We start from the raw sequence: 121,896 nt of genomic DNA, 5'->3' as shown, positions 1-121,896 counted from the left end.
GCAGCGAGGAGCTTTCTGTCCGATGAATGGCATTTTAATTATATTTGAGTCCTCCTTGTTGGGCTTTCTGACGCCGAATTCAACAAAATAAAGTATTCATCTCGGTAGTATCTTATAATGAGCTTTACAGTACATTAAGGCTTGTTAAAAGCCATGAAATACCACTAAATTCATCCACGCTAGCGTGCCTTCTACAAGTCCATTCCAGCGTTACCTCCTCGCTCAACATGATATCTACTGGCTTACAGCGCCCCCCTGTGGCCGTACAGTTTCATTGCATTAGCCTCAAAAGAGGAAATAAATTATAATAAAGTAGTGCACATCACAAGGAAATAGTATAAAAAAAGTTTTATTGACAAAGGCAAAATATTAAAATTTAAACATGAAATCATTATAAGTTTGTCTACAGGTTTACCCACAGTTTCCTAAAAACAAGAAAGTCCAGGTTTCCTTCAGAAGATCAAGCACATAGGAACAAAATGGTTCAGAGGGTATCAAAGGACATAATATGGCAAATTCAAGTGGTGGACTGAAGAAATCCACTGACACACTGCACAATAAGATGCTTACGATTCACAAGAGATTTACAAGTAGAAAAATGGAGTCATAATAAATATAATGCTTCTGGCTGGGATTCAGTGAAGAGCTAGATCCTTGAGGGAGGACAGCACCGTCAGGTGGTGTGTGTGTGTGAGGATGAGAAGAACAATTCAGGCACTGCTGGTCTGCTCGGTCTTCACACTGCCAGACAAAAACAAGAGTTGATTTCAGCTGGACACTTATTCTGGGGTCCACGTGAAAAGGTGCAGTGGGTTGTGAGGCATATGTAGAAACAGCCATAATTTAGCTGGACAAATAAACATTTGAAATACAAATGCTAACAGTGCTTATTCAAGCGGCTGGCAGAAAGTCATTCTGCAATCAATCATGTCTGGTGGTCACAAAAAAGCTTAGGACATACTGAGCAGTGACTGACGCATTGAGCACTGCACTTCATGTAGTGTGAGTTTCCGCATGATTCCTGTGCTGGAGTAACTTCCAATAGCACAAGTGCATGTAAAAGCACTGCCAGTCAGGTCTGGACACAGACCTTAACTGACCTGAAAACAGCATTCAGACCCAGTGAACTGAGCCCAAAGAGAAAGTGAGTAAATACGGAGATACAAAAGACCATTTTAAGGACAAACATTGATAGAGAGGCTTCTCACCTTTTTGAGTCAGTCTTCTCTGCACTGCTGTCCTTTGTTTTCTCTTCCTCTTTTATCTCTACAACAGGATAGAGACAAAAAAATCATTGATAGAAACAAAATAAACAGCAGTCCTTTCTCAGCACTGTGGGAGAATTCCTTGGTGTCCATTTGGACAGCACCCACCAGTTTTCTTCTCCTCTCCTTCCTTCTTGTCCTCGTCGACTCTGGGCCTTTTTGCACCCTTCTTGTGATTGGCCACGTTTTTCCTGCCTCCCTCCCCCTCATCCTCAGAGTCCGAGAACTCTTCATCGCAGGCTATCCTCTTATCTGTGGCCCGGACTGCAATCACACAACACACTCTGATTAATGACACAACAGGTGGAAAACCCAGAGACAGACACTGATTGTGTCTTGAGACTTCTGAAAGATCTGAAAGGAACACGACTGCTGTCACCGCTGCTGGATTATAAGATCGTCTACCATCCTCCAGGTAACTGTCGTCTGACAGCTGTGTTGTTGGAAATTCAGTCGCCAGGTGAAACAGTGGGCATGCTTCATTAGTTTGGATAGTTGTCTCGCCTTGGCATGACATGCATTGTTACTTTCAGCCATCAGAAATGCCATCAGTCGGCATATCAGCGGCACTGCAGTTTCCATGTTGAAGACAGTTTGTACGGAAGCACGATGCAGAGTCTACGGCCATGCTGCTGCCGCTCTGCAGGGCTTTGAGCTAGACTCTAACATGCTGATGCTGAGCAGGTTTACCATGTTCACCGTCTTAGATTAGTGTGTTAGCTGCTAACATTTGCTAACTAGTACTAAAAATAAAACTGCCAAATGTTCACTCAAGATCAAAAATGTGAACCTCATTGTGGCGCTAGAGAAAAACTCTACTGGAACGGCTAACCAAAGTTTTATCACATTTGAAATAGTTTTGAGTTTTCTGCCTCCACAACTATTCAACATATAGTAAATGTGTGTGTGAATGGACAGAGTGGAAGGTCAGGATATAAGAAGCATGCTGATGAGACATTTTGAGCCTTAGTTGTAAGAAAAAGCTCATGTTCATGGATACGGTCACTCTTATTTTTATCGTTGTTGTTTCTACTTAAACATAGGGCGAGTGACGGCACAGCAGCTCACTGACAGGAACACCATTTCTGTAAAGTCAGATCAGTCACAATGTCATGCAAACAGCAGCCGATTCAACGTTAGAAAATCAAGAAAGCACTTCAAGAGTAAGAACACAAACACGTGACTGTGACAAAGCTGAACGTGACAGGAAATAAACACACGTCTGTTAACCCACTCCTGTCTGGACATGGGACAGTGTGTGAAAATGAACTGCGGCCTTACTGGACAGGCGTTTGTCAGGATCCTCTGTGTCCTCGTCCACGGTGTCGTCTGGGACAGCGTCCTCTGGGATGGCCTGCATCTGCACTCCAGGAGCGTGAGGCAGCATCCGCAGGTTCTCGAACAGACGCTGCCTGAACAGTCACATACACAGACACAGTGTATTGAGCCACCTCTGGAGCCGTATGAAGAGCTACCATGTAAACTGTTACACAGACACAGGAACATTAATAAACATTAATAAAATATTTTAATGTTTGAACATCATGATCGTGCCGGAAAAAAAATCTGATAACAACAGGCCTCTCAGAGCATAACTGACCAGAAAAGCCTGCATTTAATACTCGTGATTTCAATCAGAACATGTCTGTATTATCATCTGTAATGATAATAATCATCATCATCCACCGCAGCTGTGCTAAGAAACAGTGGAAACGGTAAAATGACGACACCTACTTGATCTTGTCCATGTACTCCTGCGTGTTCTGGTTGGTCATGTTGGAGGGGCTGATGTGCAGCTTGAAGTCAGGCCCAAAGTACTCAAAGTAGTCATTGTATGGCAGCTCTGCAAAAAAGAAACATCATTGAGAGGAGCGAGCAAACCGAGCCGAGATGAACACGCCCGCAAGAGATTTATACACAGCAGATATAACAAACTGTCAAATTACCAGTCGTTTGGAATGAAAAAGCAGTGATTTAGTGAGGCTTTCTAACCTACGCTGATCCTCGGTGAGGGAGGGACGGGTTGGAATGAGTGGGGAGGTCAGTTAATGTCCTGAAATTCCATTAAGAGAACTGCTGGCCCGTTCGACAGGCTGTGATTACATCCCCTCTCTTTATGTTACACACACTCAGTGGAACAGACGGTCTGCTGACTCAGCTGCCCGAAGGAAAGGTAGCAATCAGGCTGTCCCTTCGCAGAGGTGAAGCAAGCAGCCCCTGATACCCCATCACCTCCACCTCTCATACCCCCCAACGAAAACGGAGGGAGATCAAGAAAGAGAGGCGCCGCAGACATTCAGGCTTTTTACGGTTTCTAGTTTCAGTGTTTCAGTTCTGAGCTGATGCTCAGCGTTAAATGAGAACTCATTTCATTCCACAAAGGAGTCAACTATATGTTGCATCAGATCTACACATGCTCTGTGCTTCTCTCAACAGAGTGAGGGTGAGGTTGATCCAATATGAAACATTAATAACCATTTTTACAGGTTTTTTTTAGAATTGATTCGTACATTGACTTGCACTTAAAGTGCCAGCACTGAGTGCACTTCAAGTAAAAATTTAACTCACGTTAATGCACACATTTCAAAAGCAAGATGACATCAGAGTGCATCAGCAGCGTGGCTGTCTTATAGAGGTGGTGGGCTAAAGGATTATCTGCAGGTAACAGATACAGTAAGATATCTAAACACTATTGTTTTAGATCCCATGAAATATGTGTGTATGGAATTTGTGCCACTGCAGTGGTAGCCACAACAGCTCAGAATATGCTTCTAATGATAGAAAAGAGGGATTAAAAGATATTTTTGTGGGGTAACAAACTGAATTATGGGACAGGAAACATATTCACTGCCTAAATTTTCTTATCATCTTTGATAGTCTTTAGATTTAAGATTTTGCTTTATTCTTTGGCTTCCTGACCTTCTCATATAATGAAATAAACTGAAAATGAAGTGTTGAACACTTCAGGACTGTCCAGGACTATCCTCTATTACTTATCAGAACACATCCTTCACACCCGTCCATATTTAGACAAACCATCGGGGATGTCTGTGTCCAGAGCCACGGCGGTCTCGTAGGTCCAGCAGCGGGCCACGTTGCGGATGGTGTATCCTCCTCCGCCCAGCATGAGCAGCGGGAGGTTGAAGGACTTCATGTACTCCACACACTTGGCATGGCCTGGAAAAACAAGAGGCACGATGTCACACTTCCAGCATGGGCTGTGACTCCCGCTCATCGCTCATTTAGCATCCTGTGTGTGTGTCTGTACCGCGGATGGTGAGGTTAAAGCAGCCGAGGCGGTCTCCTGACAGAGAGTCTGCACCGCACTGAAGGACCACAGCACTGGGCTGGTACATCTCCATCACCTTAGCCATCACCTGCAGGGCCACAGCAGATAACAGTTCTAACACTGTGAGATCAGATCTCGTGGATCTTCACAAACATCCTGACCCTGATCATGATTCCAGTGCCGTACTCACAGGCTTGAAGATTTGCTCGTATGACTCATCATCAATTCCGTCACGCAGGGGGAAGTTGACGGCGTAATATTTGCCTTTTCCTGCTCCAATATCCTAAATACAGAGAGAGACAATGAGTAGACGACAGAAAGAGATCCATCAAGTCATTCCCTGAATATTCACCAAGCGAGAGAGAGGAAACGTTAGCTGCGAGCTGCTCACAAGACTTGTGTGCTTTCGAACATACACAGAAAAAGTAGAACAAGCATGTCTCCTCCGTTGTGCCATTTCATTCCCATCTACCAGTTTTCATGCAAACACTCTACATTGTTTTAAAACCTGAGTGAGGACAAAGGCAGGGGCTCACCCTGAGGTCTCCGGTTCCAGGGAAGTACTCCCCGTATTTATGGAAGGACACCGTCATGACCCTGTCTGTGGTGTAGAAGGCCTCCTCCACTCCGTCCCCATGGTGGATGTCAATGTCTATGTACAGCACCCTCTGGTGGTACCTGGGAGAAAGGCACACAGGCAGAGCGGGGCTAAATCCAAACATCATCACAGCTCTGCAGCTTCACTTCTGCTCTGACGAGGAACCTTATTGCGCTTGCTTTCATTCACTGCACTTTCATACATGCAGATGGACGTTATGTCAAATGAAAATTTCTCAAGCTGTTGGTGAAACTCACTTGAGCAGCTCCAAGATGGCCAGCACGATGTCATTAACGTAGCAGAATCCAGAGGCTTCAGACTTCTTTGCATGGTGAAGTCCTCCGGCCCAGTTCACGGCGATGTCGGTCTGCTGTCGGTTTAATTTCACTGAGCCAGCTGTGCACAATAGAAAACACGTTTGGCTTAGTGACATTTGACAGTCTTTAATAAATATGTACATGATTGATACTTAATCACCGTCATGACAAATCTAATAGGGCCAGTGCTTTACTCATTTCCCAACAGGACTTAAAAAATGATTAGTGTACTTTATGGCTGACAAGTGGCCTGATGTCATGCATTCTCCTCTGGTTCTAACACACTGCTGGTTAAAGTCACAAATGCACAAATGTGGGGCTTCAAAAACTTGTTGGCTTGAATCCATTGTACCAGTTTACAAACTTTTCAAAGCTAAATTCTTCTGACCACTGAAACTGGCAGGTAGTTCAGTGAAGACTGACTTCCTTTCGCAACAGTAAGTGTCATCACATCAAACTATTGCTCCAAAAGAAGTCATGGCAGCCAGCAAGCCAATCAATAATGCTTCCTTCATGAAAGGCCCTGTAAAACTTTTCTCACAACCAGCCTCTTACTATGAGCGATGACGGACCCCATCACTCAGAGCAAGAGTTCGGCTGAACGCTGCTTTCCAAAGTTACAAGTGGTTCATTTCACTGACACATTCCTGTCTGTGCTCTTCTCATTAGCTTGGAGTTGGCAGGAGTTGGCAGGTTGGAAAAATGTACCTCCACGCACCAATCAGGATTCATCTGAATCACAGTCTGATGGCAGTTGTCAGGCAATTTGCTAATATTGCAAGGCTGTCAATCAAACTGAGGGAATCACACCCACACAGTCCTGATGAAGCAGGAGCTGTAACTCTGATCTGTTTGTATAGTCATGAATATTTAATGTTAGACAGAAAAACTTTGGATTGGATATGAAACAGATTTTAGAGGCTTTAACGTTAAATATCAGAAATGATTCTGTTTGCAGTTTTACTAGTTTATACAGAAATTTGTTTATAAAAGCATTGTAATCACACACACACATACACACAACAACAACAACAACAACAGTATGTCTGGCATGGTGACGGCTCTGACATCTTGTGTGTGCACACGATGTAATGGAGTAGGAGTTCTATGTGTTCCACTCTCCCACAGTCCAAACACATGCAGGTCAGGTGAACTGGTGCCTGGAAATTGCTCGAAATGTGAGTGCGAATGTGCTTTTCTGCATGTGTGTGTCAGCCCTGTGATGGTCAGGTGACCTGTTAAACATGAATGTACCATGCCTCTTATCCAGTGGGTACCCATCCTGAACACAAACATCTGCACAGAAAGCTTGACTGACCAAAGAGTTGGAGGGTCAGACAGATTAACTGACATCACCCCCTTCAAGCCATTCAGCCAGGGGTGGAAAATCACTATCTTTGTGTGTGCTTAACATTTAGTTATATAATTTCCACATGATGAAGTTGAGCAATTTTCTTTCTTCTAACTTACCAGCAGAGCCACCAGCAGAGAGCTGGCAGAACTCAAACAATCCATCGAACACGGGACAGTCCTCTCCAACATTGACTGCAGGATGAAAACAGTGATTGTTTAGTTGCTGTACTCACACACCCCTCCATAAAACCACTGGTTGAGTCATTTATCCTTTTTCCTGCTGGTCTGATTATTCACCACAAAGCAAACGTGCAATGTGATTTTGCTAATCCAACAATTACTGAAATCATTTATCAAGCAAAACATTACAAAGATTCACTTCTTCCTGTGTGTGAGGACGTGCTGCTGCTCTCTGTTTATCTTTCATTGTAAACTGAATATATTTAGGAGTATTTGTCACACAAAACAAGACATTCTGAAGATCTTCAGCTCTGGGACGATCACAATCAACTAAGAAAAAATCAACAAATGATTTGATAATGACAATAAGTGTTACTCGCAGCCCCATTGAGAACCCTGTACAACGAGCCTGCACACTACTTACAGCGCTGCATCTGCTTGCTGAACTCGGACATGTTGTCTGGCCGTATGGACCGGAGGAACTTGATGTAGTCATCACTGTGATATTTTGTCATCTCCTCTGCTGTGGCTTTGTGTGGTCTCTGAGACACAAATCGAAGCAGCTGGATTAAAACTAGGTGAAAGACTGCGGCTACATTCATGTTTTATTAACATACAATAAAGGATGTTATTAAATAATGCAGCGGTCAGAACCATACATAGATCTCCATTTTCCTGTACAGCCCATAGTTCAGAAGCAGGTTGTGAGTCATCCGGATTCGATGGGGTTTCATGGGATGCCCTTGTCCATAGTAATAATTTCCTATGTCACCTGCAGAGGGAGTGAAAACCAGTTAAAGATCACATATGTATGTGTCATGTTGTGGGCTTACTGATACAGACAAAAATCTACTCGCGGCGTATTGAGGATGTGGAAACATTGATCACTAAGACTGTAACTGTACGAGAAGAAAATAATTAAAAATTCCCTGATGCTATCTCACTTAATATAACAATACTGCTGTTGCATTAATATATATCCTGATGCTAATGAGCCCCGTTGCTAATGAGCACTCTGATGGCCTGAAATTGGCTCATTAATAACAAATACATGCTAAAGAAAGCAGCCATAAAAGCAAGTGGAACAACACGAAGCGCAAGTAGATACACCTATCCAAAGCAACACAACTTCAAGATGCATCATGTTTTACAGCCCACTACGCCCGCTGGAGACATAAATCCTCAAAAATGTGTGTCATCCTTGATTTTGTGTTATAGTTTTATTTTATATTTTATTTTTCCTCTTTCTTCTTCTTTTATGTCATGGTGTTGGTAGTTACATATGATTACTTTTGTCAATAAAACTATTGTAACCATTATTATCATAGTGGTTGTTTGTCATCATGACTATTAATAATTGTTTGTGCTTGGTCTTAAAATGTTGTTATGGATCACTGTTATAGGTCCTCTTATAATATTTCACGAACTGTCAATACAAGCATGCTGTACAGACGCATGCAGTGTAGAGACACATGCAGCGTACAGACGCATGCAGCGTACAGACACATGCAGCGTACAGACACATGCAGCGTACAGACGCATGCAGCGTACAGACACATGCAGCGTACAGACACACGCAGCGTACAGACACACGCAGTGAACAGACGCATGCAGCATACAGACACACGCAGTGTACAGATACATGCAGTGTACAGACACATGCAGTTTACAGACACATGCAGTGTACAGACACATGCAGTGTACAGATACATGCAGTGTACAGACACATGCAGTTTACAGACACATGCAGTTTACAGACACATGCAGTGTACAGACACATGCAGCGTACTGACACATGCAGTGTACAGACACATGCAGCGTACTGACACATGCAGTGTACAGACACATGCAGTGTACAGACACATGCAGCGTACTGACACATGCAGTGTACTGACACATGCAGTGTACAGACACATGCAGTGTACAGACACACACTACGACCACAGTTCCTGCTGATGTGCCTTCCTGCTCTGGGAATCTGGTATTTGGGAACGGTTGTTTTCTGATCAGTGCTAATGCCTGAGCACTCCAGTTTTCAGTGACTAAACACGAGGTTAGGATTTTCAACTCTATAAATCCATCACACGCGTTTTCATGATCGCAGAGAGTTTGGTCAATATTGATGTGTATAAAGAACTGCATTCAAAAGCTAAAAACAGCAAGCCAGGCCATGAAGTGGCACTTTTTGGCAACCTTCCATTGTAAATTAATAGGAAAGCCGGCTCAGCAGATACAATGACTAATTATGTCCTGAATGACCTTAAGTGCTGAGTATAAAACTCAGTGATTCCTCTGGGGGGGGGGGCACGGGTGCACTTTGTGGGTCAGGACTGTTTCCTCTCCTGTGAAATGCTGCTCATCTGGACCCACAGAGGCGTGAACACTCAGTCCACTGAGTAACGTTAGGCCTGAGCACAGTGACCGTGAAATAGTTGCTCATTTCGCTTTGTGCCTTCAAAAATGTAACTTTGACTCTAGAAGTTAAACTTTGTCATCATTTTCAGTTTTTCTTCCAGGTCCAATAATGAATAACTCCGTCCACAAAGCCTGGCCCACGGCCGCAATTATGGCTCAAACAATGATGATAATGAGTGTTGACATTACAGAGTCAAGTACTTTCACATGTAGCTAATTATACCATCTTAAACATTCATTTATCCTCATCATATATCATTTTTTACACTATCGCTCGCTTTACATAAGGTGCATAAAAGATTAGCTTTAAGAACCAGTTAACAGGCAGGGCGACACTAGTTAGCAGCACGGAGGCCATTGAAGCGGTGTAACGTTAGCAGCAGGCTGGTTAGCTAGCTTGGGTTAAACAGCGCACATTCACCAGGAGCACCAGCTAAACAAGCTAGCTAAACGGCTAGCGTTAGCCTGCCAGATGCTCCCCATTCAGACACTCAGGATGTCCCGTACCGTCATAGTAGTAGCAGACCTTCTTCTTAGTCCCACCCGCGGTCGTGTAAGCCATGTTTGGAGCACTTTTTCCGAAAGTTTGTTTGAATTCGCCTTAGCAGATAGAGATTAGGAGAGGCGACATCAACAGAGAGGAACACACGATGGAGCGGAGCGCTGCTGAATGGGAGGCGCGAGTGCGCAGGGGCGGGGCGGCCAGTGGGGTTAGAGAGGGGCCCCGGGCCCCAGACAGCAGAGAGCAGAGAGCAGGACGGATATTTACACTGCTGCTGCACAAAAAGTGACTTTTTACCACAGGTCAGGACATTTCCACGCATGATGAAGGGATTCTGAAGGGAAACACACCAGGAGCTGCCAGTCAGACTGCATCAAGTATGAAGTGTTTTCAGAGGCAAAGTGTCAAAACACACTTGTCAGGGTTTGTGTACAGAGGATTTCATACCACTGTCCAAGTGGCTCCATCCACACCAAGGCACGGCTCCACTACACTTCATTTACTGCTCTGAGGCAACACTAGGTGTCAGTAGCATCTTTGCCTTATTCTGCTCTGCACATAATCCACAAGTGAAACTGTGAACACTGTGTCTGTTTCAGCCAAACACCGCTGAGTCTTCTTGCAAGTGTGTGAATGTGACCTGCCTCATGAGCCAGGCATGTTTTTCATTGGCTCCTCACTTGATTCCTTTTCCTTTCTTTGAGGTCAGAGGTCAGGGGTCACTCCAAAGCAGGCAGAGTGTTGCTCATGGACCTGATGCAGGACCAGGACCAGGTTAACCTGCTAGGAGGCATCAAGGTAAAGATAAACCCTGAGCCCCCACTGACAGCCAGCTTCTCCCAGTCTTTGTGCAGTGTTTATATATTTTTTCTTTACTTGACTTTTCAGAATCGTCAGATGAGAAGATTGACAGCACTCTCATGTCTGTGCATTCAGTACAGTGCATGCAGGTAGTCTAGTTTAGCATAAAGACTGGAGGCACGGGGAAACAGCTAGCCTGGCTCTGTCCAGGTCCAGTCCAAGCACTCTTGTGTAGCATCTGCAGCTACGACGCAGGATACTAGATGTGATCAGTGAGGACAGCTTTAAGTATAGAGCTCTGTGCAGTAAAATGGTCTCTGTCAGTGTTTTACTATCGTAGCCGTTAAGATGTTTTTGGATCAATATTACTGCTGCATGAATTAACCACACATCTCTAAAAAGTCAACTTTTCATCAGCTCAGTAAAACAGCCTTGGGGGGTTTAAAATAGTTTATTTATCTCAACAAGTAAGAAAACTTTCTCAACCCATCAAGGAACACAAGGATGAAGAAGGATGTGGGTCCATGATGAAGTATTTTAATTCCAAATAATACCGACTTATTCTAACCAAATATATTTGATATGTTTGCAAGTGTATATATTTCAAGATGAAATGTTCAGCATGTTGGAGATGTATGGTTTCAGTGGACAGGAAGGGTATGTAAAATGATAATCTGATAAGTAACTAGTAACTAAAGCTAAATGCAGTGGAGTAATGGGCACAATATTTCCCTCTGAAGAATAAGGGTGCATAAAATGGAAACAGTAAGTAAACTTCAGTACTCGTACAGGGATGATGGTGTCAAACCTGGCAACCCAGCTGTCACAACTAGAGTTTGGGAAGCTCTCCGCTGTCACTACATCCAGCAGAGAAACATTCACTGCATGAAACACCACCACAGCTGTAATTTTTACACTTCTGTTTCTGTTGAAATAAACAAAGACGACAGGACATGTTAATTAGTGAGCTTCAGAAGTGATGTTTGCACAGAGCCAGACAAGATGTTTCCCCCTGCTTCCAGTCTCCATGCTACACTAGGCTAACCACTTCCAGACTGGCATCAGGCTTCTCATCTGACCCAAAATGCAGTTACTATTCATTTCAGTGGCAAAAGAGAAGGAAACAATAAATCTGCTGACAAATGTTTACATGTTCTTTTAATTCCACCTTTTTTAACAACACACTTATGATACAGAATGAATATTTGCACAGAAACAGACAAATTTTGTTAATCATCATAAACAATCGGTTTGACAAGAATCATCAGAGGACAACTTTTTTTTTCCACTATGGTTTTTCTGCCAGATATTTCGCAAACCAATGAAAAAGCTGGTGGGGGGGAGGAAACAACGTACTTACATTAAAAACACAAGCTTGAGTCGTAAATGCTTTTTGTAAATGGTTTGAGTCAAGCTTGAAACACTAGATCCTATCGTGATGAGCCGGTTCTGATCTTCAGACTGGGTGTGGTGTGGAGAATTGAAAGGGGTCACCTTCTAATGGATTCATCACAGCGTGAATTAAGAACAAAATGTGCTGAAAAACAATATGAACTGACAACAGAAGACAACTAATACAGAGTCTAGGATGTTATAATGGCATCTCGATTGCACATGCAACGTTGGGCAAATAAACAACATGATGGGGAACAAATGAACAATTTAGATCAAATATCATCTTTTAAGGTGTTTTATCATGAGAAAAGCATCACACTTAAAGCTTATCTTAACAGCATGAATGTCGGTGTTTGATAGTCTTTTAAAGAGCAACAAAAATAATCTCTTCAGTTAATCACACAGCTCAGCACTGGCTTTTTTCTCTTGGTGGGGAACAGTGACAGACAGGTGAATGAATTTGCAGGATGAAGCGTTTTGAACTGAATCGTTTCGTCAAACCATCAAACTATTTTGTTTTATTTCCGCACGGGTAAAAACAAACTTACATCAAGTTCCTTTTATATTTGGTCACACTGTCATTCTCGTATTAAATTCAATCAAAGTGCTATTAATATCTTTTGAGATCTTGTCACTTGGCATTTAAAAAAATCCAAGGAATCTCATTGAAGGAGTTCAAAGCTGATCATGGCCAGTGGAATGTCCTACCAGTGATCTGGTAAAACTTCTGATTGAAGGGGTGAAAGAACTTCTGCAGTTTAGTCACCACTGATGGGTCCACCTCTGGATGGATGCGGCCTTTGCTGCCTGCCAGGCACTTGTTGAAGACAATGTTAAATCGCAGACAGTAAAATCCCCTGGTGGCATTGAAGTACAGGTTGTACTGACTGATCCTCGAGGGGAGGTTGAGGAAACGCTCGACGAGCTGCAGCTCCGGCAGCGGGTCTGTGATGAGGCGGTCCCCGTCCACGATGTGGAACTGCTCCACGGGAAAGTACTTCAGCCAGCGCTCCAAGTGTTTGGTGTAGATGCTGGTCCGCACCGCTTTGTACTTCGTGTTCACCTCGCAGGTGTTGGAGTCGATGGCCAGCTTCTCAAACTTGTGGTAGGTCTTGTTTTTGCGCTCCTTGCCCTCCAGCACTTGCGTGTAGTCGGACACAGCTCTGGTGGTGGGCTCGCGGACGATGATCAGCAGCTTGATCGAGGAATTCATCTTGAAGATGCGTTCGGGGACCTCCTCTGTGATGAAGTAGGCAGGGCTCTTCTCAATGGTAATCTGATGAGGGAAGGAGAAGGGCATTTTCTCTCTGTACCAGTCGATGCCCCGGGCATAGTTTTGGTCATTGTCAAAGAAGTGGATCTCCTGCGAGGCCTTGACCACTGCCGGATGCAGGTTGAGCATCTCCAGCAGGGCGCGGGTGCCCCCTTTGCGCACCCCGATGATGATGGCCCGAGGCAGCTGCTGGACCAGGTTGTGCAGGCGGATTTGCTCTTTGGTGGCATTGCCCTTGCGCAGTTCATGGAGCAGGCCACGCTTAAACTGCAGAGTACGGAGAGGGATTTGCTCTGGCTCAGGAGGGGGCAGTCTGCTCTCAATTGGGCAGATGGGCTGTAGCCTGAAAGAGAAAAAAGCCAGCCTCAATCTCAACACTATTATAACTTATTCATGAAAAGAATTCTTAATCTCATTTCAAATGAACTCTTTGGCAGGTTATGCTACAAGAGTACAAAGATTCCTTTCTAAATATTCAGAAAGCGTTTTTTGCCTTGTAAATGGTGTTGAATGTGAGATTCTGCAGGGGGTGCTCTGCCTGTTGGCCTCAAAAGCTAGGCTGTTAATGTCCATGCCAGAAACGCAGCCTGACGGCATGGCATTTTATTTATTTATTTATGCGTTTGCACAAAAACACATCTTTTCATTTTTGTACGCTGCAAAAAAAATCATCTGATGAAGAAAAGTTGTCTGTAGATTGTTTTCACACGGTTGCCCTTTTAATCTGCCATCACACCCAACACTGTCCTGCTGTGTTCAGGGTTGTATAAACACAGGGAATCTAACAATTCCTGATTAGCAGCATGTGACAGTACGCTACGTTACATTGCAAGCCACATTACTTTGAATAGAAGTAATGTATCACGACAGCGGTGACTTACCTATCCAAGGTCCCAACCCTGGCCACGAGATAGAGGACACTTCCGATAGCGAGGCTGCCCAGAACGAAGAGCTTCTGTCTCAGCAATGCCTGCTGTTTGAATAGCATGGCCCTCCATCAATCTTCAGGACTGTGTCTTCAGCCTGCAGAGAGCAGAGCACATAAACCACTAATCACCAGGGGAAGAGAGACAGCCTAATGTTTATTAACACACACTCAATCAAGTCTTACAAGTGATTAAGCCACACTTACATGCGCCTGAAAAGTTCTGCAGTGCCATTAGAGACAAATTTCACCCACCGACCACCACTTTGTTACATTTATTCCTTTATTTCCGCCAGCTGAAGAATCAGATTGGATCTACGGTGCAGGCATGCTGTGAGGGCCCAGCTTTGAGATGGAAATGTGTAGTATGAAGTATGGCCACAGTATAGCCTTTTGATCTGAAAAAAACTGACAGCTGTCGATAGTCCGACTCTGTATGTGCCAGCTGGAAGTTATTGCTGTACTAATCAATATTTCTACATTAAGACTGGATTAAATGTGTATTCTGAAAGGGGTCACTGAGGGGACAAACCCACAGAGAATTACCACTCAGTTCTGAAGTTCTCCTGGAGCTTTAGCTGTAGGTAGTTTTGGTTTTACTGCCTGTAACTTCATTGTTTGGCTTCAGGTCATCATTTTCATCCATCTTGTTTCAAGCAGCAGCAGGCAGGTGCTTTCTGCAAAAAGCTTCGATAAACCCACTGTACAGTACCTGCCGGGTAACAACAGGCACACACCAAAGCTGGCAAGTCCTGGTGAATATGGTGGAGAATTCGGCAGCTAAAGACTGGCAGGCGTTGGCGGTGATGAGGGGAAACGTGAGTGACCCTTTGTTTGTCACGTTGGCCAGAAACACGACTCCAGGTGAATGCTAATGTTGCCACTGGATGAGTCCATGTTTGCTGACACATTCAGCACAACAACTTTGTAAGGCAAGAATATAGCACATGTTGTGTTTACAGCTTTTTTTGGTCAGTCGGTGGGACTAAAACATACTATAAACACAATTTTGGAAAACTTTGTAATGACAGTTTCCCATTTCCACATCCAGCAGACATGGAGCAACATTAGCATTCTGACACAAGCAAGTCCACTATTTAACCTCCGTCTAACCAAGTTTTGGTCTTTGCCAACTAGCTTCTTAGCTCCTAAATGCTCCACTACCTTGACATGCTGGCCAGGTGGTACACAGTGGGTTTGCTTGAGGTTTTTAATTAAGAATAGCTGCATGCAGCTGCTGGACACCATGCTAACAAGAGGGGTGGGAATCAATTGATCTATTGAGTCAAAATCACAAGATCAATAGAGGAAAAAAGATATAACAAGATATAACGACATATAAAATATGCATTTCAATTTATGGACAACTAGAAGTATCACCTCACAGTTGTATGCCTCCACCAACCAGTCAAGTGGCATTTATATACATGTCTGTCCAGACTCATATAATCAAATAAAGCCAAATTCCCTGGCTGGGGATGAATAAAGTCTTATCTTATCTTATAATACATATAGTGAAGACTTTGAAGGGATTTAATAAAATGTATTAAGTGTCTTTTTTGGTGAAATTGAAGTTAGCACTATATTGATATACATGACTCCAGTCAATAATGTTCAGGTAGAAACATGCTGCCTTCACTTAGAGACTGTTTTTCCAGAGGAGTCCAGAGGACTGATAGAGAGCTTCATCACATGGTGCAACAACAATCACCTGAAGATCAATGTGTGCAGAACCAATGAGCCTGTGGTCGACTACAATGCTTCAAACATGGATGCTGCTGCAAAGAAGCTACAAACTTAAACAGTGGACGCTTCACACACATGTTCAACCCGACAGCACAGAAGAGCTTTACAACCAGCTCAGTTTCAAGATTAGTGTCATCAGTTCAGCATCTGACCAAATGTGAAACATGCTCACAATCTGCTTTCTGCTCTTGAGTTATGGAGTTGAATAATGGCCAGAAAAGTGTTTTTGCACAACATTATGATCAATAGTTCTGTGCTACTATTATTTACATGGAATCTATAAATGGGAGCCCAACGCATGTGTGTACTGAAAACAATCAACATTCCTACACATTTACTGCTGATTCTAGGGCAGTTTCTATCACACTGGTGAAAACGGTGGTCTCATGTGACCAAAGACTAAATATAGCTTGATAAGAAAAACTTTTCAGCCAAATGGCTTGATTTTCTTGTATTTCTTCCACCAAAGCAGCTGTGGGCACAAATGGATCTTTTGTTTTGTAAAGATTCTGAAACTAGTGAGAAATTGCGTCACAATTACCCACAGGCCAAAGTGACACGATCAATTTTCTGTCAATTGACTAACTGATTAATGGACTAATCATCACTTGTACATACTGTTGGGTAGTTTAATTTGTAACAAAACATCATTTTTTATAATTCTTCATGTTGTGTATGTAAAATATCAATCTGTAAAGTAGGTAGTAACTTAAGCTGTCAAATAAATGTGGAGTAAAAAGTTCAGTGTTTGCCTGTGACATGTAGTGGAGTAGCAGAAAGAAGTTCATGAAAAGACAAGTAAAGTGCCTCAGATTTGTACTTATGTAGAGTACTTGAGTAAATGTACTCAGTTACATTCCACCATTAAAAACAAGTGTATGACTAGTCATATAATGTTGATGCTTATTGCTTTTCTGACTTTCAAAGGAAATGAAAAAATTCATTCCTCCAAGAGATGGCGCTAATTCCTTTCAAACGGACGGAGCACAGAAATGTCTAACTGACTGTAATTAAAGAAAGTTTTCTGCGGATCGATAGCTGGGCCCGTCCTGCATCTGCAGTCTTCCCCTCCACAGTGTGGCTGGGTAAATCACATTATGGAATAACGGATCCATACAGAAGTCAAAGCACTATTACAAAAGGGCCAGCTGAACTCTAATCCAGCCTTTCAAACTGCCTACCATTACCAATAGAGCAGATCCTCCAGAGCATCTCTTAAACAAGCAGAGAGAGCTTTTGACCCCAGTGTGACTGGAAAACATTTCACTCATATTGCCTTGTGGTGACTTCCGAAGGGAGAACAGCAGAGCAATTGCAGTTTCATCAGTCTGACAAAGCAGAAGAATAAAGGCAGTTAGCCAGAGGGCAGCCCGATGTTTGTGGAGTCCCATTTAGACAAGAAATGTTTTTCATTACAGCCAGTATCTCTCATACAAGTGGGGGCTATGAATTCTGTTGTTCAGTATTTTGTAGCAGCACAACGCACCATATAATCCAGCCATGTTGTTATAAAGTAACTCACCTTTAATAATCAGTGCATGTCATTTGTTTCAGGCAAATCAAGAAAACAGATTATATTTGACAGACTATTCTCGACTTGTTTTACTCTTCCATCACTTCCTGGCATTTACCATAATCCCATAATTGACACTTCACCTCATACGGTATGGATGGAAGAGATGACACATTAACCACATCACCAGGTAACAGTACAGTGGTGTGATGGTAGACTGGGCCATGTGAGGGTTAAAATCAGCCCGCATTAACAGTGTAGCACTATATTCAACCAAGTTGGGATTAATTACCTTGAGCAGCAGACTGTGGCTAACACAAGGCAACCACATTTTTTTTTTTTGGTTTTCAGGCACTTCTCTGCAATTATGTACCAAGAAAGAAATATCAGCGCCTTCAGAAAAAATTCGCTGTTGATGTAAATGTTATTTAAAAGTCAGAAATGCATTACAGCAACATGGCATACGTCCCCCTGTTGCTACGTCTGTCAGGTTTTCCACTCTAGCACAGTATGTACGCAGTTTGCAGGATTATGTAAAACTGTAGTTAACTGTGGCTCCTTGATTTCAGACAGGTACACAAAAGAAGGCGTCTCATTTTTGGCCGACAGCAGTCAATTCTGCAGCTGAAATGACATCTGCTGCTGAAAGACCGCTGTAGCTAGCACACTAATTAACATGCTCCAGGAGTTGGCCAAAAAAACTCCACCAAGGCTTTTAACGTCTGCATCTGACTTGTATGAAAACCGGGACCTTGTAAAAGGGTCTTAATTCAATGGCTCCATACATGATGTTATGATAACTCTATGATAGCTGTGTAATGATGCAACACAGGCTGGGCACTACGGAATCGAGAAAACTTCAAAGGAGGTCTGGGTTCACCGTGAACGCGAAGCGGTGCCACACCTGAGAGGCCTCGGCTAGCGTCGTGGTGAATGGACAGGCTGCTCCTGGGAGTTTGGGCGACGGAGGCACGGATATTTTGGTGTTCTTTTATTTGGTAGAGGCATTTCTTCATAAACATCTCATACATTATGTAGTGACCCTTCCTTTCCTTGTACAGAATACGGATTCAATATGGAAGTGAAACGTAACCTGCGATCGGACAGACGCTGTTCGACGGAGGGGCTTAACAAAAGCTTCTGTTGTTTCCTGTTTTGAAGATTAAACAGTCACACTCACAAAATGGAAATCCTTCATGGAAACCGACAGATCTTCCATTGACTTCCATTAAATGCAGAGATTCATACTAGCTCTCAACAGAAACTACTCGGCTGTACTAATGAATAGAGTACCACTTGCTGCACATCCTTTATGACTTATTTATAAGCGTACATAGAAATTAATGGTTCGCCCTGTCAAGGAGCTGCAACCAGAACAGCTGTGCCAGGCCATATGCACAAGAGGAGGCCTGCAGAGAATTATCAATTATGAGACTGTTATTTTCATTAACTATGCAGTGAGCCAAGCCTCAACTTTTGTTCAAGGAGCTAAGAGAAGTTCCAGTGGCTCTGGATATCTGGCTAAGTTTGTGTATATTCAAGTGCACGATACAGTTAGAGAGAATCGAAGACTTTGGAGGAGAAAAAAACGCTTGACAGGATCATTCTAATCTACAGCGCCAGTAAAATTTCTCCTGCCGCTCACTTCTAAAAAGACACCTCTGCCCCTGCCAGGTGAGATCACTCCTGAAAGGAGAGTGTAGAACTTATTTATCTTGCCTATAAGGCAGATTTTCCAGCAGCGTGACCTAAAAAAAAATCCACTGTTTTCTCCTTGTGGGGCTCCAAGACAGGAACGTTTTGATCGAACAATGGGTAGCAGCATCGACGGGAAACAGCAGACAGGATGGTGACAGTCGTTTTCAGAAGCGCTCGGCATGATGCAGTGGGCCCAGATATCCTAAGGAAGGGAAGCGAAATTTGTCTGGAGATGGTTTAGATTAAAGAGCGCTGTCAGTAACAATCTTGGGGGAAATTCTCCATGCAGCAGACAGGCACAGGGTGTCTGATCAGAAAAATCAAATAGCACTTGAAAAGTTTCTCACTGTGTGGAGAAAATGTTTCTGGTAAAAATACAGTTTTAAAGGCTGCAGGGGGAGCGGACAGGAGTGTGGGGGATTTGCAAGAGAGCTACGACGGAGTCTAGTTTACAGTTTCACAGGTGCAATAAGCTGTGTTCAGCCATTGAGCTTATCTGCCAAGGAGAGACTAGAAGCAAAGAAAAGGCTGCAATGTTTATTATACCCTGAATACAAACACGCACAGGCTCGCTTTAACCTGTGGTGCTTTTTTTCTTGTTTTTTCATCCCAGTGGAGTGTTCAAAAATGGAAAAGGTATGTGCTCAGTGAAAATCTGCCCATTTGAGTTTCATTTTTCTTTTGGAAAGTTTAAATTGGGCCAAACATACAAGGGTTCATTCTTCGGGGCGCGGGAACTCACAGCTAACTTTCTTTAAGACACCTCGTCCTGGACACGCATTGACCTGATGGTGGCGCTAGACAAAAAATTGAGAAACAATGAAATTTCATGCTAATCTGGCCTGCAGCCATCAACATATCTTCAGATGGACAGACTGACCAGCGTTATCTGTACTGGTCCCAGTAAAAACAATTCAGTGGCAAAAAACAAGGCATGTGATCTTTGCTCAGTATCTGTCACAACCATGATTAGTGACTCAGTAATGGTAAAAGCTTTAAACTCGGATACTCCAGAGGCTGCAGTGGTCATAACACCCACAATATTGAAAGGAACAGCTTTATGCTTAACTTGGCACTATGAAGGACATGAGATCAAATTGCTCAGCAAAATCAGGCAGCACGGTGGTGCAGCTGTTCTCACAGCAAGGAGGTTCTGGGTTCTGGGTTCTAGGTTCTGGGTTGTAGCCTGCCAGTCACCTGGGGCCTTTCTGTGTGGAGTTGATGTGTTCTCCCTGTGCCTGTGTGGGTTTTCTCCAGGTACTCTGACTTCCTCCCATAGTCCAAACACATGCAGGGTCGCTTAACAGGGAACTGTAAATTGCCTGAAGGTGTGAATGGGAACGATTGTCTCTACAGCCTCACTTCCACTGCACAGTGCGGCTCAGCTCGGCTTGGTACTTGGTTCTTTTCTCTGTTTCATTCTCAACATAGGCGGCATTGTTATCTGATCATCATAGCGACGCTATGTGAACTACTGTGACATCTTCAATGGGACACTGGAGGATAAAATGCAGCTAGACAGAGTCCAGGAAATATTTCCCCCACAGGGACAATAAAGGTATATCTTATCTTATCTTATCTTATCTTATCTTATGTCCCACGTGCCGCTGATGGAGATTCTAACGATTATTCTCTCTGGCCAATCAGTGACCTTCAGCTCCATCTTTGAGGACTGGCTTAGCCAAAAAAAAAAAAAAAAAAAAAGTGCCAGATACCAGGTACTATCCACAACTCATGCCAATAGAAAGCCAAAACAAAATGGTTCCAAGCGAGCCGGGTCGAGCCGTGCCATGCCTTGCAGTGGAAATGAAGCATATGTGTCAGCCCTGTGAGTAACTAGCAACCTGTTCAGGGTGTATGTACTCTGCCTTTCACCCAGTGTCAGCTGAGATAGGCTCCTTGATCCTGCGCAGGATAGGCCAGTACAGGTAATAGATGGATGGATGTGTAGCAAACGTCATGGTACTGAAAAGATAACAGTAGTTCTTGGGTACATCTGTAGATTTTAACTTGATGGCTGACCAATAGGAAGGCTCATAGAGTGTCCAGAGTGACATGGGTTAATCCTATGTGAACCATGCATGTGCTCAGTGAACATCAAGGCAATGGATATTTGGCTTAGAGTTTAAATTTCTTCTGTTAAAGTGAGAATATTTTACCTGATTGAAGAAAGGTCAGAAGGTTTTTCATCTCAGATTCATCATCTGGGGACCATGAATATTCAATAGTAATATGGTCACTTCATTCAAAATACCTTGCACAAAAATGTTGTTCAAGGGCAAAATGAGATCTGATGATGGGAGTGAGAGGTGGGAGATGGGGTGTTAACAAGACGTCTTGGGTCACAGAATGATTACGAACCGTCTTCTAGGGACCATGAAATGCCATTTTAATCAGGTCTGTAGTTGTCAACACATCCTGGAGGACATACATCTTTATCTCTGTCATTAATGGGCTGAAATAAACAGACACAGTCGAGAAATGAGAGGCCAGAATGAATAATTCACAGTATTAGTTTGTATTGTTACACCACTTTGACTCAGTCTCTCATGAGGACATGAATACTGTCTAGTAGCTGGAAGATTTGTGTTAAGAAGTGTCTTAGTGACTTTTAGCACGTTTTAGGGTAGAATGCCGAAGCATCCTGTCCTAACACTGTAATATTCTGGTCCACAACAGAGATCAGCCTCCTCCGTCACTTTTTCATTTCCTCTGTCAGCTCCTGACCTCTACACGCCTCAGATCATCCTGCTTCCCTTGATGTTTCCTACATGCAAAACGGGGCTGAAATGAAAAGCAGGTAACTTTTCCCCCTCACAAAGTTTTGACCAACATGTGTCACGAGTGATCAATCATTCATGAGCTCACAGCCTTCTGGGCTAATGGGCCGAGAACAAGCGGAGCAGAAATGCTTCGAACAAAACACGAAGCGATTATAGAAAACGCTGACTGGCTTTTTTCTGTGTAATTAAAACACTGAAAAGCGTTGCTGTTTACAGGCGTGATAACAACTATAATTAGTTTCCAAATACTGGATCGTGGAATATATCAGCGTGATAAAAAGAGGCTATTTGCAGTGACACAGCACAAAAACCTGTTTACTATTAAGGCACTTGCTGTGCTGTGCTAATAATCTGCACTTCTCTGTTCTCAGTTTTAAAAAGGCATACACGAGGGCATCGGTAAAAATAGAAACCTGCAGCTGAGCTCTCATTAGATTCTTTTCTATCCTCTACAACTTCATTGTACTACTGAAAACACTGTTGTTGGACTTGCAAAGAGGACCAGCAGTCTCTAATATCACACACATATTCACACACATACAGTATAAAGTGTGTGGCCTGGAGACCCCGTCATGTGGCAGTACCTCGGTTACCAACCATGCTCGAGTCAAAGGTGTCATGCAATGACTCCAAAGCCTCCACACCCACATGGCTTCTGTATATGCAGATGCAGAAAAAGAGAGAAACTGTGGTTTTAGAGGCAGCCGACATGACATGTTTTGTAAGTGCTGCACATTAACAGCTAGTTTGGTCCTGAATGTGGAGACAAGCCCAGTTCAGACAGGATTCACATTACAGAGGAAGGCGGAGGATGAAATCTTCACTGTGCTCCTCAGTAATTTCATTGTTGTGGACAACATTTTAACCACTGCAGCATTACAGGATGCGATATGTATCAGACATGTCATTCAAAAGGACAACTGGTTTCTAAATGTGTATATGTTGGCGTTATCATGTGTCTGTCAGATTAGCAAAAACATCCTCGACGACCTCCATTTTTATACAAAAGATTTCACATTGAACTGACTTAAAACAAAGTAGAAGGTAATACTCGCTCTGGATGGGATTTAAATTACAGGAGGACCAGCTACAGACAAACAGGAAGTAACTGCAGCTGTAATTATTACTTGAGTGGGGGTGAAATATCTCCCACTTGTGCTCTAGACAAGATTAAAATTACTGACCGGCACAAGTGATGCTAAATTCACCCCGCGTCCTTTACAGAAATCCCGTAATTCCAGTCTGAATGGGGCTAAGAGGCTACAAGAATCAGCATGAACAACAAGACAAAGCAACACTGGAGCTGAAGGTGCAGCTTATTCTCCCTCTTCTGGTGGAGGCTATCTGTATCCCGCCACCTCGAGTCCCCGCACCAAGCTAACATGCACCAGACCAGTCTGTCTCATTAGCACACAGAGACGAAATCGATATCAACTCTCACATCTAATTCCTGGTTAGACACTCAACAAGACATGTCAAACATGTCCAAGTACCAGTTACTGCAACAAGTTCTGAGCTCCAAACTCCATTTCGATGTGAGTCCCCCTCCAGAGGTGCAACTGTAACGCAGTACATTTACGCAAATACTGAACCTAAGCACACATCTGAGGTACTTTTACTTTACTTACTGTTTCTACTCACTCAGCCATACTGCAAAGGGAAACGTAATTTTTACACCACACCATTTATCTGACAGTTTTAGTTATGGATTTAAAAATGTATATTTTTCACTTGAAACATATGTTTTTATATATTACATGAGGTTATTTAAATATTATGGATTATTACATCTTAAACTAACCACCAGTAAAGCAGTTAAAGTCAGGTCCACCTCAACCAGTTACAGTGATGTAAGACAAAACAGTCATGAGGGTCTTTTACTGAGACTTAGGTAAAAATGCTGACTGCCACTGCACAAACTGTTCTTGGATTAAAACACGCTAGCTGCAGCAGAACTTTGACTGAATAAAGGTGGTACAGCCATCCAGCAGGCCGATCAGAAAGAAGATGCATGTACAGTGAGCTCTAGTTGCTAATCCACCACTTCCTGTTTTCTTTCAGTCACACTCAGAGATAAGTGTTTGGGTCAGACAGAGGCGGGGGCTGCTGTTACCATTACCAAGAGACATCAATGATGAAAATAAGGCTAGAGATAAAAAATAGGATAGGATGATTTTCCTTTAACTCTGTGAATTCCTGATATTTCTGGGCAGCCTTGTCTTGTATTGGGGAGAGAGCCGGGGAGCGACTACAAATGGCAGCCACCACAGTCTACTTCACACAGCCTGAGACATTTTATCCTCTGACAGAACTGGTGCAAACTCCAAAGTCTGTCTGGGATCAAAGATGATACGCACTCATCGAAGGCATTTACATGTAAGAAAAAAACAAAGCTAATAATATGCATGCGGCTGTTTGTTAGTGAGAAGAAATTCTCCAAATTTGGATGGAGGCAGACAGCAGAGGCAGCGGACTGTAGCTCCTACTGCTGGAGTTGAGTCAGCTGGGGACATCGAGGAGGGAGGAGAGAGACGGGGAGACAGAGAGGGCAGATGAATAATGAATAATTCACCACTATGTGCTTTATTATTGTTATTGATCTTTGCTTATGCACAAGGGAACGGTTCTGCTGTTCAGCTTAGAGCTCCGCCCTCCGCTGACCTCCACTCCACTCCTCTAAACCAGCCGTCCATTTTGTGATATTACACCTCCATTATTTATCACCCATTTCTGCAGATCCCTTTATCTACAACTCTATTCTGGCATCCTGTTATCCACTGCCACTGTGTGGGGTAAGAAATAAACATTTAGACATGTATATCTCCTATATGCCTGCCTATGAGATAAGATAAGAAAATCCTTTATTAATTCCACAGAGGGAAAGTTTGAGGCGTTACAGCAGCAAGGGGTAGTGCAATAATTAGAAGCATCAGTAAGTAAAGCAAGATATGACAAATAAGTAAACAATAAAATGAGTAAAACAGACAATGGTTGAATTGACATGATCGCTGATCTGGAAACAGTCTGACAGCAGCTCCTTCAAACAGGGTGTGAAGGAGCTGTCAGTGTCCTGCAGGGGTGGAACATGTTCTCCATCAGGGATGACAGCTTAGCCATCGTCCTCCTTTCTCCCGCCACCTCCACCGGTTCGAGGAGGCATCCCGGGTCAGTTAAGTCTCTTCCTGTCAGCAGTTAAAATCTGGCAGATCAGAGAAGATGGCTGGTGCCACCATTGACTCAAAAAGGAAGTCTCGTCAGCAGATACCGTCTGCTCAGGCCTTTCTGACACAGTGCATTTGTATTGTCAGTGCAGTCCAGTGTATTATTCAGGTGAACATCCAGGTACCATCTCGTTGTCTGTTCCCTGGATGTTCACTGGTGTGGGAGGAGAGTGTCCACCACCAGCTCTTTGGTTTTCCCTGGTATGATGTGGAGGTGGGTCCACTGGAACCAGTCCACAAATCCCTGGGTCAGTTCTCTGCATGTCGTCCCTATATGTGATGACGCAGACCATTGTAGAGCGTCCGAGAACTGTTGCAGGTGGTAGTTAGCTGATCTGAAGTCTGCAGTGTAGAGGGTGGAGAAGAAGGGACCCAGGGGGAGGGAGCAAATATCAGGACTCACAGTCCTGTATCCACTGCATAATGATCAGTGCCACTGCTACTGTACACAGAAATCTCCCCTCGCACAATAAACTCAACATTTCCACCTTAAGCAGCCACTGTTGAGGATGAGCGAGGATCATAGATGGAACAACTGTATGTTATTGTGAGTTAGTCAGCTGGCAGCAATGAAGGTTCCACTACCTACCAGATACCAGAAATATTAAATTCCACACCGTACCAAATGACACACCGAAAGCGATGGGTTCGCCATAACGTTACACACTTCCCCATCAGGGACATCAATTGTTTCCTATCATTATGGTTGTATTGGGGGAGGTTCCTCAAACCTGAAACTATCAGAATGAGTTTCTATGTTTAGCAGTGAACTGACCGATCTGATCTGGTCATTGGATAGCGAGCTACGAGCTCATTCACAGAACATTAAACTCTCCCAAACTTTTCTCATTCTGGCGCAGGCAACATGTTCACTCAGCACTGAAAATGAATGTAGGCCTTGTAGGTTGCTTTTGGTGTGTGTGGACACGTCTCAATAATGTTGAAATTTTCAACACGCATTCACTTAACATCTGACAGAAGTTCACATATATTTCAACTTGCATATTTACTTCAGAATGAATATCTATATGTTGTTTTTGGCCAATGTTGACAGATACCAAATGTCTATTCTATATTTTTGCATGTACAGTACCTGATTGGGGAGGAAAAGAAAGGCTGATGGTGGTCATGATGAAGCTGAATAAAGAAATAAGAACAAATAATGTTATATCAAATCAAATCATGTCAAAGTTATGCAAAAAAGAGGTCACTGCTGATAAACAAGAAGCATCAGTGGCATTAATGAGATGCAGCCTGGGAGCATTTCATCCTGTCGTGTTAGTGGATGCGCTTCATATATCCAGTCACCACAAAATAAAAATCCTCAGGGAGAGACTGAGACATACAAAACAACAATACAACCAACTTTTAAACTAAACTACAATATTTCAGTTTAACTGTCATTTTTCTTTTATACTATATATTATATGTTTTCTATTTATTTGTATGCTATAAAAATAATGATTATAGTCACTTCAAGTTCATATTTGAGCTTAAAGGTTCATTCTTGACCTTGAAAAACATTTTAATGACAATCAGCTGGAAAAGTCTCAGTGATCGATCTGTAAACCAGTGGACAGCGACAGAAACATCAGACACCATCTTTAACAAGTGACAGGTGTGATGACGAACAGGACCACATGCACTGGCATCGTCATGTCACATGATTACAAAATCTCCAAGTCATCTGAGCCCTCTCTATTTGCTGATGAAGGCCATGAGATAGTGGCTGAAAGCTCTTGAAAAAAAAAAAAAATCCTCAGAGGATCTTATGTGTCAAAAAGTGACTGCTCTCAAACAACTAGGCTCCAGTTTTTGGAGAACAAAACATTTTGGAGCCAAAATGGAGAAAGCTGTCATCGCCTATTAGCCGCGTTGCACCAATTCTTTTAATACAACCTTGCTCTGCTGGGGGATACGCTGCTCCGCGCGGTTTGCAGAGAGTAATGAGGCAACTTTGTCTTTTGACTAATTTGTGTTAGCATGCTGTCGTTATTGCTAGCGGGCTAGCATGCCAGCTGACAGTAAAGCCAGTTATCTTGGGGAGCTACTGGGAAAGACTAGCCCTGGCTAACGGGTAAGGTTAGAAGTTGGAAGGAATAATGTTTCTCAGCAACCTTGCAGTAAATTTTCTGCAGGCATGATGAGTACATCCCAACAGAAAGATACCAGCATGCAAAGAAGCAGCACATTCTCGTGTGCTGCAGCTTCTTAGTGAACAGACACCTACAAACCTGATCAGCTGGGTTTGCAGGATCTGCAGCTGACCCCTTGTGTAATCTCAGAGTGAACCTCATTTTCATCCTCAAACACAAGTGGCTAATTACTAACTGTAATGATGAGTCTGGGAGCGTGTCTCCTGCAGCTCTGACATGACAGCAGAGGGATACAACACGATCAGTGAATGTCACGGACTCAGGAGGCAACGTCTGCTTTTCCTCCCGACCGCTGCGTGACCTTCAAACACCAAATAAGACAGCAATCATGAAGTCTGAGCTGGGACACCAGCAGGAGGACATATCCCCACAAGGTTTTAGATTCTCGAGGCCCTGTGTGTAGCGTGCACTTCTTTTTTTACATGCAACTTTGAACACACACACACACGCACACATATGCAGGCACTCTGCACACCAAGACAAACACAAAGACACTTCTCTGAGAGGTTCAGATGAATGACAAGGCATGTCCTTTTCAGAGCTGTGAGAACACACAGCTGAGTGCATTTCACTTCAAACATTACGCTGTCATCATGATCTCCTCTCCTCTTTACCCTCTGCTTTTGAGCGCACGCCAGAGGGGAATAAAAGCACTCCCAAAATAGGCCAGGGTTGTTTAGGAACCAGAAACGCACTTGAAACAGCATCATGTGTTTTAATTACTTTCTCGTCTTTTTTCTCACCCAAAAAAGCAAAAAGTGCACTCTAATTACATGTGTGTGTGAAGAGTAGCAGACTAACTGACAACTTTGAATCCAGCAGTGAACAAAAGAATCTTTTCAACTCATTTATACCTTATATAACCATGCAGCCTGGAAATCATATATATATATGTGGAAAAATGTATAAACCATGAAAAGTCCACACAGGTTTCGAATATATAATAAGAGTATGAGTTTGGGTGGCACATTTTATGTAGAGTTTTTATCCCCGCTTACTACAAAGTGATGCGTGAGTGGTTAACGACCTCTTTACAATGCATTCTAAAGATATAATGACAATGACCTTTGTATTAATAAACAAACAAATACATGTATTCACATAAATATGCAAAGGTTATTATCCTGTTGGGGAGTAAGAATAACCCACACCTTCAGGTGTGACCAATTAACGGGTCATTAAACTGCTCGCACACCATCGCTGTGCAGCTTCTTGAAATCAGACCACTTTTTTTTAGTGTCCTCCAGGGTCCGTGGCTCAGAACTAGTGGTGCTCAACGCTTTGCTTACTTTCTGTAATTCAACTTAATATATACTTTGCATTTCTTCTGTCAGATTGATCAACTATTATTTTGTGTTTACAGTCAGTAAAACTATAAATTGAATAAAAGTGCTTCTTCTTCTTCCACTGCTTCTTGGTTGCTGCCACCACTTCTCCTCAAAGCTAAACTAAATGCCCTTTATATGCAAACCAGGCACTCGGTGGTGTGTTTGAAGCTGCTGAGCTATAAATTGTAGGGATGGTCAGAAGGCTCGTGCATGTGTGCCCAACCTCAGGATGGTTGAGATGAATGAGGAAAAAAAACACAAGGGAACAGACACGTGGATGCATGTTTGCTGTTTTGTTTTTACACAGATTTAAACACCGGAATACCTGAACAGCGCTCTGTACATTTGGCCCCTGGGCTGTCATCACATCTCAGTCAGGTGGTCTGAATGTTATCTGTATAGTTTTGGGCACATTATCAAAGCTGCACTAATTAATTGATTACAATAATACAGCAACAAGTTTAACATACAAATTAAGTGAAGACAGTGAAAAACGTTGCTTTGCATTAACTAAGAAAAGTGAACAAACTACATATTCAGTGATGAGTCTTTGACCGGAGCCCACAGTGGGTCAGGCACACAAGTTATTTTATCGTGATGTGTTCACACTCTCTAACTCTTACAATACGCAGTCCGTATAAACACTTGGTGCCCAGTCAGCGTGCATAGAACAACGCTGAGCTCTGTAGCCTCGCTGCTACACTTCTGCCTGCTGTAAGACGTTCAGCTCCCTCCACCTCTCCAGCCTCCTCTGCATTACTATTTTTCATGAATTTTCAGTGTTATATCAATGCTTTGGCTCAGTTTTAGGCTGTTTTCCTCTGCTCTTAACCCAAAGTGCTACAGTATACATGCCTCATTTTTATGGTCAAAATCAGATGTATGGAATGCTAAATTAAATTCAATTGGCCTTCTCGTATGTCAGGTGAACTGTATCTGATTAGGTAGTTTAAAATGCATCAGCGTAATCAAAGCATCACAAAATGGCAAATGTTGCAGCCACAACAATAATTCTCATCAAAACTGAGCATGGAAATTTCAAGTATATTTGAAAGAATTTCCTTTTCATGTTATTGCATATACTGTATTACTGTATTACTGTAATACGACTTTGCACTACAGTAAATCAGCATTTGTAAAAGGTAAAATGAAGTGATTTGAAATATTTGCTGTTCTAAATCTACCACAAAGTGAGTGTTTTCACAGTTAACAGAAATAGCTTCATAAATACACCTCATTTCAGTGAGCTGCAGCTCTGAAAATCCTGTTTGAACTTGGATCCGAAAGCAACGTATTAACCCTGCTCAAGCCTAACTAATAAGTGTCAGGTTTCATCCTTTAACAGCCACTTCCAGCAGGCTTGTGACCGTCTATTTTGAGGCTGATGTGTGCTTCATGTCACATCTTTGCCTGTGACATGGTGACAACTAACAAGATTAAGTAAGAAGGCCTGTTTTTAGCTTTTGAGTTAAGTGCACTGATGGGATTTGTTAGCGGAGGGCATGTGTTATGGTGAAAAGGGACGTGCTGGAGAGGATGCGTGTGTGTGTGTGTGTGTGTGTGTTTGTGTATGTATGATGGGAGGGGCTCTCCTCTCTCTCCACCTCTGGGAGACTCCTGAATCACATCAGGTACAAACACCTGCTAGCCGAGAGGTCTCCGGAGCAGCTGTGTGCCTCTAACAGCTGCTGAGCCAACACCACCCACCCGCCCAACGGAGACGCTGATGTCCTAGCAACCAACAAGCTCCCTGTTCTCCTCTGTTTCCTGCAGCTCCGGGTGGAGCGGGGAGCTGTTGATGCCTGATTCCGGCCCTACGGGCAGCCTGACAGACAGGCGGGTGGTGTTGCCAGGCCTCCGAGCGCTGCGTGTCATGTCTGTGCTCAATTCCCAGCACTCCCTGCTTGTCTCTAGCTTCAGTTCATCTGATTTTCCTCTGTTACCCTGACGCACTGTTCCCCACCCTGAGTGCTGCTGCCTCTCCTCGCCATATACATGGACAAGCAGGAAAAGGTACAAGAACGGGCAATCGTTCCAAACACTCGCTTGTCAGCTGAAAACGTCTATATCCACATATCCAGAGGAGTTCTGATTTACTCAGCATGACGAGTTCAGAAAGAGTCAGCACACTTCTTGAACTTCCACACTAGGGTCTAGACTCTGTCTGCTGTTTTGACAGACCTTGGGAAGCACTGCAAGCACTCAAACTGTAAATTTTACCACCTACACAGATAGCTGTGTCTTCTACTGACAGCAAAACGATCCAGTGGATGCTTGACTTCATTCTGCAAAAATGGTTCTCCGTTTTAAAGTGGCCTTATAATAAAACCTGGAGAGCAAGGACAGCATCATCTCTGCTGCTGTGTGAACACTCAGGGAGTCTTTACATTCACTCAGTGAGTACTCTTTTAACTTGCTGCAGAACATCACAACAAGCTTGTTCTCTTGCAGTTTTTCTCTTCATATCAAGTCATGGAAAGTGAACGAGCCTGCATATTTGATTGCATGTTCAGTTCAGCTGTATGCTGCTGCCATCACATCTGGCACCTGCACAGAGACCTCTACAAAAACCTGTGCTCGTCGACCACATCTGGTGATCTGTGCTATAGCTGGTAATACTGTACGGCAGCGCTGGGGGGACTGATAAACAGAACCAGGAACAATCTGAAACAGCTCCAGCATGGACAAGCAAAAAAAGGTACAAAAACGGGCATCTATGAACGGGCAATTATGACATTTCCATGTGTGTATGATTTAAATAAACAAGATATGCTAGCTATTTCAAGCTGCCTCCAGTCTTTATGCTAAGCTATGCTAATCAGGCACACACAGATGGACTCATACTGAGCCTCTTGTCTGACTCTTGGAAAGAAAGTGCTCATTTCCAAGAATGTCAAACTACTCCTTTAAAACTGATCAGAGGACACTGACAGTTGCAGAAGTCAAGGCCCCGTTTAAGAGCTCAGACACCAGATAGACCTGAATCTGTTTCAGTCAGCATACTAACACCTGATCATCCAGCGGAACAGCAACCATCTGCTTCCCAAGATCCAACAGGAGATAGACATGCTGGGTGCTTTTCTTTTGTTCACACGGATTAAAGAGTAATAAGGAGAGCAGATTACAATCAGGACATTATGCACACACACATACACACACCAGGGTAAACAACACCATCATCCCTTTAAGGCTGAAGCAGGGACAACCCGTCCGCACAGGAAAAACCTTGTCATCTCATTTCATAGCTGGACTAGCAGAGGCCCGCAGGGGGTGCAGAGGGAGGAAGGTGGCAGGCAGAGGTTAAAGCTGAGTAATGTGTAAGTGATGAGACTCTGAGTCATGAAAACACTGCAGGGACTGCTGAGATATCTCTCTGCTGAACACCCAGCTCACGCCATTCACCTCGCCGTTCATCAGCCCAGCCTCTGATCAGCTCCTCTTTGTCGACTTGAAACGCGGCAACCTTGGGCCATCCTTGCTGCGTAGCTTCAATCAAAGACTCAACCATGGATGCTTTATGTGTACGCCCTTCGAAAACCGTATCAAGAGCCGAGGCGCGTCTATCCGCTGCACTCGACTGTAAGTGACACTGATGCAGATCGGATGTTAGCGGGGGTTTGACAGCCTGTGCGAACGTCCTGGGGATTGTTGAAGAAGGGGGGGAAGGGGAGCCAGAGGTGGCTCTAGGTGTACTAGCGGCCCTGCAGCAGGAGTCGACATATGTGAGGAGCTAATTAGCCATGCAGCGCTTATGCAAAAACCTTTTAACTGTTTCCAGCCATCAAGCACCTTGTGATTCACTCTGACAGGCCCTCTGCTCTGCTTTGCATAAAGACGCTAGTGTGGGTGTTTAAAATTTCATCCGCCTCCCTCAGCAGAGGCCTATCACTGCCCGCAATCACTTCTCTATCAGGTGTTGGCAAGTGGGACAGCAGGACATACCTCTCCTCTGTGCTCCTTAACCCTTTCTCAGCCAGCTCAGGTGGTCCGGTCCCTTGGGAGACTGTTCAAATCAAAATCACTTCAGCATCGAAGAGGACTGGATTGAATTTCAGATGAAAATGAAGATGTCACGTCTCTATCTGAATCATCATCATGCATTGGGAACAATGTGATATACTGACCAGAGGGAGTGTTAGTCTCCAGTGATCTCACAGCCAACCACCTGCTTCCCCAGTTGGCCGCTTGGCATACTGCTTTGTTCTCAGACAGCAGTGAGTTGTCTGACATTGGGTAAAGGATTCAACAACCCAATATAATGGCTGAAAAACTTGTTGATTAAATGATCATGAAAAAAACTGTTAATTGCCTTGTGTGATGATACCTGCTCGTGTTTTTGGTCTGTGCCGTAGTTGAAACGGTAACTTTATTCCACTCATTCTAGTTCTTTACAACATCTGTTGTAGATTTGCCCATCATCCCTATTAGTAAAAACAACACTGCACTTCTAATTAAGCAACACTGCCACTGCAACAAGGCAACTATTTTACTTTAAACACAACAGTGAGCACAACGGTGAGCAGCTAAGATGATAGCACTGCGTTATAGTTTACAGAGAAACTTTCTGTTCCAACTTCCAACCCAGCATACATGTAAGAGCATTTCTGAGCACAGCTTCAGTTCTTCTGTTATTTTGCCTCTAGTCTCTGCACATTCATGAAGTAGATTCACAGGCCTGGATTTTTTTTTTTGTTTTTGCTCAAGCTGATGGGGTGAACTCGTGTCTACTCGTGTCTTTCTTTGATGACATTAACGATAAAAATTCACTCCACGTTTTGTCGTGACACACTGTTACAGTCTTTAGAGCCTTTCTTTGCCACCAAACCTAATTGTATAAGCAGTTGCTATTAATGGCCAATTCCTTGATGAGAGTGCCTCAATCACTGCAGCTGTGCAGCTTATTACCAACACTTTGGACGTGGCCACTTCAGGTTTACCTACAAATACAGTCCTTTAGATAATCTGGCAACATCTGGTCTGGTTACAACCTGTCTGCTCAGTCATATCCCCTGTCGGATTTGTTGTAACTGTGTTCCCAAACCTCAGCAAATGGTCTGGTGGTTGAAAGATATCATACTAAAGGAAATGTCAGTCTAAACTACAAACATAAGACGGCTGTTTAGAACAGTGGTGATACAATTGAGCATAAGCATCTGTTCAAACATTTGTTTCCCTTTGTCTTCTCAAGCAGAGGTACATTGTGGCTATCAGGTGTTGATATATCAAGAAGACCTTGCGGTTTAAGGTTGTTTCCTGTTGTTGGTATGGATTACAGACAGGAAGTACAGAGAACAAACTACTGAAAGAGTCCAAATACTACAAATACTCTTTTCTTATCATGTGGTCTGTTCCAAAGATGCTGATCACATTCAACACATCTCCCAGGTAGTTGTCATGCTCATGTTCAATATCCAGTGTCTGCCTGATAGGAACACTGCATCCATACTGCACATCATAATGTTGATGCTGAGACTGATGTTGGCTACACGAGTTTCCAGAGCAGAGCTATTCCATCTCTATCACAGTATCTGTCAAGTCACATCCTTGTATGATGTCCATCACAGATTGCCTGGGCTGATCACATTTACATTCAGTTGAGGCTGATCCGGAGAGACGTACAGGGAAGTGAACGGGAAGCAGCGCCGCGCTTTGCTCAAGGACACCGCGACAGCACACACAGCTGTTAATAGATACGTTGTCTGTCACAGCGATCAAATCAGTGACCTTTCTGCTATCGGCCTGTATCTGCATTAACACCAGCTCACTCTGGTATGCTATCTGACTGCCAAGAATGTCGTGTAGGGCAGTGGTGAGTCCCCTTCCACATTACTTGTGTGAAAATGTCTTACAAACATGCTATTTTTGAATGAATGTGCAGACAAGCTCAGACACGCTCATTCATCAGTGATCAGTTCTAGTCCAGACCTCTGTGGCTGACTGTGGTTGAAAAACCTTAAAACTGCAGTTCTTGATGAGTGTTGTGAAACTGTCTTCGGATTCATTCCAGATTTAAATTAAATAATTGAATTTTCTCTTTCCCATTTTAGACTGTATAATATTCAGACAAACTTATTGTAAAGCTGCTCATGGTTAGACACCATTTGAGAATACTGGTAAGGTGATGGTACAGGATCCCGGGTATCATAATGTTGCAATTATCAAAATAACTCGAGTAATACTCAGCCCATATTGCTTGATATTTTTCTGTGACACTGAATCAGACAGGATGTTAGCAGGGATTAATCAGTCAGTTCTAGAGCTCTAGTTGGTTGGCATATTTCTGAACACTGGAAAGAACAAGGCCAGATGGTCCCCCCTGCTTCTTCTTCATTTACCAACTTAGATTCAGAAATATATGATAAACATAAGCAAACAAGACTAAGAAGCTCACTAGACATTCATTTTTATACCTGGTGCTGCTGACAGGCCAGTATTCAGGCCTTGCTAGTGTAGCTTTTCATCAGTTATTGAAATCCTCCTGGTCGTATCACTAAATTCACAAGTAAATTAAATGTACGTGAATCTCAAAATCGCCTCTCCACAACAAACAGTTCATAACAGCCAAACCACAGCACAAAGAGCTAAGCTTTACATTACAGGATATACAGTCGACAGATAATAAACAGAATATACTGTATTATCAAAATATTCTAGGAATGTCTCAGCTTCTTTGGAGTGCTCTTTTGAAATGGACAGATGCTCTGTAATAAAGTGTATTAGAGATAAAAATGTTGGAAAGTGAGTACATCCTGATGCAGCGCTGTGTGGAAGGAGGACACTGCCCAGCATGTTTTCCGCTGAGATCCTCCTCTCCATGCCCTGGGAAAACTGGCAGAGAGTTTCCCACACAGGGTGGAGCACATGTGGATGCAGCCTTTATAGGCAGAGGACAGACACTCAAAGTCAGGACGCGTGTGTGTGCGCTCTGCCAGCTCCCACTCTGCATCAGTGAGTAGAAAATTTATCACAGAGTGGCACTCGAATGGATAAATGGCCGTAAATACACCACAAGGGTGTTAGGAAACATGGGCAAGAATGCAGAGGGACAAAAACAGCTTTGTGCTGCCCAAAGGAAGCAGTTTATCTGTCAATAAAGCTGTTCACGATCTCCCTCGAAGATGAGGTGACTCTGTAGGTGTGCTTTATGTCTAAAAGTACTTTAAGTAGGAGGTGAAATGTAAAGGTAGAAAAAAAAACAAAACACTTTTTCAAAGCCTCTACAGCATCCACAGTGAAGTGCTGTAAGAGTGGAGGAAGCAGCTATGAGCTGCCCATCATCTGCTCAGGGAGCCAGTCAACTGTTGCCACACAGGACAGGGAGCTCTGCTTGGTTAGGCAGATTCCTCTTCACGTGTCCATTTCACTGTCTCGCTCCGAGGCCTCAGCCTGGCATCGCTCAAGTATGAATTGACATGTCCAAAGAGATGTCAGTCCAGAGGAGACGCAACACCAAAAACAAAGCAGCACATGTTGCAGTTTGATCAGAGACGTTTCAAAAGAAGACTGATTAAATAAAGACAATTTGATATGTGTGAGGTTCTAAGCTGAACTAATCAACATGTGTTATACGAACAACTGATAAAATGTGTCATGTGAAAGGTGGACGGTGGTTTTTATCTTTAAAGAAGTACCACTGTTCAGCATCTGACCAGCACCAAACAGCAGACAGACAAACATGTCAAGTAGCAAAAAAAATCCATCACTTCTCCGAGATGGGTTGAGACCAAAACAGAGGTAACAGGAATGTAAATATTCAAATCGGGATGCTTACTTTTCGCGATTTTGCAACTTATGCCTGAGTCTGTTTGCATGATATCATGTGCAAACTGTGGCAGTCCAGTGCAGTCTCTCCAGGAGTCTCATTTTAAACAAGTGAGGCAAAGACAGTGTTTCTGACCAGCTCGCAGAGCTGCAGCCAGCCAGCCAGCTACAGCTGAGAACATCCAAGAGCAACAACATCCTTGTTGAAAACCATGGTTTAAAATACTGTGGACCATTTCATGCTATCAGCGTAAACTGCATGTGTTGCTGTGCGAGAATGGACAGCGTAACAAGGAGTAGCAGCACTGAAAAAGGGGGCTGGGGGCTGTTTGCTAACAACCTCATACAGAGGCAACATGTCAGACTCGTTAGTGCTTTACGCCCCTTGTGGAGTTCCTGTATATATGTCAAAAAGGATGAGCACATGATTTATTTATGTTTAACACAGCGTCCGGACTTTTTCAGGAATCTGGGTTGTAAGAATTTCAGATCTCAGTGCTGATCACTGGCCAGTGAAGGAGTTCATCTTGTACATGATCATTTCCTCAGATGTTTCACAGTATCTACTCCAGCGTATAACAATGTTCTCTATTATAAATGTTAGAATGCAAATCCATATTTTATATAATTCTTAAGCAGTAAATGAAGAATGACATTCTGTATTCAACAAAAGCCCGGAGCCTGGAACATACTGTTTACTACATGCATCAAATACTCAGTCTCTATTAATAATGCATTCAAATATAGATACACCTATGCTTTGCTTTTCTTGGAATGCTACTCAAGGCAGAATGAAATATTTATTCATCCTGGCTGTTTGTGCAACTGCAAACAGAGCCCAACTTACTCTCTGTCTGCACTGTGTCTACCTGACCCTGGAACAGTTTCTCATGTCTTTCTGAAAATAGCTGTACTTAGTATAAATCCATATGAACAGTTTATGAGTGGTGTTTTTCTGACTCTGTCAATAGGCAGTACTTTCTTCAACTAAGGATTATATGAGCTTCAGGAGACCTTAGCAAACAGGAGCTCATTTAGTAGAGAGGGTAATAAATCAGTTTGCTTCTGCCCTGCATGTGCTCTGATCCCTAATTAGCTGGTAGGTCCCTTTCTTAATTCTAATTTCTTATAAGAGAGCATTTATCTAATTGACAATAAGAAACCATCTTAAAAAATCTATTTTAAAAGACAATTAAAGCTGTGGTGGACGCGACATGGTGTCACATTTAAAGATCTTCAGGGGTTCACAAATTTGCTCCGACTGAAGCAACACACACTGCCACTTTATTTGGTGCAAATAACCTTTGCATGCTTAAAAGCATTCTTGTTGCCCTTAAATAAACACTTCATAACATTATAAAGCAGGCGGGTTGGAGGGGAATCCATTAAAATGCTCCAGATCCCACACAGCCAGACGTTGGACGCCTCATTCAAGGCGAGAGAGGGCCGGAGTCACAGAGGAAACAAAGCTCAGCTCTGTTATTAATGGGCTCAGTCTGTCTCGGACACATTTGCCATTTCTGTAATGTCACAGAGCAGTGAAGGAGGACGCAATAAAGCACAGAGCCTGGAAGCTCCACTTATTACAATTAATAATTCATATGACTGCATTAACTAGGCGAAATCCACAATTTCACATGGCAGGCGTGGAGTCCGTGTGTGCGGGGGCAGACCGCCGTCAGAGCAGGGGGAGACGGAATCGAAAAGCCTTGTTACAGCCGATGAAGACTGCAGCAAGTACACGAGCCATGAATAATAGATGGAATATGTTGATGTTGAATGATGATGCCCCCCCCCCTCCAACCACACACACACACACAGGCACACACACATAAAGGCTGTTTTTAATCTCCAAAGTATCACTTCAAACATGCAAGTTGAAGACAATGACAGATGCCCCACACTGCAAAAAATACAGATCATAGCACATCATTCCTTTTCGTGCTGAATACTAAAATCTCATTGTAGTTTCTTCTGCCAGTGAAGTGATGTAAAGACTGTTTGTTCAGACTGCAGACCGGGCAGTAGTTCACACAGTGAAACTAAAATAGTAAGATACTGTAGGCTTATTTATGTAAATGAAATTTCTTTCTGTTTTTAAGGGAGCAGATCTGAAAGCACGGCACTGCGATGCCTGTGAGAATTAGCCTCTTTCAGCTTCACTTCAGGAGCAGGTTTAAGACGGCTAAACTCAACTTTCTTTGCTTCTTCAACTTATTGCCATGAATTCTCAAATAAAAGCGGGTATTTAAAGACCCCTCCAGACACATAGAAACACTGCTTGGAACAGTAATTTGTGCCTGACATGGTTTTCTATCGCTCCCTCCCACAATACGAATATGCAAATGTTGTTCACTCCAAAACTACAGGACACAACAGTCCTCAGTGGATGTGACCTGGGGGCTTGACGTTTCCACATCACTCTTGCAGAAGTTGCATATTGGACCATGATTGGCTTCCAGAGTGATGTCATAAAGTCCAGTGCATAGACATCTTAAACAAAGACTGAAAGTGAGCCAGACAAAGTTCTCCACTTCAGCAGATGAATGTGGAAACAGCCTTCTAGTGCTCAAACATCCCATGAATAAGAAGAATGAAAAACTGTTTTTAATGGAGGGGGGCTTTAAATAATGGCAGTGGTCAGCACAAAGAAATAAAGGCTGATCACTAGCGAAGCCCATTGTTATTCAATGTAATAACCTGGACTCTAAGAGTCCACATTGTGAATTCAGTACAATGTTTATTTCCACAAAACTAATTCCACCACTTCACTAACAGAGTGTGCTGCTGTCAGTTTCTCTTTTGAACAAAGATACTTTTAACACACTAAACAAGTCAAACACTTTTAACTTTTCTGAATTACGTTATCGCCAGTGAAACTCAACACTGAGACGTTTTCAATTAAAAGCCTCCAAACATCAGGGTTTCTGACATGACGTTGTGTACAAAGCTTCTATAGGCTGTGCTCGACCAGCCATATGTTCACACACACAACTATTCAATCAACACACAATGGAGAAGTATTTTACACACTCCACAAACTGAATGAAACTACATATTACAAACACCTTTACCAAAAAATGCTGTTATTGTAAAACTCTAAGGGTACTTGCATCTTAATCTGGAACAGTCAAGAGTGCATTTCTCTTGTCTTTTACGAATCAAAAGCTTCGAGGAGCTGAATGAGCCAATAAGGCTTTTAATGGAAAACCCTTTCACGTTGCATTGACAGAAGCTTAATAGAGATCGAAAAACTACAAAGCAGACATGATTGGAATTAATTACCAATGAAAACAGTATTTCTGTAGCAGTGGCGAGTATGACATGACTGTTATTGTACGGATGGAAATGTAGATGAAGAAATGTAGATTACATTGAATTCATCAAGAGGAGGAAGAAGCAAACAGGATCAACTGCAAATTAAAATGGAAGCAGATCAGAAAACACGCAGGCTTAAAATCTGATTGAATACATTAGCTGGAAGAGAGAAATTAGAAGAAAGACCTGTTTCAAATAAAGGCCCTGGTTCTCTCTGCAGTTTAAGTAAATCAAAAAGGCCCACAGAGCGAGCATCAGCCGGTTTGATGATGCAGCGATGTCAACTGCACGCTGGACTTGACGTCAGCGTTAAGCGACATAAAGCACGGCTGGAAAAGTGATTCCAGCAGCCGTCACACAGCATCGCTAAAGTCTGAGTTGTGTAATCCCACTTCCAAACCACCTACAGGATAAATGTAGCTTTGATCTGATTCACTAAAAAGCTTTAAACTTTCCGAAGTAAAGCAAGTTGATCTCAAGAGTGTATCAAAGCATTTAAGACTGAACTCACATTATTTTTCATCAAAATACCTTTTCAAGACTTTGGATTTTCTCTCTTGTTAAACTAAATGTTTGTGCAGAGCAGATTTTAAGCAAACAGTCATGGCCTTGTGCTGCTGGAGGAGGGTGGCAGTGACATTATTAGCCCACTATGACAGATTACCGTGAACCTGCCCCTCGCACCTCACAGCACACGATCCTAGATATAGACCAAGCCAAGGATTGCAAAGACACTTTCTCTTCAGCTCTGGGACTGTGTAACTAATGGGACTACACTCAGCAGGATACATCAATAACTACAGTGCACAAAGACAGTATAACATCTTACCTTTGTTGCACACCTGTTGTTTAGGATGAGCCTTTTCTTAACATCACTGTTTTCTGTTTTCCCCTGCAATCATGTCGTCAGCACAATGCAAGCTGAAACGAGCCTGGCCAAAAATTAATGTTGCTTAAAAAGGACGGGTGAGGGCTATAACGCGTCCCGTGTCTGGCAGGTGTTTCAGTAATGCAGCAGTTACCCTTCACGTAGCGTACAAACAGCCCGAGGCGAGACTGATGCCATTTCACATTTTACTCCCTCCTTCATGTGATTGTCCTGTGAGCACATCCTAAGTGGTGACAATGCCATTATGCCAAAGCGCTGAAGTCAAGGGCTCGTGTGAAGGGCGGTGGTTTATGTATCTGTTTTGTTCCCAGTATAGCCTGGTGGCGGCAGTTTGTCAAGTGTACAGGGAAGGTGACTGCAGTTACATCAGCGTGTCATTTGGCTGAGATGACCCCGCTGTGTTCCTCTTATGACTTACGCATTGCTCCTGTCTTTTAATATCAACTTCAATTATGGCCCCAACACCAGCAGCTTGTCGGAGTTGCCCGGCAGCGATACGCAACAATAAAATGCCACAAAGCCTGAGGCAACAGCCCTGGATATTGCTTTTGTGTAGGTTTCATCACCATATTTCTACCATTTATTTCACGATTTTACAGAGAGTGAATCATCTCCCCAATAAGAGTTTGCTTGTAAAAACCAACATAAATATATCGTTTTGAAAACAACAAAGAGAAATATGAGATTAGCATAGCGGGGTGACAGTGGGGGATGTGTCTAATTTACCCCCTGTGTTGGTTGAGACTGCCTGTTTATAGTCTGAAAATACAAGAATGTGTGTATGTGAAGTCTTTAGCTGATATTAACAATTATATAGAAAGGCGAGCCACGGGCTAACGTCAGGCACACTATCACCGAGCAGAGGATGTAGTCAAAAAGCCTTTATTAGTTCAGGCATATCAAAGTTAAAATATCACAAAGGGAAAAGCCAGTTTTGACCCACACTGGGTGTTCCTCAGGGCGTGGCTGGAGAGATGAGTCAACCAGAGTATTATATAGACAATTAGTGGCCCTACATCAGCATATCACACAATAAGCAAAACATATGTAAACAATGTGGAACAGAAGTTCATAGTCACATAACAATAAGAATAAAAAATCAATACATCAACCAAAGCATCACATTTAAAAGTGCAACACATGTGGCAGTGTTAATGTAACAGCTTTGAGCTTTGCTGTCAATGTACTGCTTTAAGGAAAGGCAAGAAGGATTTCACTCTGAAACAACCAATCACAGAGATTGTTTCGTGTGCAGCTAATGGTGAGCTAGAGAGCTAAACATTATGCTTTGCATAAACCTGATAATACAGTAATACTTCAAAGCTTCAAATCAGTTTCCCTGTCTCGCCAGTGAAGAATTTCTTATGTTTACTATTTGCGCCTGTGACTTGCCTCTTTTTCATACCAAAGTTGGTTAAAGCTAATGTGCATTGTAGTATTTTAAAGCCACTGCTCATATAAATCTGACAGAAAAAAAAAATTGTGATTAAAACTGATAACATAACTGGTCATAACATTAATCTATAGTGTTACACTATCAAGTGAGGATGTGCTGCTCTGTTGCTCTGGAATGCAAATTTACAGGTCTGGAAAATGATTCCAAAGCCGCCCACGCTGCAACACTATTATCCATAGACTGGTGAGCGGTGAGGCCAGTTCATGCCCATTGTGGATTTGTCAAGGTAAATATTCTGAAAAACACAAATATAAACCTGTCGCACTGCTGCAATCATGTGCAGTGCATCAAGCATGCACTGGGGCCAGAGCAAGCAACTACAGTGAATGCGCTAAGCCTTTACGCATTAAGACTAACAAGGCCAGAAGACACATTATCCTGCAGACTAAAAGCACCCCACAGCTGGCAAAGGTAGGGGAGAGATAAGGTTTGACAAGAAGAAAAATTAACCTACATATGAACAAACTCTGCAAAACTACTCTCCTGCTCTCCAACCTTTAACCAGCCGGCCGTTATACTTGGTGAAATACGTTTAATTACTGGAGTCGTCTGTTGGGGCTGTTCTCGTTGCATTGCGCTGGGAGCAGCTATTGATTTCAGGTTGTCTTCTGCCTCATTAGACCGTGGCAGAGCTCTGCCCTGCCAGCTAAAAGGGAACAGCGTCAATCCATAAATAAGCCGACTACACTATATCTTCTATTGTGTTGGGCTGAAATCTAGACGCCTGGAAGTGAGGGAGAAGCAAGTGTTCAGCCTTTTATAGTTGCTCTGGAACATTTAGGCCACAACAGGAAGGCCAACTTTGTTGCCCTGGGGCTGACGGAGTAACGTGGGTGTGAGGTTTGCCACCGCACGACATTTGCATTGAATTAGAGGTAACTGTGTCATTTTAGTCCTTCCCACTTGCTCATTGCCGGTGGCCTACACAGGAGGCGGAGGCTCGAGTGAAGACAGGCATGCGTCAGAGTCACAACCAGGATCAAAATGATGATTCCTCTGAGGACGAGCGCTATTGATCTGCTTTCATCTCCGGGGCTGCTGGGAGAAAGATGCAGACCTCGCTGCCCACATGGCCAAAGACCAATGGCCTGGCTGCTCCGGTATGCTTGATCAGTTAATTAGAAATACTAATATGGCTGAAAGAAATGCAAATGGCTAAATGACTTCCATTTCTCGCAAACCCATTTGGATCAAACCAATCTGGTGCTTTTACCTCTCTGAGTTTAGCGGTGTAATAGATGTGAGACTGTGCTTTCTTTCACTCAGACATCGTTAATCATTAAAAAAGACTGGGGAAGTTGGTAAGTCAGGTCATTGTTGACTCCAAAGTTAAATCTTGTAATAAAAACCACGCTTGTATCACATAGTCTGACTGTGAGGATAAAGATGTGTTCAAACTGAGCACAAAGCTAAATTTACAGGTGACACAGCAGCTTAAAGTCAAAGCAAACATGTGAGTGGATGGGAACAGACACACATGGTCGTACAAACTGAGGCAGAGATGTGTATGTGCGACTTTAAACTTTCAATTTGAGCGGAAATGTCGAGGTCAACCTGTGGATTTATGGCTTTACTTCACAAAGCATACAAACAGCTACAGCTGACTTCTGCACAGTCTGGACTTTGGTTGCTTAGTTGAAAGAAAGGACTCAAAAAAAGCAAACTGTCAAATTTGCATGAACAAATTGAGGTGAAAATTTGCATGATGTTAAACTGGAATAGACCATTGGAGAAAATCTTTATGAAAAAAAGAGAGAATATCTTGGTTCATTTAGAGGAAATGTCCCTAGCTGTGTAAAACCAAGAGACATATTGTGTGACAGTAGCATACATTTATTGATTTGTCATATATTGGCTGGCTGATAGAGCCTTTGTGTCTGAAAATGTGAACATTTTTCCTACTCCATCTTCAGGTACTGTGCCGAGCTGCCTGAGTAAGAACTAAATCCCTGTGATCTTAAAAGGAAATGAGGAAAACTGATGGCTAGGCCTCCATTGCCTGTACTTTATGATGGATGACAGCGTAAGGAGGGGTGGTGGGTGATTTCTATGGCAGATCTGAAAATTTAAATTCCAGCCCCTTCAGAGGAAGGCTAAATTTGTGCTGACAGGTGATAATTTAAACACAGTGGAACAGCTGGTTTCGGGGCTGCGCCTTACATATGAATAGATGTGTGTCTACGTGTGCGTACATGTGCATTATCTTGTGCTCGTATGTGCGCGCTTGTACGATGAAGCTTGTCATATTTCCTTTCAATCAGTTGCGTGCGCTCACGCCGTCTGACTTCATGCATATGCAGGCGAGTCAGCCTCGGAAGCCAGGAGCCAGTTAAGATTGTTGAGAGAGCTGTCTCGTCCCCAGCAGCCTGCGCACACACACACACACACACACACACACACACACACACACACAGATATTTTTCCTCCCTCTCCTTTCCATTCAAGTGTCCTTCCTCTATAATCCTGCAAAACTTTCTGCGACTTCAAACTAAGAAGGGTTTTTCGCAGAACTTAATGGACATGAATGAATGCCTTGATGTTGTTAAAGATGCACTAAAATCAAAATGACTTCTTCCTATGAAAAAAATCCTGGTTGCCTGTTCTGACTCATGTACTTACTTGGTCAAATTAGCGTGACCTTTTGGTTCCGACTGACACCATCAATACTGTGATTTGATTGGTGGAATATTTGTGTGGGCGGGCACTGAAAGTAAATCACCCCTTCCAATTCCAATAGCATGCAACATGCAATTAACATGCTTGAGTGTTGATACTGTTAGTGTTACATGTAGCTACATTGTGTTGTGACTCCGATTACTGGGAAAGTATGGAGTGCCGAAATTACAGGACTCATCATTGCTGTGAGTTCGGTAACGTCGACAGGGAATCCGTGCTAACCTCCACTTGGAAAGAGGAAGCCACTTCAAAAAGCTTGGAAGCGTTACAGCTTGATAGCCTCCACTTCCTGTGTGTAGTCCAAACTTAAACTGGTCCTCTCAATGTCAACACATATAGGCTTGTTGAAAAGGGGGTAAAAATATCATGCATGGGGCTGTGAGTTCTCCAGTCTGTGGCGCACAATGGAAGCTGACACCCGACTCTGAGTTACATTGCCTCTCAAATGTCTGCTTCGGAAAATACCTACTCATCCTAAAACATCCTAAAACGCTTTTCTCCTTCTTGAGAAATTTGCTAAATATGCACAACATCCACATTATAATTTATATTTAGTTCTGCAAAAGAAGTAAAGAGAATTCAAATTTCAGCTCAACTTCATGCAAGTAAGTTTTTGTATTCTCAACTGGTATCTCTGCTACATGGCTTCCATTATTCTCCTGCACATAAATGCAGTTGCATCAGTGAAATGGCCTGTTACGATCTGCCAAATGCCAATGTTTATTTGTGACCTACACTACAATAAATCCATGCGTGATTTATGAATATCATTTTTCAAGAACTAATGCACAAAACATCACAAATATCATCAATAATGAGTAGTCAGCTGAGAGATGACTAATGTAGAATCAGCTAAAAAGGCTCAACCACACAAAACAACCTTTCAATATTACAGGGTCAACAAAGTTTTAATAGGAGAGTTAGGCATCGCCCTCCATTTGATTTATGGTTTTTGGTGTATATTTGCGTTGTTTACACATGCCAGCAGTCTTAATTTGGTGATATTTCAGAGCGGAATTGTCACTTCATTTCAGTATAAGCCTATAAAGCAGCGAAGGTGCTGACACATGAGAAGAGATATGAGAGGCAGGATTAATCATGTGCCACAGAACGTGTATGAGGAGGGACGTAGCTCAGCTAAGCTGGAGGGAAAGAGGCAGAGAGAGGGAGGGAGAGAGCAGCGACATGGGCACAATGATGGATGAGTACGCTGTGGATTTACTGCTCTGCCTACCTACGCTCTTCTCCACCCCCACCCAGCTGAGGTTGGTACTAAACTAACAGCACGTGCTGTTGGGCAGCAGCAGGTCTAATCAGCTATCTAAGCAGGACAGGTAAACAGAGCAGAGTCAGAAGCCAAGGTCAGGCAGGGAGGCTCAGCACCTACTGTGTACCAGCAGAGACAAAGCTCGACCAGTATATTAGTCTGAGCTGTCTATGTTCAATATGATGCAGCCTCTAGGACCATCTCTAAATAGTGCGCAAAGTTTAAATATGAAACCTTTATGCAAATATTTATTTTTTCCTAATTTGTTCATTTCCATTGGGGCAGTTCATTCATGACTTTGGAAACAGCAGCACTTGACATGAACCTTTATAGCCAACATGGATGAAAAATCCTTAAAGTGCCTTAAAAAGCAGAAGACTTTTCTCCACTGCTTTTTTCCAAGGTCAAGAAGAACTGTCAAGCTCAATTTATAAGTTTCCATAGAGGAAAAGAGATCAAAATGATCAGAATCTGCTGTTCCTTCGCACATCCACAAACTTCATCTGCTAAAACTGTCCACTGATGTGGTTGAAAAGCTCCAGAACAACAGAGTATATAGATTTTGAGTGGATTGTTTTATTCACAGTACAGTCCACTGAATCATTCTTGGTCATTCTAAGCAGTAATAACATTAAACTCACAAAAATTAATAGCTGAAGTCTGGGAACGCTGCAACCCTGTAGCACTCATCCCCATTCTGATGAAGTGCTTTGAGAAACCGGTTCTCTCGGCCTTTAAAGACAACATCCCGGCCAGCCTGGACCCTCACTAGTTTGCATTCAGAACCAACAGATCCACAGAAGAGGCCATCTTCACCGCCCTCCACTCAGTCTTCACACACCTTGAAAATAACTGCATCATTGCTGTTTGTTGATTTCAGCTCAGCATTCAACACATTCTCCCCCATGAAACTGACGGGCTTCAGCACCAAACTCTGCAACTTCCTCGCAAAAAGACCCCAGACAGCTCAGATTGGCTGTCACACCTCCTCCACTCCACTGCTCAGCAGCCCCCAGGGCACCCAGTGTTTGTGGATGACCAACATCACCATCAGCGGCTGATTTACAGTCAGTGACAGTGAGATTTCATATGAGGAGCCAAACAGTGATGGTACAGAGTGGTGCACTGAGAACAACCTACTGCTCAGCATCAGCAGAGCCAAGGAGCCGATCATTGATGGGAACAGTTATAGGTTCCTGGGAATCAGAGTCACAGAGAACCTGTCATTGTCATCACGCATCTCCACCCTGCTCAAGAAAGCTCATAAACAACTGCAACAAACAACTTGGAACAACTTAAAGATGCTTAACAAGGGAGTTAACTTACTGACATACTGACGGGAAGCATCACAAACTGGCACTGGAATTTGCGTGGCCCAGGACAGCGGGGCTCTGCAATGGATGATTAAAACCCCCCAGAACATCACTGGTATCCATCTAATGAGCAGGACTGTTATCGCTGAGGTGAGGCGCCTGAGCAGAGCCCAAAGGATATTAAAAGACAGTATCCACCCCAGCCGCAGCCTGTTCACCCTGCTGCTATCTCCTGCCACATCACCCGACTACAGAGCAGCTTCAACTGATTGAAACTATCAAAAAGGTTAGTCAAACTTATTTTGAAGATATGACAAAGCTAAACTATAAAATAATGACTCAAAGTGTCTGTTTTAAGAATTTACAGACCGACTTCCTGCTTCACCATTGGATTTGGTGTCAGCTATACAATACTTGGCTGTTTTCTTGAGCGATACGGGATTATCCCCAAAATTTCAGGAGTGCAAGCCTTAAACCTGAAAATCCAAGTTGGAATAAACTGCAATTATCCAGATGAGACCTGGTGACCAGTTGAGTGTGAAAAATATAACTGTGGTTCTAAGAATAGAGGGTACAAATAGGATATCGCCAGATGTGTAATTGCTGTGGTGACTCCCACCTGAATGGCACAATCACAACAGCCAGTATCAGCCACCCTGCAGTCATATGGAAAAGTAAACAAGAAAACAGAAACGGTAACAAGCTGCTGTGCCGTGAACTGCAAAGACAGATTCAGCAAAAAATTCAGGCACAATCTTTTATAGAGCCCTTAAGATTAAGGCACAGTCAACTAATGTGAAGTGTACTGTCTTTACTTACTTTGATGATACTGACAAACCCTGCATTAAAATAGGAGCAGGTATTTATATCCTGTCAGAATTTCTTCCGATGCTCATCAGGGGCACTGCAACAATTTTAGACATGGAGTTCAATTCCCTCGTCATGAGCAGTACTACTCAGCCTGCACATGCAGTGCTAAAATGCATATTTTACCACTGTATGAGCATAGATAGATAGATAGATAGATAGATAGATAGATAGCTATAGGAATATGTGTGTGTGTACATATATATATACACATATACACACACATATACATAATTATGTATATACATACATATATGTACATACACACACACATACATATACATAATCACATACATGCTCATACATGCTCAGCAGGAACACCTGAACAAACTCTGTGTGAATAAAAGATGTCGATACATACCCTCTATTCCTCATGACTGCCAGAGGTGGAGATTTGCACCTGGACACTTCTTTATGTTTTCACTCACAGCTCCAGTATCTAGAATACAGAGAATAATATTCAGACTGATTCAGCGAATGAACAATCACTATTTTGAAATCTAATCCACAAAGAAAAAAAAAGAACTTTGGCGAAGTGTCCATAGAGCAAAAACTTAAATGAAAAATGTCCTGCCTCCACCCATTTTGAATTATAAACCATCACACCATGGAAATATCTGAACAAACCCACTGAGTGATTCTCAGCTCCTAGCCCGGGGAAAGGCTCAACCAGTGTCTAGTTTGCATGACAAATGGGATACAGTGCCTGGCATCCAGTAGGGAGACTGCTTTCAGAAGTTAAAATATACCCACAGATGAGAATAAAACACAACTCATCTGTGTAAAATTCTTGCTCTCCTCAGTTAATTAAAACCAGCCCACTGAGTGTGGGGACACTCTAGGAAGAGAGGAGTTATGTTTGAAAGTCAGACACCGCTTATGTAAACAGCGACCACTGCTGAGCAAAAACCAGGCGTGAAAAATGGTGTCCTCAAATATCTGTCTCAGGAAACAAACTGTCCTCCGGGCTTGGATAATGATCGTCGATGCTCCAGTGCTCTGACAGCTGACTGTATCTTAACTTTACTGCTCGGAGGAGCAGAGCGCTAACACTGCAAAGATTAGGAGGCCAATTCCCAGTGGGGTCAATGATGCTAAAACTGGGCATCCTGCAAACACTGCTCACAGAATACATCAGAAGCCACATCCTGTTCAGGCAGAAACAGCATTAGAGCCTCGCATATAAGTGGGTGGGCCTATATTATTGGCTGCTATTAGCTTATCAGAAAAATCAGTGTCAGGGTATAAGTTAGGTCATATGTAGCAAGAAACTGCAGTACCAAAATGTCAATGACATGTTTGATTTATGTCGTAACTGTGTCTCCATTCATTTTATTTTTAGTTTATTTAAAATGCAATATCTTGGTCACACTTCTTCAACTTGCATTAAATTGTATGTTTTATTTTCTCCAGTGCAGCATACATGTCTGTACCTTTAAATCATATGTCCCATGCTGTTCTTTAAGCTAAAAAGGAATGCTAATTAGCAAATGTAGCACGCTCGCGCACTAAACTAAAACGGTAAACGTGGTAAGTGTACCTGCAGAACGTGCTGAGATTAGCATTTAGCTGGAAGCACCGCTGTGCCTGCAGCAACCACAGCCTCACAGAGCTGCGAGCATGGCTGAAGACTCGGTCGCGTCTGGTTTGCTTTCAACCTGTTTACCGAAGGAGCTGAATAAATCAATCAGCCTGCTTGACTTTCGTGATCAACATTGTGGAGGTGAGCATGCAAGCCATACCCATACCACCCTTCTCTGGCTGGCAGAGATGGTTGTGTACATCTTACACCCACATCGTAGCTAACTGAACAATAAAGAAAATAAAAATAACTGAACTGCTGCACGTTACAGGATAGTTAGTGAATTAGCTGGTCAGCTGCAGCACAATAAACAGCAGTGGTCCTTGCTCCTCAACACCTGTGCTAACAACACACGTGTGCTTGGTTGTCTGAACTATTTACAATACATTTAAAAACGACTTGTTTTTCTTATGTACTTTGAGAAGCGATGAGTACTTGTAATGCACTTGTTGTAATGCAGTTGGACTTCAAGAACCAAACTTTAACAATCCTTATACAGAATTGTAAAAAATGCCACACACAGATATCATGTTGGGCTTAAAATCTAGCGTTGTTTGGGTCTAACACCATCCAAGACCACTTGCTAAGGACACAGGTAATAATTCTGCCTCTGTGGGGGGAAAAAATGAAATTACTGAAACAATAAATAATCTGCAGGCCACTTCTTTCCAGTTTTCTCCTATAAATCAGGCTTTAAGTTATTTAGTGCAGCAACAACCAATTATGAGACTATTACATCCAAATGATCAATTTTAGAGTCAAAGCACATGCAGCAGCAATCAATAAGAATTATATTGTGCTTTAATTCACTAACTCTTGCCCCTAAAAGGGGCCGGAGGTAGAGCTAGAGATGGTGGCCAGTGTATGTTGTGATTACAGCACTGCAGGCTTACCCCAGAAGTCAAGGGCTACAGGGTCAAATCCCATTGGCTGAGGTGCCCAAAGGACGATGGAGCACTTCAATCATGTAAAAGAGTCACTGCTCCGGGGGGACATGCAGTAAATCACACATGATAAGGTCCTACAGCGGACCTGGTGTCACCGTCGCAGCGTGCGGACTACTCCTCCTGGAGGACAACAGACTCTGCCAATCACGACCATGCTTACACACTGCGTTGACAGGAACGTGTTTGCCAAGCCTTGCAGAACAAATATTCATTTAATTTATGCAAATATGCACAAGAGTAGATTCCTTTTAATTATTAAAATGAGACAGCTCTGTGTGCGACAGATTGTTCTGCTGGTGAGTCGGCGGCGTCTTACACCTCCTCTCTAATTATTAACAGCAACCTTGTACTTGGATGAAACAGGAGAGGAGAGGGAGCGAGCGAGCAGGATTCCCTGTGGCTGGCACACAATGCGAGTCAAAAGGAAAAACACAGTTTTTCACACTCTCTGATGCAGTGTTGATTTCTGGGTCTCCCTTTCTGTCTCTCTTTTTCGCTCCCGCTGTCAGTCTCTCTCCATCTCTAACTCTCTCTCTAACACAGGCAAGCTAGAACTTTTTCCAACTTGAGCCATGATTTTTATTGGTGATGATTCAAGATGGTTAAGATACACAAGTTCAATGCTGAGATCGGGGAGCGCAGCAACATTGATGGAGCAAGTAGTGAACAAACCCAGAGCTTTAGTCAAACTCACTGTGAAGAGAGAACACATCTGAATTTGAAATGGTCTGATGTGAACTTCGAGAAGTTTACAGACCCAGTTTCTCCTCGTACTAATGCTAAAAATGCTAACATCGACTGTTTCTTATATTGAATATTTTATTGTTTATTTTGTAGGATATGTCATCCCAGATCTCAGTAATGACTTGGCGGTTGTGCTGTTATCATAACTGATAAAATCCAAACTGTATGTCAACCTCTGCCCCCTTTTTTTTTAGCAAGATTAATGTGACAAACACACGCTGCACCAGCCGTACAATGGCACTTTATTCAGAGGAGTCGCTTCATGGAAGCTATTCTTTGATGTGCTGATAAGGGTCTTGCATCATAAAAAAATGGCTCCCTCTTGTAAAAATCTCAGTTTTATTATGTGTAATCATATTAAGTATTGGAGCAATGACCCTGAGAATGCACTTTACCAAACTACCCATTCCTTCACACTGAAGGGACTGAGCCTTCTGAATTAATTACCATCATTTACAGTGTTAGCTGGTTAGACGGAACACAAAGAAGTGTTTGCATACTTTGTGATCTGGTCAAACTGCCCTTTCTGCCTTTTTTCATTGGATTATGTCATCTATCATTTTCTTGATGGGAGTGCATCCCCACTGCATTCCTAACAGCTTATACCTCTGGAGCCACCTTCTGTCCTGATAAGAAAGCAGAGCTCAGTTCTCCTCTAGATAGTAAATCAAAGCACAGATAATTAGTCTGGAAGTGTGCTTTGGCAAGCCACAAACCTAGAACTACTTAATGAGAGTGTCTAGAAATGATTACACTGTGGGTGTGGAATAAATAGACTAACCCTGGCGGCCCCAAGTAACAGTATTAGCTGATTACAAAGTGTGATCATGTTAGATGATATGACATCAGCGTATACATGTTTAAGGTGTCATAGTTCAAATGAAGCTTGTTGGATCATTGAACAGCGTATGAAAACAGCCCCTCCCATACGTATCTGACTGAGGGAGCTGTGTCCGTACAGTTTTTTAAAAGGCACCCTGTGGAGTTCTTGACCACTGGAAGTGCTATGTTTTAACCAGCCAGTCACTGCTCTGTTAGTACCTTGTAAAAGCACACTCTCAGTTTTGTCCATGACTCCACAGGGTTTCCCAAACCAACAATCCGACAAGCACGGCCATTTCCTGCGCTGTTTGAACAGGTGAGCGGTGCGGAGAGAGTGGACTTTAAATCCTTTCTGTGGGAACAACTGGCTGCAACAGCGTCAGGGCTTTTCAGGAGAGACTGTCAGAAAGTGCTGCATGTTATCCCCTTTCGTATGATTCTGTGACAGCAAAGCTTTCCACCCTGTTTTTGAGCGTGCCCATTCACGAGTATATGCTTTCATCTTTAGACGTGTTGTTTGAAGCACTGAGCCGCTCGCCAACCCAGCCTCTTCAATCCAGACGTGCCAAAGGTCTAATACTGGTGAGTCAACCCTTTGTTCTCTCTCTTGAGGCTCATTGTTTCAGAATAATATTCTCAGTGTTGGGCAAGCAACTTAGAAAGTGTAGTCAGCTAAGCTTCACAATACCGAGGCCCCAAGAGAAATGTGGCAAGCTAAGCTACAGTAACACGGCAAAAGTAGTTTAGTTTTTTTCAAATTGAACCAACTTCATTCCAAGTCAGTGCTATTTCAGTGATCAATAAAACTGTCAATCAAACAGACAGGCAGGCAAAAAATGTTAAGTTCAATTGCGAATTACACAACAAGCTGTGCTCTCTGCTCTCATAACTCATATGCAACAAAAACCAACAGTTTTAAGAAAAAGTGCTATAATAATAACAAAAAGCAGGTGCAGAGTGTGTATAGTTTGTGTTTGTGTGTGTGTGTGTGCACACCTGTGCTTTCATGGGTATGCTCAATTTAGATTTGGGCACATTTGCAGGATAAACTGCTAACTCAAAATTCAACAGCTCAAACCAGCGCAGAAAAAGAACAAAAATCCCTCATGTTGAGTTTCCCTCCGCCCTCGCCCTCTGTCATCTTTCCATCAAATGAACTCGGGCTCACGTGTCTGCGTTCCCCAGCAGCAGAGACGTCGGAGGCATCAGCTCAAGGATTGGTACGTCATGTGTGTAGCACTTACTGATCCTCAGCAGTTTAATTTCAGACTGCAGCAGAAAGCTCCGCTGTGCTGGAGCTTCACAAGTGCTTGGGAAAAAGTAGCTGTGTGGATGCTGCTGCACCGCTTGATCAATAAAAGAGTTAAGCTCCTGAAAAGATGTTTGATCAGAAAACAGCAATGCTACCACCTCGCTGCTGAGAAATGTAGTCAAACTAGTACACGGCTTCCTGTCGCGCCTCCACTGCCCAACACTGAGTATAGTTTTAGGGGTTTTGTCAGCTGTCACTCAGTGAATGGAGCTGGCATTTCTAGAGATCTCCATTAATGGGAAGATTAACAGAAGTTTTAAAAGCAGTCTGGAATTCCACCAACACAGACCACCACATACAACATTTGCTATCAGATGTGAGGGCCCTCTTAACAGAGCAGAACATGCTCTAAGCAGCAGGTGTGGGCCACCACATGTGGATCTATTTTAACTATCCATGCAATTGCACTTTAACAACTGGCACTTTACACCCGGCACTTTATAGAATTCACACTGCACTTTTATGTCTATGTATGATGTCTATGTATGTATTATTATATTCCTTCTTTTCTTTTCTCGTCTACCTCCTATGTGTCTGTTTGCCAAGGGACTACGGATGTAAATTAGCAAGCTTGCTAACTCTGATACATTTACACATGTACTCACATACTGATGTTCATTAATGTGTATTGTCCCTTTCAAATAAATAAATAAATCAGTGACGAGGAGGATAGACTGAGGGTGGTGCAGCAGGTCTGAGGGCATATACATGAGCCAGCTGCTGGAAGGAATGGATGATCCCAATTCTACCTTACATGTCTGGGCTTTCACAACATCTGGCAAGACTTTTCAAGCCACAAGGAGCACTGACTAAAACCATTTATCACCTTAAGATCTCTGCTGGTGCGCCATCATACATGGCAGCTGTGGGGAACACAGTGAAACAGTCAGAACCCAAGGAAGACATTCTAAGTCGATGCCAAGGATCGTCCGAACAGACACCTCTCATACAGAGAAAAAATTAAATAATTTAAAAAAGAGGGTAGACAAAGAAGTAGCCTACTGTATATTTAGTCTCATTAAATTACTTATCTGTATTCCAAGCTAAGAAATAGCTTACTCGAGATTAAAATAACAGGATTATAAAGAGGCAAATTCTGTTCCCAAAGTACTTGAAAGTTTAGTTTAGAAAGTCATTCAGTTTTCTGCAGCCAAACTCTTCCCCAAGAACGCCCAAACAATCCCCTGTGTTAATGCGTCCACAATGTCCCCTGCTGCTCTCCTAGTTGTATTTGTTAATTAGTCGGGATGTCTTTTGTGGGGGCTATGGCAGTCAAATAATTAACAATGACAAATAGCTTTCGTGTCCACTAGCGCTTATCCCACCTCTACAGCTGCGGGGATCTCGCTCTTCTGCAACCTGTTTTTATCAGGCCACAGGAGCAAAACCGAAACCGCTAATGCATCAATTTATAACATGACCCGGCGTCAGGCCGAGACAGGCGCTCAGAGAGAGAGGGAGAGGCTGTTTGGGAGAAAAACTGCAGTGTCACCACAAGTCCACTTTTAGCCCTCTTGCATCAGGTTACTGCGTATGAGCTGATACAGCCCCAGGAAACAGATGTCCTTGTGTGCCGGATTGTGATTATTAATGGGTGAGACTTGCTGGTTTCATCAGAGCCTGAGCTCCGTGGTGCCACGTGCAGGTTTGATCTTCCAGTGACAGGCAGGAGGAATATACACATCAACACCAGTCAGTACAAATCACAACTTATTTGGCATCAGGCTTTGGATACGCACAGTACTCGAATACATGAATGAAGCCATTAACTGGTTGTGTCTGCATATCAGTTCATATCAGGAGTGAATAAACAATGATGTATCAAATACTGATTTGCTGGAAAAATAATGATTTTGCTGATAATTTTTGAAGTAAATAAGAAATTTGTTTTTATTAAGATCATGTCATGCAGCGTTATCCATAACCTTCACTTTTAAAATCCAAAAGAACATCTCACAATCCTGAAAGAGCATCCTACAATTAAAAAAAAATAAGTTCTATTAAATGAAATGTGCAACTCCTCTAAAATTGCAAAAACATAATAAATGTAATTTACATGAGTGTAAATGGCTTTAAAGTGATGAAATGTTTGGGACATGTGCCATATTGCCAGCACTGAGCTACGTAGAGACTGGCAGTAAGGACGTCATGGGAACAACAAGAATGATGAAAACAGAAGGAAATGTCAGAAAAGCAAAGCTAAATGTGAGCAGACAAAACACAGGGGATCAATGTGTAGATTTTTTAGTCAACACCTGTGGGGTCTTTACAGATGCCTCTTCCCTCAGCCTCCGGCTAGATGCCATTTTACGCTAGACAGCTCATCAAGATGAGCGACAAGTGTCAGGAGTGCACCTTCACAAAGCGCGGTTAAGGAGGGGCAAACAATACAAATCCTGCCTTTGAAACCTACAGTATATGCCAGCATGAAAGTTCAACTCAAGTAAAGAAAAAAAAATAACATGACAACTTGACAGCTCTCTAATTTCTGCTGTTATAAAAAAACAGAGATCCAACGCTGAGACTAGAAAAGACTGAGAAATGCAGGATTAGCAGCTGGTTATGTGGTGAAGCCACTGTGCTGGCAGTGATCCAGGTGTTTCCAGTGCACCTTGGGTTTGTTTGCCTGACTTACCAGCCAACAGCTGATCAGAAAATTCATCCATCATTTCATTTCTGGACCGGGTCCCAGCAGCAGCATGTCATGCCGTTCAGCTGCTCCTGAGGGATCCCGAGATGTATTCACCCGGCAAATTCTTGATGTTCCCATGGGTTCAAGAGTTGTTCTTCTGGTCACTCCCCAAAGTTCATGACTGTGGGTGAGGGCTGGAGCACTTTGACTTCACACACAGACTGGTGCAACACCTACCTGACTGATCCCAAAAAAGATCAGAAACTGAAAGGTGTTTGTGTGTTTTGACAAGCCTCAGCAAAAGTAATGAAGAGACATAATACAGAAATCCAGTTCCTCCAGTAAGACCTGAATATTCAGTAACTGTTATACCAGCTCACGACCAACTTTGCACCACACAGAAAGCAATGATGCCTCAAGTCAATCAGTCTTAATGTGTCTGTGAAACAGGTAGCATAAATTGCAATAACTGTTAAAACTAGCAGCTTTTTAAAGTATTAATTCCCTCTTCACATAATTGGATAGGACACCAAGGTGGCTGGCAATATTTTTTATGGGACTGCCCTGTCAGGAGTGCAGATTGTCTTTTGAGGCAGAGTGATGGTTGAGTGCAAAGTGACAGTGAATCTTGGAAATGGGACTCCTTAGAACATTATTTGCCATAAATTTCAAAGAGGATCTGTACTCAAGGTCAGCTGTAAAAGTGACAGCCTTCAAGCAAAGCCCAGTCTGGCTCACCGTCATCAGCCGTTGCTTCATCAAGACAGCACCCACCAAAGTGTCCGTCCCGCCACTGGCCAGCTGAGATGGGAGCTTGACCAAGTCCCATGTGAAGGCCTTTTCAACTGGGCCAATAAAAGATGGTCAGTCTCCATGCAGACTTGTAGAAGACTCATAACTGAGGACAGCCAATTACTTGGCAGCTTCCATAAAGACTTAAAAGGTTGAACTCTAGGATTGATTTGGTCTGGTGTGGCGCCTGCTGAAAGGCTCTGCTGGGTTTACTGACCCATCTACTGTATGGATCTGGATCTAGCAAAGACGATCCATTCCAATTTGGATTCCAAAGGATTTGTAAGCAACATTTGCAGACACTGGCGGAAACATGAAAAATATCATTGACTGCTGGATCGACAAACGCTTACTAGCACTGCAATTCGAATTTATCAGCTAAGAGGCATTGATAAACATGCTGCAAGTCCAATCAGCAAAGATCCACTATAGTTTTATAAGAGCCCTGTAACTGAGGCTAATGGTTGGCATCTTTTTTTACAAGCTGTTCCTATCAGGTATATGACCCCACTGATCAGTGCGACTGGTCATCAAGGGATTAGCCAACTCGGATCCTCCAATCTAATTTATGGAGCAGAAAATATGAGCGGTTGTTAACAAAGCTGGCTATTGCTCTAGCAAGGACTTTTCATGTGCTGCAGCTGAGCACCAGCAGCTGTGCCACATAATGGTGCAAGATCTTGTTTATGTATTCAGGTAACATTCATGTCAAGAGCCTCTTATTGAAGGTCAAGAGCCTGAAGCCATTCAGCATGTTTAATGCTGCTAAAGTGACCCCAGTTAATGATACTTAAACCCGTGCATGCATGTGTTCAAATGAGAGGGTTTCTTGAAAACAAGCTTCATTTTACCTCCATTGCATTTTTACATTTCACTTAAATACATTCATGCAATGCAGTGGTTAGCTGCATGCATCAGTTTTCCTACCTTGACACGACTTGCTGGTTTCAGTTCATGTCAGCACAGTCTGAAAAATAACTAGCAGTGAGTTGAGTGAGGTGCTTTCCGTGTATTCATGGACACTTCCATGCTTTTCTATGACAAAGTCCAGTGTTTGCTAGCGGAAAGCGTGCCTACATATATCATAGTCCATGCTTAATACAAAATCAGGGTCACTACTTGTGTACTGTAAACTTGATTTACAACAGTAGCAGTAAGCTGTGCACTGTGATGGGTTAGCCTCTGCGGTGTGCCTGTTATACTGAAATGAAGGGAAAGAAGAGGCAACTTAAAGCATAGGAAGAGCAATTTCTGTGGACTTAGCACAGGATTGCAAAGTATACTGAAAGTGGGCAAAATCATGCAAAACCTGTAGAAGATACAGCTATACTTATGTATCTGGATAAGTTACCAATCCTGTGAAATGTGAAGGTGCCTTTATGGAATCTATTCCAAACACTGACGCATTTGGTATTGTCAGGTTCTGTTTTTGTCCCCTAAAAACCATATCTTTGAGTTTTAAAGATTCAGACAGCATCATGCATGCCTTTGTTTCCTTACCACTGGACTACTGCAGTGGTCTCTCAACAGGTGTGAACCAGAAATCCCTCAACAGGCTTCAAGTAGTCCACAAAACAAAACAAAACGAACGAACGAACGAACGAACGAACGAACGAACGAACGAACGAACGAACGAACGAACGAACGAACGAACGAACGAACGAACGAACGAACGAACGAACGAACGAAAGAAAGAAAGATGTTAGAACTCTGCTTCAGCATCACTACACTGGTTATCCATTTGTTTTAGGATTGATTTTTAAAGCTTATTGAGCTCTTCATTGGCCAGGCTCCAGATTATATGTCAGAGTTGCGCTCGCTTCCAAACTGTGCACAGCCTGAAGGCCTCACACAAGAGCAGGCCAACCGTTCCTGTCTGAGCTGAAGACCAGAGGGGACTGCGTCTTTCCCCGGAGGACACCCCAGCTATGGAATCACTTGGCTTGTTTTCATTTTGGTTTTTGACTTGGATCTCACAACTATCTCCCCCACCAACGTCTCTGTCTTTTGTAACTGATATCTCATTATCTGCTGTGCAGCTTTGTGTTTTGTCTGTTTTACAGGGTTTTAAACATTTGGCACTTTGTAACATTCCCCCAAAAAGGGAAACAAATTACCCCCAAAGTCAAGGCACTGACTGACATCAAGTTACAGAAGTTAAAAGGCCTTTACTGAAGCAGACACCTGAGTCAAAACTAGACCAACGAGCATCTTTGTCTTTGTCAGATCTTTGCGTCGGAAGAAACACAACTGCACAATCTGACATCATATGAGAGCAGTGGGTCTGTTTGCTCCAGAGGTCTCAATTTAACTGCACCAGGAGTCTCGTCTGAAAAAATGAATCCTACGGTGAGAAAAGCTGGAAAGGGTTAGGTCATGTCACAGTTAAGAAGAGCACTGAGCCCTTGCCATATAGTGTGTCCCTGTTGGTCCAAATTCATCCTCAGTGAAGTAGACCAGTAGCAGGCAAATAGTGGCCTGTGGGCCAACGATGGTCCTCCAACAAAAACATCTGGCCAAAAGTTGAATCTTTCCTCGTGGTAGTTTACATTGAATATTTAACATGATTATTCACTTTACTTCTAAGCCACAAAGAGGTGGCTGTCAAGACAGAAATGGCTCACTGAACGGCTACAACTACTGCTTTCCTTCAAATATAAATGAAGCAGGCTGCCTTCTGGTTGCTGTACACCTCTAGTCTCAGATTGCAACACATAACATCATTTCGTGTATATAAGGCAGTTTATGCCAAATGAGTTTTAATATAAAAGGCTGTCAGGCCTCATTGCGTCAGATGAATCTATCCTCATGTAAAATCATCAAACAAATGGCTTTATGAATAAATTTCAGTCTTAAATGAACTGAAAGAAATAAATGAAACATACTGCGGACACGTACAGTAGGAGTAGGAGGTGTACAGCCGGCTGTGTGCATGGGAGCACGCTGTGTGTAGTTCACTGACATCACGCCACATGATGTGACCTCTTGCTGATGTGCGCCGTTGCTAACATTCCAGGCTGCCTCGTGCAGCTTTAATGAAAAATGTAATCCCTCGCTATCTCAGACGGCACCGTTACATTCGCCCAGACAGGCCGTCAGACTTGGGTGACGTGCATATTCCTCCGCACGGGGGACGGTGACATGTGATAGCACCAGGCTTATTCTGCTTTATTCCTCAGCCCCCAGTGATAATTTCCACAGGCTGTGCAGTCAATCACGCTGCGATGCCCTGTCACCAGCGGCAGCCCCGGCCTTCAGTCGGACTGCGCCGCCTTCGTGGAGAATAAACACCGCCCGCTCACTGTCTCCTCGCCGTCTACACGCTCCTCTGCTGACTGGCAACAGCTTGTCTTGTGACAGCGCGGCATGCAGCGGCGGTGTGTGTGTGCCAGAGATAGGCCCGCTCTGAGATTCCACATAATCATCCTCTCTCAGCCCCTTTGTACCCTTTCATACTGCTGTGTCAGGCCTCCACACTGATTCATGCTAATGATCTTAGCTGATGCAATTTGTAAGGAACATAGATGCGACCAGCAAAGCGGAGTAATGCAAATGTATTTTCTCTTTTCTCTCGGTTTGTTTGTCGAGTCTCTATTCTCAAGTGTCTTGTATGCTGATAGGGTTTGAGGTTTAAAGGGAGAAGAAGCATTGTTAGCGGCTGTGTATGCGAGGACTGGCATAATCAGGATGTGGTGGAGGAATAAATGAACAAAGACATTGTTGTTAGAAATCAATACCTCATCTACCATGCCACAGATAAGGCTGGCAGCCTGATTATACCATGAATATGTGTTAATTCCAGGTTTATTCCTCAGAGGGTCACTTCATCCAAACTGCCAGAGACCCTGCTTTCTCACTCATCTCTAGTGGTTTTTGGTCTTGCGGATAGTTTTGGTTTTATTTGCCTGGATTTTAGATTTTAGAGCTGCACTAATCAATAGTTTCATTCTAACAATAGATCAAAAGACTGTGATGCTCATAGTAATGCACTCACAGAGAGTTAGCACCCATCGCTGCACTTCCCCTCTGCTCTACGGAGCCTGTCAGCATCTTAAAGCTCATTGTTTTGGTTTGGTGGCTCTCATCAGCCTGGTTTCACCAATCAGTGACCTTATCACAGAGGCTGTGGTCCAACGTCCTGCCGTCTCATCCACACTTGTTTCTCTTTCTGTGGACAATTTTCTGTCGCTATTTGTCACATACGTACGGAAATGCTGTTCCTGCCTACACTGCTCTTGAGTCACTTAACAAACTGGAGATGTCAGTGGTGACTCAGAGGTCTGAAACCAGACCTTCAGTGTCTGGGATGAGCCAGCAAAAGACTTCCACCAGCTCTGTTCAGAAAATCTGTGGCTCCATCTACACCTGGCATGAACATTATTAGAATATACATTATCTGGATAAAAAGATCCAATCCATGGGTCTACACCTGGTATAATTATGTCTGATTGATTCAGAATCTTAATGTGCAGAAGAGTTGAGAAACATGGAGCATCTCAGCTGAAGAGAAGCAATGCCGCAGACAGACTTCAACCCTTTTTAAAGCTTCTGCTCCCACTTGTAGCTTTGTAAAGCTAGCAGGAAGCGGCAGAGTGAGATGACCTTTAACATGGTAGGTGGGTTTTTCTTTTAAAATGTGGCCACAATGCAGCATTTGGACATAAAGATGGGGTCTGCGGGTGTAAAAAAAACATTCTGCAATATGCGCATGGTTCGATACCACCACAGGTAAGGGAATAACATGCCTATTATAGTTTTGCGCTGCTATTTGTAGCATTAACTTAACTGGTGATCTGTGGGAATAAGTCAAACAGGTTGATCTGATCATTGGGGCTGGGCTGGAAAACGCCACCTTTGTTTGGTGACCCACCTTTGATTTCCACCTTTCAAAACCCTCCACAGTAACGATCAACTGTTTGCCCACATTCTCTGAAAAACACACAGATTGCTGAAGCAGTTCAGAGGAGACTGCGTGATGGTGAGAGACAACTAGTATAACACACACACACACACACACACACACACACCGCCCCCACGACCCCTGCCAGGACAGATGTGAAAGCTTTTAAAGCTACTGCAAGTGTTCATTAGAGATAAGGGAGTTTGTCTGCCCACTTAATTGCCCAGCTCCTGTGGCAGACTGTATGTGCCAGTCAACTATTACCAGTATGACAGCGGCCTGCCAGACTACAGCAGGTGATCCTGTTCCCTGACATTTAGACCCATTTAGACTCATTAGACCTAAGGAGCCAGCAGGGCCTTTTTGTGTTTGCCTGTTTTGCTCACGCAGGAGATAAATGAGCAGCAACTTAAAGTGCTTCTTTAAACTTGTGCTACACTGTGTTTCAGCACATTGGAGTGACAGCTGCCCTGTGTGTGTCACACCGCGGTGAGGTTTGTCTCGTCTTGGGTTTTTGTCTTGTTATTTCCTGTTTTATTTTGTGAACCTAACTCTCCTCTCGTTTCAGAGCACTTGCCCTCCCTCATGTGTCACCGGTGCGTTCTCCTGATTACCTATTGTCTCCACCTGTTGCCTATTACCCTCCATGTGTTTAAATAGTCTGCGTCTCCCTTGTCTCGTGCCAGTGTGTTTTTCGTCAGATGGTCGTTTCACCCGTGCCCCCCAAGATCCACAGCCATAGTTCAAGTTGCCAAGTAAGCCTTTGATCCTCTTCGTGAGCGTTTTGTGTTTTGTAAAATTTCATAGCCTAGTTCTGAGTTTTTGAGTTCCATAGTTATTTCCTTGTAGAATCATAGTCCTCTTTGTGAGCGTTTTTGTTGTTCAGGTTTAGTAGTCTTTGTCCTAGATATTTCATAGTCCTCCTTGTGAGAGTTTTTTTCAGTTGTTTAAGCCTCATAGTCCAGTACCGAAAATACCTCGTAGCCTATTTATTATCCTCCTTGTGAGCGTTTTTTGTTTTATAAATTTTCAGAGATAATTGTTGGTAGCTTTGTTATTTTTCCTCCATCTGGAGCGATTTCTGTTTTCTAAGTTTAATAGCCTCGATTCCTCACTTCAGAGCGTTTTGTGTTGTTTTTCTAAGTTTATTTTGTTCCCTTATGTTCTGGCCACTACCTGGTCCAGGACGTTTGAAGCAAGAATAAGTTTCATAGCCATTTGCTTTTACGTAAAAGCCTGTTACGATATCACTCTGCACCTGAGTCCTCAATTCAGTCCCGGCCTGACAGTGTGTATATACACCACTGCTCATAATGGTGAATTCCACCATGACAATGAGAGGTAACAATGCTGCAGGTTTATGGTTAATGTATATGAAGGCATTATTTGTGGAGGGTCTTCCATACACAAGATGATAATAAGTGCTTCAGACACTGAGAGAGATAAATGAAATCTGACACTGTGAAACGATCAACAGCAGACTGCAGCCTGATATTTGATCAGTTATTCTCTATAATGACAACGAGCGTCAGCACACCTTCTGATGTCTGTGTTTATAGAGAGGCAAAGCTCAATGATTCTATTACTGTTATCAAAGAGGCAATGAGGCAGTGTTGCAGTGTCAATCTTTCTGTTGCATGTTGCTTTTTGTAGAAAACACATCTGTGCTTCTGCTTTCTCTCGCCAACTACAAATTACACACACGCTGACACCGCTGCTGAACACTTTCCCACTGTCGTCATGCCATTTTAGAATGATTTAGAAAAAGGGATTATCCGAGATTTGAGAAATGTTTTGATAAACAAAACCAAAGTTAAAAAAAAAAAAATGTTGCAGACTCTCCAACATGCAAGATTTGTCAGCAAAAGCAGCATTAGGTACTTTGAATCAGGGTCAGGTCATTCAGTCATTTTCACTGTGAAAGGATTATTGTTTGGTAGCTGAATATTCAGTTTCAGACATGGCAAGATTTTTCCCCACTCACAACTGCATTAACACACAAGAAGAAGGTCCTTTGACAGATAAATAAATGAATAAAGACAAATAAATGTTCACTGTGATGGATGACCATGGCTGGGTTTCCAACCAGGCAAAGTGGGCGCCTGTCCTGGAGCACTAGATCTCCAGGGCCCCCCAAACCCTCAGTTTTACTGTGTGCTAGTTTGTACAGATTTGACAGTTATTTTAGGAATATGGGATTATGTACTACTAAAGCACTCCCTCAGATGGAGCCTGCTTTGACAGCTGGCCTTGAAGCCTTGTGTCAAAATCAAGTGGTGTGTGATGTTATGCTTACATGGTGCATTTTCCTAAATGTGTTTGTGTTTTCACAATTACACAGCAAACCTGGGGCCAGTACTGTGGGGGAAGAAACAGGGTCTTAATAGGGGCCCAGCAGCTCATTTCTCCACACTGGGCCTCATAATCTACCTCAAGTCTTTGCACACTAACATTTTTAAAACTGGAGACAGGTGAAACAGTCACTTGGAAACTAGTCGGCACTGCTGTAAAGTTTAGAATGAATAGCTGGTGGGAAAACATGCAAACCGGTGTGGTCCTGTTAGCTTTGAGTCAGCAGTTCCTTCAGACCGATGATTGTCTACAGCAGAAGAGCTTCATTTGGACACACAGGAAGAAGCTATGGGAGGCGGGACATTCTTCTCTATTGCGGCCTCACTTTGTGATTCCAGCTAACGAGACAACTGTGTTTTTATGTACAGAAATCTTGCTGAGTGCATCTTTAATTCTGTAACGCTGGCATTTTTTGCCAGTTCAGTGAAAACTTGGAGGGAGTTAAGGGAGTATTTTTTTTGAATCCTCTGTCTGGTTTCATTTTTAAATTGCCTGTTTAAATGACATACTCTGCAACACTGCAAACTTTAGCATTGCATAATTTCAAAGAGAATATTTTTACTGTTTTGAGACAGGCTGGATCTATCCTCCAGCTCAGAGTCTCCAGGGAGTGCCAATTAGCTTGTTTTTCTAGTCTTTGATCATCCAAGCTGAGATGGTGCAACATCATGCCACACTCAGGTGATGATGGGATTATCTCCTTTGTCTGCGTGTAAAAGCAGACACTGAGAACGGATCACAGCTGTTCTGTCGCTATGTGTCCAGGTGACGGATTGTGGCGCGGCAGATGAAGACTCCTGCAGGTGAAATAACAAACATGCTTTTGAGGATGTCTAGATAACCCACTGCGCTTTGAAGTGGATTAAGTAGAGGGGTGAGTGTATTAGAAACGTCTCACAGGAGGGAATAGCTCTGTAGAGCTGGCGTAACGCCACGGTGGGATCTTTAGGACGGGTTTCAGATAATTTGGCCCTGGCACTGTGCCCCCGTCAGAGGACTTCCAGGGCAAGGCGAGCATGGCCACGTCCTCCTGCAGTGAGTGACATCCATAAAGATGACAGCAGCCCTGCAGGAGATGCTGGAGGGGACGCAGGAGGAGAGGATTGCCCTAAAATAGCCGAGCTGTTCGGGGTTTACAGCAGCGCCTACTGATAAGGAGTGGCAGGGGTAGCTGTGTTCCTGTTGGCAGGCACAGGGCCCATTTGGCATAACTGCACTTGCTGGTGAGGTGGCGATAACTTTAGATTGCTGAAATCATCAGGCGTGAAGCTCTGTAAATGGACATCAACAGGAAAGATAAATGGTGATGAGTAAGCGGGCCAAAGTCAATGCCCTGCCTGCCTGACGGATGCAAACACACCTCCTAAGTAACAGACTCATTGAAGATGCCCAGCACACATCAGGCAGGCAGCTCCATCCCTTCAAGTCTGATCTGACTTACTCCAGGCTCTATAAACGGCGGTGTGTCACACCCTGCGAGCAAAACGGACTAAATACGAGAAATAAACAACTTCAGGTTTCATCTTAAAAGAGTTATTTTTCACCAGTGGGAGGCGGACGAGCGAGCTCCCTCCACGGTCCCCGATGAGGTGTTATGACAGTAAGTTTAATAAAGCATGAAGAACTCATTAATAAGTAATGCTCTGCTGTGTTGACAAATAATGTGGAGAGCATCAGCTGGGGGCCTGGAGTAAATCACATCAACATGAGCAGACAAACATCGAGTCGCTGAAGCCAAATCAGGAGGTATTTCAGTGAGGAGAGCTCGACCTGTGTGCAGACGTGGAAAGAGGAAAACCTAATGTTCTAATTCCTTTTAATACCAGAGCTTTTGTCAATAAATAGCACAACACTGTGAGAAACATGCTCATATGCTTTCTTTCCAAGATCGACAGGAGAAGATGAACATCACGTCTGTGTGTGAAGCACAGCCAGGATGATGTTAGCCTTTGACTCCACTGTAGACAGTTAGTCTGGCTCTGTCTACAATGAAAAAATAGGCCTACCAACACCTCTCAAGTTCACTAATTGGCACACTATATCTTGTTTGTTAACACACATGCAAACAGAAAAGTAAATACCACAATCAGGGTGGTTGCAGTGCTCCTACGTCTTGATGAACACTGGTGTATTTGTTCTATGAAGCATCTCCGACTGTTGACATCAGGGCAACAGCTACCATACTGGTTGGTAGAAAACACTTTATTACCAGTCCTACTTTCATGTTAATGCATTATTACTGACTGTTTCAAGTAAGATAATCTTATCACAGTAAATTCCCACTCAGCCATTAATGAGCTTAAAAAAAGCTCTAATAGAAGAAGTACAAAACCTAGAGTAACGTGGTAACATTCATATTTTTAAAAGCTGTCTGTTCATATATGGAATACATATAATCTGCTTTTTCACACACCAGTCCTTATTTAAGTGTGACTATGCTGACCAGTGTTTTTGTTCATTTAGCCACAAGCCAACAGAATGTGTGTTTGCTAACTGCAAAAGTATGGAATAAACTTAAATCAGTATGGATGAGAGGATGAGAGGTGGCCACATCAGTAGCTTCTCTAGCTATGACTTAGTTGTCTGTATTTCTTTACTTTGGCAGTATGCTGTTGTTTGCAGCATACGGTCACAACACCAGCCGTTATTCTTTCATTTAATTGTTTTTATTCTAAATAGTTCTATCAGGTAACTCCCACTAAAATGAGACATCTGTTTGTGTACAGATTAAACAGTCAGGCTAGGTGCTAATTAATGAGCTTTAGAAGTTCTGTCAGGCATACTGCAGGCTAGCAGTTTCCCTCTGCTGCTAGTGTTTATGCTAAGCTAAGCTAACAACATCGTGACTCCAGCTCCATCCTTAACACACAGACCTTAGTTTGATATCAAACCTTTCATCTCACCGTCTCACAAGTGAATAAAGATATTTCTCAAAAATGTCGAAGCAGAAACCACATGATTTAAGCAAAAAAAAGGCGGAGGGAGGGGAGCAGAACAATAGCTTACATGTCAGAGATTTATGTTTTATTGTACAGGCCACACACACTGTAATGGGATCCTGCCGCACCCACACCCCAATGCTAAACCATGGACCATGAAAATAATAACGAGTCACGTTAGCTTCATAAAACATGGCCACTTTTGTTGAAAAAGATAAAAAACATTAATGGTATTGTGCTATTTTACAGGAGCTCATCTGCCCATGGCCACTCTTACCACTGGTCTATTTACAGGAGGAGTATAAAAATGCACTGCAATGATCGCAGAGCTCATATAAGGTCTGCCTCATAACCCAGGCCTTGATCATCGTCTATTTGCTTTGTGCCACACATACAACAATATTACAGCGGCGCACTTTATGTGCAGCCCATGCATCATCTTAACAGATTTATTTACAACTTTCTCTTGCTTAGTGCCAAATGGACTGAAAGGATGTAATATACAGTACACATCTGCAGAGCTGCGCCTCAGCCTTGGTATACTGGTCTCACAGGGTTAGGAATGGGTTTCCACCCCATCACAAAGTGCATATCTTAAACAATTACACAGACGGTACATGTATCACTGACATGCTAGTTCATTACTACCTGCCTCTAAACCAAAATGATGCAGCTCTAGCCTCCTACATTTTCAACACAGTAACAGCTATTAGCCCAGATGACTTGCCATACTAATGAGCTACAGTGTTTGGATTAAGAACATTTTTTCATTCAATGCACAAATACCTTTCTGTCAACGGAGATAAGCGAAGAATCATTACATTAATTTCCTTAAACGGTGAAACCCATTATTGTGACAAAAAGCCGATGAGCACAGTGCCCTCAGCTCTTATCCTCTCATTGTGTGTCAACAGGCAGTATAATCCTGGGAAGAGGCTGATTCAGCACCACGGACAGCAACTATGGCCTCACATGTTTCTTCTGCTCTGACAAAACCCATCTTCCTCTGTGGCTGGCGCAAGCTGCAGCCATTTCTGGACGTATACAGGGCTTATAGAGAGTTTTCTCTCTTTGTCCAGTTTAAATAGTTCAGGCTTTTCTACAATCTAACATGAGCAATTAGTCAATTGGGTCCCAGATCTCAGCAATGAACTTGGTGAGCGAGGATGCAGGGACATGCCGAAAAGCAGTAGAGTAGTAGACACAGCCTCCAACAATCCGTTAGGGCAGACTGCACAGTATGGAGCCTGAGAGGCAATGTGTGTGCACTGTAATTGAATGCGAGTCAATGAGCATATCTCAGATGGGCAGATTCCAAAAAGAAAATCAGTGAAACTGTAAAGATGCGTGGGGGTAAAAGCAGGATTTTGAGAAGAAGAATGATGGTCTAGGCGTTGAAAATAAGCTCCAGTTGGTAATGAACGAGAATTATCCCTTACGAATCATTATAGGCGGCACACAGTCTTTGGCGCTTCTTTTCTCTCTTTTTGTCAGGTGCTTCGGGCACTGCTGGCATGCCTGTTCAAGGTTTTATGATCTGGTGATAGTTTCAATCACTATTGTGTTTTATCAGCAAAATGGAGAAGGCAAAGTAGACATTTGTGTATATGAAAATGTCACAGATTATTACTTCTGTACAGGTATACGGTGCAGCAGAAAATATATTATTCCACAGAGAGACATGTCAGCTGCCTGCTTATAAACCTTGGTGTGCAATATCCTGGCAGCAGCTACTGTAGGCCAAAGGCAGATAACTCTGAGAAAGAGCATTATTCATATATACACACAATCTGAGCATAGAGTTGAACAGATACAGTGACAGAGAGTCAGACAGAAACAGACATACTGAGCCAACCTTGAGGATCTGTCCCTCTAGAGCAAAACATCTCTCCACTAACGGCCGTCGGAAATATAACAAAGTTGAGATTACATCCTCAAATGCACAGCGAGCACGGTGCAATCAGTGTAAATGATGCAATGCAGTGGCACATATTTCCCACCCACACGTAAAGACTGAGAGCACATAAGTCAGTGAAGTCACAGGTGGGTTCATTATGCGGAGCATGAAGGTGTCAGCCTCATTAAGCAGAAGTCAGATCAGTGGAAAATGATCATACCACTGGGACTGTAGGCATTCACTGTGCAACATATTTATCATAGTGCCAATAAAGAGAGATCCTGCTCAGCCTGAGAGAAAACCAAAATCTGGAATATGTGGAGGCTAATGCTGTGAATATAAAGAAGAATGCAGTGCATAATCCATACAGAGCCGTGACCTTCTCCCCACAGGTCACCATAGGATGAAATACAAGGTTAAAAAATACAAGCTCATTATTGACTGTGATTGTCTGTTGTCTCAGTAATACACATTATCATACCTGTGCAGTGTATGTAGTACATATATTGATTCAGATACCAAGGTGAAAGAATATGAATACAGATAACAGATTTTACTTTAGTCAGTCCAAGGCTTTGTACCACAGCTAAATATTACTGCTGGCATGGAATTTATTCTTGACATTATCAACAGTCCTCACACCGGACGGACAAAATAGGTTGTTTTCCGCTGTCTGACCATGACCGCTACAAAAATGATTTATATGAGCATTTCCTTATCTGACACCTTTCGGTTTAAAGTTTAAAACAACTTGGTTAGAACCAGACTGAGTCTTCAGCTATGCTCGTGGCTCTGCAAGGCTGCACTGAGACACAGCCACTGCTCACAGCGGCAACGCTAACATGAGAGTATATTTTTAACCATGTTCATCCAGCGAGCTAGCACGCTAACATTTGCTAATCAGCACGGCTCAAGGTGGAAGGTGATTAGTTTTGCTGTATTCGCTCACAAACCAAAGCACTGGACAAGTTCAGATTTCGACCTGATGATGGTTCTAGTTGAAAAGTCATGCAGGGATCACCAAAAAACTGCCAAACAATTCAATAATTATGATATTTGTCTCCACACAACAACAACCAAGTAGTGACGCAAGAGTAAAAATCAGGATCATCAAAGTCAGGATTAGCTCTCAGTAATTAACGTGGCGGACTGACCTACGTTGCCATATAGCCACAGTGCTCAAAACTCCTTGCTGAAGATTAGAGGGAGATTGTGATCTTGATTAAAAGAAATCAACATTGACTGAAAGGGGAAATGCGAACAGCTCCGATGTTTAAGTCACCCACTCCTCTACGCCTGACCTCCTCAATAAGACATTGTGCGATGGAACAATGTTAAGTTACTCCCACCTCTGCTCCCCAGACACGACAGATAGGCGCGTATTCTCACAGCCAGAAGAGGGCACCTGCAGGAAACAGTTTGGCTCGGTTGTTTAAAGCGTTTCAACAACTCACCAAGGTTGAGGACAATCTGATAATTTCCCCTCCGCCAACATCTTCATCCATGGCATGGCAAGTTAAGATTTCCATGAAGTCTGAGGTGGACATTCATGGCCTTCAGAGGATAAATCCCAATACTTCTGGTGACCTGCTGGCCTTTCTCCCTGCTTCCATGCCTTCAGAACAAAAGATCTATTTGCAGACAATAATTTTCAGAAATTATTTGCAAGCTGTCATTACATGTGTTGATCTTAAATTTTCTAAATTGTGAGTATATGTATTCTGTGTCAGGGTTTTGTATTGTGTGATGTTAGTAGTGCTGCAGCCTGTAGATGGCAGGATATAAGCATGTATATCAGATAATGCTTGTTAATGCAGCTTTCGCTTGACAAACCGCCCACTTACTTCTGTTTAGGATTCAGTCACTTCCTGTGGGCGGAAATACTCCCGTGACTGATAATGCCAGCAACCAGAATTTAATTTGGGAAATTAGGGCAAATATAAAGCAATTCCATAGCTGGGAATCAGATATTCATCGGTACCGCAGCCCTTCTTTGTGGTTTAATTTGCTAGAACGGCTCTATTTTTACTTAAAATTCTTGCCTAGTTCAGCTTTAAGCAAATCTTGTGAGAGAGAGCGATGTGAGGGTCAGTGGTCTCTGCTGACGATAACCACTGAAGGTCGAGACATTCATCCACATATTAGATGTACTGATGCAGGCATTCGCTGGCGTTTCAGAATGGATGGCCCCGCTGTTCTCATCTCCAATCCAATCCCTGCCCGACACTCTCCTCCTCACTTCCACCCCCCCGCCGTCTCCCTCATCTCCATTGTGCTTGTGAGGCAGAAGCAGCACCTAATCATGGAAAACGCCGCCGTGTCCTCAGCTCGATGGAGGTGGCAGTGGAGATGGGGGACACTCATGACTTGTGAATGTGTTAACCCTGGGGTCAGCCGCTTCAAACAAACTGTTATTTTAAAGAGCTGGCCCACCTCTGTATTGTCCCTGCTTCCACCTCCAGTTCCACCCAACCACCACCCGAACATCATCCCCACTTCCTGTTAAGCTTGCATATGTATTTTTACCATCCATTCGCCAAATACTTCTGTTTTGGTTGATTCTTCATGCATATACTCAGACTGACTGAGAAAACAGAGCACTGGCACGTGTCCACATTCATAACTAGTGGCTACGAAGTGCAGTCACAGTCTTTAACTGGAAACTACTGAGAGACCCCACTGGGGCAGGAGTTTAGTGTTTATGGGTTAACGATCACAGGCACTACACAAGCTAATAGGCTGTATATATATATATATATATATATATATATATATATATATATATATATATATATATATATATATCCACTGTATATGCACAATGGAAAGGTGTTTCACTCATTCATGACCATGACAATTATGACAGGTCATAGGTTAGGTAATTAGCTTCCCTTTGATGCTAATTACGTTAGGTTAGCTTGAACAGTTTGAATTTAAAATATATAAGAAAATATATAAGAAAAATTAATTTCAGTCATGCAATGTTTCATAATGACTTCCTGATAAAAAGGGCAGATTTGAAGATCTGAAGAATGATATCAAGTCAAGCTACTTATTCCAAAAGATATCAATAAAATCTATATTGCAAAGATGGCGGAAAGATGTGTTTTAATTTAGGTCTATAAATCAGACTCCAGACTGCATAAAAATCAGATTTTCACCACAGAAACATGGAGCAGCTGCTCCGACACAAAGTAAGCCAACTGAGCTAAGCTACAGGAAACTCTGGGCCGAAGACGATCTTTTTTAATCTGACATCTGTGATACTGTCAGGCAATTATGTACTTAAAAGTGTGGATGTGTGTTCCCGACTTTAAGAAATGTATAGTATGATTTCTGAACCAACAATCAGAACTTTTATTAATGACTTGTATACACTACAGCAAACAATAGCAAGAGACATAGCCAGAATGAAAACAAAGCGAAACAGGTGGGCTGCATAATGTCAACACTCAGACTGAGGATGCCACGTTCATGTTGGCGCGGGGTGCAGAGAGCACTTTGAAAGGTCACACTGACACTGACTGACTGTGCCGGGTGGTGTCTTGGTGACTCACCGTGCGTCCTGGTGGGGGGAGGCGAGAGGTAGGGGCTGTGGTGCTGTCAGTCCAGCAGCATCCTGCCATCGCTGTGGCAACAATGAGTGCGTCTCACACAGTCTGCTCAGAGCGGGCTGACAGCTCAGTGCACTTGTCTTTAATATTTTGGTCACTCTCTTTGGTGAAGGCACAGCCAAATAAACCTTGAAATCAACCAGCTGATCAGACAGAAAGCTTCTTCCATTTTGGGCATCAGTGATAAAGCTCTGTCATCTAAGACAGTTAGCAGCCTGCACTGAAGGCCTTCCCTTTACTCTGGTGACTCTTTACAGCCATCTGAAGGCAGCAGGTGTCTGTGCATCTGTTTATACCAGGAGGCATGATGTCACTGTCAAGCCACCATCACACATACTTACATTTTGTGGAACAAGCATCAGACTGTTGTAAAAAAAAAAAAAAATAACCACAGAAACATCTGCGCTCATGAGCATAGATTCTGCCAAGTTTCTGCTGTAAAGCAGCAGGCGCGCTCTCCTGAAGTCTGACACTGAAAACAGTTCATACAGTGGCATGAAAAATTAAAACTTCTCTCTCAGGACCGGCTGTTCCTGCCAGTGCTGCCCATGTACAACACCAGGTAACCCCTGGTAACCAGAGTCTGGCCAAGGTGTCGCCTTTCAAATTCCATTCATTTTCTTTGTGGATCATTCCCTGGATCAGGATCCCATTAATAAATATGAAGATGAGCAGGTATTCTGTCAAGACAACTAGACCACACATATTATTTGGTGGTTGTTACCTGCAGGTGGTGATTGTTTGTATTTGTGATGATGAATAAAATCATGCACCATCAAAGCTGGAAAACATGGTGACTGTCGGAACCTCAACACGTCCAGGAAAGTGAATTCAACTGTACAGAGACATCCTCTGCTCTTGGCAGAGTGTGTGAGCTGCCAAGAGATTCCTCTGAGGAAAACTCTGGGTTTAAAGGGGCTGAAAAATGGGAGCGATTGTCCCAACCTCTAACACACTCACCTATAGTGTTTAATAAATCCTTTCTGATCCTACCCTGCATCCAAGTGCACGACAGGTGCGCCGGGCGAGCTTGGCCTCAGAATTAGCAAGTGCACTTGGCACACCCCTGAAGTCCTGGGCAGGGTACGTTTGACTGGGATCAGTGCCACACTGCAGGGTTCACAACAAAAAGAGCCCTAAACAGAACAGAACACCGTCCTCTCACCTGCACACCATGAACTAGAATTAGAGCTCAGACATGCATCAGCTTTCGTCCTTCATTTTTCTTTGCTCGTTCTATCCTCCGACTCACATTGGGTGACTATGTTATGAGAGAGAGTCAAATTCTGGCACAAAAGTAAGGATACTAATACATGTGAGGTATATTTCCCGGTAAATTAAAGCAATCAAGGGTGATATGTGTGCTGAAGGAGCACAGCTGAGGGGAAGGCTCAGTGCTGTACTCTGTGCAGGTGAGAGCGAAGCCAAAGAGGAGACTCAGCAGAACAGCCCTGAAGAATGAGCACTCTGGCTCTGCTGTGTTTCCTTCAGCACTTATAATTGCAGCCTCAGAGATTTTATACCATCTAGCATATAACTACAGCTTCCCCACGAGGGGCGCCGTCCAGGCTGACAGGCCGCAGGTGTCGGTGTAAATGTTCCCCCAGCGTGCACACGAACACAACCTGAAACAAACTGGCTCCGAGCTCACTGGATTTCTCCTCTTTCAGGCTATATCCCATCTTCCCCTGTTCCCCCCAAGGTCAGCAGAGCAACAGTATTGAGTCAGAGATACGGCAGGCATGGCAGCAGATCTGTGCAGATAAAACATCTAGGTTACATCCCAGCGGACGCTCTGTACCCTGACTTGAAACACATTTCCACCTCATTCTATCCTGTGACAAAAACTCTTGATGTATTCGATGCGATTCTGCGGAGGAAGTCTTGTCCTGAGGGGACACAGAAACATTTCCCACCTGTTTCTCGATCCTGGATTGTAACAGATTGCATAATGTTGAATCTTTTTTACCTCTGAAGGTTTTATGGCTTTTGGGTGGAAACTGACATCTGAAGACTTTGTGTTCATTTGGCTTTGGTCTCTTCATATTTCAGTCAACTGGAGTCCAGCTAAAGTTGGATTATTATAAAGAGGATTATTTCAATGCTGATAACTTTTCCCCGAAGAGCACCCAGACAAAGAAGAAACACTGGTGGTGAGTGGTGATTTGATAATGCACTGTCTCACAACACCAACAGCCAGGGCTCGTATTTATCAAGGTCCTGGAAATTATACTGAAGACTTCTGTAAAGGCTCAAATTAGCAGTGAAAAAAATCTTCTCTGAATGTGAAGAATAAGAAACATTTAAGTGAGTCACTCCTGCTTCCTGAAAAGAGTAACTTTAAGAGCAGCTCTTAGTTGACCAAGTGATTCGTCACTTTTATAACGTCACAGAAGTTTTCTTCTGTCAATCAGAGACAAGTTTCAACATTCGTCTTCTCTATATTTGATTCTTTTGAATAAATCGAGACAGTTTCTCAGAAATACAGTATATACGCAGTCCTGCAGAGCCCCGTACATGCTACTTTTATTTTGTGTTTCTTAGGCAGGCTGAACAACCGGGGAAGCAGCAGACGTCTGCTGCTGGAACATTCCAGGTACATTTGAAAAAGAGGCTCAGGAAACAAAAGGAAGAGGATTCAGGTAAAACCAGTACAAAAAAAGGTGCATGGTAGGAGATTCAACTCTGAAGCAGCGCTTGCTTCATTTTAGCCACTTTAACTGAAAAAAAAGCAAAAGCATGTGACATCCTTCTGAAATAAGACGAGAGCAGCAGTTGCTCTTCTGATTATTATGCCAAAGGAGGAACAAATTGAGGGAAATATGTATTGCAAGTTTCCTGATCGTAGTACATGAGATTTTAATTATTATTTTTAACAAATGAGACCTGTATGAATGGTTAAGAGAGGTATAATCAAACAACTCGATTACCTCTGATTGTCTGTCGTGCTTATTGACTGTACAAATTCAAACAGGAAAGTACAGTTTATTTTTATTTTTTTCACAGGTGGATGAATAAAAGTGTGATGAGTGCAAACTGTTTTAAAACCGAATAAAGCTAAACTACCAGGATGTCGATATAAGAGTCACACTGCAGAATGAAGCTGTGCTGACAGCTGTGCACCTCAGCTGTTGAAGCTAACGTTAATGTTAGCATCACAGCTAAGAATCCCTAAAGTTCAGCTTCAAAGCTTTTATTGTTTTCAAGTTTCTGATTACCTTCAAGTCTAAGTCACGGTTATGTTTGTTCCCCCACGTAGATCCAGTTCAGCGCAACAGGGTCACCAGTCTGCAGCACTGATATGCTGATGTGTTTCCCCCTTTGTTCTACACCCACTTCCTCCTCATTCAGCACTGCAGCAGTGTGCTGTACGACTCTGCCTGCAACAAAACTCTGTGAAGTCACTGATGTAACACTGTCCTTTATCTGGTGAACATCTCTGAAAACCAAGACCAATCCTCACAGTGTTGTGGCCTGGAAAACGTGCTGCCTTCCTGCCAGAGCAGGTACACAGGCTCATGATTACAGATGACACAGCTAAGTGACAAAAAAGGGAAGAACTGTCTCAACCCAGCTCTGTCACAGTGGAACACATTAAATATTAATAGGATTTTCCTATTTTGATTGCAGAATATTTCCAGTTTGCCTTTATGGCCTTTGACATGTCCTTTATTAGATTCCTCTGAGTTGGAGGACTGACCTGAGACTGCCTTGAACCTGGGAGGACTGCTGCCTTTGGACTGCAAGGTTGAAAATGAAACCACAAGCATTTATTTTCGTCACAAACCGTGCATCAGCGAAATGTAAAATATAGTTTGAAGGTGTCTCACTGTACTGTAAAGGATTAGTCCAACGTTTCTTTCAGACAGTGAGATGATACCAGAATGACTATAGTGTCATTAATTGATGCTAGTTATATTCTCCCTCTTAAGACCCGATTCCCGTGTCCCAGTTCCACACTAAATGATTCATCTACCCATGTTTGTGTAATGTTAGAGGCGCGTTCACACTGTGAGGGTGAAACAATTACGCATGCCTTAAAAATGCCAGCATGAAGCCACTGAAAGAAGCCGCTTTTTGGCTGAGCTTTTGATGGATACGGCAATCCAACTATGCATCGCACAATGGAAAGTGGAGCTGCTCACAGCAGGAGGACAGTTGTGGACGGCGCTGCAATGGCTCAGAGACACTGAACCTCTTAACTTAACTCGTAAAATGTAGAAAAAAATTGAAATTGACGGCGGTGTTCCAGATTTACAGTGTGGTGTCTGCAGGCGGGCACCTTGTGTTGTTTCTTTTTAATAAAACCTTTACACTAACGAGCAAAACACACAGAGGACATTACTGCAGAGTGTGTACTTCACAGGGTTAGTGTATAATATAGAAAGCTTTTATCCTCAGAAATGTGTGGTTTTTACCATCATATCACTTATAGAAGTCGTCTCCTCTCCTCCAGATTTTATAGCTGAATGAACTGTAACACAAGTGAGACCAGAGCACATAAAGGCTGCGTGGTGCTCAGGTGGCCTCGCGGTTAAGATGAATACTCTGTGTCTGCACTCTGATTCTGGCCGGGGACCTCTGCTGCATGTCATACTCCCCTCTCTCTTCTGTCTGTACGCTATCCAATAAAGGCAAAATCCAATAAAGGCAAAAGTGCAAAGATGTCTTTCAAAAAGAATGCAAAGGTGGGATTTCCACCCAGGATGGACTTTTCAAAATCCTGTTTTTTAAAATACTGTCTGGAAAGAGTCTGTTCAGATGATAATCCAGATGAGAAAAGATCAGAGTTTACCAAGACTGTACAATCATGGAAGCATATTTGCATATTCATGGGACACAATCGTTGCATTTCCTTTTTAATGTACACATGTACATGTAAACAATGTGCAATTGTTTTAATCTAGTATAAAGAAACACCCAAACCAAACTAAATAGGACAGTGCTCCTGAGACAAGAATGGGTTTTCAGTGACTAAAACTATATTCTGCCTAAAATGATTTATTTCATTGTGGTTTGTGGTTAGTGATGTGAACACAGCCTCAGTTCTCTGTCAGTGAAACAAAACAGACTTTTCAGGTATAAAGTCCACATTTCTAATTCTGCTGGTAGACCTGAAGGAGACAAAAAGGCAGAATTTATTAAAATGTGTCATTTGCTATATCAATATACTGTAAATGTATGTAAATAAGCAGCAACACTATGAAAAAAAGCCATTTAAGTGGGAGCATCAACTGTTCACATCAAAAGGCAGCACACACTGATAACAGCCGGACTTCACTAACTCTAATGAAAGGGTTTGTTTGTCTCTTATCGTGTGAATAATTCAGCTCGGCGTTAAATGAAATTCGCTCGGGCACCATCTGAGACGACCCACGTGTGAGCGGCAGAAATGGCTCCATCCTGTGGTTTTATTATCCCCCGTGGCAGCCAATCTAAAGAGCTTCACTGACCTCTGACATCCAGCTGATAAAAGCTGAAAAAGATCACTTCCCTACGCCGTCACTTTTCTCTTACACTTCTGTCAGTTTAAAAAAAAAAAAACAGGCCGCTAATGGCACGGCGAGCCGCCTTTTTATTACACAACACTGTCACATCCTGCTTTGTCATATTACATTATTAATGAGCATAAAAACCCCTCGGTCTGACCGGAGACCTCTGCATTACATCTCTCGCCACATATTCCCAACGGACTCCATAGAAAAATGAAAACAGTGTGAATTAAAAAGGCTGGGACTGGCCATTAATTTCAGTAAATGATTATCCTGCCACTCGTACAGCAGTATTTTATCTCAGCATCAGTTTAAAGAAAACATTCATCTTCTCAGGCGACAGAAACCAATAAAGCATTAAAACTTTTAAACCGCGCTCAACATTTCTTCGTCGGTGGCGTGCGTGCGAAGGCCATTTTTAATTGAGTTTTGGCTCCAACCTGCTTCTCCTGCTGCATCTACTTGAACCTTAATTACAGAGGTCTGCCTGTGCAAGAAAGCAAGGTAATAGAATACAGCCGCAGGTCATCACATTTAATAGTATGACTCATCATTAACGCTTGGCAACAGCGATCGATCGGGCGTAAGTGAAAAGAATACTTGAAAACAAGGCTGGCCTGGAGACTAAGTGCTCCATCAGATAAAGGAGAGCCATAACTCACGGCTGGGATGGAAGGAGGCTGCTGGTGTTTTTCTCGGTTCAGATTACTGCTCATCAGCGTCACTCTCCACGGGCAGGCGGCCGCAGACTCCGAATGCTTCCTCCTCCTGACAGGATGGTTGAGGTTGACCACTCTTTATCTGCTGATCCCTGACAGAGCAGCCACCAAATCTAAATGCTCTTCCAAACCTCCTCCTCACTACCTGCGCAGTGTGGAAATACTAAATCCATCTTTGGTAACATTTTTGCCTAAAACAGTCACAGAAGTCAAAGTATATATAGCATATGTAGTCGAAAAAGTGCTAGAATCAGCTGTCAGAGCCACTCATCAGGGCTGTAGTCAGGCTTTGGGACTACTGAGTTCATCACAAATACCCTCACATCCCTCACAGAAAACAAGACAAAGAAATAATCATTTTAGAAACACGCTGCCTTTTTTTTCACCACATGCTATCTACGCCGGGCAGACACGGTTCAGATTTAGCACGATTAGCCCTCCACTAATTTTAGAGTCAGACTGTTTGAGGAGAGTCACGACGCCTGATGAATCACCTGCAGGGTCAATCACCTGGCTTTCAGATGATCGGATCGATCTTTGGCAGGTCAGGAGTTTTTGCTCAGCTGTCCGGTCCGATTTCAACATGGCTGCAGTGAGCTTGTTTTAATATTTCTGGAGTAGCATTAACATGATGTGGTTAAACTGTGATATAACAGACAGATCACACTGTGTCCATCTTCCACCCATCTGCGGCATACTGTATTATACCATATTATTCTTTTTCTCTTCAAAAAGGTTTATTACGAATGACAGAAATGACTGCTACCTTTCTCTCTTTTCAGTCAACGCTGTTGAGGATGCAGTTGTCTTATTTGAATACATTTTACTGGCATTGCCACAAAATGTAGTGTGAGTTAACACAATTTAAATTTCTCTTTGGAGATTAATAAAGTATCTATCTATCTAAAATGCACATGCATGTGTCTGCACGGCTTTCTGGGTGCAAAGACTCACTGATGCATGCTGGATAGATTCCAGATTCTGCTGCAAATTCATTGAACTTCAACACAGCTGTTGAAAAACTATTAAAAACTCATTTTAGTCACGGCTCTGGATTGGAGTGTGATGTATTGTTCCAAATTTACCTTTTTCATTTTGGCTTCAGATCATGGACCATGTACAGCATGTGCTGTACATAGCGTACGGTGCATAGTGTAGTGTAGCATGAGAGGAAGAGTTAAACTGCTGAAATGCTCCTCCTCCTCACTGTGAGGAGTAAAATTCCTCACAGGAATTACTGAACCCTTTATTTATTTTGTTGGCCTAAAGTCAGTCAAATTCAAATATTTATATATACAACCTAAGATACAGGACCCATCCTATAAAATACTCACCATGTACAAGCTTCATATATAAACTCCCTCTAGTCCCTGAAACCTTTAAATTCAGAGACCAAACACAGAGGACATGACCCCTGCATTTTCAGTGGTAGCTCTCATTTCAGTGTACCACTCATGTAAAACCCACCACTAAATCCAAATATTTGAAGAAATCAGGGCAGGACTGGCCATAAAGTGTGTTGTAGAAGAATAGTAAGTTGTTAACTCAGACATTTTCATTTGACAGAATCCTAAAGCAGCTAGTAAAAGTGTGCGAGCAGGTAATTTGAAAGTATAACTCTGGGCTTGCCTCCAGTAAATTACTACTTCTGCCTGCTAGACACTTTTGCAACTTCCTCATATTGTCAAAGCTATCCGTTAACATTCAAAATAGCCTAAGCGACTCATACAAAGCCAAGAAGTTGAGGAGAAGCTGCGTCCACCAACAGCACGAGTCTGCCAACGCTGCCAAGTATTTCATGCTTATTGTTTCTGTCCCCGGACGCTGAAGATTTTGAATCTTTAAAATGTACTGTGCAGTAATACTCCATCCACAGCCCTGCGGGGAGGCAACGCACTGCCAAAGACTTTGGTTGCCATGGTAACTCTGACAGCACCTCCCCATAAAAGCTCTAATTGATAGCAGCGGATAGCTGCAGAGAATTAAGCATCGCGGCCGGATCGCTGGTGCTAACGTGCAGACAAAGGCACTGACAGCCAGACACGTGCAGACCAGTGTGTGGCCAACACAGGCTTCAGATGTACGAGCGCTCCGTGGGGACAACATTGTACCCAAAATCATGAGACAATCCTTAAATAACCCACATTTGAAGTCATGTTCACTCCTAGAAAAACCTTCATTTCTGAGCTGAAATTGCTTTTTTTCCACTTGTATGATACACTAATGTCAGAAAACACCATGTCTAATTATCTCGTCCTTTTTCAGCAGAGAAGAAACATTCAGACCCAAAGCAGCCACTTCCCATTTTTCTTTTTTCCCCACCAATTCTGAAATGCCCCAAGGGGAAGCGCTTCCTGCAAAATTTGATGAACCTGCCTCTCATTTAGCTAGAGATGCCATTACTCCGCTGAAATGACTCAGAGTAAATCAGCTCTCTGCTAGAAATATAATTATGAATGATTTTTGCATTTAGTGTGGCAGCGTTATGTTCACGCATGTCAATAAAGCTCGAGTGGTAAGTCTTTTTTATGGCCGTGCCTCAGCTGCAGCAGCAGTGGCGGGGCTGCCGCTCAGAGAGGAAGGACTGAGCATTGATTCCACAGACAAAGTTGGGAGGAAAAAGTGAAGTGAGCGTCCGCGGACAGCTGGAGCAGGCACACATCAACACGGTGAGGTGGATGAAAAAGCTACAACAGACGTGGAGGACTGCAGGGTTGGAGCTTTGACGTTTCCCCGCTCTGGGTGCTTGTTTTCAAATTAGACATCTATACTGGCCTGACTGCATAACTGACATGACAGATACCAGCAGAAACGAGAGAGCGGAAATGGGAGTCAGACCTATAACGGTGATGAAATCATTCAGAATACAATGAAGTTCAGGCATGTCAGCTTGAATTCGCCGGACTTGACGCAACACTGAGCACAGAGTGAAGAGAAATCCAGAACGAAGCCTGTCACTACATACTGATGCTCTGTATCACATTACATTTATACAGTTGACGGATTTATCCGAAGCAACTTACCATTACAACACAAGCGCATTCGCCCGTGTGGAGGCAACCCAAAAACTACAAGAATCCAAAAGCCCAACAACATTAAATACGCTGATCTGCCTCGGAGAGGAGAGGGGGTGCAGAGTTTTACTCTTTAAATGGGTCAAGGTGCAGTCTGAACAGACGAGCTGGTCTTAGCTCATCACAGATACAGTGTATACAGAGCTGCACTACCAACAGGCCACAATGTGCCGAGGCCCTAGGACCCCTGGGCATTTAGAGCCCAGCAGCTTGCCTGCACAGGAGGTGCTTCAGCTGCATTTTTTTTACGTTGTCCATCTCGCGTATGTCTAACGGAACAGACACGCTCCTATTTCAGTCAGTACAGCTGTCTACACAGACCACATAAGGCCAGTATTTTACTTTATGAAGCGCTCACATGGTGCATATTCCTACCACAGATGAAATGATATACAGCAAACCTGGGAGCAGCACAAAGGCACTGGCTGGTGAGGCTCTCTGGATATATAAAGCTGTCATGTACAGTCTGCTCTGTGCACTGGTGATACTCAATATTTCCCTTATTGAAAGTAAGATCCAAACCATCAGTGAAAATATCCTACTAACAAGTACTGCGCGAGTACCAGAGCCTGATACATCTTCTTCATCTGTACCATAGAGCTGCACTGTTGTTCAAAAACTGTTCAATCACATCAATGTTTGAATAAAACTTTAAGAATGGTAACTGGAGGTCAAATTAAAGGTAGGGCATTAGTGTCAGTAGTGACAGGCAGGTCAGCTACAGGGTCGCCACACCCAGCACTACTTACTTAAATATTTCTGTATATTTTATTAGAATTATGATCCGTCAGGCTGCCTTTTATAAATTTGAGTCTTATTTCCCTCTTTCCAAGTAGAGTTTTGTATAGTTGTAGTTTTTATTGTTATTAATTGAGTTTCCAGGGAAGTGTACTGTTTAATGTGCTGTTTCAAGGTTTATCACCTACTTTTTTCAGCTTTAAAAAGGAGCAAACACAAGACGAAGAAATGTGGATGAAAGCTCTTTTTCTTTTCAGCCTCTGTTTCAGATGTCCAGAATAAACTCTGATGCTGAATATAAACTGTCCTGCTGAGTGCATATCCAGGTCAAGACTCGGGTTAAAAGCTTTGGTTTATGTTGCGCGTTTATGATCTTAAAAAAGCTTTAAGATTGACTGTTTCACTACTTTTTAAAAATTCACATTTATATCGACCTCAAAACTCTGAGCACGAGCCCCTTCTGATACCCTGAGTGTTTACATTTGAAGCATGAGCGACCCCCGTGGGAAACCCCTCGCCCTGGCACTATCCTCGATCCACTGAGCAGCGCAGGCATAAACAATCTTCACGCTCAGATGGGAGAGCATGTTTTATTTCCAGACACCTCCTCCACCTGGACCACAGCTCTGTTTGCCCCCTTTCAACTGTGCCACCCTTTGTAGAGCTGCGGCCGCAATGACGGGAGGCGGAGGTGAGCTGGAGGAGAGGACGGACAGTCAGTGAGAGATCCAGCAGGTGGGGGGAGAAGGGGAGGCGAGGCCATAACAGCTGTCATTATTTATGTGTTCAGAAGTCAATTACACAGCAAACACAGCAGCGGTAATAAATATGGATCCATGCAAAGCACCAGCACAACTTCAATCAAAGGCATTAAAATGCAAGCGATGCAGAGGCAGAGCTGCTGCATTTCACTGTTCACACTGAAGCCAAAATAAGACATAAAACACACATCAACGTCACATCCAGGTGCTGTTTAAAACGGCTAAAAGTTACACAGAGTCTGGTGAGCATAACACTGGAACAAACAACAGTTCAATCTTTATATTCTGGTTTTCAAAGGTTCTCGAGAAATTGGTCTACTGAAGAACTTGCCATCCTTTAACTATAAATATCATTCTGCATAAACCCCCTGTCTAAAGGTCAGGTATATGAGAAAAGAACAAAACTGCCCTTTGGCAGCGGTTTGTTACACTTGATGATATAATGTCATCTTTAAGTTTCAGATTAATAAAATTAACGGTTCTCAAGCACAGCATGGATCTTGATTCTTGGCTCATTGCTTCTTTAGATGCATGTTAATTAAATCGAGGCATTTTTAACAAACCTGAACAAACCTATACTCAACTTGACAGACTACAATATTTTCCAGTGACAAGAATTAAACTCAAAGATATTCAGAAATAATCTTGCGAGCGTCTTTTAAGATGAAAGTCTGACTAGAAAACTCCACGTTGAAAGCATTTGTAAAAAGTTTAAGGTACCCTGTGGAGGTGTTGACCACTAACAGTGCTACAGAGCAATGTTTGTTTCTTCTGTGATGATTTCATGCTGTTCCACTGCCAAGAAATGTAGCTTCACACTAACAAAGGCAGGGAAGAAGAGGAGTAATACTGCAGCTAACATGGAGATCAACAGCGATGGTTTCAGATTCTGTCAACAATCAGCCCAGCAAACACTTCGTGAGGGAGGAAGGGAATGCATTTAACACGTTTGTTATGCCTCGAGGATACGCAGGATGACTTTTGGGGAGTTAATTTAAACGTAAGGAGAATAAGGAGAATCCACAGGGCACCTTTAAGACATTTTGTGCTTTTACAAAAACATTCAGTCCAGAGCTTTCAGTCACATCTCAGGGCTTTAAACTCTGTCCAATGATGAACGCGATGAGATGTGACTGAGAGCTCTGAAAAGAAATCTAGTAACTGGGCCTTGTGGGTTTTTTTCAAATGATTGCTTTCCATGTGATATATATATATGACTGGATACACATGGCAGTCAAGAATTACAACTTCAAGAATGAAACAGAGAAACAAAGTCAAGAAGGCAATTAACTGATTAGTGGATTCCCAGAAAACACCTTTGGCCATCAAATCTTTAAATAAATCAAAAACTCCAAATATTTTCATGTACCAGCTTCTACAATGTGAAGATTTGCTATTTTTCTCCGTTCCATGACATTGTGAACTGAATCCTGTACCCCTGTGGACTGCTGCTCAGAAGAAACAAACAATCAACATTTGACATTTTTTCTGCTATTTTCCTGACTAAATCATTAATTGAAAAAATAAATGATCAGTAATGTAAATAACTCTCAGTTGCAGCCTTTATTCTCACCACAGGATAACAATTAAATGGAAACAAGCCTTTAGATAAAGGTGCAGAAACCAGAGGAACCAAAGATCATCTAATTAAATGAATCTCATGCTCGCACTGTGGCTCCACTGTGGGAGCACACTGAAATTGCATCAAGCAAATCTGGGGAATGGAACCCATATGGCTAATGGATGCGGGTTATGATATTGTTTTGGAAGGCTCCGCAACGCGCCGTCCTTCAGATGCTACAGCACCACAGACCTCCACAAATCATTACTGCCAGATAATAGAACACAACTGATCAGACCCAGGAGAAGGCATGCCAGGGAAAAGGAGCAGAAGACCAGTCTGTGAATAATGATTACGGTCACCTTCGTCATATATCACCGTCCTGAGAGAAGATGGCTTGGATAAGGGCGTCAGCGTGGAGGGCTGACGAATTTCTGCACCATCCTCAGATTTCAATCCCACAGAGTCACCCTCCTCCTCTGTGCGTCTGCCTCCTCCTGCCTCCATAATTGCTTGCTAAGCCAGAAATTAATCCGCGTTGTAGCTACCATAAACACGTCTTTGTAAATTGGATGAGGCAGGTTGACCATCAGGAATCTGGAGTGATGACGCAGCACGCCACGGGGCCTCACTTCCACTGAAGTGTCTCGCTTGCTCAAGTTATCGGGAACCGGTAACCAAGGTCGTGTTGGTACAGTAGGTCGGTCTTTGCCTGAATATTGGATGCATTCAATTAGCGCTTCTGCAAAGGCGAACGTGAGTGAAATGTAATAACTGGCTGGGGCGTGAGGGAGCGGCCGGATTGACACGCTGGACGGGCTGCTGTAAAACCAGACTGATAGGCTAACACGGTCCTGCTCTCTTTTCTTTTCAGTTTTACAGGAGTTGGCAGCCTCTCGGGCCGGGCTCGGCTGTTTTGTCTGCACTCCATTTGTTACCCCCGGAAGGTCACCGGAGAACACTTTCAGGCCCTTCCTCAATGTCCGCCGCCGCCCTGCCCACAGGAGTCATTAAGAGGAACAGGACAATATGCAGTCCTGGCTGCTGCTAACATCATGACCTCTGATAGCTCAAATTAGACCTTCAGCAACTACCCATGCCTCCACTGTTACCCTCTGATGAGAGCCACACTCCATGCTGTGGTGCACTGTGGGCGGACGTGCCTTTAGGTTGAGGTGAAACATTGCTAACGGGATTAACTGGGACTAAACATGGATTGTACAATTCTTCTGAGCTAAACCACAAAACCAGCCATTGCTACTATCGAGGAGCCTGGGGTCATGACCTCTGTATTTTCTTTGTTAATTCAGGGGTTTTTGCAGCTGAGAGGAGGAGGGTTATTAGGCTGAAACCAGAATTTATAGGTTCAATATATTCATATGTGGCTACTTTAAGGTCAAAATAAATAAATAAAATCAATGACTTAATTTAGTAATGGGTGTGGCTGCCTGTGTGTAAATGCGCAGCAAAAATATGAATAATTATTCATATATGCAAAGCAAATGTGCTTTGAATGGACAGGTAAAGCTGAAAACACGGGCGTTCAATCGGCAGACATTCAGCCACCCTCACCCTCAATAACTTTTCCTCTCTTTTCAGCAGATGAGCTGTGCAGTGTGTAATACAGCTTGAATGATGGTCCACACTGGTTGTGTTTTCCTCATGATCTAATATTGAAGCCTGGTGCTGTGAGCGACTGAGAAAAGAAGAGAAGAGACTGAGGAGCTGGAGTTAGGGACTGTCTCAAAAGTGCAATATGAATGAAGCAAGGGAGAGTTCCACATTTTCCTCATCAGCTTCCTCGTTTATTTCTTAAATTCACATCATTTTTTTGTTCACTCTTGGTGGAATTTGATTTCCGTTGGGACCACTGACAGTAACGCAGCTTTCCTCCAGCAGAACAGAATACAGAGTGCAGACAGGAAGACTGATGTTTCTGTGATAGAAGAGACCCAGATAGCAGCTTAGAGTTACACCCCTAATCTTCATACCTAATCAGTATGATCTATATCAAGAGGATTTAAACCTGTGTAGAGCTCAGATGCTGACTTAGTTGAGACTTTATAAAAAGATCCCAAACACACAAACATGCAGACACAACATTATGGTTATGCTACCATTTTATCATGAACGCATCACTCTGTCAGATGGATAACTTCCAGCTCAGATAACAGAGTCTCACTCTCACCACTGGACACAGTGTCCCTTCTTCCATGGGTGTTTTGGTTGCATTTGGACAATTTAAAGTGAATATATGCTGCTTTTCTGTGCTATTACTCTCCTCTGGCCAAATATGTTTACTCCTATTGAGTGGCTCCCTTACACTTCGAGCTGAGGACATCAAAGGAGAGGACCATAACTCCATACGTTCAGTACATTTACCGTTTCCCACCCTCAAAAATGTGCCACAGCCGCCGTGCACCAACATGCACAGGGCTTGCTGATGCACTGGTCAGTGAGGATACAGTCCCTTCAGCACACCCCTGAATAAAACTCTTACGCTTTATGTTACAGGGCCACAATTTCCCACTAATTTCTCAGATTAAATGGTTCTTCTAATTTCCCTGAAAGAGCTCATGACCTCTTTATTTCTGGAATCCTGGCCACAGCACCGCTCAGTGCCTTTAAAAATGCACATCAAGTTTTCAAAGATTAGTCACGAGCATTTCCTGTGTTTTCTTCTATGATTAAGGTTCGATTACCATTATTAAACCAAAAATGCTTGATGAAGGTTAGGGGAGGATCACGATCATTTAAAGAGGGACTGGAGGTGCGAGGGAAATGATTGCACTGGCAGGGACTGCTGTTATTTAAGCCTTTGTTCCCTGTTGATTCTTTTTATTCAGAGCACTCTCGCTGTTGGGTAGTGCGGAGTCCGCTGGTGCCAACGGGGCATGTTCAAGCCTGAAATATGGTAGATACAGTGCAGAGCTGGGATAACCAAGTATTTTGAGGAGCTTACAGCCTCGTACTGTTTTTTCAAACCAAAGCAGTATCCAACACACCTACCACTCATTGCTCTGCACTTCTACACTCACAATTCTTTTCATTCTCATTCTCACAGGCTGCCACACGGAGCTTAAGGCACTTAACTAATAACAAAAGCCCTATTAGAGAGTTAATGCAGAGGAATGATGACATGCAGCAGCACTGAAAATAGCACCTGTCGCCTGAGACAACAATAACTCTCCCGAGACGAGGCTGATAGCTCACTGACACAAACACAAGGGGAAAGTAGGAAATGTTGCATGGTGAGGCGCTGAATGTGTCCACCAGACCACTGAACGAATGCACTCCACCTTCCACGACACAAAGAGTCAGAGAGCAGCGGTGCCAGTGCTTGAACAGGAACTGACTGCGCTGAAATCTAAATCAAAGTCCAAATCTGGAGGCAAGTTCAGGATGCAGAGAAACAATTCAACAGTGTTTCAGTTTGCTCTGCGCTCAGGCATGCACATGCAAGATCCTTGTGTCTTTGACAAAGGGGTGATGTTTGATCACTGAGCTGCTGCAGCAGCACAGCAGTCAAGTTTGTTGCACTGTAGCTACAACTTGATCATTCATGTGAAAGAGACAGAAATAAAAAAGATTAAGGCTAAAAAAGTGCAGAATGTCGAGCCAGTGCAGAAATGATCTACTGATCTTCTACAAAGAACACACCACAGAGTGCCATAAGGTCACTGTAAACTCATGGTCTACAGCACTGGTTACATTTAATCCTCAGCATTGTGCATGAGAGAGAGAGAGCTCATGTTGAAAAACAAAAGTAGGGGAAAGACGGCTGGGCTTCTACCTGTTCGGCATCCTCCTCGGGACACGGCGGCTACGCTTCCAGCCAGGCGCTCAGGAGGGAGCAGCGCAAGTCAGAGAGCCTCTCCGCATCTCCCTCCGAGGCGTGCGGGTTCGGGTTTACCGGGACAATCGGCGGCAGGTGCGGAGGTGAAGAGGACTCCGATCCGGGTGATCCGCTCCGTGTGCAGCGCGCGCGCTCGGACGGCCAGGTGCGCACGGAGCATGCAGGAGGAAGCACTCAGCTGGCGTCCTGTCGCGGCGGCACCGTTACCTCTCCTCTGAGCAAGGCTCTCTGAAGTCCACTTCCAGCGGAGCGCCCCGCTCCAGCACCCCGCGGATCGGTGTGTGGAGCTCGGTGTAGTGCTGCTGACTGGAGACGGCCGCGCGGGGGGAGCTGGGGCGTGTTCCTGAAGGAGGAGGAGGAGGAGGGAGGAGGAGGAGGAGGAGGGAGGAAGGGCGGATGCGCAAAGATGCTCAGCCCAGTGTGAGAGCGTTAAAAAAGTTTCGAAAAGTACGTCAGCGACAGCAGAGCCACAGTCTGCAGGTTTCCTACAACTCATGGTGATTTACTGCAGATATTACAGGTGATTATAATTTTGAGGACAGATAACATATATATTTTTTTTTTTTTTGGGATTCCGTGTCTTCGCAGATGAGAAGATATTAGCATCAATTCCAAGCCAGCAGTGTGAGTTAAAAGCCTGGCTGCTGACTGTTGAACCAGCTGGAGAGAATTTAAAGATGACCCAGTTTATGCAGCTGAAAAGAGAAGTTCGGCAAGAAATGAAGGAATGAATACTTGCTGGAATTACGCGACTGGGTTTCAGCTACATGACAGAAAGGAGACCAAAACAAGAGGCTCCCAGTCTGCCTTCAGCTTGTGACCCCTCAGAATGAATCAGTGCCGACTAGTTTTGAATTATTTTGAAGGTCGGAAGGGCTGAAATGATCCAATAACAGTAAACTTGAGAGACTTGGTGAGCTGGCATCACGCTGGTCCATCCTGGTTGCATCACAGAGGCGTGAAAACCGCACCTTCTTATTCCGTAGTGAAGTCAGCGATAATAAATATGCAGTTAAACTGTCAACGTGAAGCTTGCTCAAAAACATTTCAGGTGGCAGCCATAGTTTGGGCAAACCCTGACACTGATGCTATCCTCTAGTGGATTGGAGGGTTTATTACACGCTGAGCCACGCCCTGCAGTGATGTCACAGCGTACTGATGCACCCAGGACAAACAACTCTACACAACTGCCTCCAGCTGACAAGTTAGACAGCTGGAGGTCAGCTAGACTTCCTGCTGCTGTTTTTTTTTACCACATGAGGGCAACGCAACATCCTGTTAACACAACATCAACATATTATCACCTTATATAGTTGATTATTAATAGTTGTCATTTAAACATCTAGCAAGTCCAGAATGCTCTCACCTTTTAGCTCTGCTTTGGTCTCCACCAACTCCTGAGAGAAATATCTGGCTCTCGCTACATACTAACCATTCCACCATGTTCAGGTGCTGAGCAGGCAGAGCAGAGTGGATTCATCAGAGCTTTTTCTCTCCAGCCTGCTTCCTGCTTCCTGCTGCTGGAAACCAGGCTGCCGAGAGCGAACCAAAACAGCTGCAGTGAAAAACCAAAAAGCAACGAGCTGGAAGATGCTAAAGATGCTAAAACACTTGCTTAACATGAACGATGCCGTGCGCATCCACGTGGTCACTTGGTCTAATCTAATATAAAACACTGATGGTAGCAGCTTTATTTGCTCTTTATGGTACGGGAGAGGAATTTGCTTCTCTTGAGCCTGTCAATGACGAGAAGACACGTATGAATGTGTGTGCACACATGGAAATCGTTTTGGATGCTTGCATGCATGCATGCATAAGCTCGACCATGTGTGCATGCGCTCATGCATACGTAAGTGAACATTTAAACATGTATCTGTAGATGCTGAGTTTTTCTTCCTCATTCCCTTATTGCTGCTTATTGTCACTTATGTTAAAGTGAACTGGATTGGGATGGAGCTCGGCAGAAGGGGAATGATTAATATTTGTGATGTGGCTATTCAACAACACGGTATTAATAAACGGTTTTGCAGCCACATTGCCGTATCCATATGCTTTTGCTGGAAAAATAATTAAGAATCCATTTAAAAAAGAAAGAAAGACAGACCGAAGCAGTTTTGAGATGTGGAAATCATCATGTCAACAGTCAAACAAGCTCCTGACCAGATAGTGTGTGTGTGTGTGTGTGTGTAAGCGGCAGGAAGAGATTTGGCGCTGCAGCTGATATACAGCCTGAGTGTGGAGTGAAATGGACTTTATGTTATATCAACAATATTTGAGCTCCCGCTCTGATTGCCTATATCCTCCCAAATAAGTCATCAGTCTGACACAGCACATTTCAATTTGCTGGTAAGCAGCTCAGTCTGCCTGTGCACGGCCCCTGCTGCCTCATCCCACACTCACTTTACAAAAGCTATGTGAGGAAGGCGGGTGTCTCGTGTGCCTGCTTTTGGCTGCCAGATGGTCCTGCGTAAGAACTTTGAATTATTCAGCCATCCCACAGCAGATTGAAGCTGTCATGCGTAAGACAACTTGGCTGGCCTCTTCCTGCGCCGGGGAACACCAGTGGACGAGCGTGTTCGGCCTCTGCAGAGACGCTTCCACGTTATGCAACTCCGCATTCAAATTTCACTAATGCACAATTTAGGCCCGGCTCACAATTTTCCTCAGCGACGGAATGATTTTCCCCCTTTTTCTGACCGGACTCAGAGTGTGTTATGCTTTCACAGAGAGGGATGAGAATCATAAATTATTCACCTGATCCGGCTTTTATGTGTGAACGCTGAGCTTACAGCGGCGCTGGCACATCTAGAAACAAGCAGTTAAGCTTTTTAATAGATACACAGTATCTGTTTGTGCCATTCTCTAATGCATCACATTAAGTCAGAGTGTGTCAAACACAATTATGGAAATGACTAAAGTTGGACAAGAACGTGTGAAAAGCCATAAACCAAAACATTGTCATAAATTTTCTGAAAGACATCATGTGGGTCCTTAGACATTTAATGTGCTACAATTACCATACTGGCCATTAGTGATATTAGAGTGAAGCTTTACTGATGGCAGGGATCATGATTAGAGCCATAATTTAGCAGGATAACTCCTGTCACTTTAACAGAGCCATTGACACTATGAATACACGCCATTACCAAATACTGCTGTATAATATATCACCACATTAGGGATGATGCATGTTCCATATTTCACTTTCTCCTCATACCTGCCTCATTTGCCTCCAACTAAAACCAGCCTCTCAAGGTTGAGATGAGCCGAGCCGAACGGCACGGATGTAGTCTCCTGTTTTTGTTTGCCGTCAAAGTGTGGGTGGGGGGCTATAATCCCTTCAAAACAGGATGAAGAAATCCACTTCACGTGGAGGGCGCTGCGTGTATACCTGAGTGTGTGCGGTGTAATCACCCTGAGAGCGGCCCATTAATCCAGTTGGGAGTTGGCGCTTTGATCTCTTCGCTGAGTGGCTCTACAGCGAAGCTCTCGAGCTCACCTCCTCCGCTAAGAATCACTTCAAATTAGGAAGGAGACTTCTTATGTGAAATGGGCTAATAGTCAAGTCTTCAGTGAAGAGGCCCGTCCCGCTCGCACGCACTGCTCAGACGTGGGGCTCATTTTGAACGAGTGCTCCAATTTCAGATGAGGGCCGCTTCACGAGAGGAGAGCAAGGTACTTATGTACTCAACAAAACAACCTGTGTGAAAAAAATCTGTCAAAATTTGAAATCCTGACACTGTAACTGCATAAGGTCTTTACTGCAAGTGTCTGCTAATTGCATGTGATAAACGTATACGAGCACATACGGTGTACGGTAAGTCTACAGAATGGAAACGCGCATTTTCTTATGGAAAGTGGAAAAGCGAGGCTAACGTTTTCAGAGCGTTACAAGGAATCTATATATTTTTGCTTAATTGATCAAAACATTTTAAGTTAAAACAATAGTCATTCATTTTTTGGCCACTTGAGGGCAGCGAACAGCTGTGAACGCAACATTGAGATATTATCACTTTAAAGGAGAACTCCACAAATCTTACCCATTTAAGTCTGTTTACAGCTGTAAGACATTATGACTACATAGCCATCTAAAGCCTTTAGTTCTTTGAAAATGAGAAAAAAAAAACTGCAGAAGCCCTTCATCTCGGCTGCAGGCTAGTGGCTCCAGGCTACATTAGCCGCTACTGGCAGAACACACTCAAATCTCCAACCAAACTGTGGCCAGTCAAGTTGGGTTTTTATTATTGTAAGCACCAGGTTTTGACAGGGAAGAGGAATGCATGGAATAAAAACTATATCTCTGCTTCTGCCACGTCTACTTTGATCCGTTTTCTTAACTATCCATCATGAGTCAGTGCTATAGTGCAATGGTAAATCAGTGGAGTTCTATTTTTAGGTGTTTTGGTTTGCGTACAGTTGCCTATTTACACCTCCAGCAGACACAGCAGCATTAGTATTCAGCTGGAGTCATGCTTCCATCCACCTGATGAATGTAAGTCTAATATAAGTCTAATAATACTTTCATTTGAGCTCTGCTTTTGTCTTCACTGGCTCACTTCATCACTTTATTCATCAGCTAATTGCCGGCTTTGTCTGTCTATTGTTTGGTGCTGGGTAGGTAGTGTTTTTCTGCTGAAAACAGCTGCCTGCTGCTGATGAAAATGCTGAGAGTGCAGTTTGCATGCCAAACAATTACATTTATACACTAATAATTTTCTTCAGCAGCAAATATGCTGTGAAAGAAACGTAATGCAACGCAGATTACGTTTTTTTTATCAACATAATGAAGAAATATTGTTAATTAACACATTTGACAAGTCTCAAAATGTTGATACTGAATGTTCACTGACAGCATATGTTGTTTTCCACCAAAATATCCGATCTTGCAACCCAATATCAGCTCGTCGTAATGATGCCTTTATTAAAGGTTTTTGAGGTTACAACACTTAGTTAAGGTTGGGGAAAGTTCATTGTCTGGGTTTGAAACAGACAAAGAGTCTACAGGGACTTAAAGCATGAGACAGGATGGGGAAGTTAACATGTTAATTTAAACACAAGATACTTGTGCTCAAAAAGAGGATTCATTCTCAGTGAAGAACCTTGGAGCTCTAATCTGCCTCTATACCTGCCAAAGAGCAGTGATTCCTAACACGTCTCTGGGGGTCATCAGGTGGAAACCTCCCTTCAACAGTGTTTCGCCTACTTAGTCCCACTACACCTCCAGGAGGTTAGGCAGTGAACTCCGGCGTCCCAGAGTCACCCCCCCTAGTGCCAGTTCACACTGCTCCTACACAATCCAAACAGCACCGCCACGTTCAACTGACCCAGAGATGCTCCAGGTAGTGGCCAGTACCGATGCTACCATTTAACTATTGCTAATGCTAATGCTAACCGCTAGGAAGAACAGAAGAAGACAATACAGTTCCGATGCTACCATTTAGCTAATGTTACGTGCTAACCGCTACCTGCTAAGAGGAACAGAAGAAGACAATAAAGCTAGATTCACCTATACTGTTAATGTTAATTGCTAGCTACCAATACTAACTGCTAAGATACTATCATACTCTCACCGCTTTAGCTATTGTTAGCTGCTACAATGCTACCACAGGCCTAGATGCCACATGTAACTGCCGATTGCCACACTACCATCATCTACCCCTGCCTCTCACCAACTGCACCAAGAAAAAGCAGGGTGGGAATACAAACCCTGGTTCGGGTAGGGGATAGAAAATAAAGAGGTAGAGTCAAAAGATGGAAGTAGGGATTGGATACAGACCCTTGTTCGGGTAGGGGGTGGAAAATTTAGAGGGTGCTGGAGGTGGAGGCCTAAACCACAGACTAGATTTAACAGCCTCTTCTAACATTTCCTTCAAGAAGCAGCAAACCCTACCATTTCCTTCAAAAAGCAAACAGAGCAGGAAACCAAACCCTAACATTTCCTTCAAGAAGCAAACAAAACAGGAAAACAACCAAAAAGATCAAAAAACAAGCCAACTCTGTATCTTACCACGCAAACTCACCTGAACAGGCCGCATGGTCCCAAAGAGAGACTCTAGCTGGCCACACCCCCACCTTATCTAAACTTCCTGGTTCTCTTCCTATTGGCAGAGCGAGAAGATGGGGCGGGGAAAGCAGAGCAGAGGAGAGGTGTCTTGTTCAGACTTTAACCTCTTCTCTTGCCGGGTTAGGCATGCATGTCCTCTGCCCCCCCCCTCACCGTCCCTATTTCACCCCCCAACTACTATTATTTCTCCTGATCCATATCCACTGACTAGACCTAGCAGCCTCATCTGACATCTCCCTCACTGTCTTCCTTAAATTTTGCCCATGCACTCCCAGCTCCCTCAACAGTGAAACAGCTGACCCTGCAACAAAACCTCTACACCCCACTTCAACCGGACAGACCCTGGTCTTCCATCCCCTCTGCTCAGATTCTGTCTTTAAATCTGCATACTTAGTCTTCTTCCTTTCATAAGCTGCCTCCACTGAATTTTCCCAAGGGACTGTTAACTCAATAAAATACACAGCCTTTTTACTCATGGACCATAAGACAATGTCCGGCCTCAGATTACTATAAACTATTTCCTGGGGCACAACTAGCTTTCCTCCCAAGTCGACCTGCATTTGCCAATCATCAGCCCCTACCAGGCAGCCACCTACCTGCTTTCTCCCTGACTTAGCAGCTCTATTTTTCTCCCCCTCTCGAACAAACTGCACATCTAACCTCTCCTTTCTAGAACTTCCAGTATTCACCTGCTTCCTTCTCTCCTCAATGCCTGCGGCTAAGCTTCTCAGCACCTGATTATGCCGCCATGTATACCGGCCTTGTGATAAGCTAATTCTACAACCTGACAAAATGTGCTTTAAACTTGCTGTACCTGAGCAGAGTGGGCACGATTGATCGCCCTGTACCCAGAGACTTAGGTTCTGCGGGGTTGGCAACACATCGTATGTCGCCCCTATCAGAAATTTAATACGGCCTTCCTCCATATTCCACAGGTCCCTCCAACTAAGTTTCCTCTTCTCAACACCTTCCCAATTCAACCATTGTCCCTGTTTGGCTTGACCAACTGCTTTTGCCCCCCTTAACAACTCCTCCTGCCTACGCACCTGTTCCACTACAAGCTTTCTTTTCTCCTTTAGACCTGCTTTATTCCACACTGGTTTGCCTGGGCCAAGCCCCAAGCCTCCCCGGCCAAATTGAACATTTCCTACTATTTCTGCATGCCTAAGAGCTGCCTCTGCCTCCTGCACTGCTGCCCTTGGGTTCCATTTCCTCCCCCCAGAAGGATTCGGAACCACATTGCTAACTAACATGTCCTTACTCCCAGATAATAAAAGTTCTGTCCTAACCTTAGTGCATTTAAACTCCTCTGTTAGACTGGATACTGGCAGCTGAAGCATTCCTTTCCCATACAAAGCTACATTGCTTAAGCACCTGGGAGCACCCAACCATTTTCTAATATAAGAGCTAACTAGCCTTTCCATTCTCTCTGCTACAGATAATGGGACTTCATATACTGACATTGGCCACATTAACCTAGGATACAAGCCAAACTGCAAGCACCACAACCTCAGTTTTCCTGGGAGCCCTGATTTATCTATTCTCTCCAGCCCTTCTGCAACATCCTTTCTAAATTGCACAACCTGTTCAACATCATTCAGGTCCACATTGTACCACCGTCCTAGACTCTTAACTGATTTCTCCCTAATTGTTGGGATTTCCTCACCATCTATAGCGAACTTTCTATCACTTACTTTCCCTCTGTATATTGAAATACTCCTTGACTTACTAGGCTTAATCTTCATACTAGCCCACTTGAGATTCTGATTGACTTTATCTAACAACCTCCTTGTACATGGCACTGTTGAAGTTAGCAGTGTCATATCATCCATATAAGCCCTAATTGGTGGAAGACGCATTCCATTCTGCCGTCTCTCTCCACCTACGACCCACTTGGAAGCCCTAATAATTACCTCCATAGCCATTGTGAAAGCTAGCGGGGACACTGTACATCCTGCCATAATACCAACCTCCAATCTTTGCCAGCCTGTTGTGAGCTCTGCGATACTTGCACACAGTCTGATGTCTTGGAAATATGCTTTCACCAAGTTAACAACTATCTCCGGCACTTTAAAGTAGTCAAAGGAACTCCAAATAAGGTTATGTGGCACTGACCCAAACGCATTAGCCAGATCTAAAAATACAACATTCAAGTCTCTTTTCTCCCTCTTAGCTGTCTGAATCTGATGCCAAATCATGCTAGTATGCTCTAAGCATCCCGCAAATCCTGGTATCCCTGCTTTTTGCACTGTCGTATCTATCATACCATTCCTTTCTAAGTATTTAGCCAGCCTCTGTGCTACGATACTAAAGAAAATCTTTCCCTCAACATTTAGGAGAGAAATCATCCGAAACTGGCTAAGGTCCGATGACTCCTTCTCCTTAGGGATGAAGACACCTCCTGCCCTGCGCCATGCTCTTGGAATACTTTGTTTCTCCCAAACTATTCTCAGGTATCTCCATAGTGTCCTTAAGATGCCAGGTGCACTCTTATAGACACGGTAGGGGACTCCATTAGGCCCTGGGGCCGAAGAAGCCTTTGCACGCCTAACCACCTCCACCACTTCTCTCCACCTAGGTGGGCTCACATCCATCTCCTGCTCCACTTCCCCTAATGGTGGCATGTCAGGTGGAAGACCTATGTTCCTATTCTCCTTTGAATCTGAATACGTCGACTTCAAATACTGTTCAATCTCTGATTTCGTTGCCTTAAGTTGCCCTCCTTTTTCTTGATTAAACAAGCCTTTCACAAAATTAAAGGGGTTCCTAAAAAATGCTGACCTTGCACGTTCCTTCTTCTTTCTCTTCTCCCTAAGGTGTTCTGCCCTTCTGAGTACTGCTAACCTGCTTCTCAGTTCCTCCTGCAACACCTTAATGCCCTCCCTTTCTTCTTCTGTCGCCTTCCTCCACTGCTTTCTTAACTGCCTCCTTTCCTTTACTAACTTCTCTATTTCTCTTTGCCGCCTAGACTTGCCGACCTGCACCCTCTCGCCTTTCCTTTTGACAAGCACGCCAAATCTCTCTCGACCATAGGAGTAGATCACATCTCCAATTTTATCCAATTTCTCCACTACATCTCCTCTAAGCCTGCTTAATATGACTGATAAATCTCTATCAACTGCCTCCCACTCTTTGCTATCATTAGCCCTCGGCCACCTAACTCTAGCTTTCTGCTCCATGCTTCTCTCATGTAACTGAACCTCAGTCTGTCCCTAACCTGAACCACAACCACTCTTATAAATGAAAACCTGAGTCCATAGATGAAACACTCCCTCAGTCATTTCAGTACACTGTGGGGTTTTGCCCCTGCAGCTTCTCTCTGTCTGGTATAACCACCAGCTGACGGTGGCTGATGGTTTTTAATGTTAGCCATGTATGTGTACTTCATGAGGAGATGTATTTGTGATACATCCCAGCTCACAGGTGACGTAGCAAAACAATTCCTGGTTGCGTATTCCAAATCCAGAATCAGGGAATTTGGAAGCTGCTGTGCACCATGACAATATCAAGGAGAGAATATGAACAGTGCAGCCAGCCCCTCGATTGCATCCACACATTCTTCTCATTTTCATACGGTGCTTATCAGATTAAGGACGTGACATTTGGAGACGAGTAGGACAAAAACTCATAGAAACTGTGTTAGCGGAAATGTCAGATTTTTATAGTTGTGTTGTCGGCTTTTATGGTTTTGTTCACGGCTCATTCATAGAAAATCCTAAAATGATAGAAAATTCTAAGTTTTTAACTGAGAGCAGCCAAATCCTTTAAATGATTTCTACCAGTCTGTTGTTTAAACTATCTGTGAAAAACACACATTCTGACACCGGCATACATCAGAGGCTGCATGTGTCAAACTCTAAGAGGAGAGGGTGTGCTGGGCTCCCGCAGACACGGAGAGAGGCGAGCCTGTAAATATTCATGGCGGAGCTGTCAGCGTGCCGTGCCTCTCCGCTGGCTCCTGTCACTCCATTGATCTCTCATACATGACATTCATGTCCAATGACCGCCCTGCCTCACCTCAATCATGTGGGAAGAGGTGCCCTTTCTCCCACCTGCTTGATGTCAGCTCCTCCAGGAGACAGGAGCATGCTGATCACCCCCTGCATCCCGGCCTCTAATGTCCCCTTCATCATTATATGCACATTGGAGGATGGAAAACCCTCTAAAGATCCTTACCTTTCGTCAGTCTGTGGTGTTCAGGTGTTTCTTTGTGCTCAAGTACACTTTGTGTAAATTTAAATCTGCCTTTTTTGCGCCTTCTAACAACTGCAGAGTTTTGCATGTATGTAAAATTCAGCCATTATGATGGATGAGAGAACTGGCGTGTATCCGTGATTACAGCTGCAGCACTCACTCGAAATGCTCCAGCAATTGTGATTGCAATGCATTATGGTTTATTGAGGCAACTTTTTAGGAAAAGTTTTCCCTCACCTCACGTCACATTTTTTGCTCCTTTGTTCTGAGGAGCTGACACCAAAATTTAAATCCAAATGAATTCCAGCAGCTTTAAGGAGAACATTATTGCCTGATGCATGAAAAGTGGTGAAATCAGGAAAATGTGCGACTTGTAAATTTGCACTTAAACTCACTTAAACCTTGTAAATGCTTGCAAACAAGGAAATCAAGTGATCATTTTGAATAACAAGAAAAGAGAACAACAGTGAGTGGTGATTAGTTTAGTGACGTTGGGATGTACAATTACAGCACATTCAAGTTTCAAATTCAAAAGTTTAATTACCACAGAAGATGGTTCCTACTTTACTGAAAAGTCCGTTCTCAGTGTTTGTGACCTGGAGGCTTCACGTTTCCACATCACACGTGGGTCAGTAGCTTATTAGAGCTCGGCTCCTACACAAGATTTAAGGTGAGCTTAAATCAGCATTGCATCATTCTGCACAGTGCTGCTCACAACATGCAAGGAAGGAACGAGAAAACAAAACCTTACTTCTGAGTGGAGGGGGCACAAACGTCAGGGATTGAGCTAAAACCTATACTGAAGGTGTGCATCAGTTGTGTCATTGATATGAGACAAACAGAAATTCAAAGTTTTGTAATGAAAAGTTACTTTTCCATTAATTTTCAAAGACATTGTATCAATATTTGTTCAAGTCAGAGTTTAGATACATGCCACAATTCCACACTGCTAACTGCACCTGCTGTATGATATTTATGTCATATTGTTTTTGTGGCAAGTATTGAGGAAATCAACATTCTTTACCATTTTATCTCCTGAGGTGTGTTATGATAGTGCAGGTACACTAGCCTGCACAAGCATAACATTAATCTGAACTGGTGATCTAGTAGTATTGTGGGTAATGTAAGCTTGTGGTTAACACCAGACTTTGAAAAGGAGGACGAATGCATGGAATAAAAGCAATATCTCTGATTCTGCTGCATTGATGTGGACCTTCTTTAACTGTCCATCCAAGTGCAAAGCTAAAGCGGTGGAGTAGTACTAGTTGATTTTACCTTCAAAGCTCAGGCCATTACAATAACACTCTACTCACCACAATCAGTCAGGCTGTAAACAAGCAAAACCAAAGGTGAATAATAAAATGATTCCCCAGACTGGGTGTTGTAAACATCCATCCCAGTTTGCAGACCCATTATACCTGACTTAGCTGCGTGCACACGCTGTCCCTGTGCAGTGAGGGATATTATGGGTGTGCTCACTTTCAGTGCACATGCAAAAAAAGCAAATAGCTAACACCTTTTTTAAGTGGCTAGTGCTCTGTTCATGTGATCAGCAATGTCAAAAGAACACACTGTTATCAGAACTGATAAACAAAGCAAATCCTAGGCTGTAATAAATCATAGTTTTCCTTTAATGACATGCAAATGTGTCAGGAGTACTATGATACCGTCGTTTTGTTGGTCGATTCAGACTGTTCCTCACATTTCACACAAGCCTCACTTTATATAACACTTGATATCGCTGTAGGATGACCTGAGGCGATGAAATCACCTCTTATGATATCTACTCCCAGTTTTTCATGCACTGTTTATATTATCTGTCCAATCTTGCGCTGTGAATAGAAAGACGAGCGTGCTGTTCCTAAGGGGGAAAACCGGGAAATCAGATCAAGACGTGGTCCAAAACCTCATCAGGGCGTCCCTGTTTCGTGTCTGCTTTTACGGACCTTCGCAGTCCTCCTGAACATTTCCACTCCTGAACGCTGCAGGGGAGCAGAGTGATTGCTATGAGTCATGTTTGCATGGAGTTCTTGCTGATTTATACTTCAATAAGAAACAGCTTAGACTATAATATCTATACTGTATGTAACTGCATTTCAGTGCTTATGATTATTGATTTCAGTGCACAGTGCTGCTTTTCACAGGTAATAATTACCCGTCCACACTGAAAGGCACCAGGCCCACATAATTGCTTTCATAAGACCTTTATACACTCTCTTTCAGTGTGTTTTCAGTAGAACAATCAATACATTGATAAAAGAGAACCTGTATTTACTGTTGCCTGGCAAAGATATTAAGATACACACACACTGCTGTACTTTTTTTGCATTCAGCGTGCAGAAGCGGAGCCTGAGACACTTTGTTCGTGTTGATGTTCCTCCTACATCCCCTCTGGCCCCTGTTCTGGTCATGCTTCATGAACCCTGGCTGATGTACAGGTGGATCTCAGAGAAGGGGGGAGGCAGGCAGGGGCCATGGCATGTTTGCTGAGAGGATGAAGAAATCTGTCATTATCCGCTGCGAGCCATTCCCCTCACGCTGCCTGGGACCTGACTGTTAATTGCCCCGAGAATTCGTCCAAACAAAGACGCTGAGAAGCAACATCACCGACGGAGCTGTGAATCAATCAGCTCGCATGAGGCTTAGAGGGAATCTTCTTTTCTTTATGAAACAAATGTTAAAGCGTGATTTCCCACTAGGTGTTGTTATTTTTGAGAAGAAAGCGCTATAATGTGCAATAATTCCATTATTCATCTGTCCTGTTCAGTTGTTGTCTGCAGCACAGGCTACACTGTTTGTACAGGCATGTTGTAACTCAAAGCTGGCCTGTTTCCATGACTGACTGACGCTCTGCCATTCAGCGCATAATGCTGCATTCATGTAAGTTGGCAGAATGGGAAACTTTCTGTCATTCTGACTTGAGAGCACTGGCATTATGCCAAGACGGTTACCCACATGACTTCACTTGCCTCGCTGTAACACCATATGCATCATCTGAATTCGCTTTGTTTCATTCCATATTTAGAACAAGCGAAACCAGAAGCAAGTGTCTAACTTTTTAATTCACTGAGTCAACTGAATTAAGAGTTAAAAATGTTTAGAATTTAAACGTATTTAGATGTAACTGTTAGTGATGGCTTTGCAGTAATTTTGCCAACAGTTTGTTGACACATTGATCGTTCTTTTTGCCAAGAGGCTGTCAGATAACTCTGACTTGGATTTATGAATGCTGTTGAAGTTGAAGCGGGATGTTTTTTCCACTCCTCTGGTCATAATTACAGTCTGAAAGCTAGAATTAGACTCGATGGATTCCAATACACCCCAACAATTGGTATATTAGTTCTCTTTTATTCTCTCTTTCAATTTTTCTATCATGATGTTAACTTGAGATCCAATTAAATGAGGGTAAATTTGAGATAAAGATGGAAATGACAGCAGATGAGAACACAGTTTTAAATTATAAAAGCAGATTCCAGTCCTGCGTTTTAAAGGATGAGGCAGTTTGCCATGTTTTGTAATTGTCAACAAGTACCATGAAAACACCAAAACCAACTCTACACAATTGTATGTCTCATTAAGTTCTGACTTCCTGTCTGTGGCTCTCAGCCTACTACTGAAGATGTCAGTAAGTTATATCAGGATTCGATGCACAGACAAAACTGATTTTATTCTTATTCTGAGCTTCAGAATTCAGCACTCAGGGGGAAAAAAAGTTATTTTAGGGCAGGTGCAACAAAGTCAGGAGGGCTCAGGGCTGAGCACAAAGAAACTTAATGGAGTAGGGCAGCTCCATCAGGGAAGAGAAAGATGGCTGCGCAGCAAGTCCAACCACAGCAGGAAACAGTAAGAAATCGTCTGTGAGTCACACCAGGTCAGAGGATGAAGAGGGAGAGTGTAGTGAGGAAGAAAATTCACTGGAGGAAATTTGGGGTGCAGATTTTTACTCATTCTCTATAGCCTGAGGGTCTAAGATTAAGGTTATGATTTTCATATATTATTTTCTAATATGGCAAGCCTGTGGTCGAAGCTGTTTATACAAATACACGTTATGCTGGTGAAGAGGCAGATTGAACTTTTGTGACTGCTCTGTATGTATCCATCTCCATAAATGGAGCGGGCAGGTAAGGACACTGCTTGTTCCCTGTCTGTACATACTGTAGACTGTTACTCCTCCTACCTCGTGTTTAGTCAGCATGTGGGCTGATCTGTCCCAAGGACAATACACCAATACACCTGGCAACAGCTTCCGAAAGCAGCTACTGTACAAGCAGTCGGCGCAGTCTGAAATCAATTTGTCGACTGAGAAAGTAAAAGCCAGGAGCAGGTTTGTCCCTGCAGGGGAGAAGATTAAGAGGGGGCACGTTTTAGAGAAGCGAATGCCGAGCAGAGACTGGCTGTAGATTTGAGAACACATCTGATAATCCTGCAGGACCCCGCAGCACCAAGGCCACCTTTAGCTCTGTGGATTGTTGAGCTTATAGACGCACAGTATAGACGGACAGCCTGGAAACTGCTGAGGCATCCCAGCAGAGCTGGAGCAGCAGGGCTGGGAGATGTGTAGAGTGTCGTGGGTTGGCTGCTTGGTTTTGTCCCAAAAACAAAGGTAAAGCCCGCAGAAAAGTCCAAAAATGTCATCTGGGCATCATTATGTTTAAATCTAAACAAATCTATGTTTTTTTGCAAATAAGTATATGCAGTTTCAAGCAGGCTAAGTTGTGTAAGCACACATTTGCAGCTAGTGTGTGCTGTTACGTCACGTTCTATCAAGTTCCTCACACATGTTATTTTTTGATTTTTCACAAGGCAAACATTCATCATCAGATATCCCAGCAATCAGTCATTTTTTTAAATACTCTTAATAACTTCTGCATTAGAGGGCAGCATTGTGGCTCAGTGGGTGGAGGCCTTGCTGTGCGGAGCTTGCATGCTCTCTCATGGGTTTCTTGCGGGCTCTCTGGGACCACAGTCTGTCTCTATGTGTCCCCCCCTGTGTGAGACTGGCAGCCTGTCCTGGATGAGCCTCTCTCCACAGCCGGGGCCAGGACAGGCTCAAGCCCTCATGACCTGCCAAAGGATAAGTTGGTGCTTTGTTTGTCCAGAGTGAGTGGAGCAGAGGCTGGGGTCGTCTTCCTTCGTTCCTTGTGTGGGCTTCTGTGGATCCAATACTTCCTAAAATGCACCTCAGCAGCATGTTTTGTTAGACCCTCTGTGCCCGGTAGAAGCCCGCCTCTTTTAAACTGATGCTCCACCATTTGTTTGCTGTCACAACTGGCGCTGCAAAGCCCACTGTTCTTATTAAACACTGTGAAAGTTTCATCTCATTACATCCTGTGACTTTGTTAATGTGGATTAAATGGAAACAACAGAAACTGCGCAGGACGACTGAAATGACTAAAACGACTGTGAGGCAATCACCTAGAGAGGAAAACGAGGACTTCTGGGCCGTAATGAAATAGCGGTGAAATGGAGAAGCTCAGCGTGTGACTGGAGGGATTTTTGCTTCACATCACAGATAAGGATCTTAGCAGGGCGTCATTTTGATTTATGGATGTCAAATACACGTTAATAAGTTACAGCGTTGGTGAGTTCGGCTTGCTAAGATGCCATCTTCCGTATCCCGTGTCTTTCAGCGGGGGATTTCAGCTCAATGGCTTTAATAACATGCATGAATGGATAGGCATTTTTTTTAAAGATAGAAAATTGTTGCAGCAATTTTTTTCTTCTTCCCCTCCTCTTTCTGCTATTAGCAAGCAATCAATGGCCAATTGCCTTTTTAATGCTTTCTCCAGGATCTTGGTGAAAGTCAGACACACTTCAAGGTATCCGCCTTAACTTCCTCCATGGCTGCCCCTTCATTTCTGCTCAGAAGTGGGTACAAATAATAAAGATAATGTTCGCTGAGTAATGATTTCCCATTTTCTCCTTACTTGTACCCCGTTATTAGTTAGATCAGTGTGGCAGTGAAAATTAATTTTCTTTTCACTTAGAGGGGACATTACCATGATTAATTTCAGCATGGAGTGGAGGAAACTGGAGGATTGCTGCAATATGAGGAGTGAAATCAATTTACTCTGATGTGAGAAGAGCTGGGGAATGTGGGGCATAAACAAGTATGAAATTACCCTCTCTGTCTTCTCCTCTAATAGGAAGAAAGCATCATTTGGCAAGGGCCTTTTGTGCCAGAAATGTGACCCTCTTTGGCCTTCATTGAGATGAAAGGAACTTGGAAATGAAATTCTCTCTATCTATCGGCCATTATTTCAATATCACACACACCACTCGTGTCTCTGGCAACTGGAGAATCAATTTAGAGGCGAAGATAATGAAAAAAATTCAATTCAGTGCTGTTTCTGTTTGTTTTTTTCTGTTGATTCCAAATATTTGCTGGAAATAAACAAGCTGCATTTTTTAATCATTCCCCAGCTACTGGCCTCGTGTGAGTTCATTACAGCCACCAGGTTTCACTGCAAACTGATACACATGGTCGAAAGACGCCAACCTCACACCCGTTTGTGATTGTTGAACATGTTATTCCAAAGCCATGGGCATCAATCTGCTGCTGTAACGGCCTCCACCTGGCTGCAGGGATTGGCTCCCATTCAGCAGCAGCATCAGTGCTGAAGTCCGGCACATGTTGGGTGTGAAGGTTTGGCTCACAGTCAGTGTTTGAGTTCATCCCAAAGGTGCTGGATGAGGTGGAGGCAACACAACGTGCTTGTAATCTTCAAAGCCCCAATGGAAACCATGGTATGGTTCAGGTTAGGAAAGGAAGCGGTTATGACAAAAATAGATTTTTAGGGCATAATTAAGGTTAGGCAACTAAAACAGGTAAGATCAGGGAAAGATTAGAGTAAAAAAAGAAAAACTTTGCCACACACAAAGGCACTCTTTTGACCAGACCAGGTTCCAGACCTCTCGTTTTTGGCAGTGTCTCAATAGATCTGTGGCCCGTAGCATCAGCTGTACTTACGTTTGCTCTTAAGTTAGGGTACAAAGTCTGCACAGTGATGCAATGAAACTTAAAACTAAAGCTGTGTTGATGTTTGGTTGCACCACAGAGATGTAAGGTTCATCTTAACTATTGTGGTGTGCAGTTAAAACTCACCAAAATATTGCCTATTATTGGTATTGATCATTTTACAACAGACACAATAATGACAGCTTACACTGGCAAACTGTTCTAAATTAGAAGTTATTAATTAGAAACTTATCTAACATTAGATATTAGCTTTCCAGCACTTTAATGTTCATGTCTAATGTCAAATCATGTTAAGTTAGCAGCTTTGCTAACCGTCTTGATGCTCGTTAGTGTACTGTTACGGAAGTGTACTGTCATGGAGAACATGTTGCTGATGTGAACCAGCTGGTATAATTTACTCCTCCTCATCCTCCAAGTTATCCCACATTTCAAAACGATGCTCCGTGCCAGCCCCTATTTGACAAAAGACTTGTCACCTACTAAGAGCTATCTGGAACATTTAACTCGTGCCAACATTGGAGCTCTTTCAGATGGTGCAACCAGTAAAATGTTAGTAGCATGTAAACTCCATCCTGACTTAAATTAAGTTCCAACTAGGCTCCGTTTGAACTTACGTATAGCTGGTGAAACCCAGGGATGGCTGGAGAAACAGCCAAGCCAATCGTAGGTAGGTGGGATGACCAGGCAGCCCGTCTCTGGTGGGACACACTTTACGGCTGTTGAGCCGATGATTATTATGATTAGTGTGTGACGACTGATGGGACCATGTTGGACTGGGTTTCTTCCAGTCTGGGTCAGCTGCTGTTGGCGGTCAGCAGATAAAATCACGTCATGACATCAACTATTGATGAAATCACTTGTGTATCACACCAGTAAATACACACTTTACCTGACGTTAGTGTCATTTACCTCTCCATACAGGATCTCACCTGAACTTGTCTTCTTTTTTTTAGCTTTTTCATTACAAATTACACTACAGATAAACAGTAGAAACTTCATCCACGACGGCTGGCGTTCTCGTTGCCTTGTGGGGTCGTCTACCACCAGAGCCCCAGTAATTACTGACCAGTCACGCAGTGTGCTGTCTGGTGTATTTACTCTGTCATAAGATTTATGCTCCCTTCTGACTGTTAAAGGCAAACAAATCTGTGCAAGTTGGTGGAAACAATCTTTATGTGCTACGTGCAGAGAGCTGTATCAACCTTGTCATCTAATTCTTGCCAAAAAAAAAGCAAATAAGCATACTTCTAACAGCTAACAAATAAAGGTATAAAATGCCCCCAAAACAGTAATAACACTAAAAGTCTGATTCTTCCTTTAAGGTGAAATGATCCAACAAACAAACAAACACAAAATTCATGCACAGCAAACATGAAGTTTATAGGAGCCAGATGCCTGCTTCGCCCGGTAGGTGATGTAGCCTTGTTTAAACTCACAGGTTCTGCACCAACTGGTGTAGACAGAGAGGGAGAGAGAGAGAGACAGAGAGAGAGGGACAGAGAGAGAGTGGCCAGCAGCTCTGAGTGCAGCAGGTGGAGGCGAGATGATATCACAGTACAGCACTGAAGGGAACGCAGTAAAAATAAGCCTTCAGTTACAGCCTGTCGTGATATTACAGTTATTTGTTTATCAAGTTCAAATCACAACACAAACCACAAACTCCCACCATGTGTTTGATTTTACTGCAGGTTGTAGTTTGTTCTTATTGGTTTAGTTAATTTAGTTAATAATGTTCCTCTACAGGAGTGTCAAACTCAACCACTGACGGGGCCAAAAATGAGTTCACATGCCAGACACACACACAGGCTGCTCACCCCACCCCTGGGGTGAGGTTAGACCCCGTGATTCTACTGAGGCGGCAAAAAACAATTACTTCAGCACCTTAAAGAATGATTAACTCCTGACGCACCTCACACACCTGAGACATCTAAAAGGTACACATCTCTTAGTCTCACTCTTAAGTCTACTTAGCTGAAGTGTGTATTTTCATCAGCCTGCACTCCTCTTGGCTGCAGCGTGTCGTGGACAGTATGGACACCAGCCAGCAGCCTGTAGGCTATTCATAGAAAATCTAAATCATCTCACCGCCTGGAAAAAAGTGCACCGTGGGCCTGATGTGGGCCGAGGGCCTTGGGTTTGACACGTGCTCCAGATAACAGCGTGGTCCGCTCACTTTACCTCTAATGCTATTGATATTCCTGCAGATTTCAAGTTAATTCATGCTTGATTTATTCTCAACGACAACCTTCCACGAGGCTCCTGGAAATCCAGCCTTTCAAAACTGCCTCCTCTCACATGATTTTCTTGAAACATCGGGATAGATCAACGCTGTCTCCAAGTGGAATGATCTTTGCAATCAGTACATTTTGTCAGAAATCTGTTGTGTAGCTTGTTCTTCTATATTCTTTGTTAACATTTGAGCAATCATCTGCTGCGCACCAGCAGCTTTATGTGCCATTCAAATGTCTGTCTGTGTACCTAATAATTAGCCCATTAGAGGTTTCTGCTAAATCACGTCTCATCACAAACCTTTGACCTGATGAAGAAAAATAAGAAAAGCAGCAATCCTCGTGGCCAAGTTGGAGACTGGACTCAAGGCTGATGTGAGAGATGAACTGAGTCTGGTGGCGTCATCCCTCACACTTGGTCTGAGAGGCATGAAGGCCACAGAGGAGGCTCTGCCCTTGGTTAGCAGCTGTTACCGCCGGACATTCAAAGTCATCTCACTTGACAGATCAAGATGGATGGCTGAAATTTTTGTCTTATCTTGGCATGCTGAGGATCTCTCCTGCAAGTCCAATGAAGACAGATGAGCACTAACGCGGGCTGATTTGGGGGACGCTCTCTGCCATCCCTCAAGCGGATGGAGGCCGGAGGAGCGTCGGGGTGGACAGGCTGATGTCCTTGGCCGCTGGGGCGGCTCGAGCTCTGCGTCTTCAGGGATGAGGGGCGAGGCTGAGAGGGGCCTCCAGTGTTTTTTCATCAGCCGTGCCGAGGCAAAGCACTGATGTATGACGGGAGCCTTCCTCTAACACTTGGTCCAGTGGATCAATAGCACGAGAGCTGGCAGAGCTGGGGAGGGATCTTATCAATGCACTGAGAATGATAGTGGGTCTTCCTCCCAGACCCTCCGACACCGGGGGAGTAACTGAGGCTGTGATTACATATGGAACACTACAAAGCAGCCTCTGAAAGTCATCACTCCTCAGTGGGCTTTCTGTCTGTCTGCAGAATGTGAGAACACCTGAGAGCAGCCCCTCTCCTCCTGAGGTCTTCCTCAGCTCATTCGGTTGTTCTTTTCTTCGAATTTCTGTTTTTTGATTTTGATGTCTGACCTCAAACCACTGGATGAACACAGATAAGACTGATTATACAGAGGAAAATGCAGCTGTAGCCACAGAAAAAGAAGAGGTGAGGTGATGAAATCGACGATGGATCCAGGAAAGCAGGGCCATTTCTGTACTTTCTGGATCCCAGAGAAGACAGATCTTTTCATTTTTTCATATAATATTTAGATATTTTATTCACCTTTTGGTCTGTGGTCATCAACGTCATCTGTAAATTAGTAATTTGACATGCTCACCAGTTCTTGTGTATGTCTATATGCTAGTTTTAATCATGTTCAAGATGTGATAAGGAACTTGATTATTTTAGCGTTGATTACCTCTGAATTAAGATAATATAACATGCTATTACACTTAGATTTAGACAGACTCTTGTCATTAGCAAAATACTGAAGATTAGAGCTGCTATTAATCGACCTAATCTATCAATCCATGTTAGGACACCCTCATCGAACACTAACACAGTCCAATATGCTATTAAATGAACATGACAGATGTGTTTATTTTAATCTAAATAAAAAAATGATACAAGTTAGTGAGTTGAAATGCCTGCTGATCCTCAAAGCTGCACTGTTGTCACGTCGTCTCTGCTCCGCCATGTTAGCAGTTCGCTATCCAGCAGTGAGGGAGCAGTCAGATAACATGATGACCGACTGAACGCTGTCCCTCGGCTCCTGTTGGTCACACTGAAGGGGAAACAGGAGAAAATGTCAGTCCATTTCATTAATTATAAGTTTTATGGTTAAGTATTAACACTAGAAATGATCATTTCATGGTCATGGTCTGAACACTTCATCACTAACACCATGTTCACTCCTTCTCATGCTGGTTGCAATGTGTTTTGTGGCCTCTGGACTCCAAGCTAAACATGTCTCAACTTTTAAATGGGCTGTCAAATGGAGGAAAGTCAAAGTGGACTGAGCTCAGAGTGCTTTACATATCGCAAAGGAATCCATTAGAAGAACATTTGCAATAGTGCAATGCAGTAAAGAGGAAATAATAGAATGATAAGCCTTTAAACTAATGGAGCTGTTACCTAAACTTGCCACTTTTAGGCACAAAGTAGGAAACTTTTAGAATTAACTTCAGATGGTCACATCACATTGTTAAAAAAAAAAAAGCATTGTTCACACCACAGTAAACACCGAATGCTGAGGGCCCCTCGGTTCATTTACTCACACTGCTGTGTAGGAATCCTGGAGCCTATGAATTCATCATATTATAATATGAACCACGCAAGACTCCAGCTGAAACTCCAGTCATGTAGTGCTCAGTGAGCCAGTAGGTTTAACAAAAGATAACCTGTAATGATAAACAGCTACTGTACTGACAGCCATAACTTAGACTGACGTAGGGATGTCCCTGAGCCAGTCTGCAGGATCTAGTTTTCCACCGATCCAGGCCTTTTGTAATTAATACTTCTTGGCTATAAGTCCATTTGCACCTGCAGTGACAGCTGTCAATGCTGCCCCACAGTGCACTGTTAAAACACCTACCAGGTGTGAACGAGTGACTCTCTGAGCCGCAACATATTTAAACGCTAAAATGGCGTCAATTCCAGTTAATTAATGAGAGCAAGCAGCAGCGACCAATGTGAGCAGAGAGCCACCGCAGAGTGCATGTGACACAAATCGCCGTTTCCCATTTTAAGGACTGTTTCACACAGAGTCCAGTGGCCACAAAACACGCTACCAGCCGCATGACAACAAATTCAGAAAAGGGCGGCGCTCATTTAAAGAAGCATGTCGCTGTATTCTGATCACTTTATTGCATTCAGTCAGTGCTTTTTTGTTTCTGTGAACATGTGATGATGAAGTGTTCCGACATCTATTCCATCACACTTCAATACTTAACCATAAAACTTACAATTAATGAAATGGACTGACATTTTCCCCTGCGACTGTCAGCACACAGCAACTTCAGTGTGACCAATAGGAGCAGAGGGACAGCGTTCAGTCGGTCATCATGTCTGCTGGTGTTATCTCACTGCTCCCTCACTGCTGGATAGTGAACTGCTAACCCGGCACAGCACACTTGAACCCTGACACAGGCCGAGTGAAAACGGTGCAGCTTTGAGGCTCGGCGAGCCATTTCAACTTGCTGACTTGTGTCATTTTTACTGGAACGTCGGGAAAGGCCTTGATAAATCAATTAGATTAAAAGAAACATATCTGTCATGTTCATTTAATAGCATATTGGACACTGTTAGTGTTCGACGAGGGTGTCATAACATGGATTGATAGAGCTGAAACACATTCAGAGGGATTTATGGGGTTTCATTTGATTTCATTACTCCAGATCAGCGTTCAAAGGGCCAAATGATGTGCAAGCACAAGTCACAAGTCATCTTTCAAGTGGGCTGACTTAACGCCAGCTCACCCTCTTTCTGTGGTGTGTAAGCACGACGGACTATTAACTTGATAGATTCTGAGAGTACAGGAGGATTCCTCTGATACGCTGCAGCGTGGAGTTTAAGTGTGTCTCAGTAACGACCAAAGCTCATACAGTGCACACAGATGTGGCCGCTGCATTAAAATTGCATGACTGAAATTCGAAAATCGTCTTTTACCTTTCCGCTTGTTTTTCTCACAGGGCAGGAGTCAAACTCACTTGAATAAACCAACGTGAAAAGCATTTATCTGGTTGTTTCTCATGAGATTATTCGAACAGGTTTATGATCTCAGCAGGTTTATCAACAGATCACCACAACTTCAACTCTTCTGGGCTCAAGTTTCCTCTTAATTTCTGTGGAGCTGATGTGCGACTGAAGTCGACCTGTAACCCTTTTCAAACCTTTCAATAGATTTCACTTTCACAGTGACATGAAAATCAGCTGGCATTGGCTTCCTGCTTCAGCTCTGACCTCCAGTACAGCAGTGCAGCCAGAGATTCGATCACTCCTTCAGGTGTGCTCACCTTCAGTTTCACCTCTAAATGAAGGAATTTAAATAATCTGGCTAAACTGTTGGTTTACAACCCAACGTCCCCTGTCAGACCTTTTTGTAGCAATGTTGGCCTCATTAATTACATTGGTAAGCAAAACGTTATCTTGGCAATAGAAATGGAAATGATGGTAAAAGCTACAAACATAAGAATCAATAATAAACCAGAATTTTACCTGAAGACCTTTATGAGATAGCTGGCCCACACTGAACGTTTTATCACAAGTTACGTTATTGTCACTTAGCAATGCAGTCACTTATCAGGCCCATTTTAAAACCTCCTCTTTGTGGAAGACATATCTAGCACATGTTTAAACAACTCTTTTGTCATCTTCAAAGTGGATTGACTTGACCGAATCACCATCGTCACTGGCTGAGTGAGTAGCTTTTGGTGGCAGAGCTCCTCACTGGTGGCTGAGGGCACTGCTGTCAGCTTAGATGTGATTAAAAGCTCACTGAAAGACAACAAATGCCACAAATCATGATCTTATAACTGTGTTGTAACTAGGTGGATGCTGACTGAGCTTTAACCTTAGAAACTGTGCTTATATAGGCCTAGTTTGTATCAACTGAATGCAACAGTTTGGACCACCAAAACAAACTCACTACTCAACTGAAGACTGACAGAAAGAGCACTGAACGTTATAGCAGTGTGAGTGATGATGCAGCTGCTTACTCATCGACAGACTGAAGAAAAAAAAAGTGAACAAACTACATGCTGTAGTCAGAGAACGAATATTTCAAATCAATGAAATTATTTCAAATAACAAATTCAGTCTTAATTTCCACCTCCACCTAGTGGTGTGTCCAAGAATACTCCATCAGATATTTCAGAGCATTGCACTAATGAACTACGTGGGCCAAAAATATCTTCAGAATACATCGTGAACAGGATGATTCTCTCTTGAAAGCAGCAGTAGGTCGTGTTTTCTGCACACTGTGCAGTCAGAGCTGCATCAGGATCCGGTGTGTTGGGAAGTAGGTTTTCACATACAAGGATTTTGCTCTGTTCTGTTGCATAATTGTTAAAATATATGAAGTAAGAGAGTTCTGCAAAGTCAAGTAATCAAACATACAAAATAGAAATTTTAAATAAAAATGTGTAAAGTAATGTAATTAAAGTTGAGAAGAAGTGTACATTGTGAGGCTTCGGCCCTGATGGGCTGCAGCCTCTTGCAGGAGACTCAAAAAGTTTGTCGGCTGTGTGAAGAGTTCCTGCTCACCTCAGGGTCCTGGAGGCATGTCGGTCATGAGGGGGTGACAAATTGCAGCCAATCACCTTCTCACCAGAGCGAATGATACGCTTCTGCCCTCGTCCTTGGCAGTGGCAGCAGTGTACCATATGGTGATGGAGGAGGTGAGGATGGACTCAGTGATGGTGGTGCGCAAGTGCACCATCGCTGACTTTGACAGGCTGAACTTCTTCAACTGTCTGTGAAGGTACATATTGTCGTGCATTCTTGGTGAGGGAGCTGATGTTCATCTCCCACATGAGGACCCTGGTGGTGATGGTGCTCAGGAAGTGGAGGGACTCCACAGTGACACACAGGGTGATAACGACGGGTGGGGCTCGGTTCTTCCACTGTTCCACCTGCATCAGTTCATCAGATGGATAAGTGTGGGCCATCAAATCTACAGGAAATCAAATGTTCATGAAAAAGTGCACGTCATTTATCAACAGATGAATCTGCACATTTCTCCTAACAGAGAACACAACAAACACTGTGACTCTAAATATAATCAACATTCCTGAATGCAGGCACTTATATCTGCTCTATTTGTTGGTCACTGTTCACTGCAATGCTAAGTATGTAATTAATGATGATTGATAATTATCTACAGAGAAGTTAAGGATAGAAGTTAATTACAGGCATGAGTTGCTTCAGTATTGTGTGCTGTCATGTTTGGTGCATCAAGTTCCACACCGGCAGGCCCTGTCACCTCCCTCTCAAGAGTTATTGGTGTCTAACAATATTAGAGAGAAATACGACTCAGGAAATTGGTGGTGGTGCAACAGAGCGTGGCAATCAAGATCCATTTCCCTTTACTGTGGCCTTGTATACCAAGTGGCCACACCACCGCCTGGTGGAGCCCCGTCGTGACCTCATGAAAAATGACAACATGAGCCTTGTGTGGCCCATCGCTCTGCCTCTCCAACACTGAAACTCGCCTGATGTATACGGTTTCATTCTGAGAAAGAGAGCAAAAGAAGCAGAATTCAGATTCGTAACATATGATTGTTCATAGGCTGAGTCTGATGCTGCACAGATTAGCATTGCACCGACGTAGCTGCAGATGTGTGACTGCAACCTTTAACCGTAATAGGATTTGCAATGAAAATGTGCCACAATGAAATTAACAGGTATGCATGAAAAGTGTGTTTTTAAAATTGCTCTGAATTAGAAAGCATTTCTACTGTGAAATTATAATAAAAGTGAAATTCACTTGTCAACTAAGACACTTTTTAAGTGTGTCACAGAAATAAGAAGAAAATTATAAGTGGTGATTCTGAGTTCAGTAAATTACATTAAAGCAAGACTGTGTATTTTTTGCTGAACAGGAAACCTTTGTAGCTGTGACCTCAAGTGACAATCACATGAACACATGAACTATAAATACTAACACACAGTGTAACAGTAGGAATTCATAAAGTGAGCAAACACCCAAGCAATTTCACCTACAGAGCAACATCTATCTGAGGTTAGCCATCGTAACCTTTTGGTCATGCTGAGGCCGTGGGGAGCCAGGCCCTCTGAGGAGAAATCATGGTTATTATTGTATCTGCAGGTGTATTTGTATGGTACCGAAACAACAGACCCTGGCTTGACTACTGTGTGAAAGGCGAGGCTGCATACTGTTTCACTTACAGACAGTTTGGGGCTCATGCATCACTGGATTTAACATTTACAGTAAAAGGCTGTGAGAACTCTTTTTCCCCTTAGAAAAATGTGTTCACCGCGAACCAGAGAAGCGTGTCACACCCCCGGAAAGCTCATTTAATTCAACTTGCTTTTGAGAAGGACATTTTAGGTGGTTAAAATGTCAGCCAGTATTGAGTCATAGATGTGTATCCCTGAGCTGCATGCATGATGTTGTAGTCTTACTTGTTTGATGTGTAGTGCTGGCTGTGCTGCTGATGTAACTGTTTCACTGTTGTTGTTTTATTGACTTTATTTTGCATTAGTAACTGACTTAGGCCCTCAGACTGTTTGTGTATGAAGTTTAATAGTAGGGGGGCACTACAGGAATATGGCAAACTGTTCCAAATGCTGGGACATGGAGGCAGGCGTAAGAGTTAAAGAGTGATTTAATGAATGTTCAAAACGTACAACAGAAGTGTCCAGATGATGATGCACTATAGCAGGTGAATGTGCTCAGAGTGAACAGACAGATAATGAGTCCGAATCCTGATTACTGACCACAGACAAGCTGGAGCAGATGGAGGGTTTGAATCTGAGGCACATGAAACAGACAGGAGTCAGGACTGCAGACAAGAAGACATGGGTGTCTCAGTCGTTACCATGGGGATTAACGGACATTCTGTGAGTACTGGAGCAGAGACGGTGCTTAAATTCTGGGTCTTGATTGCAGCAGGTGTGACAGGGACAGGAGGAGCAGGGCGAGCAGAGTGAGCAGACCTGTCAGCCATGCCCTGCACACACTCACAGACAGAGGACGCACAGACAGACAGGGGACAGACAGACAGGGGACACAGGGGAACATAATGCTAAAGGAAAAGGAGGCAGGAGAACTGGCGATCCCAACACAAACTTCTTACAGATAGTAGGCTGCACTGTCAGGTCGCAGTTAATGAATGTTGACCAAATCAAATTTTAAGTGTCATCATTACAATATCCAGTAAAAAAGTACATAATTTCATGGTACTCTTTTAACACATGAACCTACATGATATTTAGTTATTCAACATGAATCCACTGTTGCATTCAAACGTCAGAAAAAAATGACTTTGACTGTCAGGGTTCGCCCATAAAAACTGGTACAGTTACTTTCCTGTGGCGCTCAGTCTGGTCGTACCAGACTCAGTAAGGCCGTAGCTGCGAAACGCCTCAGTGTATTTAACTGAGCAAGGGTGTGTTTTGCTGATGAAGAGGAAGATAGTGTTATTTCTTCTTTGGAAACTTACATGGTTTCGGTTAAAAAGAGCATTCCACGTCTGTCGACGTTTTTTTGTCCATTGTGATTACTTGTCAAAACATTTCGAGACAAGAAGTATGAGCCTCCGACAGCTTTCTGAAAACAGAAATCCCCTCAAACATTTGTCTTTGTGTCAGAACAAATGTAATCAGGAAAATCAGCCCCACACAAAGCCTTTTAGCTGTTGTGAGCAGAGCAGCAGCTGCAGTCCTCCTTTACTGTACAGTGACAGTCACACCGCACAGTGTCTATTTTGTTGTTGCACCTTTGGTATTTTGGAAGTTTGCAGACAAAAAAACATCTCTGCATGTTTGCCATGACTTCTCTCGACTGTAAGTTGTCATAAGACTGGTTAACAGAGGAGCAGTAGGATGACTTCAGTGATTTATTGAAGTACTAACCTACAGGCAGGTACAGGTAGGCAGGTACAGGTCCAAGTAAAGATAAAGATAGTAGACACTAGAATGCACGGCACAAAGCCAGAAACCAAAAAAAAAAAAAAAAGGAAAAAAGAGGGCATGTGGTGGACAGAGGGAAATGGCAATGAAAGAACCCAGGGAAGCAGGAAAATTGTTGAAGAGGACAGCCAGAGAGATGTTCAAGGATTAAGTTGGAGATTTGTTTTTGTAATGTCAACTAATCCCATGACAAACACCAAACCAACAATCAGCTGAAGTATCTTCTGTGTATCCAAAGCCTGATCTGTTATTCCTCTGTGACAAAGAGCCCCATTGTTGTTAAAAACACATAAGTGATCCTTACTGTTGCACTGGTGATTACTGGTGATTACCATGAAGTCACACTGTAGTTTCTTTTGACTCAGTCCTACAGAAACTGTCCTGCAGCTCCAAAGACTCACTACAGCAACAAATGTGGATTAATCCACCGCTGAAAATAGTCCCAAACAAATGGACCGTTTCTTCCTGTTCAAGTAATGTTTGCTAAAAAATACAGAGTACAACTTTTTTAGAAAATGACTGAACCTTTTTAAAAATTAAAGTGTATACAGTACATGTGGGCCTTTTGTGTCTTTAGTCTATTTTTTCTCTTCATTAAGAACCAATGGGCTTGGGGCTGAGAGCTATAGAGTGGGGAAGTCAGAAAATATTGAGAATAAAGATTGATTTTGTTTTTTATTGGGACATTTGCAAAATGGACCTTTTCAGAAGACTTTTTGGAAAGCTGCAGGAGGCTCAAAGTTGTTCTTGCCATAGTCCTTGTTTCCTAAATCTACTACTTCCATTTAATGATTCCAGTTTCACAGGTTTCACAGGTAATCAGTGGAAAAATGTATGGAAATGAAACACTCTGAACTGCGTGCATAGGTCAGGAGTGACAATGAAACTGACATAGTTACAATAAAATATGATATGCCTCACAGAAATAAACACACACACACACACACACACACACACACAGAGTTGTGTTTCCATCATTTTGGGGACATTACATAGATTTACATTCATTTTCTGGAGACTTAATTGCCTAACCTCAACCCTTACCTTACTAAACCTAACCTTATCCTTATCTTAAGTCTTCACCCTAAAATTTAATGATTTACTTTATGAAGATTTGCTTTTTGTCCCCATAAGGAGTCCCCACAATATGACTGTATAATCAGATTTATGTCCCCATAACATGAGTAATATACCTCCATACACACACACACACTCATAGAAGCAGTCACTCTTGCAGCTCTGCATCTGCTCAACATTTCTTTCAAGTTTAGTCCAGTTAATCCATTTCCATAATTCATGAGTTTATTTGAATGTTAATTAGCAAATAGAGTGAGATATGTCAGGCTTTAATTGCTAATGGCTCTGAAAGGTCAGTTCAGTCAAGAGCTTATGACAGCGTATGACAGCCAACGAGCAAACACGAAAAAAAAAAATCACTTTGAGCTGCTGTCATGGAGAAACCTTTCACAGGACAGAGCAGAGAGGCGGCTCATTAGACTAAAAATGATCCTCGCTTTGTTTTTGCATGACACACACAAAAAATTAATCAGAAGTTCGAATGTATTCATATAATTTGTTTGTTGACTGATTAGCCGGTAATCATGTAGCTGCCTCGCATTCAAGATAATCAGCAAAGTCAGCTAATGCGCTGAAAACATGAGAAGATTATTCACAAGATGGTTTCGCATTTACAGTTTGTGCATAAGTGGAAATGCCAATATTATATTTTTGAATATGAATTAGAATATTGTATTATATTATATTATATTATATGAGTTTTTGCATTTGGCTGATGTGTAAAAGTTGGTGTATCAATAAAAAGAAAATGTGATGAGGTACAATGGAAGCAAATCAGTCATGATGTACATAAAACATTTGACCTAAACTTACACTGAAGCTTCAGCTCCACTGGAGAGATGAGATGAGAAAAAAGCAGCAGATGAAACCATCAGATCTGTGTGGAGCGCTGAGGAGACTGTAACCTTTGTTAAATAAATACATGAAGCAAACAGAAACAGAAACAGACCATATTTCCATCATGTTTTCTACATTTTGTAAAAATCATTTAAGGTTTGACTGGAACTTTTTTCACAATGTCATCTCATCACACCCTCCTCTCCTACGACGGTATAATGGCATCTAACTAGAGCATTAGTTCCCAGGACTGTTCACCTTGATACACCAACTCCTAACACACACAGCAGCAGTGGCTGGAAACATGCATGCATTTTCTTTTGGCCTGTTTTCTGAAAATCTGGTTAAAGTTTGTGCTATACTTGGATGGAAATTCGGTTTGAAATGGCTGTAATTCACTGTACCTTTCAAGAATAAAAAATAGCCATGATTACCAAAAAATCCATGTAGGGTAAACTAGATGACACTGAACACCACCAAACTCCAACTTTCAGCCCTGCGATCTGACTTAAGGGTAAATCTGTACATGCTGTATGTCAAAAGCTCTAGAGTGGGACAGAGAAGCCATTTAAGGGGGCATTAGAGGGACTTCTCTAAGGTTGATAGACTAAAAAGGGACTGATTTAAAAGGAATGATTAAAATTGAAGCAGCATAGATTGAGATATCCTGACCTAGGAAGGTGGCAACCTCCAAATATGTGCCTGTTTGGCGCACAGATCTGGCCTTCAGATATTGTGAAATATTTAAGATTTTCCATCCATAGTCATCTCTGGTATGGGGCTAACTCCAAAAATAATGTTATTACCTCTTATGTAACCAAAAGCATCTTTTGTTACACGCCCTGCCTGGTACATTCCAAGTTTGTCATCATATAAACCTGTATTCTCCAAGCCCGAGATGAAATATCCCAGATGATTCGATCCCACATATACTGTCTTGCTGCCAGAAATATGTGGATTAATCCACTGCTGAAAATAGTCCCCACAAATGCTCAAGTTCTCCCTGTTTTTAGAAACGTTTGATAAAAACTACAAAAATTTAGAAAATTACTTCGAGCAGGACGGACAGGATGGAGGTTGATGTTCATTAGTGTGCTGGGCGGTGTCTGTTGTCTCAGACAGGTAGGGACATGTTTAATTTTTATGGAGATTTTTAACTTTACATCTAGCACAGGATTAAAACTGCAGTGAGTTGGAACATTGACACACATAAAAAAAGTCAGTTTATGTGTCAACAACATTTTCAGGTTGTTTTTGTAAACTTCTAAACTCTCGTACTGCTGACTGGGTTATCCATCAAATATGATCTATTTCATGATCATAAAATCCTGATAAAATAAATGAAGATTAATGACAAGAGTTTTACTGTGTGATCACAGAGAAATTCACATCAAACTTATTAGTGACCATCAGTGTCCAAAAACAATTGTGATCACGTTAAAAGAAACCAAAGCTGACTGTTCTATTAGAGAAATAAGGAACAGCGTTATCCCATGTTTACGTGGCAAAAAACACTGTATTCTAATGTCTGTTTTATACTTTATATACTTTATTTGATTGATTATTTTAACTGCAATACACAGGACAGCCTCTCTTTAACACACAGTGTTATGACAATAAATATTAATGTCTGACATCCTTCACACCCACACAAAGAAAACCTACGAAAGTGCAGATAAATTGACTGACATGCACAAACGAAAACCAAACAAGGCTCACGGGATGGTCACTTCATGACAAAATCGCTCACATGATACTGCAGTGCATGAGAGTACAGTGGGATGTCCTTCTCCCACAGGCTGTAAAGCACTGCGAGGGCTCGTCAAGGACACAAACGCTCCGTTTGGCCTTGTTATGTCAGAGTCAGAGAATGTCTTTGATCCCTCCGATGGCTGGGTGAGTGCCGGAATATCCACTTAAGGCTAAGCCAATCTCTTCCTTTTGCATATCGCTGAAACATCACTTAACATTTCACCTCAACACTTCAACTTCACAGTGTTATAAAAGTGACACATATTACCTACTAAAGGAAATGGGAGCATGAAATGGCCCATAAATCCTAACAAGCACCACTCTCTCCGGAAACATGCTGATGAGTTCTCCAACTTCAGTCTAAATATTATGACTTGGTGAGGATGTGTGTGAGCTGCCTGCAATCAACCAAAGTGCAGATCGTCAACTATTTTACAAACCAGATAATGGCATGTTGTGATTGGAGAGTCAAAGAAACTGCATGAAAGGATTCTTATCCTCTTGAAAAGGGTTGGGGTTGGGGTCAGGGTCAGGGTTACCATCAAGCACAGGTGTAACCTGACTTCCTAACCTGAATTTGTCCATGGGAACTGTTTGGAAAAACAGTATTTTAAAATAAATTCAGCAGGTGATTGAATGAATCTGACTATCACAGGCTAATTTCAACCAATCAGATGAACACAGAGCAAAACTCTTGGTGCAGCCATCTTTTTCATGGAGAAATGGCTTCAGTGCTGTTCGATGAAGAAACAACCTCCTGTTCTGATGTAACTCTGATGCTGTAGCAGCATCTACGCACAGGTGTGCTCAATCATACAATCAAGACCTCATGACTACACAGTATATCTAGCCTGGAGATCCAACCAGTATTCGTCGAATCTTCTGCCTACCAGCGCGTTAACGACAAAGACCTCTTCATGTGCCTAGCCTATCAGTCTGGCCTACTTCATTTTTGTGATCAGTTGCTGGACCTGTTTCTGTGCTTTGTGCTCAGGTGATTCCAGTCACCTGCTCTCGTTTGTGCCCTGCCTCTCTAAGCTCCCTGTGAGCCCTTG

At 43.1% G+C, this 121,896-nt stretch overlaps 2 protein-coding genes across 4 annotated transcripts; both read right to left on the bottom strand.

Annotated features, from left to right (window-relative positions):
- Positions 1-333: 333 nt before the first annotated feature.
- On the bottom strand, positions 334-10,084 carry LOC121621687 (histone deacetylase 2). The gene is made up of 14 exons (XM_041958248.1): positions 9,925-10,084; positions 7,662-7,774; positions 7,427-7,544; positions 6,940-7,014; positions 5,410-5,548; positions 5,091-5,232; positions 4,745-4,837; positions 4,534-4,642; positions 4,302-4,442; positions 3,000-3,108; positions 2,547-2,677; positions 1,374-1,529; positions 1,209-1,266; positions 334-741 (listed from the first exon to the last, which is right to left on the bottom strand). The coding sequence occupies exons 1-14, from the start codon at positions 9,977-9,979 to the stop codon at positions 711-713; spliced, it is 1,470 nt and encodes a 489-aa protein (XP_041814182.1). The 5' UTR covers positions 9,980-10,084; the 3' UTR covers positions 334-710.
- Positions 10,085-11,795: 1,711 nt separating this feature from the next.
- On the bottom strand, positions 11,796-99,914 carry LOC121621933 (heparan sulfate glucosamine 3-O-sulfotransferase 5). 3 transcript variants are annotated; one of them, XM_041958671.1, is made up of 4 exons: positions 99,842-99,914; positions 48,667-48,744; positions 14,270-14,411; positions 11,796-13,731 (listed from the first exon to the last, which is right to left on the bottom strand). In XM_041958671.1, exons 3-4 carry the CDS (start codon positions 14,374-14,376, stop codon positions 12,801-12,803), a joined length of 1,038 nt encoding a protein of 345 aa, XP_041814605.1. In that variant the 5' UTR covers positions 14,377-14,411; positions 48,667-48,744; positions 99,842-99,914; the 3' UTR covers positions 11,796-12,800. The 3 variants fall into 3 exon arrangements, with proteins under 3 accessions (XP_041814605.1, XP_041814603.1, XP_041814604.1); XM_041958669.1 differs by lacking the exon at positions 99,842-99,914 and adding an exon at positions 88,977-89,331; XM_041958670.1 differs by lacking the exon at positions 99,842-99,914 and adding an exon at positions 56,348-56,481.
- Positions 99,915-121,896: the final 21,982 nt, after the last annotated feature.

The sequence above is a fragment of the Chelmon rostratus genome, chromosome 18 (assembly GCF_017976325.1).
Source record: "Chelmon rostratus isolate fCheRos1 chromosome 18, fCheRos1.pri, whole genome shotgun sequence".
Taxonomy (NCBI): domain Eukaryota; kingdom Metazoa; phylum Chordata; class Actinopteri; order Chaetodontiformes; family Chaetodontidae; genus Chelmon; species Chelmon rostratus.
This window is presented reverse-complemented; position numbering and strand designations above follow the sequence as displayed.

Excerpts from the sequence above, each read along its gene's own strand:
- LOC121621933 (XM_041958671.1), bottom strand. The coding sequence starts at position 14,376 with ATGCTATTCAAACAGCAGGCATTGCTGAGACAGAAGCTCTTCGTTCTG. Across the intron at positions 13,732-14,269 it reads AGGGTTGGGACCTTGGATAG|GCTACAGCCCATCTGCCCAA; the intron begins GTAAGTCACCGC and ends TTTCTCTTTCAG.
- LOC121621687 (XM_041958248.1), bottom strand. The coding sequence starts at position 9,979 with ATGGCTTACACGACCGCGGGTGGGACTAAGAAGAAGGTCTGCTACTAC. Across the intron at positions 3,109-4,301 it reads GGACACAGACATCCCCGATG|AGCTGCCATACAATGACTAC; the intron begins GTTTGTCTAAAT and ends TCTTTTTTGCAG. Across the intron at positions 1,530-2,546 it reads TCCTGACAAACGCCTGTCCA|TCCGGGCCACAGATAAGAGG; the intron begins GTAAGGCCGCAG and ends GTGTGATTGCAG.